Source organism: Petaurus breviceps, unplaced genomic scaffold (genome assembly GCF_028583685.1).
Source record: "Petaurus breviceps papuanus isolate PSGF00001 unplaced genomic scaffold, PetGlider_PUasm1.0 90617, whole genome shotgun sequence".
Classification (NCBI taxonomy): Eukaryota; Metazoa; Chordata; class Mammalia; order Diprotodontia; family Petauridae; genus Petaurus; species Petaurus breviceps.
The window spans coordinates 2,853,862-2,976,472 of record NW_027187287.1 but is presented as its reverse complement, the minus strand read 5'-3'; the positions used below and the strand labels follow the sequence as shown (position 1 = coordinate 2,976,472).

Sequence of the window (122,611 nt, the reverse complement as noted above, 5' to 3'; positions counted from 1 at the left end):
GGAGTATTTGACCTCTTGTAACCCACACCAGCAGGACCCAGGTCTCTTCCCCCTACATATCAAAGTAAGGTCTGCCTACTGGGAAGAGATAGCAGGCTTGGGTCAGGGAGGCCAGTTAGGCCATTTCCTGCCTGGTCAAAATGTCACCTCTGAGGGGACCAGGGCAGGACACCAATGGATTCTCCTTTCCTAATCCCCTGAGCTGGAGTCAGGGCTGGGAGGATGCCCTGGACAGATGGAGAGGGCAAGGGGCAGGAGGAAGGATAGAAGGTCTAAACCAATAACAAGTTGGACTAATTGATAAGAAGCTTATGGGCCCAACAGGCCAGGTGGGGTGAGATGACCCACTCCTGGCAGCAGTAGGAATCAGAGAAGCAAGTAATTTTATCCCGACATGAAAGGGAACAGATCTGGAAGGCTGGCTGAGGGAGGCATGGGCAGTGATCAGGTTACACTGTAAGTTTTCCACCAGAGCTAGACTGTAAGGCTAGGGGAGTGCATATCCAAGGAAAGGGGACCCCAGGAGAGGCTGAGGGAAGGGGCAAGGGACAAAAGGGCTGAAAGGGAGGGAGAAGGGGCAGAGCTGCTGGTGGCCAGGGATTCTTGGGGGTGGGACAGAGAAAAGGGCCATTGTCTTCTGCACTGAGTCCCCCTTCCTTTGTGGGGCTGACTGTTGGTTACTGATGGCTCTGGCCTCATTCAGATCTGGGAGAGCGCTGTAATCCTAGCTGTGGCTAATTAAACCAGGCAGCAGCTCCCAAGTGTGCACATCCTCCTCACTCCTCTCTCTCCCTCCCCTTCTCTGCTGGTCATGTAAGAGGTGACCTGGTAGTGCCTCAGAGGCAGGTGGAAGAGCTGGTGGCCTCGGGGACCCCTGACCCATGGGGTTCAATGAGGGGATCCCAGGTGATAGCTAAGGAATTGGCACCCAGGGCAGGTGGCCCCTGACCTGTGACAGCAGGGACACTAAGTTCCAACTAGCTAAGCAGAATTTGCTGGTGGACAGGAGAGTCTGGAGCAAAGTGAGCAAAGTGGGGACCCACACCAGGTGGGGCAGGATAAGCCATTGTTGCAAGGGGTCCCCTGGGGGCCCCAAAGATGCCAACCAATGGGATCCACCAGGTGCTGAAGATCCAATTTGGCCTGATCAATGAAGAGGACCGCTATCTGACAGCTGAAACCTTTGGCTTCAAGGTAAATGCCTCAGCCTCCAGCCTTAAGAGGAAGCAGATATGGGTCTTAGAGCAAGACGAAGGCAACAGCTCAGCTGTCTTCTTCAGAAGCCACCTAGGACGCTACCTGGAAGCTGATCAGGATGGGAAGGTGTCTTGTGAGGCAGAGAAGCCGGGTCGGGATGCCCGCTTCCTAATTGTCACCCACTCAGATGGACGCTGGGCCTTGCAGTCAGAACCCTATAGGCGATTTTTCGGAGGCTCAGAGGACCACCTCTCCTGCTTTTCACCAACGATCACACCTGCTGAGCTCTGGACCGTCCACCTCGCCATCCATCCCCAGGCCAATCTGTTGAGCATCAGCCGCCGGCGTTATGCCCACTTGTGCCCACAGGAGGATGAGATTGCAACTGACAGCAACATTCCTTGGGGCGTGGATGCCCTCATTACTCTTATCTTCCTGAACAAGCAATACTGTCTGAAGACCTGTGACAGTCGCTACCTGCGCAATGACGGTAAACTGGTATGGGAGCCAGAGCCTCGGGCTCGCTACACTCTGGAATTCAAAGCTGGCAAGTTGGCTTTCAAGGATTGTGATGGCAGATACCTGGCCCCCATGGGGCCCACTGGGACCCTCAAGGCTGGGCGCAGCTCCAAGCCAAGCAAGGATGAACTCTTCGACCTGGAGGAGAGCCACCCCCAAGTGGTGTTTATGGGCTCCAATGGGCGCTATGTTTCCATCCGACAAGGTAAACCTACTACTCCCTTTCCTCCCCTTCTTCCAGGCTCTCCTATGACCAGCAAGGCAGCTCTACTGTGTCCAGACCAGAACTAGGGAGGGGGCTACCCAAGCTGAAAACCACTCATCACTGCATTAACCTCTTTGAGGCAGGGAAAGATGCTGAAAAACTCCATAGACTTGGTGAAATCGAGAAGTTCAAGACCAGGGAAAGGAGCATGCAGAAGTCAAGGTTATTGAGTGCGTGGGACTTAGCACAGGCACAAAAAAGAGTTAGTTTCAGGAATTTCAGTGTGTTCAACAGCTATTTGTTAAACATTCATTCATGTGTGCTTATATACAACAAACATTCTTAAAGCATCTAATGATATATACACCTAACATTGTGCTACACACTAGGGATACAAATATTGAATTTGACATAGCCTTGGCCCTCAAAGAGTTTACCTTCAATGGCAAGCATGGGTAGAGAGAAGCAGGGTTAACTAGATGGCAAAATAATGGGGTCAAGGGAGGATCCAGATGAAGTGCTTTAGGGAAACCTCCATTTAGCTGGGTATCAGGGAAGACTTCAGGGAAGAGGAGAATCCTGAGCTTGATCTTTGAAGGAAGAGAGCCATGCTGAAATTCTGGCAGAGATAAAGAGGGAGTGAATTGCAGGTGTGGAGGGTTAGGGTAGCCTTATGTACATCCAATGTGCGAGGACCTGGGGCAGACATACCATCCTTCCTCTCCTAGAATCTATCGTCTAGTAAGCCTGGTAAACAGGTAACTATAGCACAAATGAAAGGGTGATAAGTAAGGGACAGGTCAAAACAGAACAATTTTAAGAGATTCAGAGAAAGACAGATAACTTGAGATAGAGAGATTAGGAAAGGATTCAAAGAAGCCTGACCTTAAAGGAAGGAAAGGTCTTCTATAGACCAAAGGATCTTATTAGAGGCCCATGAATCTGTGAACTTGGAGGGGATGGAAATTACATCCTGACTTTTACTAATCTTTGGTTTCCTTTTTGATCAGATTATTTTATTTTATGCATTTAAAAACATTATTCTGAGAAGGCTCCATAGATATAGAGCCAAATACCCTGCCAAAGGGGCCCATGACACAGAAATGGTTGGAAACCTCTGCTCTAGATAGATGGGGAAGAAGGGAAATTGGGGAGGGTGGCCATGCCAGGCATGGGTAATTGCACAAGCAAGTAAGTGTGAAGGTAGGAAAGGGAAGGATAAGGTCAAGGTACACCACTATTGTCTGTGCTTAATTAAGGCACATTGGAGATAGAACCATGGGAGTTGAGTTGCTTAAATGACCAGAAGGCCAGGATATTTGAAAGAGGAAAGGGCTAGGGGTGGAGAAGAAGACTGTGAGACAGTTCCTGAACTTTTGAGGGAGGGGACAGTAACCTGAAGGTCCGCAGATGACAGCAACAAGGATTTGGATAGGCTGGAGTGAAGTTTAAAGAAGAGGTTGTGGGTGGATGATAGAGCATGTCTCCCCTTCTCAGCTTCCTTTTATGTGTTGGCTTCTCTGATTAGACTGTAAGCTCCTTGAGGGGAGGGACTGTATTTCTTTTCTTATTTGTGTCCCCAGTGCTTAGCATAGTACCTGGCATATAGTAGATGCCTATAAATGTTTATTGAATAGAAGCAGAGGAAGAAAGTGGAAAGTACCAAAGGTCAATTCCTTCTGTGTCAGAGGGTATGAGAGAAGGAGCAGTGGCCTCAAAGGGACCAGCTGGCCTTGGAGGGAATGTCTGGAGGTGTATGAGAAAGCCAGGTTTCAGTGAGAATCAGAAAAATAAAAGGAATGTGAGAGGAAAAGATATAGGATGAAACAGAGCTTCCTTCCTTCCTCCCTTTCTCTTTTCTTCCTTTCCTTCTTTCTTCCTTTCCTGCTTCCTCTCTCTCTCTCTCTCTCTCTCTCTCTCTCTCTCTCTCTCTCTCTCTTTCTTTCCTTCCTTTCTTTTAAACAATAGAATGTTCCAAAGAGCCTAATAGAAAGGGGGAACAGAAGTAATAATCATGATTATAGCACTTATTAGCATTTATATAGCACTTTGAGTTCTGCAAAGAACAAACCCCTGTAAAGTAGGTGCTATGATCCCCATTTTACAGATGGCCAAACTGAATCTGAGAGAGTTTAAGTAACATACCCAGAGTCTGGTGAGGACTAGGACTGAGTAGTATAGGGAAGAGAATATAGAGAGAGGTAACAGGAAAAAAAGAGTTACTTTTTCTAAAAAAAGTTGTTTTTTTTATTTTTTTAAAGTATTTTCTGGGGGTAACTAGGTGGTGCAGTGAATAGAGCACCAGCCCTGGAGTCAGGAGGACCTGAGTTCAAATTTGACACTTGACACTTACTAGCTGTGTGACCTTGGGCAAGTCACTTAACCCCAATTTCCTTGCTTTCCTCCCTCAAAAAAAAAACATTAAAAAATATTTCTCTCCTGTTCACCTCCTCCTGTCCAAATTAAAAAGTGAAAAATTAAACTCTTGTAACAAATGTATATAGTCAAGCAAAACAAATTTCCTGCATTGTCCACACCTAAAATATGTCTCAGAGAAAGGAATGTCAAAGTTGGGGCAAAGGAAGGAGTGGGCTCTAAAGAAACAGTCCAACTAGGAGAGGAGTTATGGAGCGGGGGAGGATGGGAGAGGGGAGAAAGCAGTGTCTCCCTCCCTTATCCTTGGCTCTTTCAACCTCTCCAAGAGCATCCTTCCCTCCCTAGGGGTGGGGAATCTGTCAAGGCCACAGGTGGTCCTCTAGGTCCTCAAGTGCAACTCTTTGACTGGATCTAGGTATTCAAGTGCCGCCCTTTGACCCTGTATTTGAGCAGCCAGAGGGCAGGGCCTGGATTCCGTCAAAGGCCAGCCTCATCCTTAAACAAGCTCCTTTGGTGGTCTTAGTGAGGGAGGCAGAAAGAAGGACCTCCAACTTTCAGTTCTGAGGGAGGAGAGATGGAACCATTTACCTGAAGCTGAGGAGATGGTAGAGAAGAACCCTTCAATAGAGCTCCCCCAATCCCCCCATTATCTAGGTCCCATACAATTTTCCTAGACTCTCTTTGGTGCCCCCTAAACTGTAGAAAGAGAAAAATGGGTATGTTTTGTCCTCCAAAAATCTCTGGAGAAGAGGTTCTTAATTTTTTTGGTCGTTTCATGGATCTCAGCTTAAGAACCCCCATCTAAGGGGAGGGAAGAGGAGGAGGAGGAGGGGAGCCTATTCCAGGGAGCGCAGTAAGATGCCAAAGGCCCATGAAAAGCTGGATTTGGGGGGCGGCTAGGTGGCACAGTGTTCTATTGAGCACCGGCCCTGAAGTCAGGAGGATCTGAGTTCAAATGCAGCCTCAGATACTTAACACTTACTAGCCGTGTGACTTAGTCATTTAACCCCAATTGCCTTCCAAAAAGCAAAAAAAAAAAAAAGCTGGATTTGAAAGTTGTGATTCCTGGAAAATTTATGGAACTATCCTGAATTTTTTTTTTTTTGCCTTTTTGGAGGGCAATTGGGGGTTGAGTAACTTGCCCAAGGTTACATGGCTAGTTTTTGTGTGTGGGTATTAAGTGTCTGAGACTGGAACTGAACTCGGGTCCTCCTGACTCTGGGGCTGGCGCTTTACTCACTGTACCACCTAGCCACCCCAACTATCCTGATTTTCAATGTTGTCCTTTGCTCAAGGTCTCCCAGATGACAGAGGTGACCCTGGGCTCTTTACAGTGTTGCCAGGCTACCCCAAGGTGGGGCAGGGCCCACCAGAAGTTGCACAGGAATCACAGGGCCTTCTAGTTCATCTAGGCAGGACCCCTCATTTTTTTCAATTATTAAATATTCATTATTTTTTTCCTTCCCACACTACCCCCCACTGGAAAAGAAAAGAAAAACAAAAGCCTTGTAACAAGTATGCATTTTGGTGTTCAGTCATTTCAGTCATGTCTGGTTCTTCCTGACCCCATTCAAGGTTTCCTTGGCAAAGATACTGGAGTGGTTTGCCATTTCCTTTTCTAGCTCATTTTACAGATAAGGAAATTGAGGCAAACAGGATTACATGACTTACCCAAGGTCACCCAGCTAGTAATGTCAAACTTGAAGTCATGTCTTATTGAATCCAGGACAGGCACTCTATCCACTGTGCCACCTAACTGCCAATTCACAATAACCCTGTGAGATAGATACTCTTACTACCTTCATTTCATAGATGAGAAAACTGAAGTTATGAGAGGCTAAGTAACTTACCCAGGGTCACACAGCTAATAAGTGTCTGAGGCTGGATTTGAACTCAGATCTCGACTCCAGGCCCAACCCTGTATCCACTGTGCCACTAAGCCACCTGAAGTATAGAATCAAGCAAAATAAATTCCCATATTGGCCATCTCCAAAAATATATGACCCATTCTGTACCTTCAATTCATCACTTCCCTGTCAGATGGTGTGTAGTATGCTTCTTATCAGTCCTTGGGATGTTTGCATTGATCCTGTCTTTTAAAATTGTTGTTATAATTGTTCTAATTCAGTTATAAATCAGCTAATACAAGTCTTCCCAGGTTTTCTTAAAAGGGAAAGGAATTAACATTTATATGGCACCTACTATGTACCAGGAACTGTTTTAAGTGCATAAAAATATTATCTCATCTGATCCTCAAAACAGCCCCAGGAGATGGATGCTGTTACATATGAGGAAGAGAGTAGTCAAGTGACTTACCCAGGGTCACACAGTAACTGTCTGAGGTTGGATTTTAATTCTGTTCTTCCTGGTTCCAGGTCCATTGCTCTGTGCAGTATGGCACCCCCTAGCTGCCATACCTTTTATCATTGTTTATGGCATAACAGTACTGTTATACCCGTATACCATATTTGTTCAGGGAACCAGAATTTTTTCAGCCATTCCCAAATTGATGGGTAGGTAGCCCCTTGGTTTCCAGTTCTTTACCACGACAAAAGAGCTGCTTTATGTATTTTTGTACACAGGAGACCTTTTGCTTTTCTTCTTCTTCAGCAACTACATCATTTTACAGAAGAGGAAACTGGAACTAAGATAAGGGAAATATTATCATCTCTATTAAGTATCTGGCCCTGGGCTTGGTCCCTGAAAGGGTCCACTCTGCTTTTCCTATTAAACAGCCTTCCTTCCCTTGAAATTAGGAACCATTTCTAGAATCAAAGAATTTTCAAGCCAGAAGGCATGTGAGAAATCTGCTTCATCTCAGTACTTTGTACAAGGCAAGAGCTTAATTAAATGTTTGTCGAATGAATCAATAAATCAAATAAGCCCTCACTCAAATGATCTATCTCATAATGTACTTTGCAAAACTGAAATTGCTATATAAATGTCAACTGTGATGATGATGATGATGGTGATGATGATGATTACTAAGTAAGTGAATACAGGGGTCCAGAAACTTTTTTTTAAAAAATTTTGATGACTGTATTGGAATATAACTGGTTTCTTTAGAAATCTTATGTATTTTGTTTCATGCTTTTAAAATCTTTAATCTGAGAAGGGATCCATAGGCTTTACCAGATTAACAAAGGGGTCTGGCTAAGAAAAAAAAGTTAAGAAATCCCTAGAATAGAATAAATCTGTTCCTAAAGTCCAGTCGACCTCCTCTCTTATCCGCTTTCCATAAGGAAGGTCCACCTTCCTTCCTTGCTCATCAGTTGGCACCCCAACACCCTTAGGGAGACATGAGGGATGGTGACCACCTCCACCCCCACCCCAGAATCTGAGGCCGGGGGGTTGAGGTCGGGTGGACACTAGCATTCTGGGACACTAGCATACATGCATATGAGGACTGTACAGTCTATTCTTACAACTCCTCCCTCTTCCTAGTAACAGAGTCAGAGTCCCAGCCTTTGGCCCTGTGCCCAGGTTGAGCAGAGATGGGGAGTGAAGGACTGTAGGGATTTAAAAGACAAATTTGAAAGCTGTTCACTCTTTCTAGCCTCAGATACTCTGGTACTAGACTTGGAGGACCTAGGTTCAAATCCTGCCTCAGATACTTGCTAATTATATGATGCTTCATCCCTCTGGGCCTGAGTTTCCAATGACTTTCTTTTCAAGATCTCAATCTGTGCTCCTCTGACCCTATGACTGCCCAGCCCAGCCCAGCCCAGCCCAGCCCAGACCCAGGGTCCAGCACTTTGGGGAAAAGGAAGAGAAAGCTGGAAGAGGCAAAAGGGATTGGATTAGATGGAAGCCTAGGCATCAGCCAGTCAGCAAGCATTTATTAAGCACCTACTATGGGGGCGGCTGACTCTGGAGTCAGGAGGACCTGAGTCCAAATCTGACCTCAGGCACTTAACACTTACTAGCTGTGTGACCTTGGGCAAGTCACTTAACTCCAATTGCCCTGCCTTCCCCCCTCCAAAAAGACATCTTCCCCCAAAAGCCCACCTACTATGTGTCAGAATAGCCCATGCTCTCAAGGAGTTCTTAGTCTAATGGGCAAGACAACGTGAAAACAACTATGTATAAATAAGAGATGTTATTCAGTCATTTTTTGGTCATGTCCGACTCTTTCTGACCTCATTTGGTGGTTTTCTCAGCAGAGATGCTGGAGGGTTTTACCATTTCCTTCTCCAGCTCATTTTACAGATGAGGAAACTGAGGCAAAAGAAGGTCACAAAATGTTGAACACAACCAAACAACATAGATAGAATCCACTTCCCCAGTTGTTGGGATGATCAAATGAGAGAATAGTTAATGGTGAGATTCTTAGCACAGTGCCCAGCACATGGTAAGCGCTCTGTAACTGTTAGCTATCACTGTGGCCTGCCTCTAGGGGTAATGGGCTCTCCCTCTGTGGACCAAGGGCTGGGTGACCATTGCCAGGGGTCCCATTTCGTAGTACCGGCTGGACTTGGTGCCCTCGGCTGCCCCTCCCAGCTCTCAGATTCTGTGATTTGATACTGTTTTGGTCAGTCCTGGGTTGACTAGCCCTTTTGCATGATGATCAAACACATATCTATATATAGCACCTACTATGTGCCTGTCATGGTGCTTTCTAAATATTACATCCTTTGATCATCACAATAGCCCTAGGAAGTAGGTGCTATCATGACTTTCTTTTTATAGTTGAGGAAACTGAGAGTCTAAATGAGTGGCCTAGGATTTTAAATATCTGAGGCTGGATTTAACCTCAGATCTTCCTGAGTGCAAGCCTAGTACTCTATCCACTGATCACCAAGATTCTATTTTATATCGCCATTTTACAGATGAGGAAACTGAGGCAAACAGAGGTTAAGTGACTTGCCCAGGGTCACCCAGCTAGTAAGTGTCTGAGGCTGGATTTGAATTCAGATCTTCCTGACTCCAACCTCAGTGCTTTATCTATTAGGCCCCCACCTGTGGTTAGTGTAAATAAAGATGTAATTTTTTCCCCCATCAAAGTTCACAGACCTCACTGAAATCTATTCATGTGACACTTGGGAATTTGTGGACCCCAGGTCAAGCGCTTCTGCCTTAGATCCACCGGGCAGGTGGCCTCCCCAAGAACAGCCATTGAGCATAAATCTGGCCTGAGAGTCCTCCAGGGAAATGAGTGGAGCAACCTCTCTGTCAGAATAAGCAGCATTTGGAGGGCCACCTCTTCCTCTGTCCCTTCCCAAATGTATGAGCAAGCCCAACAGAAGCCAGGTAGCAGGTCTGGGCTCCAAGGTTCCTTGAAGGACTCACAATTCTCAGTCCTTCAACAGACCCGTGAGTTCATCAAAGTGGGCATTCCCCTCCCATGATACAGCTCATAACCCAGCCACACCTATCCACCGCAGGCTACTCGGGCCCATGCTCTCCCATAAACTGCCCACAGAGGGGTCATGGTTAATCTCATCTAACAACAAACAGCAACAACAGAGAGCACTGATGTATCATTTGAAGGGCTGCAGAATCCTTACAACAAAACTGGGAAGCAGGTGTTATTCTTACCCCCATTTTTACAGATGGTGGAGAGAAGTGATTTTCCTAGTTACACAGCTAGTGAGTGTCTGAGATGAGACACAGGTCTTCCTGACTATAGATCCTCCACGTTGCGTCATGGAGCTGCCTCTCAAGGATAGCAGAGGAGCACACAGATCCTCTGAGGGATATCCTTCATTCTCTGTTGCTTCCTCTGTGTATCGCTGGGTGAGTGGTGCCCAATCCCAGGGCACCCTGGGAGAGATCAAAACTATCCATAGGACTCCATTGATGATGATGATGATGATAGCAGGGAAGCTAGGTGGCACAGTGGATAGAGTCAGGAGGACTCAAATCTGGCCTCAGATACTAGCTGTGTGACCCTGGGCAAGTCACTTAACCCCGTTTGCCTCAGTTTCCTCATCTGTAAAAAGAGCTGGAGAAGAAAATGGCAAACCACTCCAGTCTCTTTGCCAAGAAAGCCCCAAAATGGGGTCACGGAGAATTGGGACACAAATGGAATGACTCGGCAACAACAAATAATAATAGCAGCTTCTGTTTCCATGTCATTTTACAGTTTATACAATTCTTTCCTCGACCATAACCCTGTGAGGTAAGTCACACAAAGAGGATTGTCCCCACCTTTCAGATGATGACATTGGGACACATTCTCACAGGCTGGCCAGACACTTGGGATGATGGAGCACCCAGTGTTCTTCTATGCCTCTCGCTGCCTGCTCTTCACTGGGGGAGAAGTGGGGCTGTGAGTCAGAGAAGGCTGCTTTGGTGGCAAAATCCTAATCCTGGGTAGTCCTTAAGGACAAGGCCTGCCTTCAAGGCCTCGTGACCTTTGGGTGCCTGTAAGTCCTAGGCTTGTAGTTACTTGCAGGACCAAGGGGATCTTTTTTTTTTCCTTTTTGGAGTGGGGAAGGCAGGGCACTTGGGGTTAAGTGACTTGCCCAAGGTCACATGGCTAGTTTTTGTGTTAAGTGTCTGAGGTCATATTTGAACTCAGTTCCTCCTGATTCCAGGGCTGGTGCTCTATTCACTGTGCCACCTAGCCACCCCCAGTGAGATCTTAAAGGAAGAGAACATGGCATTCTCTGCAGGAGGAGGGGTCATGGCCACTGGCATGGATCCCGCGCCTCCTCTTACCTTGTCTGATCACTCTCTGTGAGTGGAGAGGAGTTCCAGGGCTACCTCTGGGGAAAGCTGGGCACCAGAGGAACAGGCCCTAACCCTCCATCCACCCCCTGCAGTGCTACATCCTCCTTGGCACATGTGGGCTGGTATTTACTTTCAGCTGTCAAAGCTGCCTCCTCTTCATCACTCCCCCCCTCCCCTCCCCTCATGTGTGAGTTAGCCCCAACCACTGGGGTACCACGTGGGAGGCAGGTGGTACAAGGAGGCTCTGTGATCTGCCAAGGTTCTGAGTGCTGCAGGGTTGCCATGGTAACTGGGCCTGGTTTGGGGATGATGATGAGCTTGGGGTTTGGTTTACTCTGGGTTTGGGGGGAGGGAAAGAGGAACTAAGAGCATCTTGGTAGGGTAGGGGGCTCTAGCTGATTGCTTCCTTTTCCAGTTCTGCTTGGCCCCTTCCCTCAATTTTCCATGAATGCCCCTCACTTTGTTATGTCTCTAAGCCCCAATCATGGCCCTAGCTCAGTCCTCAGTCTGATCCCCTTCCTTTAGTGTGTCTTACTGGGGAGGTAGGGAGCCATTGTGCACAGAGGACTCAGGCATTGGTAACCACACTCTTTCCTAAATGGGGACAGGCCCCCCGGGGTGGCTTCAGTGGCCTAACAGGTCCTTGAGGCCTCTAGTTCTCCCCCACTGGGGCCTTGGAAAGGACAGAGCCCCCTGCTGTGCCTAACCCAAGCTGATTAAAGGGTGAGTTATAAATAGGGACGTCAACTCCATCTGATGGGCAGATGGAAACTACAGCAATCAGCTTAGCCTTCCAATTAGCAGTGATGATTTGGAGGATTTTTTGGGCAAACAGAAGGGGGTTGGCTGGACTATTTAGGGAGGAGAAATCAGGCACAGGGAGGGGACTAAGTCCATTTCCCCCCAAACTGGATTTGAATGGATATCCCTCCTTGCCTGATTTTGTCTTGCTTACTTGACTTGCTTACTTTGTGCCAGCTAGAGATCCCTGCAAGAAAAGGCTGGTAGCCCAGTGGGCAAGGGCAGAAGTGTCAAACAGGCACCCCAGCTTCATGCTGCCAGCAACATTCCCAAGTACTACTAACCAGATTGGGAAATATTTAACAAAATAAATGTTAAAAGGGCCAGCTATGTGCTGCATAGTAGATAGAGCTCTGGTCCTAGAGTCAGGAGGAACTGAGTTCAAATCCAGCTTCAGACACGTATTAGCTGTGTGACCTTGGGCAAGTCACTTAACCCCAATTGCCTCCAAAAGCAAACAAAAAGCAAAATAAATAAACAATATAATAGGACATAATGTTAATATGTCATTTTCTAAGTTAATACGATCTTTATGTCTGGTGTAATGACCCTATTTCTATTTGAGTATGACACCAAAGAGGCAGATAGGTGACTCAGTGGATAGAGTACTGGGTCTGGAGTCAGGAAGAACTGAGTTCAAATCCAAACTCAGACACTTACTAGCCATGTGGCCTTTGACAAGTCATTTAAAGTCATTTGTCTCAGTTTCCTCATCTATAAAATGAACTAGAAAGGAAAATGGCAAACCGCTGTAGTATCTTTGCCAAGAAAACTCCATGGACAGTATGGTCCATGGGGTCACAAAGAGTCCAGCACAACTGAATTGACTGCTATAAACAACAACGAATGATGCCACTAATTAAGGGGCGCTTGTGAGAGATTCTGTGATCTATCTTATTCCCTATTCTAGGGGCAAGATTTGATACCTCCCTTCGTCCATCTTTATTCCTCCCTTCAGGGGAGCTCTAGAACTTCTGAACTTTTCCTTCCCTTCTAACTCATTTCCTCTTTTCAGGGATCAACGTCTCAGCCAATCAGGATGAAGAGCTGGACCATGAGACATTCCAGATGCAAATTGACCGTGAGACCAAGAAGTGTATTTTCCATTCCAACACTGGGGATTACTGGACCCTGGTCACTCATGGGGGTATCCAGTCTATTGCCACACAAGTGTGAGCAGCCCTGACTACTCCTGGCTTTACCATCACCACCTCCATCACACTCACCCATTATCACCATACTGTTACTACTACCATCACACTCACTGTAAATATAAACATTATCACTGTCACCATTACCGCCTCCTCCCCATCACCATCAATCAATAAAGTCCCATCAAACACTACTTGCCAAGTACTGTGCAAGATGCTGGGGATACAAAGGTCAATATGAAACCTTTTTCTTTCCAAGATTACAGTGTATCAGGGAGATATGTATATATTTCCATGTGGATAGAGAAGTAGGTAGATAGACAAATGTATGTGTATGTGTATATATACATATATAGTGTGTAATGTATAATATATGTGTATGTATAGACAACATGTAGAAAATGGATATAAGGTAAAATTTTTTTTTTTTTTGGAGAGGAAGGCATTTGTAGCTGGAGGGATGTAGAAAATGAGGCTTGAGTTGAATCTTAAAAAGGTGAGGATCATTCCAGGTGTGAGGGACAAACTGGGCAGAAGTACATGGGTTGGAGATCTAAGGAACAGAAGTTTAATTGGACAATAGCGTGGGTGAAGGTGAGTCATGTGTAATAAGGCTAGAAGGTAAATTGGAGCTAGGTTGTGGAGGGCTTTAAATGTGTTTGATCCTAGATGTAATAAGAAGAAATGAGGGTTAATTGAGTAAAGAGGTGACACAGTCAGGCCTGCATTTTAGGAAAATCCATTAAATAGCCTGTGGAGGATAGATTGAAGAGACTTGTTGTCCAGGTGATAGATTATGAGATTCTGAAATAGGACGATACCAGTATTAGTGGAGAGAAAGGGACATATGGGAGAGATGCTGTGGAGGCAAAAAACACAATTTTGGTTAGACCTATGGAAGGAGGAGTCTAGAATGACACCCAGGTTATGAACTTGGATGGACTCAAAGAATGATGGTGCCCTCAACAGAAATAGGGAGGTGTAGGTTTGGGGCAGGGGGAAGATAATGAATTCTGTTTTGGTCATGTTGAGTTTGGGACACCTACAAGGCACTACAGTCTGAAATGTCCAATAAACAGTTGTGATGTAGGATGGGAGCTCAAAGAGAGAGACTAGGGCTGGAGAGATAGATAGGGGAATTGTCTGAATAAAGATGATAATTAAACTCATGGGAGGTGACTAGCCCATTCAATAAGAGAGTATAAAGAAAGAAGGGCCCAGAACAGAAGCTTGTGGTACAGCCACAGTTAAGGGAGGGATGAAATGGATAATGATCCAGCAAAGGAGATGAAGGAGGAGCAGTCAGATAGGCAGGAGGACCAGTAAAAGACGGCATCACAAAATACACAGAGAGGAAACTATCCTGGAAGACAAGGTGTTCAGCAGTGTCATCTGCTGCGGAGGGGTCAAGAAGGGGGAAAGAATGCAGGAAGGACCACCAGATTTGGCAATTAAGAGAGTCTGTAACTTTGGAGGAAGTTTCAATGTAGTGATGGGGTCAGAAACTGAGAGAAGCTGAGACAGCCTGAGGAAGGGAGGGAAGATTCACCCTATCACTGCCCTCACTGTCCCATCACCACCATCACTGCCATTGAAGAGGAGGGTCTAGCAATTATTTTTTTCAGAACTGGGAAGGTGTGGATGTTTTTGTGGTACCATCAGATTTGGCAAGTGACAAATTATTCATAACTTTAGAAAAAAGCAGTTTCAGGTGAGTGGTGAGGTCAGAAGCCAGACAAAAGTAAGAGAGGAGAGAGACAGAGAGAGGGGAGAGAGACAGAGACAGAGATGGAGAGAGACAGAGAGAGAGAGGAGAGAGAGAGGCAGAGAGAAAGAGAGACAGAGAGAGAGGAGAGACAGAGACAGAGAGAGAGACAGAGAGAGAGAGAGGAGAGAGACAGAGACAAAGACAGACAGAGAGAGGAGAGAGACAGAGACAGAGACAGAGAGGAGAGAAAGGAGAGAGAGAGACAGAGAGAGAGAGGAGAGACCTAGGATTATAGCTTGAGGAGGTGGTAGAGCCCATTGTGTATTTTCAGAATGAAGGAGATTTAGGTATATTTGGTGGCAGTAGGAAAGGGAGCTGTAGCTAGGGAGAGATGAAAGATTCTGGGGGAGCAGTGATAATTGGGAAGTGATTGCCTGGAGAAGCAGGAGAGGGTGAGAATCAGTTACATGATCACTCCAAAAAGGGCTAACTCAAGCAATTCCATCAGCAAGGTTTTAAATGTCTACTATGTGCCAAGTACTGTCCCAGGTGCTGAGGATACAAGTACAAAGAAGACAACAATCCCTACTCAAAATGAGTTTACATTCTAATGTAATGTAACAAGCATGTATAACAACATATAGGCGTATATGAATGTGTATGCCTATGTAATACAACACAAAGTGACTAAATGCAAATACATACACAGCAGTTAGATGCACAAGGTAGTTTGGGAAGAGGGGCACTACCAGGAGGATTAGGAAAGACTTGGTGCAAACAATGGTACTTCAGCCATGCCTTTTTTTTAAGTAATTGGGGTTAAGTGACTTGTCCAGGGTCACACGGCTAGTTAAGTGTCTGAGGCCTTCAAAGCCTTCAAAATCTTGCCTTGGTCTACCTTTTCAGTCCCATTGGACATTATTCCCCTACTGTACTCAGAGATCCAAAAAAATTGGTCTTCTCTTTATTCCTCACATTCAACAATCCGATTATCTCTGATCTCTGGGCCTCTGTACTGATTGTGTCTCAAGCCTAGTATGTTTTTCTTCCTCATCTCTACCTTACAGAGCCCCTTTCTTCCTTTAAGATGCAGCTAGGGAGCGCAGCGGATGGAGCACTGGTCCTGGAGTCTGGAGGACCTGAATTCAAATCTGGCCTCAACCACTTGACACTTACTAGCTGTGTGACCCTGGGCAAGTCACTTAACCCCAATTGCCTTGCCCCCCCCCCCCAAAAAAAAGCCAACAACAAAAACTAGACTGAGAAATTTATATTTTGTCCTAGAGGCAATAGGAAGTCCCTAGAGCTGTTTGAATAGGGAAGTGACATGGTCCAATCTACGCTTAAGGAAAATTAATTTAAATGCATAGAATGGAGTTGGATAGAGAGAGACTTGAGTCAGGGAGACCAGTTAGGAGGCTTTTGCAATAATCTAGGTAAGAGGAAATAAGGGCCTGAACTAAGCTGAGTGAGTGGAAAGAAGTGTTCAAGAAATGCTGTGAAGGTAGAAACTGCCTTGTAGAGAGGGGCCCAGTTTTGTCCTCCTCACCCCCACCATTTTCTTCACCATCATCTTCCTTGCTAACACTGCCAGCCCTATTATTATCACGACCTCTGTTATCACAGTCATCAAGATTATCTCCAAATGAACATCACCCTATCACTGCCATCATTGTCACCATCACTGCTATAGTCAATACCACGATTATATACCACCATCTTACTCTACACTACCATCTCGACTACAATTATCACCATCATTCCCACTAGCCTCACTCTCATCAACATTACTCTTATCATTGCCTTCAGCAATGGCATTCATGTGACCTAAATGACCACTTTTCCCTTTTCTTCTGAATCCTCTGCTAGATAGGCTCCACCCAGTGGTGAGTCAGTATTCTATGGCCCAAGGTATTACCTAGAAAGTGAGGTAGAAGGGAAAATGGTACCTCAATCTAGGGAAGAAATACAAACTCTGGGGAGCCAGTTAAAGGCAATTCCAAGGGGTAGGAGGAGCTTAGAGAAGGGTAGATGGCTGGGGTTGAGACAGGTGAGGGTAGACAGAGAGCCTTCTGCTCTACTTTCCCCTTGAGATAGGGTTGTTGAAACCAAAGGAAATAAGAAAAATGGGCTTGGTTCCAGAGTCCAGAGCTATGATCTGGGAGGAAGAATAGGGAAAGAGATCTGGGAGGGATAGCTCCATTCTCAAGGTTAGAGCAAAGGTTCTTAACCTGGGGTCTTTATCTATTTTGCTAACTATACTTCCACATGATTGCTTTCCTTTGTACCCCTATATATATTATTTTGTGAATTTTAAAATTATATTCTTTGATATCCATAGGCTTTGCCAGACTGTCAAAGGGAACCATGGCACAAAGTTAAGAACCCTTGATTTAGGGAGGCATCCCCCCATCTCCACCTGATATGGTGATTTTGATCCCCTGGGTTAGCCCTGGGTGGACCTGCTCTGATTTTCCTGGGATGAAGCCGACCTTCTGGGTGGCCCCAGTCAAAGCAGGACTAGGTGGGTGGTGGGGCAGGCAAACAGTTATCAGACCCCCTCTCCCCAATGACACCAATTATATCACTCTTTTCCCCCTCCCTAGTGCTGCCAAAACCATGTTTGAGATCGAGTGGCGAGGCCGACGAATAGCACTCAAGGCAAGCAATGGGCGCTACATCTGCACAAAGAAGAACGGGCATCTAGCAGCCATCAGTGACTTTATTGGTGAGTGCCTGCCAGGCCAGGAAGAGCCTGAAAGCAAGCAGATTTTAGAGTTCCTAGCAATGGCTAGTTCGAAGTTCAAGCAATGACAGATGATAGGGAAGAGGTTGGGCAAGAGAGAAGAACGTCTCTACCTATTAATCTAGAGGCAGCTAGGTAGTAGAGTGAATAGAGTGCCAGGCCTGAAGTTAGGAGTTCAAATCCAGCCTCAGACACTTACTAGCTATGTGATCCTGGGCAAGTCACTTAACCTCAATTTTCTTCAGTTTCTTCAACTGTAAATACAGAATAATAACAGCACTTACTTCCCAGGGTTGTTGTGAGTATCAAATCAGATAATCTTTGTAAAGGACTTAGTATAGTGCCTGGCACATAGTAGGCTTGTTCCTTTCCCCTTCCCTTCACTACTAACTTCCACCAAGGCACAAACCTCACCAAAGAGGGCTTACAGGGTGACCCCTCCCCAAAACACACAAGGACAGATGAGTGAAAAGGGTGGGTACAAGGTAAGGCATCCTCATCCCCATAGCAGTCCTTCTCTCCTTGGCCCAGGTGAGGATGAAGAATTTATCATCAAACTCATCAATCGGCCCATTTTGGTGTTAAGGGGCAACGATGGTTTTGTCTGCCACCATCGAAACTCCAATCTGCTTGACACAAATCGATCAGTCTATGATGTCTTCCACATCAGTTTCAGCGATGGAGCCTACCAGATTCGAGGTACAGCCTTGGGGTGGGGAGCAGGGGTAGGGATCAGAATGGGGACTGCGACCACTCAGGGGGTTTGGTGTTAGCTGGGAGTCTCCCTACCCCTCCAGTCCCAGCCCTGTCCCCCCCACCCCCATTCCCCATTCTAACCTGAGGGAGAAGGCTGAGAAGCAGTCTGAGGAATCTGCGCTTGTTTCTACTTTTGCTCTGGCATTCTTGGAGAATAACAATCATATTGCTGCTCTCTTCCCCCCAACCCCATGTGTTTTTCTTGTGTTGTATCAGTAGGAAAGGAATGGGAAACAGAGGGCATACCTGTTGGTCCTGTCACTGGCTGAACGAGCTATCTATAAGCATCTGGGCAGCCAAATAAGATGTGGCTAATTCAGAACCAGCTGAAGGAAAGCTTACCCAGCCAGCGACACTGATAGCAGGAAATAGGGAGTTAGCTTCCTTCTCATAACTATTTCAGGGATTTTTGTTGATGTAAAGTTACTGCCTCCACCCCTGATACAGATAGAGGTAGGGATAAAACCTAGGATGGGAAAAGGAGCTGGGGCTGAGACAGAAGAGGATAGAACCTAATCTCACTCATGGTGACCCAGCTATGAGTGATATATTTAGTCAGGGCCTGGTGGGAGGGGGGTGGCCCCCTCCTGCCACAGAAAGGAATCACACAACCTTTCTCCCCCACTCCCAAACCCTCCACCAATACTGCCCCCCCCCAAAAAAAAAAACTCCCACTACATTGAGCACTAGGGACAATGAAGAATGTGATGGGACTGAGAGGGGCAGTGGAGGACTGTGCAGCAGGAGTTCACAGGAAATCTCACCATCCTCAATGTCACCCTGCATGGACTTTAACCCCAGACAGCTCCAGTCCCATCCCAAGGGGTCAGCAGGGTTCAGAAGAAGGTACTTTGAAGGAGGAGGGAATGAGAAGAGTCCAATCTGACTCTTGGAAAGGAAAGGAAGGATAAAGTCTGGTGGGAAAGGGAGGAAATGGGCCAAAAGCAGGGGTAGGAACCCCTAGGATATGTCCCATCCTGACCCACTTGCCCCCCACTCCACCCTCAGGCAGAGGCGGTAAGTTCTGGTACATAGCCAGCAATGGCAATGTGTGCAGTGATGGCGAGAGGTCAGAAGATTTCTTCTTTGAGTTTCGGGAGCGGGGACGAGTGGCCATCAGAGGCAAAAACGGCAAATACCTAAGGGGAGCCTCATCAGGCATGTTGAAGGCTGATGGAGACTCGCTTGCTTGTGCCACCCTCTGGGAGTACTGACTCCTGTCTACTTGGATGAACCACCTCCAGAGCCTCTCAGGAAAGAAGCAGGAAGAGAGAAGAGGAATAGAAGCAGAAGCAGGAAAGGAGCCTGGGTGTCTCCCTGGGGGAAGGGGGGGGAGGGGAGAGTGGGGGGGATCCCATCCCTCCCTCTTCTGACTACAGCACACAATGCATGATCACAACTTCCCCCTTCCCCCATCTCCTACATAAAAATTCTGTCTGAGACTCAGTTTTCTCTGGTTTCTTGACTTTCAATGTCCACCTGCTCTATGTCTCACATCCCATTCCCTGAAAGGCAATAAGAGAGTCTTTCCAAAGCAAGCCAGACAAATTCTGGGAAGGCTGCTCTGGCCTTCCTGTGATGGCCGCCGTCACAATGTCCAGGGTTTCAGGTCATTACTTCTCCCTTCCTCTATTCCCAGGAAATATATACACAGCCAAGGTTTGCCCACAGATGGCTCTCCCATAGGAACAGGCCCCATTATCCTCTAAGAGTGATTCTACCCCACTTTCTGTGATGAGTCTGGAGAGCTCTGAGGGGCTATAGTCTCCCAGAATCCCCCTTGCTCATCCAGATGAACTCAGGATAAAGGACACAGCCTGAGAAGAGAATGAAATTAGAATCAGAAGAGAAGAGGGAGGAGAGTACAAGGAAAACCGAGCCTATTAGAACTCCTGGAATAGGAAAACGGACAATCCCTGATAGGAACAGAGCCTACAGAGAAGAGGGGCTTGACCAGAACCAGGACCAGGGGCAGGCAAGTTAGCTTTGTACATTCCATCGGCCCAAGTATCTCTCTGACCTGTCCAGTTTCCTTATTCCATCCCTTCCCCCTCCTCTCATGTCTCCCTTCTCTCCCTATCCTGCTCCTTCACCTGGCTGGAGCCCTCATTTCTCTGATGCCTACTTTGCTAAGAGACCCTGAGGCCTGGTCCCCTTGGACCCTTCCATCAACTTCAGAGGGCAGGAGAGGCCAAGACTTGTCTCCCCTCCCCCTTTCTAATGAGCTCCTAGTCTCTGGAATCTCAGGGAGGACAAAGAAAGCCTTGGCTCTTCTTTCCCTTGGGATTTTGTATGTCAGCTTCACATTGAGGTCTCCCCATTGTGATACCAGCTGGCACTAGTACTAATAACTACATTTCTAGAGTGTCTTAGGAAGAAGAATTTCCTCTATCAGACAGCAAACCCACTTCTGGCGTGGTTTCCCTGTTCTCTATCCGCTCCCTTAGACACACTTAGAGAATCCTGAATCCCTCGCACTTTACTGCGGATCACACAGGCTGCAGTATATCCAGGGACATCTCTCAAAGACTTGCCAGCTTTGACTGGCCTGAGGTGCCCACCCATGCATGCAAACACCGCCATGGGCACCAGTCACTAACTTCACAGTGTGTTGTGTACATCATTTATCTGATTCCAGCCCCTCATGAAACTAGAGGTCACCCAATCCAACCCCCTTGTTTTACAAGTGAGGCAACCAAGGCCCAGAGAAGTGATCTGACCAAGCTCATCACCATTATGGAAGTCAGTGTTTGGACCATTCCTCCAAACTGTGGCCAGGCCCTCCACAATGTAGCTTGAGGATAGCTCTTTACCCAGAAAGCACTTGGGAATATGTGTGGAATGGATGCAATGTGAGTATCTAGCAGGGTAATTTGCGTGGGGAGGCTAGGACAGCCTTGACTGTGTGTGGGTTGGGTGGGTAGGTTCTGTCTCTCCCAACTCCTCCCTTCACAGTCTGCTCAGAGTTCCAGTTTGCCTTCGCCTCTCTGATTATCTCCAGGGTAACCAGCTGTACAGTGATCCACAGAGATATGGGAGAGCCAGGAAGAGAGGAAAAGGCTGAGCTCAGAATTCCTTGGACAGGAATTTGGGGAAAATCCATCTTGAGTCACTCCTGAGCTCTGGAAGAGAGAGGGAGGGATGAAGAGCTAGTCAAACAGTCAACAAGCATTTATTAAGCACTTACTATATGCTAGACAATGGACCAAGCACTAAGGATGCAAAGAAAGAGAAGAAACAGGATCTCTGCTCACAAGGAGCTCACCTTCTAATGGGAGAGGCAATATGCGAACTACATATACACAGGAGACATAGTGTACAGATGGGAGGTAACCTCGAGGGGAGGGGCGACTAGGTGGTGCAGTAGATAATGAGCTCAAATTTAGACTCAAACACTTATAGCTGTATGACCCTGGGCAAGTCACTTAACCCTATTTGCCTCAGTTTCCTCATCTGTAAAATGAGCTGGAAAAGGACATGGCAAACCACTCCGGTATCTTTGCCAAGAAAACCCCCAAATGGGATCATGAAGAATCAGACAAGACTGAAAAATGACTAAACAAAAACAGTAAAATCTCAGGGGGAAGTACTAGGCGAGGAAGGGACTGGGAAAGACAGAAGGTGGGATCTGAGTTGACTCTTGAAGAATGTCAGGGAGGCTAGTCATGGGGGACAGCCAGTGAAAAGCGAGCTCAGGAGATACAAATCTGAGTTCAAGAAGACCAGTGTGGCTAGATAGTAGAAGAAATAGAAGGGTGTAAAATATGAAAAGACCAGAAAAGTAGGAAGCAGCCAAAGAACTCAATTGCCCTCCAAAAAGTAAAAAAAAAAAAAGAATAATTAGTTAATAATTAATAATAATTATCTTAGTGGCTATGTGACCCAGGGCCTGTCAGTTTAGCCTGGTAGTGCCCTAGGCAACTTCCTAAAAGTATACTCTGGAGAGAAGCCACAGGCCTGCATCTATAAGGGTAGTTCCTTAGCTGGAGTTCCCAGTGTTAATGAAGCCAACAGAGGACTAGTAATAATAATAAAACTGACCCATAGCATTTTAAAACTTACAAAGTACCTTACCAAACTCTCCACTGGATCTTCCCTCCCACCCTGAAAGGGAGGTACTATTATTATTCCTATTTTACCAGTGAGGAAATGGAGGCTCAGAAGACAAAGTAATTTGCCTCGTGTCACACCCTCAGTGCCTTGAGACCTAGGTCCAGGGACTTGAACCTAGATCTTCCCCAGACCCAGGCCAGGGCTTGACCAAGGCCATGACTCTTTGCCTCTCTGCTAGGTACTTCTAAGTGCTCTTAAACAAATCGACCTCTTTGGACCTATTTTTCCCATCTGTTGAAATAGAAGAGATGATGTCTAAGCTCTCTCCTTGTGCTAAATCTTATAGTTGCCTGGACTCTACATGCTTGGCCAGAGGAGGGTCTCTCATCACCACCACCACATGGTGGTTCAGGGAATGAAGGATTCAGTTGACTGGATTTTTTAGGTATTCTTGACTTGGAATTTACAAGGTCCATGAACAGATTTCAGAGTCCATGAACTTGTATAGGAAAAAAAAATCTTATTTTCACTAACTAAAATTTAATTTTAGTTTCACTGACTGAAATTTAGCATTTCCTTCTATTTTTGAAAAATATTATTCTGAGGAAGAGTTATTCTGAGGTAGGCATCCCCAGTCTGCCAGAAGGGTTCAAGGCACAAAGATTAAGAACTTCTGCCTTATAAATATATGAATGAATGAATTAACAAATAAAGCATTTATTTAATGTTTACTATGTGCAAAGCACTGTGCTAAATTTGGGAGACACAGACAGAAAAGACAATCCCTTTCCTCAAGGTACTCTCATTCTAATAGGGGAGATAACACCTTTGGAAGGTTTCTACCTCAGGCCAGATGGAAAAGTCCCATGATCCTTGGGGTACAGTGGCAAAACAGATGTTAATGCTTCTTCTTTAATGGCATTTCCACTGATAAAATCATATCCATTTCTGATGCTGAATTATTTGACAGTGCCAAGGAATTTGGTGGCCAGAACTTTCCTTTCTGAGTTTCAAGTAGCTGGGGCTGTTAGCACAGGAGAACAAGGCCAGAACACAGGAAGCTTCAGTCAGGGATCTAGCCAATTAAATTAAAAAATCATTTTAATAAATGTGTGCTCATTATGCCAGTTGGATTCTGGTGGTTTCTATCCTAGTCGCTACCTCAGTTTTACCACTTGTAAAATGGGGACCCTCAAATTTCATGCCAACATAGATTACCTGGGGCCTCCATCAAAAGGGAACAATGACCCCTAGTTTAAACTTCCCCATGGCCCATGTCCTGGGGCTAGACCCTAATCACTGAACTCTAGAATCCTCAGGTCTGCCTTCCCCCAAACTCAGCCTTTTGACATCTGTGGACTTTAATTGATGGTAAATTGAGCCCTTTTTCACCAGCAAACAATTTCTATTTGGAGGCAGCTAAGTGGTATAGTGGGCAAAGTGTTGGGCCTGGAATCAGGAAGACCTGAGTTCAAATCTGATCTCAGACTAGCTGTGTGACCCTGGGCAAGTCACTTAACCTCTGTTTGCCTTAATCCATTGGAGAAGGAAATGACAAACCATTCCAGTATCTTTGCCACAAACAAACACACATTCTGGATAACAAAGTGGTACAGCGGATAGAGCATTATACCCAAAGTCAGGAAGACCTGGTTTCAAATTCTGTTTCAGATACTTCCTAGCTATGTGATCCTGGGCAAATAATTTTCTTTTAAACTTATTATTTATTTTTTACATTAAAAAAAATTTTAGTTCCAAATTCTTCCCCCCAAGAAGGCAAGCAGTATATTAATTATACATGTGAAATCATGCAAAACATGTTTCCATATTAGCTAGTTAAATAATTTAACCTCTGTTTGCCTCAGTTTCCTCAACTGTAAAGTGGGATTAATAACAGTACCTACTTCAGAAATAAATCACTTGGCACAGTGCCTGGCACATAGTAAGTCCTATATAAATTCTTAGCCCCATCCCTCAATGTTTTGGCTTAAGGAACTAAGGACCCTTCCTTCTTCTCTTGAGTATGAGGGTGGGGAGAAGCTGCTGCAGGAGAGGAGCCATACACTGCACCCCACCTCATCCCCTCCTGCCCTTGTGACAATTTGAATGCTGATAAGGACTTCTCCCATAGCCACAGAAAAACAGAATATGAGAGATGGGGAGGACTTGAGTTCAAATCCAGCCTCAGACACTTAACAGGTACTAGATGTGTGACCTTGGGCAAGTCACTTAACCCCATTGCCCTGTCTTCCCCCTCCAAAAAACAAAACAAAATAACAACAACAAAAAGAATATCAGAGATGGAAGGGACATCTCATTTGGTCATTGAATCAATGAAGTTACTTGCCCAAGGTCGCCTGACCCCAGATGTCTCTGTCTCTCCCAGAGGTAAGAGGCGCCCATCTTACCACGTTGCCAAGTCTGAAATTAGGTCACTGCCCTAGGGCCACGTCCTCTCGAGAGCCAAAGGTTCCTCTCCAGGACCACCTCCGAGTCACCCAACAGGATGCAATTGCAAATCTATCGTCTATAGCAGTGACCCTCCAGTTCGGAGGGTTTTAGAGGAGGGCTGGAGAGAGGGGTCTCTCTTAGAAATTTCCCCCATCTGTGCAAGGAGGGAAACCGAGGCACAGAACTGAAGGGCATCCTTCCCTGCTACTGGACTCGGACGACGAGAAAAACCAAAGGGATCCCCTTGGACCTGCAGCTCAATGCCCTGGAAGCCCAGCAGGTGGAGTGAGGGGGAAAGCAAACCCGGTCCCGGGGCTCAGGTTCAGCTGCAGCCACGACTGCTAATGGTTTGAATGGGATTGATGCTGGAGATCCTTAGAACCAGCTCAGCCGTTTCCTGGACAGGAAGACACTGGGAGAAGGAATTTAAAAGGATCTCGCTGGGTTGTTGATGCCATGGGGTCCGGGAGCCTTATGTCATTAGAGTCGGGGTTGAGATGACGCCCCTCAGCCTCCCCTCCCACGATTCCAGAGAGGTTGGACAGAGGCGAGGCCCCCATGCTGAACACTAAAGGGGAGGGGAGGGAGTAGGTAGAAGGTAGTGTGGCGTGGGGAGGTATCTTACATCATCAGCCCACGAGGCCACCCTCTGTCTGAGGTGCGGGTGTGGCGGTTCTGCAAGGGTAGGGACTGGGTCATCGGGAACAGCATCCCAGGGATTCGGTTTGGGCGTGGAGGGGAATGGGGATGAGCCAGGGAGACATACTGCCATCTGCCCTGCCAAATCCAGCCTGAAGCAAACAGCTGCCTTGGCCTCAGCTCTCTGCACCCCAGGGGAGGACTTAACCCCAGCATCCTGGATGCAGCCTTATCGCCTCTCCCTGAGAAGATGCAATTTGAAAGAAATTAGGCTGTAACAAAGTGACAGAACGTAAGACAGGGCTGCCACTCACTCCCAGCAACCCTCATAATTATAATTTTGTAGGCTGGATTAAAGGAAAGGAAGACTCTCTCTCTCTCTCTCTCTCTCTCTCTCTCTCTCTCTCTCTCTCTCCTCCCTCAATTACATGTAAAAATAATTTTTAACATTCTTTTTTTTAACATTTTGAGTTCCTAATTCTCTCCCTTTCCACCCTCTTTGAGAAGGCAAGCAATTTGATATCACTTATACATGTGCAGTCATGTAAAACACATTTTCATATTAGCCATGTTGTAAAAGAAAACACAAATCCCCCTCCCCCTAAAAAAAAAACAAAGGTAAGAAAAATGTTTAAAAGTAGGCTTCTATCTAGGCACCTAGGTGGCACAGTGGCACTAGGTGTGTGACCCTGGGCAAGTCACTTAACAGTGTTTGCCTCAGTTTCTTCATCTGTAAAATGAGCTGGAGAAGGAAATGGCAAAATCACTTCAGTATCTTTGCCAAGAAAACCCCAAATGGGGTCACGAAGAGTCTGACACACATAGAAACAGTTTAACAACATGCTTCTATTTGTATTCAGACTCCATCCATCTTACTCCAAAGGTGGATAGCATTTTTCATCCTAAGCCCTTCAGAATTGTCTTGGATCATTGTATTGCTGAGAATAGCCAAATCATTCACAGTTGATCTTCACACAATATTGCTGTTACTGTGTACAATGTTCTCCTGATTTTGCTCACTTCACTTTGCATCAGTGCATGTAAGTCTTTTCAGGTTTTTCTGAAAGCATCCTGATCGTCATTTCTTATAGCACAATAGTATTCCATCATAATCATATGCCACAACTTCTTCAACCATTCCCCAGTTTCCAATTTTTTACCACCACAAAAAGAGCTGCTATAAATATTTTGGTACAAATAGGTTCTTTTCTTTTTTCTTTGATTTCTTTGGGATACAGACCTATTAGTGGCATTGCTGGGTCAAAGGGTAGGCACAGTTTTATAACTCTTCGGGCATAGTTCCAAATTGTCCTCTAGAATGTTTGGATCAGTTTACAACTGTACCAACAGTGCATTAGTATCCCAATTTTTCCACATGCCATCCCAACATTTATCATTTTCCTCTTCTGTCATGCTAGGTATCTGATAGGTATGAGATGGTAACTTGAAGTTGTTTTAATTTGCATTTCTCTAATCAATAGTGTAATAGTAATGGAATTTAAAGATCCCCCTGTATTGGCTTGGTTTTCAGGTTGAGTGTTGAAACCCAGAGCTTGTGAATCTCACTTGTGGAATGGACTTGTTGACATGAAAAGAGAGGGCTGAACTGGGAGGAGCTGGTGCCTTGGATTTAGAGAGAGGCCCAAAGAGAGAGAAGGCCTGAGAAGAGAGAGGCCAGAAGAAGTTTTGAGAGCAGCATTGTGGAGGCAGAGAGAGAGGATTGCTAAAGGCCAGTTGGAGCTTCCCAGGACTTTTGGGAGCTGCCAAGGACTGAGGAGACATGGCTGTGATGGCAGTATTTTGTCTGTCTGCTTTGGTGTTGTTTTGCTAGATTTGTCAGCTGGTGAAGGACAGTGCTGTTGTTGCAGAGGTTCTGGAACCTTGCTGTTGGTTCAGAAGCCCTGAAGGAGGATTTTCTTGTTGTATGTTTACAGAAATCCTGGAAGAGGGTCTTGCTGATATTTTCAGGGGTCCTAGGACTGTTCTGCAGGCAGAGAGTGAATTAATGAGGACACTGGCAATGTATATTGTGGCTTTGTTAAGCTTTGTCTCCCCAGGAACAGAGATTACTGAGAACTTGCCTCTGGTCAAGATGAAGAAAAGACCTCTCTTTGGGTATTAAATGCTGTGATGATATCTTAACCTTGCTGTAGCTCTGGGGTAGATGGCCTTTGTGCTCTCTACTGCCCCTTTTGAGAAGGTGCTTGGCATTAACTGATGATAATTGTAATTCAGTTGTGATCCTAGGGTGGGAAACTTGACTTTTTGTGCTCTGTGACTGACCAAATGAATATACTTTGTTTATGATTGGAATCTCCATTTAAGGAGAGAGACTTTGTGGTTGACTAAATGTACCGTCCAGGGGTGGAGTAGTTGGAAATTATTGAATTATACTTGGTGAATGCTGTATTTTGATTTTCTCTGTTCTGTGAATGTTTTGCCTTAATTTGTCACTGAATAAAATACAGAGTTACTATGCTGGTATTCTGAACCTTGGAAGTTGCCTTTGCTTGGCATTACAAATAGTGACTGAGAACATTTTTTCATGTGATTATAGATAGCTTTGATTTCTTCTGTAAACTTTCTTCATATCCTTTGACCATTTATTAATTGGGGAATGGTTCATAGTCTTATAAATTTGACTCATTTCTCTATATATTTGAGAAATTAAACATTTGCCAGAGAAATTTGTTGTAAATTTTTTTCCCAGTTTCTTGATTTCCTTCTAATCTTGGCAGCATTGGTTTTGTTTGTGCAAAAACTTTTTTAATGTAATTAAAATTATTGGGGTGGCTAGGTGGTACAGTGAATAGAGCACTGGCCCTGGAGTCAGAAGGACCTGAGTTCAAATCCAGCCTCAGACATTTGACACACTTACTAGCCGTGTGACTTTGGGTTAAGTCACCAATTACCCTCCAAAAAGAAAAAAAATTATCCATTTTACATCGTAGATAGCACATTACATCTATCTCTTATTTGCTCACAAATTCTTCCCTTATCCATATATCTGACAGGTAAAATTTTCTATGCTCCCCTAATTTTCTTTTTTTTTTTTTTAAAGCAATTGGGGTTAAGTAACTTGCTCAAGGTTACATGGCCAGTTATTATTTCTGAGTGTGGTGCTGAGTATCGGAGCCCGGATTTGATCCAGGTCATCCCAACACTGGAGCTGGTGCTCTTACTCGCTGAGCCACCTGGCCGCCACTCTCCCCTAATTTTCTTAAGATACCACCCTTTGGTTTCTCTTGCAATGGGATACAAAGGATTCGGCTGCTCTGGGATCTCCCCCTTTTGCCCTTTTTCCACTTCAGGTATCTTATCTCCTGAGAGAAACCCTCACTTAGATTTGGGGCTCCACTATAATGTAATATAATGTGCTATTGAGTGAGAAAGCCTTTTAGCATCTGTAGCTATTTCTGGAAATTCATAAGATCATAAATTTAGAGCTGGTAGGAACCTTAAGGTCCATTGAGTCCAACCCCTTCATTTTATAGATGAGGAAATTAAGGCATAGAGAGCCTTAGGTGGCTCAGATACTCCTTTAACCAAAGGTCCTCTTTGTGGCTTTATCTGCATTGTTTAAATACCCAGTCTCTAGGGATACAACAGACTATTCACTAATCCCACCCTCCCTTAGTAATAAGTACAGTAAATATTGTTACTTAAATATTCCAAAGGTCAAAAATTATATCACAGAAATTGGTCTGATTCATAAGGGAAATACTTTGGAAAAATAACTCCAAAAAAAAGTTGCAGATTTTTTATCTCTAGAGGATTCCCATGAAACCAGGGTATCCAAGAAGAAATCCAGGAATGGACATTCTCCACTGGGATGCAGCTAATACAAAAGGAATTAAAATAAATCTGGATGAGTCACCATAGAGTATGACATGTGTGAGAATGGGACCTCTCTCTACAACTCTTCTTTCTTCTCTCTATACTGTGTTGGATTCATCACCAAACTGGTACTCACAGTGGCAGATGGGGTGGACATATTGGTACAATTTGGTTTTAGGATTCTAGGGAGTAACCCTGTTTTGGAGAAGCTATACATCTACTACTAAGAACTGTAGCTCCTGAATGCCCACTAATATGCTTCCCATTTAAACAAATTAGCCAAGGTGACATCATTGAATCTTATTCATGAAACATTTACTAAACAAAATGCAAAAAGAAAATAATAACATAATACAATATAGTAGCAAATATAGGTTGCACTCTCCCACCAAGGCACAGTGTAGGTACACACAATGGAAAAACTAGCAGGGAAATAACATGAGTACAGAAACACATGTGTCCAGGGCAATTCACAACTCTGGACTGCAGGCCATGATAACCTTTTTCTCCTCAGAAAACAGTTTGCATCACAATTTGCCTTCTAGGTGGACTTTGCTGTTGTTCTATTCAAACCATTCCTCAATTAGATTCTTTAGGCAGTGTTACAAGTTTGGTGTTTTTTTTTTTTGATTGTTTTTAGCAAAGCCTATTAGGACTATTCAGATCTGTTGTCTTAGTTGGGCTCTTAGGGATTCACCTCCCCCACCCCACCAAGTCATAGGTGGTAGTAAAGGGTTTGTCAAACAAGTCTCTTCTTTCCCTAGCTAGCTCTGATAAACAGCAGAAGACACTTTTAATCAGTTCTCAGCAGCAAAACTTTTCCTCCAATCATCTCAGTTCCTAGCAACAGATTTCTGTCAGTCCAGGAGGGGGCAGGGGTGGGGTCCAGGTGGGGGAATGTAGTCTTTAGATTCTTCTTTCAGCAATCAGTTATTAGCCAGCCACTCTTCTGAGATCAACTGAATCCAGTTCCTTTCAAACAGCAAGGGCAAATCTCATTTCTGAACCTTCTATTCAGTTGAGCTGAGCTCTCTTTAAGCATCAGGGGGGCAGTCCCTGCTCTGATTTTTCTGTTTCTTGATTTCTCCATTGTTCAGGGTCTCCTTGTGCAAAGTGCTCTATCTTAGAGCAAGAAATCATAGTTCACTTTTCTGTAGATGCATATTCAACTGTCCCATATTCATCCCCAAATTCTAGCTATCAGGGTCTCCCAACTATCAAACTCAGAATCTTGATAATAGTCATGTGTAAATTAGCTGTTGGGGGAGAAGAGATTTTGGCTGGCTTTGATTTCAGAAAGCACATTTCTCTGAGGGCTCTCTTTTCTCAGACCTGTGTTCTTCCCAAGTACTTTTCTTTGAAGGGCTTCTTTCTCAGAGATTCTCTAGAACTGTCTTTATTTCTGCCCATTTCCACAAATAAAACTGTCCAAATCCAAAAGGTACATCATGCCCTCTCCCTCCATCCCTTACCCCAAATAGCATTGTGGTGCAGAGATCTCGGGCAGAACCCTGACTTTTTCCCAAGAGTGCAGCTAACCAAGCAGCGGTTTCTTCCACTGTCCCTTCAAGCTTCTCTAAGTGAATGTTACAGTGAGCCCTTTCCCCACACTCTTGTTTCAGGCCAGGGTTGACCAAGCTCATCTAGGTCTGTCTGGGCCAGCTGGGTGCCTCAGGTTTGGAATGGGAAAGAAATTAAATCCTTATAGTCTTCATTTCTAAGAGTCTAATAGCTAATAACAGTGGAAAGATATTCAGATCAAGAAAAGGATATTCAATAGAGACACATTGGTAAAATTTTCTGTTTGGTTATGCTGCTGCTATGTTGTCTGAAGACTTGAGGGAAGAATTCCAGCCCCTCCTAGCGCCCTGGCTGGTTTTATTGTTACTGTCATTGTTTACTCAGGTAATAAAGAACAGTAGATTCCCTGAATCAATTAAACCATAGGGACAGTTTCAATACCTTATAAGGAAAAGCTAACCAAACCTGCCTGGGTTAGGGCCTTAAGATATTTCCCCCATCAGAAAGAAAAGACACTTACTTTATCTGGGAAGCTCTTAAGTTGGATTATGGGATACCCTCCCCGGAGCAAGGAGTGATGGGTCTGGGTGGGTTTCCACGAGGTTGTAGAGTAATGCAAGAGCTCTGAGCTTGAAGGCAAGAGGGTCTGGGTTCCGATTCTGTCCCAGAAACTAGCTTTATGTCCCTAGGGAAGGCACAACATTTCTGAGTCTCAATTTCCCCATCTCTAAAATGGAGCATTGTGAACCTGCTTTGTTCTGTGCTAAGGTTTTGCAACAAGCCAGCATTCTCCCAGTGAATCCCAGAGGGTGCACAATATGGTGCATTAAGGTGCAGAAAGAAAATACTAGAACTTCTGTTTTTATACAATTTTCTCTAAGAGAAGAAAAAATAAGCTTTATTAATGTTTAATTTACAAATTTACAGTGGCATTGTCAGTCCAGATGTAAGATGCTCAAATGCCACATATGGTATTTAAGGTATCCTGTGGGAACTCTGCAATAGAGAGGTGTTGACAATGCTGCTTCCACTTTTGCTTTCTGCATATTATGACATATTGTAGTGTACAGATGCCCAGTTTAGTGAATTTACAGATTATATTATCTAGTTTTAAACTAACCCTCATAAAATGGACAAATGGCTTAAAAAGATTCCTTCTAGCTTCCCTAGATTCATTTCAGTCTTGGCTAACATCCCACCATCTGCAAGAAGCCTTTCCAGACCACCTTAATCTTAGTGCCTTCCTTCTGGGACTATTTCCAATTTATCTGGTATATATCTCACTTGTAGGGAAGCTAGGTGGCAATGTGGATAGAATATCAGGTCTGGAGTCAGGAAGACTCATCTTCCTGAGTTCAAATCTGGCCTCAGACACTTCCTAGCTGTGTGACCCTGGGCAAGTCACTTAACCCTGTTTGCCTCAGGTCGCTCATGTGGAAAATGAGCTGGAGAAGGAAATTAGATCACTCCAGTATCTTTGCAAAGAAAACCCCAAATGGGGCCATGAAGAGTTGGGCATAACTAAAAAATGACTGAAATCTTGTTTGTACATAGCTGTTTGAATGTTGTCTTGCCCATTAGACTGTGAACCCCTTGAGGACAAAGGCTGTTTTTTACTTCCTTTGAATCCCCAGCACTTAGCAAAATTCCCTGATACACAGTAAATGCTTATTGATTGATTGCTGCAAAGAAATAGATGACTAGAAATAATGCCAGTGTAGACAAATGAGAAAATGATAGGTCTAACTCTTCTACTAGTACAAGCTCTTTGTCAGCCACATTATAAAATAAAAACAATAATTTAATCAGGTCTGATTAGCTGACCTCCAAAAATTCAAAATTATCAAAAAGATTATTTGAAAATATGGGTTTATATCCACTATCATTAACAATAAGCTTTGCCATAAGGATGTATTTATTGTGCCTTGAGATATTAGCTAATGTACCATCATTTATTACACTGTTTAGAATGCAGAGTTGGGATCTGTGCCTGTGGAGGCAGTATGAAGTTGATCAGGTGCTGGCCCTGGAATCAGGAAGACCTGGGTTCAAATCTCATCTCAGATACTTGAGATCATTTTGGCAGCTTGAGTAGAGGATGAATTAGAGTGGGAAGAGACTTGAAGCAGGGAAATCTTTTAGAAATCTATTATGGGGCAGCTAGGTAGCACAGTGAATAGAGCAATGGCCCTGGAGTCAAGAGTACCTGAGTTCAAATTCAGCCTCAGACACTTACCACTTACTAGCCATGTGACCTTGGGCAAGTCACTTAACCCCAATTGCCCTGCCTTCCCCCCTCCAAAGAGAAAAAAACATATTACAATAGTCTAGGCAAGGGGTGATGAGGGCCTGTATAAGGTCTGTGGCAGTGTTTGTGGAAAGAAGGGGATAAATATGAAAAGATACTGTGAAAGTAGAAGTGATGAGATTTAACAATGCATTGGATATGTGGGATGATGTGAGCAGTGAGTTAAGAATGATGTCAAGGTTCTGAGCCTGGATTACTAGGAGAGTAGAGGTGCCTTGGATAGTAAAAGGGAAGCTTTGGGAAGGAGGACAGAAGTTCTCTTCTGGCAGATGCCTCTTGGACATCCAGTTCAAAATGCTTTAAAAGGTATTTGGTGATGGGGGGCTGGAGCTCAGGAGAGAGACTGTTGTTCCATCTGAGGTCAGATTTGAACTAGGGAAGAAAAGTCTTCCTGACTTCGAGCCTGGCACTTTATTCACTGTGCCGCTAGCTACCCAGGATAGCTATTCGTCATCAGCATAGAAATAATCACTGAGCCCAGGGGACATTATGAGATCACCAATTGAGACAGTAGAAAGAGAAGAGAACCCAAGACAGAGTCTTCGAGGTTCACATATGGTTAATGCGTATGATCTGTATAAAGACAAAGCAAAGGAAAAAAAGAAGGAAAAGTCAGACATGCCTGAGGAGAACCAGGGGGAAAGCACGTCATGAAAAGCTAGAGGGGAGAATATCCACAAGAGGGTGATTGAAAGTGTCAAAGGCTAGGGATGGCCAGGTGGCTCAGCGAGTAAGAGCGGCTCCAGTGTCAGGACGACCTGGAGATCGAATCCTGGGCTCAGACACTCAGCACCACACCCAGAAATAACTGGCCGTATAACCTTGAGCAAGTTACTTAACCCCGATTGCTTAAAAAAAAAAAGTGTCAAAGGCTGCAAAGAGGTGAAGGAGGAGGACTGAGAAAAGGCCATTAAATTTGACAACTCAGAGATCATTGGTAAGGAGGTCATTGGTTTGGAAAAAAAGTCTCCATAGAAATATGTCAAAAATTTAGAGTAGGACTTTTTGTGATAACAAAGAATTGGAGACAGAGGAGATGCCCATCAATTAAGGAATAGTTCAACAAATTGTGCTTTATGAATATTACAGCACTTTACTGTGCTATAAGAAATGACAAATGTCAAGAATATGATGAATACAGAGAATATGATGAATACATGGAAAGATCTTCATGAAATGATTCGGTTTAGTAAGGAGAGTCAAGAGAATAACATACATAATGATTACAACAATGTAAGTAGAAAGATCAACCACTAAAAAAGTCAGAAGTGAATATAGCAAAATTATAAAGATCAAGCATGGCTTGCAAGAAGAGACATGAGAAGACACTTGCACCCCAAGTCTTTGCAGAAAGGGGGGATCCACAGTGCTTTTTATGCATTGCATAATTGCATAATAAATTGTTCAGATTTTCAATATGTTTATCAGTCATGCTAATTTTCCCTCTTTTTTATCTTTAAAAATGAAATTTGTTAAATGGGCTGGATTTTTGAAAGAGGGAAGGGAGGGATTCTAGGAGAAATTTCAAGAGAAAGATTGAAAAAAAAGACATCAATAAAAACTTTTTTTTTAAGTGGTAACTTGATAACTTTGGAGAGAACAGTTTCATTTGAATGATTAGGTCACAAACCAGATTGCAGAGGGTTGAGAAGGAAGAGGAGAAAGAATGAAGGCACCTAGTGTAGACAGCTTGCTCAAGCAGGTACAATTATCTTTTCAGTTTTTATCAATACCAGCAGTAGTAGGGTTTGTTTATAACTATAGCATAATACATGTTCAAGTTTCCAGGAAACAAATTCATTATTTAAATATAGTAAGGGCAGCCTGTTTAATGTTTTGATAACATTCCAAACATTACCAGTTCTTATAAACTGCGGGGTTTCTCTATGGTCTTAAAGTGGCACTATATACAACAACTTTGTAATAAATTGCTTATAGAGGTACCATTTTCCAGTCTGGTGGGAACAGAGACACAGGAATCATCCAATCAATTAAAAAACATTTATTAAGTGCCTACTATGTGCTGAGAAAACAAAAAGAGACAAAAGACAGTCCCTGTCCTCAAGAAGCTTATGATCTAATGAAGGGGACAACATGCAAAAAATATATATATACAAAGCAAGCTACATGTGGTGGCAGCTAGGTGGCTCGGTGAATAGAGTGCCAGATGGGGAATCAAGAAGACCTGAGTTCAAATCTGGCCTCAGATGCTCACTAGCTGTGTGACCTTGGGCAAGTCACTTAACTCTCTTTGCCTCTGTTTCTTCATCTGTGAAAATGAGCTGGAGAAGGAAATGACAAACCATTCTAGTATTTTTTTATGAGAAAACCCCAAAAGGGGTCATGAAGATTTGGGCATGACTGAGAAAAGACTAAACAACAAAAGCTACATGCAGGATAAATTGTTTTTGTTGTTGCTGCTGTTGTTTGCTCTTCATTCTTGAAGAGGACCATGACATCAAGATGGTGATGCCATGGCTTGCAAGTGAATTGGGCTGGGCAAAGTCACCAGCCTCACTTTCTCCTCTGGAGCCATCTGCATCCAGATCAGGATGACTGGAGATGGCTCCCTGAAGGATAAACCAGAAACGGTAAAAAGAAGGAAAACTTTGGAATTAAGAAGGATTAGGGAAGGCTTCCTGTGGAAGGTGGGATTTTGGTTGGGACATAATGGAAGCCAAGGAGGTCAGAAGTCACAGTGGAGGGAGATCTTTCCAGGCATGGAAGACAGCCACAGAAAATACCCGGAACTGGGAGATGGGATGTCTTATTCACAGAACAGCCAGGAGGCCAGGTATGTAGGATGTAGATAAGATAATGTTCATATAAGTACATACATATATGTACACATACATATGCATACACATTTATTTATCAAACATGTGCAGCTTTTTGCCATAATTAATTCAAAGTTTTAAAGGCTAAGCCCAATTCTTTAATTACCATGTTCAGGGGACCTCAGAATGTCCATTCATTTCTAATGTCAATTTATCTGGAAGCTTAAAATTCATAAAGACGCTTCTACCTCCTGAGAGCTGTCTTTTATCTAATTCGTTCCCTATAAAGTCACATTTGTTCTACCAGCTGTTAGGGAGTCACTAGTTTGGGATCATGATTAGTGTGCCTGCTGCATATTTAATTGCATTTAAGTTTTTTTCTCTGCTTCTTAAGGCCTCTTGTACTATTTAGCAAAACCAAATTAACTCCTGACTTGCCAGGGTGTACACATTTTCAATCATTGGCCAGAGGGAGCACTATATCTCCCAAAGAAATGTTTAAGCAGTTATAGCACTCAGATCAAAGAGTTAAATCCCTTAATGTCAGATATGCATCATACTCTAGGTGTCATCCCCAAGTATTTACTGCACAGTTTTATAATACCTTCTAATACTGTAATACTTGTAACTCATGATGGCCTTCAGACAGGACTAATGACTATAAACTTGGACAATCTGCAATTTTACCACCAGCTCTAGTCAATCAGCAAGTACTGATTAAGCACTTACTATGTGCCAATCGGTGAGAATACCAAAAAGGGCAAACACACAGTTCTCTGACCTCAATCCGTTAATTAAATGGGGGAGCCAACATTCTACCAACCATGTACATTCAAGACATACACAGAGTATGGGGTAACTAGGTGGCGCAGTAAATAGAGTACTGGCCCTGAAGTCAGGAGGGCCTGAGTTTCAAATGTGGCCTCAGACACTTGACACACTTACTAGCTGTGTGACCTTGGGCAAGTCACTTAACCCCAATTGCCCTGCCCTCCCCCCTCAAAAAAAAAAGATATACACAGAGTAGAAGGAAGACAATCTCAGAAGGAACATTAGTAGTTAGAGAGGATCAGCAAAGGCTTCCTGTAGAAGGTGGGATTTGAGCTGAGTCTTGAAAGAAGCCAGAAGTAGTAGGTAGTGGTGAGGGAAAACATCGAACCCTCTCACTCCTCGGGCAATTCCAATAGTCTCTTAAGGAGCTGCTGAACCACAGGAGCCAATGACTCAGTGAACCTACAATAAAAGGCCCACCCATTTCTCTGCCGTTCTTTTCCTTTCCTTGGGTTAAGGGTGTACGGGCTGTTTTGAGTTGTTTTCCTAAGAGGTAAGTGAGGGAAGAGTTGACTGCCCCCCAGCAACCATCAGGCCTCCATGCAGCTAGGGGCGCATGTCCTGCTTAGACAAGCTTTCGCCTGATCTTCAGTTCTTTTGCCTTTCTCAGATTTGTTATTTTCTGATCTTATGTGAATGAGTGCCCTGAGATGGACGTGACCATGCTTGAGAAGTACTGTGAGTTCAAGGGGTCAGGGTCCCCTCAGACTGAAGCTGACTGGTGGTAAGGGAAGCTTCTGCATTGAGGAAGTCAGCCACTAACAAGAGGATTTGTCCAAGCCTAACCATTTTACTAGCAGAATTGTAAGAACAGTTCCCAGACAAGGTGAAGCGTAAAATTACCTAATAAGCAGTATTGAATATTGCTTTGTGTTCAGATGGGGTTTAAATATTAGCCTCCGTACAGATTTTAACTGTAGTTATAAGTTAAGTTAATGAATCTTCTTTTAAGTCTGTTTTCATTAATGTGTGCTTATGAGTGTTGTGTTTGGCATTCCTCTTGGATAGAGGATAAATTACTTGTATCTTTAGATTACTTTAATGCTTCCCATTGGTGGGACCCTAACCCAAGCCTGAAGCAAATTTTCTCTAGGAGGGTGGGGATGAGGGAGGATTTAATAAGTCAATTATTGTGAGAAATGTTAACCAATTGGGATAATATTCACAAAAAGGACTTAGTACAATGTCTGGCCCATAGAAGGTGCTATATAAATGTTTATTGCCTTCCCCCCACCTCTTCCCCTAATCCTTCTCATCAGAGGCAGGTTTTCCCAGAACTGAACTGGGGGGATGGAGTATCCCCAACTCCTGAGGTGACCCAGTAGTGGTTCTTCTGTTCTAGAAAGGTATAATTAGTGGGACACAGAGACTTAAGTCACGATTGGAATATTCTAGAAGCAAGTACTTCTAGTTTAGTAGTCATTTTCCATTTTCCCCTATAGTTTCTTCAGTTTAGCAAAATCTAGTCTACCCACAGGCCTTTGTAGTAATGTTCAGTTTTCTAGAAACACAACAAAATGTGACGGGTCTTGGATCCTGATGTCACATAGGTTATCAGGAGGATCAAATGATACATATCCTAATATGTATGATGTGTGTGCTGTGGCCTCTGCAATCCTGAGGGCTTTGTGGGGTTCTTTCTTTTCCAATGGCCTTGGTTCAAGTCTCCACTAACGTGTTCCCTCCGTCGTCAGGGGGACAGTGACTAGCACCTCAATTTCAATTAACTAATACCAATTGGCTTTTAAGAGGAGATATTTACTTCAAAGATACATCAAGAACAATCATATAAACATTCCCTTCCCCCAACTCCTTAGGATGCATACTCTCCCAAATACCACTTTACTCTCTGGCAGACAGAAAGCTCATAGGTTAGCTCAGTTCCAACATAGCACTGATCCTCTCAAGTTAATGTCCAGATGTGACATGATACTGGAGGAGATTTCATTTCAGCTTCCACTGGCCCGGGGTCCCAAAGATTATTCTGTCTGAGCACTGATGCCGCAGACCTCAGCTTGGACTCAGACTCCAGGGTTCCTGTGACTTGTTCTCCTAATTTTCCAAGATTCCCAAGATGAGAGACTCCACTCCCTTCATCAGACATCATGAATGAGTTACTGACATTTCCAACCTGCCTCCTTCCCAGCCCAAGAACATGAGTTGAAAAAGAGAAAAGAGTTGAAGTTGACAGGCCTGTTTGAATACCTCTGCAGGCAGTCAAAGAGGCTTCCCTTTCTCAGCCAAAAAACAGTTACGGAATGTCTACACACGCCCTTCAAGGTACTTCCCTTACACTGCATCATAATTCTCCCAGAAGAAATGTCCCTGGCATCCTCCACATGGAGGCTGCATCAGCCCGCCAAGCTGATGGGGTCTGCACATGCCAAAGCCCTATCATATATGTAAAGTACTCCGCAAACCATAAAGCTCCTTATAAATATGAGCAATTACTATCACTAAGGGATGGGGGTAGACTAGGCTGAGAGACAAGAACTGGGCAGGGAAATGAGCAAAAGCCTTCAGATGCCACCTAGACCATTCCCCTTCTCCAAAAAAGAAATCTCAACCACCTGGAGGCTGTCAGAGATGTATGTAGCCCAGTTGCCTCTCAAACGCAAGCTAAAATTGTAGAGGATGAAGGGATACAGAGGAAAGGAAGGGCGAAGAGAGCACACACAGGTCTATGAGGAGGAGAGCAGAGAGGACTGCAACAAGGACTGTAAGCGGACAGTAGAGGCCAAATATGGAATCAAGCCCAGTCTGAGCGAGGTATGCAATGGGAGTGGGGGAGGAGAGAGAGGGATTACCTTTGCCTTCCTGCCAGGTGGCTGACACTGTAAGGATGGAACTCCCCCTGCTGGCCACCTGGTTACGGCTGAGTCTCACATCAACTCCTCTCAAAGAACTCTTTATTCCAGGCTGTCCAAAGGTAGCTGGGTGATAGTAAGGAAGTGCCAACTCACAGCAAGGAGAGTGGGAGTGGGGGGTTGTAAAACAGGGACTAAGGGGAGCCAGCTGGAACCAGGGAAGACCAATTGTTAAATTTTCAATGTGAAATTTTCAACATTTGCACCTGGGAAATTGGCAAACATTACAAATCAGGACATGATTTATTGTACTGCTGATTGTCTAAACTTAAGAAAGGAATAAGTAGGGGTGGCTAGGTGGTGCAGTGAATACAGCCCTGGAGTCAGGACGATCTGAGTTCAAATCCGACCTCAGACACATAACACAAAAAACTAGCCATGTGACCTTGGGCAAGTCACTTAACCTCAACTGCCCCTTTACTAATTATAAGACACTGCACAAGGTACTAGAAAATATACAAAAATAAATAAGATCCTGTCCCTTTTGGAGAAGGTGCACACCCCAAGAGCCCTGGGAATAGCAGCACATACCTGCACACAGACACACAAATACACAGCCCATCCCAGCCTGGCCCCTTCATCCATTGTCCAGGGACATAATCCTTAGTCATATGACCTGGCAATTTTCTTTGCAGATATTATAGCTTCTGCCTCCTCAGTAACCACAGTTACTAAAGAACTGAAAAAGAAAGTTCTCACCACTGAAGTCCTTGTCATTGTTGAATTATTCAATATTAGAACCCAATAAGGATTTATCAGAAATGAATGGAAGATGCATTACCATCTGCTTTGTCATTGCAATCTAATTATCACAGGGCTTTCCCATTTGACTTTTAGCAGAAATCTCCTCTATATGTGCTTTTCTATTATTATCCCCAGTTCTTGACACATGTTAAATACTTTAGTAATAAATGTTTTTTTCACTTATTCTAAAGTTTTCAAAGTGCTTCACAGATACTGATCCATTTGAGTCTCACAACCCTCAGAAGTCTGAAGCCATTGAATAGCTTGCTCAAGGTCACACAGCTAATAAATATCAGGGTCAGGATTTGAACCCAGGCCTTATTGACCCCTCAAATCTAGTACTATCTGCATTGTGCCCACTGACTCTAGATAGAGCCTGGGGCCCACTGGAGCTGAGTAAGTGACAATCCCATGCATTCCACATGGTGGCAGTGCTTGGGCCAGGCAGGCTGCCCTGTGTGGAAGGTGACCTTGGTAGAAGAAGATGGCCATGGTAACAGGAGAGCTGGGGAAGGGAGTGGTGAGCAGCAGCAGCTGGCACTCCAGGGATTCTAGGAATACCCCATCCCCCACCCCCACAGCAATACTTAGAACATTGGCTGTCCCCAGCTTTCATTCTGCATTCTAGCTTAAGAAAAACATGCCTCTAACCCTAGATAAAACTGCCTGTAAATACCACAAGAAACACGAAATGCGCTGGGAGAGCAGAGGAGTGTGAGAGCACTTCTGGACAGTAAAACTAAATCGCATTTTCACAAAGGAGGTGACCTCTGAGGTGAGTCTAAAGGAGGTAGGGTAGCATCTTGTCAGGAGGAAGAGGTGGAAGACATTCTAGGTGGAGGGAACTGCACGAACAAAGACAAGGAACTGGGGGATCAAAGGAGACAGTCCCAGGAATGAAGAGTTGTCCAGTTTGGCTGGAATGCAGGGCATTTTAAATTAAAAAGTATGGGACAAACAGAACTTTGCCCGAGGACACTGACATGGAAAGAGACAGGACTTTGCCCCGTCTCACCTGAGGTCCCCCAACACCCTATGTGCTTGGGGCCTATTGCTATGAAGCATCTCTCCTGAAATGCATTCCTTTGCAGTCCCCACAGGGAAAAGGGCCTGACCACTCCCAAGGCAGTACACAAACTGAAATCAGTGTGCAATACTCCACAACTGTTTTTTCTGATGTTTAGCAGCAATATTGTCAGAGACAACTGAAAAGATGGGCTGGAGCCAAATACTAAAAGGGCATGGAATGCCAAGAGGAATTGGTGGAGTCAAAAGTGCATCTTCAGGAGCAAGGCCTGCTGACCAGATGAATGTAAGTATCAAAAAGGATTATAGTAAATGATATAAGTTCATGTTTCTATAATAGTAGCTAGGGGGCCCAGTGGTGGCCCTTGAGTGCTGGGCTTGAAGTCAGGAAAACCAGAGTTCAAATTCAGCTTTGGACACTAACTGTGTGACCTGGGCAAGTCACTTAACCTGTTTGCCTCAGTTTCCTCAACTGTAAAATGGGGATAATAATAGAATCTGTCTCAAAGGGTTTTGTGACTATCAAATGAGATACTTGTAAATCCCTTAGCACAGTGCCTGGCACACAACTGATATGAAAATGCTTACTCCCTTCCCTATAATTTTTTTGAGGGGGTGGGAGAAGAAAGGCTGCTGCGGGGAATCAGGGAAAGTCATGTCGGCAGCTCTTGGTACTAGCCTTAAAGGAAAGCAGGGATTCTAAAAGGTTAAGATATGGAAGGGATTCCAGGCATGGTGGACAGTGAGTACAAAGGCACAGAGATGAGACACGAAGAGTTGTGTATGAGGGAGAGAGGCCAGTTTGACTGGACCAATATATGGGAAGGGAAGCAAGGTATAATAAGGCTGAAAAAGTATGATGAGGCCAGGTTGTGAAGGGCTTAAGTGCCAAATGCAGGACTTTATGTGATCCTAGAGGTAATAGGAAGCCACTGGAATTTCCTGAGTGGAGAATTGACCTGGCTTGATTTGTGCTTTGAAAAATCACTTATGCAATTATATGGAGGACAAATTAGAGAAGGGAGAGACCTGAGGTGAGGAGACATTTACAGTAGGTCAGGTGAGAAGTGATGAGGACCTGAATTAGAGTGGGGACTCTATGGAGTCTCAATGGAGGGATCTCATGGAAACCTGCCAAGACTGGGTAGCTGAGTGGATTTATGGGGTGGGTGCTAGTGAGGAGCTGAGGATGACGTCTATGTTCTAAACTGATAGTGATGCCTTCAAGACAAAGAGCGGTCTGGGAGACAATTAGATTGTAGGAGAAAGATAATGAAAGATAATATTGTCTACATGTAGAATTGGAAATACCAGCTTGAAATGTCCAATAAGTAATTTGTGATGTAGGACTGGTGTACAGGAAAAAGAAAAATGAGTGTTGTTTATGTAGACTGAAGAATAATCTGCATAGAGATGATCATTGCCAGTCAATAAAGTTTAAATGCTTACCATAGGCCAGGCATTGTGCTAAGCCCTGAAAATACAAAGGATAGTCCCTGCCTTCAAGGAGCTCACAGTCTAATGGAGTGAGGTAACATGTAAAAAGTTGAAAAATTGGGGGTCATGGTATCCAGCCTGGGGGCATGCTGAAGATCTGTAGTCAGGTAGGTGATGAATGAGGTGTCTTCATTGGACCCCTTCCTTACATGGAGTATCTGGCAGAAGCTCTGATATTCCGTTTCCAATTTATAGGGAGGGAGGTCAGAGATCCCAGGACTAGGTGCTTCTGAGGAGAAGCGAGTTTTCAGAGAACCCATGGAAACTGAAGAGATCACCGAGAGTGTAGAAGGAAAAGAGGGCCTGGGACAGAATCTTTTGATATATCCAGTTAAGGATGAGCCAGTAAAGGGGACAGACAGAACAGTCAGATGGATAGGAAGTGAACCACGAGAGAGCAGAAAACCTAGAGGCTTCGGAGGATGAGGGGGCAATTTCTCTAAGCTATGCGGCCATTAGGAGACACTGCATCATCAATGAGAAGACTCAGAGAAATGACACACCCAGCAGATGCCCCACCCAGGGAAAGTATATCATCTCCTACAGGATCTGAAACAAGATTTGCAACGGCCACATGTGTTTTTCTATTAGTCTGTACTCTATGTTTGCCTACTCATCTCATGTCACTGAAGTAGCTATTAGGAAAGCTTGCCCCAGTTTTGTTACTATTGTTCCTTAAGATATGACCTCAGTAAATGACTATTTTGATCTAATTGTGTCTATTGGTTAGCTGTTAAGAAATAAGTGCACGGGTGAGGCTCTAAGCTATAGTTTGGATTTTTAAATATTTTTTCTTTGGAGGGGGAAGGTAGGGCAATTGGGGTTAAGTGACTTGCCCAAGGTCACATGGCTAGTTTTTTGTGTTAAGAGTCTAAGGCCAGATTTGAATTCAGGTCCTCCTGACTCCAGGGCCAGTCCCAATTCACTGCGACACCTAGCTGTCCCTCTGAGCTATAGTTTGGACCTACAAAGTGGTTTCAACATGTTTTCAACATGTAATACACAGCCCACCTTCCAACCTAACAAGATTGTTGGGAGGAATACATTTTGCATAGTTTAAGGTTTAACACCCTAAAGTCATAAGATCATATCTTTACGACAGAAAGGAACCTCAGAAGTTGTCTAGTCAGAACCCCTCAACTTAGAGATGAGGAAAATGAGTCCCAGAGAGGTTGTCTTGCTCAAAGTTGGACAGATAGCATCAGGGCTAGATATAAAACCCAGATTCCTCGACTTCAAATCTAGTACATTTTCACTGTACTAAACATAATGCCTAATATAGATAGAAACCTATACATAATAAGTTATAGGCAGAACACTCCTACCCCCAAATTAGCTGTACAAAATTATCCCAAACATTTTTAATGGCAAAAGCACTGGAAACAAACTATCCGTTGACTGGGGAATAGTTGAACAAGCTAGGATATATTAATATAATGAAATCAGGTGCCAAAAGGAATGACAAATAGGAATAACATAAGAAATATGAGGTGCATCAGTTTGACTTAGTCAATGTGGGAGTCAGGAAGACTTGGGTTCATATCCTTCCTCTGAATTACCACCTATATGACCACAGACATGTCACAACTCAGTGTCCCCAAGAAACTCTAAAACTGTCAGTTCTACTACTTATGTAACCCTGGCAAGTCAAATGAGCCCTCTGAATTTTTTTCTCTTCTGCAAAATGTTCTAATGAGTTTATGATCCTAAATTGCTAATGACTTGATCTGCAGCTGTGAAAGGAATTACTATACTAGAAGGTCCCCACAGGTCTGGATAAAAAAAAAAAATAGAAACGAGAAGACACACAAAATTATAGCAGAGTGAAGAAAGCAGAAACAAACCAAAAAACCAATCTAGATAGCCTGGTTCTGTAAATAAAGACAATATCCTAGTGGAAGACATGGAAACAAATAGAACACTTTTGTTATTATCCTTCCATTTACAATCCCTTGGGGATATTGTCGGTTTCTTTTGCTCATGTGCATTTTTGAGTATTTGTATTTGTCCATGAAAGTTAAAAGAAGATATTATGGGTTTTTCTTTCGGTGCGGAAGGAAAGCAGGGATATCTGTGGGACAACTAAAAAGCCTGTTGCCAGGATCAAACAGCTATCTACACAAAGGGATCATTCAGCCTAGATCTTTCTGCCCCTCAGAGGCCAACAAAACTCCATTGGGTCAGCTTTGGTGAGAGAGAGCACATGTGCTCCAGTGGCACTGGAGCTCAGGCATCATCAATCCCTTAATGACACTCCTTGCAGACACTTTGTATTTCTGCATTCTTCCAAAGCACTGGGCTCCAAAGTGGGCTCTATGGCATAACTTCAAAGCGTGTGTGATAATTAGAATGTGGGTAGAAGAGCATAAGCTAGCCCTGCCAGTGATAGACAACCATGGGCCAATCTCTACACCACCCTCTTTACTCATTATCACTCAATACTTCCCTCCTCCACCAGACCCCCTCCCCCCCATTACTGGTTCCCTCTGGCATTGGCCCTTCAGGCACTTATAACCAGAGTCTCAGGTATCCATGGTAGCCGTAAAGGCAAAGCTCCCCACTTCCCATTCCCGGACGACCTTGCCGCTTTCATTACTTGAGGGCTGCAGTCACAGCTGCTGGGCTCTGCATTCAAAAGCAGGCACCCTCTTCCCCAACCCTTCCATTTTCAGTGGGACAATGAGCTATGCAGAAGAGGCTGCATCACAAATCTCATATTATGTTGCCCCCACCCACCCCTCTTCTGAATCTCACTATTACTGAAGAGATCATTTTCTTTCCACTTCACTCTCCTACATAGCCCAACGACTGATGAAAAGTCATTTCCATCTCCATATTCCTCACGGTCCTCCCACTCCAGTTCAGGTCCTCATCATCTCACCTGGACTCTTACAAGTCTCCTAATCCATCTTCCTGCCTAGTTTTTTCCTTCTTTGTCTGCTCCACAGCTGTCAGTGGTTTTCCTAAAGCACAGGTTAGACTGTCACTTTTCTATTCAAATTCCAGTGGCTTCCTATTGACTCTAGGGTTAAATATTATTTCATCTGTATCTCATCCTTTTTAAATTTCTATTTTTTGTATAAGAATTATAACATACATAAGTATTAGTATGGTAGGATATGTATAAGAATAGGGCCTGGGCCTATGATTTCAGTGAATAAAGGGAGCTCCCAGGTAAGGAAACTCTACTAGTGCAGTTGAACCTTCTCTACAACTTGGGAATCTTGAGTTGCCTAGAGCACTGAGTTTAAGTGACTTGCAAAAAGTCACACAGCCAGCATATATCAGAAGCAGGACTTGAACTCGGGTTTCCCTGGCAGCCAGGAGCCAAGGGGATCCCAAATCATTCTTAACTTCATTTCCCTTTGGACAGAGATCCTGCTACAGCAGTTGGTCAACAGCTGGCAAGCAAGCCTCCAGCTCCAGCCCAGTAGGAAAATCAGGTTGTAGTGGGCTAGAATGCCTGTAAAGTTGGTAGACAGACTTTCTCTGCTCAGAGGGAGGCCACCTAGCTCCCATCTGTGCTCCTCTTCTCTGCTTTGGGGGAAAATAACTTCCTGCCCCAGTCATAGTGTGCAGCTCCATCTTGGGGAAGCCCCTCCCTCTTTTCAAACCAAGGATGTCTGCCAATTACCAGACTGGTTGGAGATCACCTTATGGACCTTGCTCTGGTTAGAATGTAGTATTTAGGATTATTCACACATCCTATTGTCGTCTGCCTCCTGCATAGTGTTGAGTATTTCATTAGCGGTGCAGTTTGCTGATGGGTGTAGCGTGATGTTCTCCCTGTCTATAAGGAAGTGTGTTGCTGCAGCTAACAAGGAGAGCAAAGCCCATTTGTAAGGACACAGAATATTTTACATACAGTAGGCACCAGCAAATTATATCTTAGGCAGCTCTGTGTAACTTGTCTCTCCTCAGGCTCTTGAGCTCCTGCCTGGCAGTTGGCTGAAATCCAATTAGGTTAGCCCTGCAGGGTGATTGAAAAGACCTAGAGACCTAGATTTGTCAGCTTTGGGATTCAAAACTGCCTGAATTGGCAAATGGAGACACATTATGAAGAGACCAAAGGCAGTGGGGTGAATAAGTCTGAGACAGATCTGACTGCAGTCCCCCAAATTCTTACCTTTTCAGATGCTAGATGCCCAAAGCCCCTAGAGGTTTTTTGGTCACCTGCCCCATTTAGGGGACCCATATCGCTTTGGGTTCTGGGTTCCTTCTGGAATTTTCCCCGGCTGTTACATACCCCTCTCTCTATAGCTGAGTTTCTTGACCTGGGGCCCATGAACTTGTTTTTTAAACTTTTTATAACCATATTTCAATGTGATCAATTTCCTTTAATCTTATGTATTTTATTTTGTGCATTTAAAAACATGATTCTGAGAAGGAATCCATAGGCTTCACAATCCTAACAGAGTTTATAACATAAAAAAGGTTAAGAACCTCTATTCTCTAGCAAATTTCTGATGCTGTCAAACAAGAGGGATTAAGTGTGTGGTCAGTTAGGAGACCTGAGTCAACATAGAGGAAGCCCTCAAGAAAAAGCCTGACCCAGATCTAGAGTGGAAATGGGTTGATTAAGAAAGTTCAAGGCCCTTATGGCCCCAAATTCTTGGAGGGTGGATAGAGCCCCTTCACGATTCAAATAAAAACTGCTCTAACAGCCAGTGCTGGCAGTTGAGACTGGCTACACGTGGTGAATATTCACAAATGGGGAGGGCTCTTTCTGTCTGTGGGAAATCCTGCTTTGCCAGCTTCAGTCTCCAAAGCAAACATGTGGATAAGGGAGTTATCAGAAGGCCCAGGCTATTCTGTAATTTCATCTGTGTCAGAATGACAACTTCAGTTGCTTTCCAGTTGGATCAGATCACTTCTTCCCCTTCCCCTGTAATTCTAAACCACTAAATAGATAATTGGGGACAGTGCGGCAATTTACTTGCAGACTCCCCCAAAACATTTTTGGGGCAGAGAAAGTTTTTGAAGGCAAGCCTGACCCAGGAAGCAGGTAAAAAGGAACATACCCCCCTCCCACCCCTTGTACAAACCAGTCAGGGTGAGACAAGAGTGGTACCAGATCCTTCTGATACAAGAGCACAGACTACCCTCCAATCTTTTCTGTTCCCTGCAATGCTGTCAGAGTTGTGGGGTGCAGGGAAGTATGTTACATTAACCTGCCTGGGCCCTAGGGACTGGACACTTACTTTGGGAGGCAAGTAGTTCAACACTAAGATTTATGGTTATGGGCATGAAATGCACAATACAATGAGAGTACTGGAGTGATTGCTTCCTCTGCCTAGATTTCATCCCTAAGTGCTAGAGGCCTTCCTAATGGCCCCTAGGGCCACTGAGAACAGAGCAAAGGGGCTCAATTATTCATGTAGAGTGGTAACTTTTCAGGCAGTCAGTACTTTAATTGTGAGGCACACAGAACTCAGGGGAAGCCTAAGAGAAAAGGAAGGAGGGTGCAAAGTAGAAATTCAGGCTGAACTGCCAAATACCAAATACTGGAGTGGGGGGTTGAAACAGGAGAAAGGGAAGGCAAGGAAGACCTGAAGAAACAATGGAAAAGAATCATTCTCATGACAGATCATGGGTTAACAGCCACAGCAATTTTCTTGTTACAGATGGCACTTTAAACAGGAAGGAAATGAATCCAACTGAAACCACCACTAGAGAGAAATGCAAAAAATTCAGGTAAGGTAAAACACTGTTTTTTTCTTTCTCCCATATCTCCCTTCTATTTTAAGTAATTAACTAAATAAAACCAAAAACATACCCCGGACTTGGGGCCCTGGAGGTGTGTAGGGCTAGGGAAAATAGCAGGCAGGTATCTCTGCCTGAGACTAACAGAAAAAAAGTACAGGGAAGGCAGGTAAGACTGACAGTCATTCATTTGACCAGAGCACTACCCCTAGAGAAACCCCAGAAAAATGACTCAATGTTAGAGAAATAAGTTTCTACATCACTAAATATGGAGTTGTTTAGTATTCTGGCCACTGTGATGGGGAACTATGAATGAACATGGGTTGAAATGACAGGTTCTTTCCACTGTGAAACACAAAGCCACTGCTGAGCTATGAACATCAGAAGTTAAACTAGCACTCACAGGCAACACACAAAATATACATCACCTATTCTCATCATGCCATGGGTGCAAGACTCAAAAACCATTCATGCATGGGGCAGTTATCCTAAGAATGACAGAAACACTCAGTGCTCTTCAGCCTCAATTACCCAAAGGGGAAGCAAATGGGCAGGGAATGGGAAGTGTGAGTGGGAATGGGGATGAGTTCTGCTCTAGGCAGGGTTAGATGTTCCTGTTTGGGAGAGGCTAGCTCATTCTCTGGTGCTGTATAATATCAAAAAAGTTAAAAACAGATCCACCCCTTGAAACTTTTCTCTGGCATGAAAGGGCCCTCATCAGGCTTAGATGTCCCCATCCTGGGGGGAGGGGCGCCCCCCGAGGGGTCAGAAGATTTCCACAGCCTCTATTACTGCAAACTGCTTGGCTTCTCAATGGAGACAGTATCTTCAATCCCATCCTTAGGGATCATATGGAAGATTTTCTAGCAGTCAAGAGGTGAAATGTCAGACCTGCTTAACAGAAAAACCTGTAAAAGGAAAGGAAAAAAAATTAAACACACATACACATGCTCCTATTGAAGCCTTCCTTCAATGTTTCCCTATACCATGGAATTGAGCCTAGGTTCCCAAGGTTAGGCTAGTAAGGGCTATTCCAGCAGAGTGCAATTTCAATAAAGTCCTACCAAGCTGAAAGGCTTTAAGTATAGCCCAGTAATGGACTGTCTGCCTGCTGATAGAGAACTGGCTCATTTAATTTGCAAAGGCTTATCACCAGAAGGCTGCCACCAGGAGGCATTTTTTTTTTTGGCAACATACTAAGGCATAGAGAAGTTGGGATTTAAGTCAATGGAAAGATGAAATTAAAGCTCATTCAAAGCCAATATTTAAATACACATATTCCCTAAAGTAAATCCCCCTTCCTCATGTGTGCACCCAAGTACACGTACACTCAAGTGTACATGCACTCACACATGCACATATACAACCATATATATGGGGAGATGTCATGAAGAAAATAGGATCTACTAGTTTTAAATAATCAGCTTTCCTAGTACATTCAAAATGATTCAATTTATACATTTCTTTTCAGGTATGCAATGTGGTACACAAACATCATGAGAGCAAGTTACATCTAAACTGTATATACTATTAGGCAGGAACCTGAACTACAGATACTTGTTTTCAATGGATTATACCTAAGGAAAATAAATATCCAAGATATATGGTACATACTGGAGTCAGATGCTGCCAAAGGAGAAAGTTTATCTTATAAAACTGTCAACATAATGCCAGTTCTTTTGCTTTTGGGAGGGGCAATTGGGGTTAAGTGACTTGCCCAAGATCACACAGCTAGTTTTTTGCATTTAAGTGCCTAAGGCCGGATTTGGCCGCCCCCATAATTCCAGTTCTTAAAGAATATAAAACAAATGGGGGCGGCTAGGTGGTGCAGTGAATAGAGCACCAGCCCTGGAGTCAGCAGGACTTGAGTTCAAATCCACACTTAACACACACACACACAAAAATAGCCATGTGAGCTTGAGCAAGTCACTTAATCGCAACTGCCCTACCTTCCCCCCTCCAAAAAGGAAAAAAATAAAGAATGTAAGACAAATGAAAATGACGAGCTGACTTCACGTTCCTAGAGGAACCCAGGATGGAGGCAAAGTTCTTTCCCATAAGAAAAGGGAAGCCTCTAGTGTAAGATGCCCTACCAGTGTCAGGGGTCACAGCAGTATGAGGCTTGGGTTGCGCAACTGCTTGTAGACTTGGAGGAGTTTCTCTGCAGCGGCACTGGCACTGGCATCATCTTCAACACACAGACGATCTCTTAGGGACTGCACTTCCTTGAGGAGTATCTACGTGGATAGTAAAGAAAGCAGGGTGGAAACACAATCAGGATAACAAGATCCGGCAGATTCTACATTAAGGGATCGAAGGGCTTGGAATATGATCTTCTGGAGGTCAAAGGAGCTGGGATTAAAACCAAGAATCACCTGCCCAGCAAAACTAAGTATAATGCTTCAGGGGAAAATATGGTCATTCAATGAAATAGAGGATTTTCAAGCATTCTTGATTAAAAACCTGAGCTGAACAGAAAATTTGACTTTCAAATACAAGAAGCAAGGGAAGCATAAGAAGATAAACAAGAAAAAGAAATCATAAGGAACTTATTAAAGTTGAACTATTTACATTCCTACATGGAAAAAAATAATTGTAACTCATGAGATTTTTCTCAGTATGAGGACAGATGAAGGGAATATATATGTATATATACATATATATGTATGTATAAAAGGGTGTATGTGTATATAAATACATATGTGAGTATGTGTATATGTATGTTCGTGTATACATAGACAGAGGGCACAGGATCAGTTGAACAGGAAGGGATGATATCTAAAAAATAAAATCAAGAGGTGAGAGAGGAATATAATGAGAGAAGGTGAAAGGGAGAGATAGAATAGGGTTAATTATCTCACATAAAAGAGGCAAGAGAAAACTGTTACAATGGAGGGGAAGAGCAGGAGGGTAAAAGGGAATGGGTCAACCTTACTCTCATTGAATTTGGCTTAAGGAGGGAATAACACACTTAATTGGGTATCTTACCCTACAGGAAAGTAGGGGGGAAGGAGATAAGAGGGGGGATGATAGAAGAGAGGCAGATTGGGGAAGAAGGTTATCACTAAGCAATCACTTTTTTTGAAAAGGGACAGGGTTAAAGCAGAAAATAGAACAAGTAGGGGGCGGGATAGGAGGGGAGGAAATATAGTTAGTCTTTCACAATATAACTACCATGGAAACATTTTGCATAACCACACATGTACAACCTGTATTGACAATTGCTTGTCTTCCCAGTGGGAGTGGGTGAGGAGGGAAGAAGGGAAAGAATCTGGAAATCAAAGTTTAAAAAAAAAATGTTTAAAAACAATTGTTTTTAACATGCAACTGGGAAATAAGATATACAGGCTCTGAGGTAAAGAAATCCATCTTGCCCTACTAGAAAGTTAGGGGGGGATGGGGAAGGGTATAAGAGAGCACAGATTGGGGGAAGGGGTATTCAGCAGGCTCCCTATTTTGGGGTGGGGGGGTAGGGGAAAGCTGAGGAGAAAATTTGTAACTCAAAATCTCGTGGAAATGAATGCTGAAAACTAAAAAATAAGTAAAAGATTAATTTTTTTTAAATTAAAAAAGAAATTTCAAAAAAAAGGAAAGAAAACAAGGGCAGGAAAGTAGAAAGAAATGCTAAGAAAATCACTGATCAACACAGAGACTAGTCACAATTCCAGAAGACTCATGATTTAATATGATGCTTACCTCCTGAGAGATGGCACATGCTTCAGGGGGAAGACTCAACATCTATTTTATGGGCAGGCTCAGTAAAAGAATGTTTTGCTTCATTCTGTATATTTGTTACAAGGGTTTTGCTTTTCCTTCTTTTAGAAACTCAAATGAGTTGACCTATGTAATCCTTTGCAAAAGCTTTGTAAACCTTAAAGCACTACATAAATCACTGAGGCATCTGGGGAGCACAGTGGATAAAGGGAAAAGCCTGGAATCAGAAACAGAACTCACTACTTGAATTCAAATCTAGTCTCAGATACTTACCAGCTGTGTAGCCCTGGGCAAATCACTTAAAATTCTCTAGGCCCAGTTTCCTCATCTGCAAAATGGGGATAATAATAACAGCTACCTATCTCCCAGGGTTATTGTGAAGACAAAATCAGGTATTTGTAAGCACTCTGCACACCTTAAAGTGCTATATGAATGCTAGCCATTATTTATTTTTCCAAAGGGAAGTGGGAAGGAGAGAAGGTGGATTTTTTTGTCAACTGAAAAAATTAAATTAAATTTTAAAAAGGAAGAGTAACTTGTACTGTGCTCAGTCAGTCAATAAGCATTTATTAAACATTTACTATGTGCCAGGCACTGTGCTAAGGGTTGGGTATATAAAAAAAGGTAAAAACACTGTTCCTTCCCTCAAGGGGTTCACATTCTAATAGGGGAGGCAACAACATATTTACAGAATATAATCTCAGAAGGAGAGGACTAGGGGGAGAGGGAGGCAGGCTAGGACTCCCTGCTGCACAAGGTGGAATTTGAGTGGAGTCTTGAAGGAAACCATGGAAGCCACGAAATGTGGAAGTGAAGAGGGAGAACATTCCAAGAATTCAGGAATTCAGTACAAAGGCTTGGATGAAGTCAGCAGATGGAGTGTTGTGTATGAGGAACAGCCAGTAAGCCAGTGTATCTGGATTGGAGAGTACATGAAGGAGAAAAAAGAGATTGGAAAGGTACATGAAGAAGAAAAAGAAGATTGGAAAGGTATGAAGGGGCAAGGTTCTGAAGGGTTTTAAGTATCTTTACATCTGATTCTGGAGGCAACAATAAACGATTAGAGCAGGGGGTGGGGAACCTGCGACCTTGAGGCCACATGGTCCCTACCTCTGCATTAGAGTTTATGGGGAGGATGGCATAAGGGAAGGGAAGCAGCAGCAATATGGTCAAACCAGTCCTACAGGAAAATCACTTTGACAGCTGAATAAGAGAGACAGAGTAGGGGAGAGACGTGAGGTAGGAAAACCAATGAGACTACAGTAATAGTTCAGATGAAAGGTGAGAAGGACCTCAGTGTGAGTGGAGAGAAGGGGCTATAGGTGACAAATGTTATGAAAGTAGAAATGATAAAATCTGACAGCAGACTGGATATGTGGGGTGAGTGCAGGTGAGAAGTTAAGGATGATTCTGTATTTGGGTGACTGAGAGGACTGTGGTGTCCTCACCATGAACAGGGTTGGGAAGTTAGGGAAGACGGACATGTTTGAGGGTAAAGGTAATGAGTTCTGTTTTGGGCATATGAACTTTATGAGGTAATTGTAATGATCAAGCTTGGCCCTAGGAAAGAATGAAAAAAATGCACTTTTCTCTCTTCCTTCCAGAGACTACCAGACTCTACTGGTTAGTTTTGCTGAAATGCATTTCTCCCCCTTTCTTCAATTCTTTATTATAAGGAACAGCTTCATTGAGGGGGTGGGGGAGAAAGGGGAGGAAGGGAGGGAGGAGGAAGGGAGAGAAAGAATATATTTGGAAACTGAAATGAAGGTGATGTAGAAACAAAAGATATCAATAATTTTTAAAGTAATGGTTGGTTTCTGAAAAGAAAGGGTGGCTGACTTTTGCAAATGCTACCATGGAGAGTTCTCTCATCTCAAATAAAGCAAGGGAATCAGAATACCTCCAATTTTATTAAAATCCTAAGAGTTGGAGCTACAAGATCACCAAGTCCCTTCAGGCCTTGCTTAAAGTCAGAGAGGTAAATAGATGGCTAAGCTGATATGTGAGCCCAAGTCATTTGATTCCCAAATCACTGCTCCCCACTACAACATGCTACTTACTTCTTTTGCTTGCCCTCTCCATGGCCACCCATCTCATTTTCAGAGAGCTCTAATGGGTAGGAAGTTTTTCCTTCAATCAAGCCTAAGTTAGCCCCTTGTGACTTCTACCCACAGCTTGTTCTGTCCACTCAGATTAAGGAGAACAAGTCTAATCCTTCCCTGTTCTGTGTGCCAGCTCTTATGTTAAGCTGAGTCTTCTTTTCTCCAGTGTAAACAATCCTAGTGTTTTCAACAAGTCTTCGTATAATGCCACCTCAAGGACCTTCACCAACCTGGTTACCCTCCTCTGAATGCTCTCCAGATTATCATAGAATCTTAGAGGTGGAAGGGATCAACCATCTAGTTCACCCCACACATAAACAGAACCCCGACTCTATCATTCCCGACAAGGAGTCATCCCACTTCTATTCAGAGACCTCTCACCTCCTGAGGCAGGCCATTGCACTTCAGGACAGCTTTAACAGTTAAGAAAATTTTTCCTATACTTTAAAAGACTTACATGAACTGATGCAAAGTGAAGTAAGCAGAACCAGAACACTATACACAGTAACAGCAATATCATACAACGATCAATTGTGAATGACTTAGCTATTCTCAGTAATACAATGATCCAAGACAATTTTGAAGAACTCATAATGAAAAATGCTATCCACCTCCAGAAAAAGAACCAATCAGAGACTGAATACAGATGGAAGCATACTTTTTAAAAACTATTTTTCTTGGAGTTGTTTTTCATCTGTTTTCTTTCATGTTATGAAAAATTATGGAAATATATTTTACATAACTGCACATGTTTAACCTATATAAAAATTGCCTGCCTTCTCAATGAAAGAGGAAGGGAGGAAGGGAAGAAGAGAATTTGGAACTCAATTTTTTTTCCCCCACTTAATATTTTATTTTTTCCAATTACATATACAGGTAGTTTTCACCATTCACTTTTATTATTATTATTTTGCTTTTTGGAGGGCAATTGGGGTTAAGTGATTTGCCCAAGGTCACATGGCTAATTTTTGTGTTAAGTGTCTGAGGTCAGGTTTGAACTCAGGTCCTCCTGACTCCAGGGCTGGTGCTCCATTCACTGCGCCACCTAGCCGCCCACAACATTCACTTTTATAAAATTTTGAGTTCTGAATTTTTTTCTCCTTTCCTCCTTCCCTCCTCCCCAAGACTGCAAGTAATCTGATATAGGTTGTACATGTACAATCATATTAAACATATTTCTGTATCAGTCATGTTGTGAAAGAAGAATCAGAACAAAGGGGGAAAACCATGAGAAAGAAAAACAAAAAACCGACAACAGTATGCTTCAACCTGCATTCAGACTCCATAGTTCTTTCTCTGGATGTGGATAGCACTTTCCATCACAAGTTTTTTGGAATTGCCTAAGGTCATTGTATTGCTCAGAAGTCTATCAAAGTTGATCATCGAATAATGTTGCTGTTACTGTGTACAATGTTCTCTTGGTTCTCACTTCACTCAGCATCGGTTTGCTTAAGTCTTTCTAAGTTTTTCTGAAATCCACCTGAAATATGAAATCCTTCCATTACATTAATATAACACCACCTATTCAGCCATTCCCCAACTGATGGGCATCCCCTCAATTTCCAATTCTTTGCCACCACAAAAAGAGCTGCTATAAATATTTTTGTACCTGTGGGTCCTTTTTCCTTCTTTTATGATCTTTTTGGGATACAGATCTAGTAGTGGTATCGCTGGATCAAAGGGTATGCACAATTTTATAGCCCTCTGGAAATAATGAAACTCAAAATTTTTAAAAGTGAATGTTATAAAATTTTACATGTAATTGGAAAAAATAAAATATTTTTAAAAGAAGGAAATTTCTTATTGACATCAAGTCTAAATGCCTCTTTGCAAATTCCATCCATTACTTGAAAACATCAATCTAGTCTCTCACATGCCCTACCACATGCCCTTCACTCCCTGAGTCTTGTCTTCTCCAGGCAAAATGGCCCTAGTTTTTTTAAATGATCCTCATATGACATGGACTCAAAGGGCTTCATCATCCTATCTGTCATCCTCCGGATAATCTCCAGCTTATCGATGTTCTCCAGTCTGAAGACAAAGCACAGTGAAACTACCACCTCCTCATTCATGTCTCTGAATTCAGCCCAAGATAGTATGTTTTTGGCTGCTAATCACACTGCTTACTCATCTCAATGTCATTTCTAAATGTGGTGCCTAGACATAAACACCACACTTCCCCTCTTCCCCTCTCTTACCTGAGAACCTTATTTCTTGCCATTCACTGAGATCTCCCTCTTCTTCTCTCCTCCTGATCTCACTCATCCAAAGGCCTTCTGTCACTATCTCCTGTCTCACATGAAGTGGCCCTTCTCCTTATTAAGAAAACCCCCCTTCACATGCACAAGTGACACTATTCTGTCTTGTCTTCTCCAGCAAATGGCCCTATCATCCCCATTCTCACTTATCTTTAAACTCTCCCTGTCTACTAGCTCCTTCTCTACTTCCTACAAATATGCCCATGTCTTCCCCATCCTCAAAAAAATCTTCCCTTGATGCATCCATCTCCACTTGCTATCTCTTTTCCTTTCCTGGCAAAAATCCTTGAAAAGATTCTTTATATGCAATGCCTCCGATTCCTTTCTTCTCCCCAGTGCTTTGCATAGTGCCTGGAATATAGTAGCCCCTTAAAAATATTTATTGACTAACCAGAGTATAGTGTAGCAGGACTATCACCTTCCTAGATATGGTCTATGAACTAAAACTTTAAATTTAATAGGAATAGTGGGCCAAACACAATTATATACGTGTAAAAAAAAACCCATATCCAATAGCAAGAAAGCTCTTTGCATGCTATAAAACACTTCGTATAAATACCAGGGTTTTGTTAGGAGTGATTAGAAGTCTGAAGGGCAGGAGCAGTATGGAAAGGCTTCATGGAAGAGATTAGCCTCAAGTACAGCCCAAAGAAGAAGAGGGAACACTGATTCCCTAAAGGAAAGTTCTGGGAACATAACATTCTCCCAATGTAACAAAGGCAGAAAAAATACACAGCAGAACAAAAGTTAGGTTCGTCTTTAAGGCCAAGAAGAACAAGCTTAATGGAAGAAGAGACAGAGCACAGAAGCAAAAATATCAGATAAGAGAAAGTCTGACACTACTACCCACTATCAGGAGGACAAGCACTTGTGAATTGTTTTCCAAATACTGGTGACATCTTTACACACTCACCTCATAGTTCTTGTTACCACTTGGAAAAAGGTTCGCTAGCGGTGAGGGTTGCAGTACATGGCCATGGAACAGTTTCTCAGTGAAACTAACTGTTGTCGACTAGAACTGAAATCCATGCTCACAGAACCTCACAGTTGACAGGGACCTCAAATGGGCCACCTAGTCCAACACATCCCTGAAGAAGAATCTCCCATACAATATGTTAGACAAATTGTCTTCCAGCCTTTGCCTGAAGATCTTCCAGAGGGAAGATACCCACTATCTCCCAAAGCAGCTTATTCCATTTTTGCATAACTAATTATTAGGAAGTTTCTTCTTGTATCAAATTTAAATTTGTCTTTCTGTAATTTCCACCCATTGCTCCTGGTTCTCTGTCCTTTTGGGCTAAGCAGAAAAAGTTGAAATTTCTCTTCCCTGTGAAAGTCCTTCAAATACCTAAACACAACTATCATCACCACCTTAAATCTTGTCTTACCCAGGATGCTCCTCCCAATTTGCTTTAAATGATCCTTATATAGCACGTTCTCAAGTCCCTCCATCAATATGGTTACTTCTTCTGGACATTTTCCAACTTATCAATGTGGTCCCTAGAACTATGGTAGTTCATCTGAATTTAGTTACTTAAACTGATCAAGGGCAACCAGGTAATTTCTTACTATGTCCCTAGTCATTATTGTATTTCTACTCAGTTTGTCAACTTCATTAATCATTTTCATTCTGAATATTCAATGATTATTCTCCTTGGTAGAGAAAACAGAAACAAAGTAAGGGTTAAATAGCTCTGACTTTTCTCCACTGTCCATCATTACCTCCCATTTATCCCAAGCAATGGTCTCATAGCTTCTTTGGTCTTTTTCCCCAATATAGTTTAAAAACACCTTTTTCAGTATCTTTAGCTTTCTTCACTATCCTTAGACCAATCTGAACTTTAGTACTCCTGACATTATAATTATAGGACCATGTCACTTTTTATATTCATCTTGTTACTTGTTCCGTTGATATCATGCCCATATACAACCAGTCAACCTACCCCTTCCAATTTTGTTCATGCCCCAAACTATTTAGAATAAATATTGGAATAATGGGTTCTACCTGGCTTGAAAGTTTGTGCCTAATTCACGTAGTTAGCAGACATCAACCAGAACTTAACTCCAGGAGCAGAGCAGCCTGCTCCACTGGAATAAGCACTAGCATTGAGTAGTTCTTGGAATAATGCTAGGACACATCTGTGGCACCATAAAGGGATAGCTACAAACCTTTCTTCCCTTCTAGTTATGTGTTTATATAATGATCATGTATGTAAGATTACCTGTTGGAATTACTGTTACAAGGCTAACTAAACAAAGAAATTTATTCAAGTGACATAGACGAGAATGTGACATAGGTCCCAAATTACCCCTTCACCCCAGACCAGTTAGAGCCTAGCACAAAAGCAGGTTTTCTCAAAGGGAGGACTCAAGCTTTCACTTACCTCATGATTGGCATGGATCTGACGAAGATACTGCACACGGAGATCAGGTGGGTTAGAGCCCTGAGCAGCCTGGTCCATGATCATTATCTACACAGGATAGAGCAAAGTAAAAGAGAAAAATAAAACACAAAAAGGATTAAAAAGTCAGTGAACAAGTTCCATTAACCCTTTCTAGGGTGGCCTGCAGAAACCTAGAGTTTTACTCCTTGTTTTCTAAAAGAACTGCTTGCTTAGGCATTATGACCATTTCCTTTCCTGTTCTGAGCTCATACTAGCCTCAGCCTGGTCCTCTGACAGTTAACAGCCATGTTTATTTCTCCATCACCTGTCCTGATACATACCTAAAATCCTTGGGGATGGTGTGTTTCTTCCTGGAGGGACCACAGATTCATTTACAGCATCTGTTTCCCAAACCCCTTTTTAGAATGAAGAAATGAACTCTGTTCAAACTTATCTCTTCACTGCTTCTCCCTAGATGTGAGCTTGACATTTTCCCTTTTATCTTCTGCAATCTTCTTTTAGATCTTCATCTTTACTGCCTCCCTCCCTACTTTTACACTCTATTAATTCCATTCTGTAATCTTCCCAGGCCTCTGTAGTGCCTGCTGTTTTATGTCTCTCTCAGGCCTCTCTCCTGCTCACTCTTCACTGCTTTTTCTTCTTTCCTGTTCATCCACATGAACTATTTTCTCTCCTCCTTGTGTGGTTAGGGCTCTTGCTGATGCCCTTACATAGAAACCTAGAGGGTGATGGTTATTGACTCTGAAACAAATTTCATTTTTGTCCTTTCTCATCCACTAATCTTCCCATGTCCCCCAAGAAATTTCAGTTCCACCTCTAGCTCATCTTCTCCATCCCTTCTTTTTATCTCCTATTCTCACCTTTGGGCCTAATTATAATTTTAGATGCTCTGACATTCCCCACATGAGCAACTCTAATCCCTTGGTCTTCAAAGTAAGGACACTGGTGAGACCTGCTCCTGCCTTCAGTCCCCTGAAGTTGCCTCATGCAGAGGCCTCCAATGAAGTGTCCCATTTATTCACTCCACTTAGTCTAGTTAATGGTCGCATTGTAAAAAACAAAAAAAAAACCCCAACACAAAAAAACCACTTCCTTCTTGCTTTTTGAAAGTCTTGCAAAAAAAAAAAACCTAACTGCTCACCTAACTATGATACGAGTCCAAAGACATCTAGGGAGACATCAGGACTTATCAGCTGGGACTACAGCTGGATGAGCAGAAGATGTATAAGGCACAGTTACCAAATCAATTTAGGCACTTCAAGAGCTGTCTTCCATTTCCCTATTCTTCATTTTCTATGTGTATAAGTGAATGTGCGTGTGTATGAGACACAAAGTGAGAGAGCAACAGAAAGGACGAAGAGACAGAAAGAGAATCACCTTCAAGCAAATCCATACACATTATGGCATTCAATTCAATTTCAACAAGCATGTATTAAGTGTTTACTAAGGGCAAAGCAGTATGTTAAGCCTTGGAATTAAAGATTTTTAAAATGTAAAAAATAACTATACAGCAAATTAGAATGTGCTAAGTGAATATAAGAGGTCAGAGATGCATGAGAGGATTGGGGAGGATAACTGATCTCTTCTCACCTCCACCAGATACCACCATCTACATAAAGTATCTCTTGATCCTCCCAAGTACTAGTGTTTTTCCACTGAAACTACCTTATATTTAACTGCTTGGTATTTGATTGTATTTAGTCAGCCAATCAGTAAATTAAGCCCCTCTTATGTGCCAGGCATTGTGTTAAGCACTAGGAATATAAAGAATGGCAAAAGATAGTCCCTGCCTTCAAGGAATCACAATCTAATGGGAGATACAACATGCAAAAGACTATGTCCAAGGAGAAATAAGAAATAATCAACAAAGGAAAGGCATTAACATTAAGGATAATCAGTAAAGGCTTCATGTAAAATATGGAATTTTAGTTAGGACTTGAAGGAAGACAGGGAAGCCAGGTGGTAGAAATGAGGAGGGAGAGAATTCCAGGCATGGAAGACAGCCTTGGAAAATACCCAGAATCAGGGGATGAAACATTTTGCCTAAGGAACATCCAGGAAGACAATGTCATTAGATCAGAATAGGTGGGAATATGGGTTGGGTATAAGAGACTAGAAAGGTTAGGGGGTGGAGGGAAGAAAGGGTTTTGAATGCCAAAGAGAGGCTTTTATATTTGATGCTGAAGGTGACAGTGAAATTTATTCTCTTTATATTTATTCCATACAAAAATACACACACACACGTTGTCTTCCATATTAGAATGTAAATTCTTTGTGAGTAGGGATTATTTCATTTTTGTGTTTGAATTCCCAGGGCTTAGCACAATGCTTGGCACATAATAAGTACTTAATAAATGCTTATTGATTGCTTGATTGATTTTTAGGTGGTAGTAGGGAAGGGGATCAGAAGAGGTGGCACGTGAGCTAGACCTTGAAGCAAGGGAAGAATGTCAACAGGCAGATGTGGCAGCAGGCTATTTCAGGCATAAGGTAACCACACAGGTCTGGAGAAGAGAAAGAGCTCAATAGTAGCCCTATTTTTCTCGAACAGAGCACATGAAAACAGGAGTGCAAAATAAAGCTATAATGGTAGGATGAAGCCAGACTGTGGAGAGCCCTGAATAACTTGAATGCCTTGAATGAATGAAAAAGCATTTACTAAGTATTAACTATATGCCAAATCCTGTGCTAAGCATTGAGAAAACAAAAACAAAGATGGTCCCTTACCTCGAGAAACTTACATTTTCACACAGCAGATAAGGACTTTGTATTTTATCCTATAGGTCAGTTGTCTCCAAAATGGGTTATGTGCTGCCCCACAAGGAGTATAAAAGATCCACTGGGGTGCAAGTACAGGAAGAAAATCTTAGAACTTCTTTTTATATTTGTTTTATGCAAAAATTAGAAAGAAATTAGGCTTCACTAATACTTAGTATGTAACTGAAGCTGCCGCCCTCACTTCTTGGTCCATATGTGAAATGTTGAAGTGTGAGATGGAACATGAGGTATCCTGAGAACTAGATGTTCCACATAGCATGGAGGGGCTGACAATGCCATTCTCACTCATTTGTTCGCTTTCAGCAAATTTCAAAGTATTACATTTTGTGTCATCCTTCTTAAGTGGATTTACAGATTACATTATCTAGTTTTAATTAAACCAACCCTCAAAATGGTCAAGTGATTTAAAAAGATTCCTGCAAAGAAACCAAGGATGGAGATAATAGTAATAATGCTGCACAACTGAACAAGAAAATGGCAATAATGATGCTTCTACCCTTCATACCCGTACTTCATTAGCTACATTATAGGCATAAATAGTGATGAACTAATTGGATCTGACATGAAGTGGGCCAAAAAAATCTGAAATTGTCAAGATTATCTGACATGGATTTTTATTCATCATGGTTAACAATGTACCCAGAGGGGAGCAGAGTCAAGATGGTGGAGTAGAAGCAGGACCTCCCCGCTGCTCTGGCTTCCACCTTCCCTAATCCATGTAAAAAGGGGACTCTAAACAAACTTTGGAGCTGCAGAACCCACAAAATGACACAGAGAAGCTAATCTCCCACTGAAGACAGCCCAGCAGGCCAGCAGGGAGCAGCCAGCCCAGCACTCTGGGAGCCAAGCCCAGCCCCACAGCGAGGCTTTAGCCCCAGGGCGTGCCTGACCAGCTGCTAGCCAGAGGGACTCCAGATCAGCAGCAGCTGTGGCTGTTTCCAGATTCATTAACACACAGATGCAAAACTTTGGGACCCAGTAAGTGGGAGCCCGTGGGAGCCGCCGGCACAGCCAGCCAGCTCCACGTGATGGCTTCAGCTCCTAGCCTGCAGAGTGTAGGGGGAACAAGCACCAGTCTGAGGGGTAATCGCTCTTGCTTTAACTTTCTTGGATCTGGATTGCAGTCTAGGGTGGAGGTCCTGGAGTCTATGTCCAGCTTGCCAGAGCATGTGGAGGCTTCAGAGAGGGCACCCATCTAATACCTTCGGCAAGTGAGAAAACCCCAGCGTTTGGGACGAAAACTCCCCTGTCTGGTGGCAGAGTCCTACTGTGGCAAAAAGCCCAGGGATCAAGTGACTGAGGGGCGACATGACCAGGCAAAGGAAACAAAGCAGACAGAAGATTCCAACATTAGACTCCTATTCTGGGAACAAAAAGGAGCAAAGCATGGAACAGGAGGAAGACAGTGAAGTCAGAACTCCTGCACCAAAATCTTCAAAGGAAAATACGAGCTGGTTACAGGCCATAGAGGACCTTAAGAAGCAGATAAGAGAAGTGGAAGAAAAATTGGGAAGAGAAATGAGAATAATGCAAGAAAATTATGAAATGAGAGTCAACAGCCTGACTGAGGAAAATAACACTTTAAAAAACAGACTGACTCAAATGGCAAAAGAGACTCAAAAAGGCAATGAAGAGAAGAATGCCTTAAAAAGCCGAATTTGCCAGTTGGAAAAAGAATCTCAAAAGCTCACTGAGGAGAATCATTGCTTAAGAATTAGACTGGAGTAAATGGAAGCTAATGACTTTATGAGAAATCAAGATGCTGTTAAACAGATCCAAACAAATGAAAGAATAGAAGGCAATGTGAAATATCTCATGGGAAAAACCACTGACCTGGAAAATAGATCCAGGAGAGATCATTTAAAAATTATTGGACTACCTGAAAGCCATGATCAAAGTAAGAACCTAGAAATCATCCTCCAGGAAGTTCTCAAAGAAAACTACCCTGATGTTTTAGAACCAGAGGGCAAAATAGAGGTTGAAAGAATCCACCGATCACCTCCTGAAAAAGATCCCCAAAAGAAAACTCCTAGGAATATTATAGCCAGGTTCTGGAATTCCCAGAGTAAGGAGAGAATATTATAAGCATCCAGGAAGAAACAATTTGAATACTGTGGAAACACAATCAGGATAACCCAGGATCTGGCAGCTTCTACACTGAGGGATCGAAGGGCTTGGAATATGATATTCCAGAGGTCAAAGGAGCTGGGATTAAAACCAAGAGTCACCTACCCAGCAAAACTGAGTATCATGTTTCAGGGGAATATATGGTCATTCAGTGGAATGGAGGACTTTCAAGCATTCTTGCTGAAAAAACCAGAGTTGAACAGAAAATTCGACATTCAGATACAAGAAGCAAGAGAAGCATAAGATGGTAAATGGGGAAAAGAAATCATAAGGAACTTATCAGAGTTGAACTATTAACATTACTACATGGAAAAACAATAATTGTAACTTATGAAACTTTTCTCAGTAGTTGAAGGGAATAGAAATATATATATATATGTCTTATATATGAGGGTATATGGGCATATGAATACATATGTGAATGTGTGAATACATAGATAGAGGGCACAGGACCAATTTAACAGGAAGGGATGATATTTAAAAGGTGAAATTAAGAAGTGAGAGAGGAATATAATGAGAGGAGATGGGGAGAGACAGAATGGGGTAAACTATCTCATACAGAAGAGTCAAGGGAAAATGGTTACAATGGAGGGGAAGAATAAGGCAAAAGGGAATGGGTCAATCTTATTCCCATTGAATTTGGCTTGGGGAGGGAATGAAATACACACTAAATAGGGTATCTCACCCTCCAGGAGAGTAGTGGGGTAGGGGATAAGAGGGGGGATGATGGAAGGGAGGGCAGGCTGGGGGAAGGGAATTTGGAAGCACCCACTTATGAAAAGGGACAGGATCAAAATAGAGAACAGAACAGGTGGGAGGTGGGATGGGAGGGAGGGAAATATAGTCAGTCTTTTACAATATATCTACTATGTTACTGTTTTGCATTAGCCACACATGTACATCCTATACTGAACTGCTTATCTTCCCAGTAAGGGTGGGTGACAAGGGAGGAAGGAAATGAACCTGGAATTCAAAGTTTTAAAATCAAATATTCAAATATATATATATATAATTATTAATGCTATTTTAGATGTAATTGGGAAATAAGATATACAGGTACTGGGGCATAGAGATCCACTAGAAAAGTCAAAAGGGGTATGGGAGAGAACAGATTGGAGGAGGGGATATCCTGTGGGACTGCTATTTTGGGGCAGTGGGTAGGGGAAAAATGGGGAGAAAACTTGTAACTCAAAATCTGGTGGAAATGAATGATGTAAATCAGAAGTTAATAAAGCATTTGGAAAAAAAATTTGAAAAAGGAAAAAAAAAACAATGTGCCTAGAAATATTAGCTGATAAAAACTATGAAGCCATTTTGATCAGCAAGGCATTTAAAAAAATAAGTTTTTGTGGCTGAAAACTATGTATGTCACCTATAAGAACTCTCATATTAAACAACTTGGAAAAAGAACTTTCTAACCTGTTTAAAAATCTTCCAAAGTATTTCAGTGGGTTTTGAACCCATTTGTTAAAAATGTAAAAAGGCAATACTTTCCAATTAGTTTACAAGAACAACTGAATGGCTGCAGGGAAGATGGGAATTTATTACCCAAGATATCAATAAAAATCCTTGCATAATTGATGAAGGTACTGAAAAATATGCATCATGATTTAGTAAGTACAGTCACTGATGCATTTTTTTCCATGAGAATCTACATGTCTTTGTGAGGTATCTTTGTCAGTTGTAACAGCCAGTAAGACTGAACATCAAGGGGTGGCCAGGGAGTAAGAGCACTGGCCCCAGTGTTGGGATGACCTGGGGATCGAATCTGGGCTCAGACACTTAGCACCCACTCAGAAACACCTGGCCGTGTAACCTTGAGGAAGTTACTTAACTCCAATTGCTTAGGGGTGGCCAGGTGGCTCAGCGAGTAAGAGCACCAGCCCCAGTGTCGGGATGACCTGGAGATCGAATCCAAATCTGGGCTCAGATACTTAGCACCACACCCAGAAATAACTGGCCATGTAACCTTGAGCAAGTTACTTAACCTCAATTGCTTTAAAAAAAAAAAAAAAGACTGAACATCAAAATACACTGAACTAAGAAGCAGTCCCTGGAATTGCTATATCACAAAGTGCTAAACGAAGATCTTTTTTTAAACGAAGCACATTAAATGACAGTGCTTGATGAAATAATAACTTTTTAGGGGCAAAAGTTTTGTATCTATAATAAAATTAAAATATTTGATCTTTTTGTCTATTTTTGCATATATTTTTCTTATTACATGTTGTAAATCATTCATATGCAAATATATATTGGAGGTATGTACTCAAAACCTTTTCACTGATGACACAGAATTCCTTTGGAAACCACCAATAACTGCCTCAGGGAAATTGCTTAAGTTTTTTGAGCATGGGAAGTGATCATTCCCATGCATTAAGAAGACTGTTTTGACAATCCCATGAACTATGGACTAGAGACAGGAGAAATTAGAGTCAAGGAGACCAACCTGAAAGTTAGAACAATAGTCCAAGTAAAAAGTTGTGATGGCTTGAGAACTATGCTGGTAGCAGTATGAGTGAAAGGGAAACAGATTGTGAGAGATGTTGCATAGGCAGAACTGACAGGATTTGGCAACTGACTAGATGTGAGGGATAAAGAGAAGGGAAGTCAAAGATAACTCTGAGGAATTGAACCCAAACTGATTCAACAGTAAATATGTTTCTTGAAATGACATGGCCAATATAGCTCCTCTTCTACCTTTGCTATCAGCAAAACACATTTCACATCCTAAACCATTTAAAATTAACCTTTTCCAGCCTATCTTAAGGGATAGTTTTATGTTTCATTCCTTTTCATGCAAAGAGCTCTAGGATGGAGCTGTGAGTAACTATCACTTTGTCTAATACTTCCCAGGTGGCTGGCCTCTGCTCCTTTCTCTTTCAGGCACCGTCATAGCCTGGTCAGTCATCCTTTGCTACATGAAGAAGTCTTGTTCTGTGACCCACAAGTATAGAATTATGGGCCCCACTTTTTAAGAACTTTTGAAATATGTCTCCAGTCAAGGGCCAAGGGCAGGAATTTCCTGAAACACTGAGCTATGTGAACACAGTGACACATTACAAATTACCTGAACTACCAAATTACATCATAGGCAGTCCCTGTACACATCCCTGAACCCTGACTCAAGCCATATTGTGACTTGTTCCTGATCTTACACTCTACTGATTTTTCACTTTCCCAGACTGTTTAAATATGCTCAACAGATCCCAAATGAATCTTCAAAAATATTTCTACAGTGAGGCAGTTTTCTAATGTAATGAAAAAAACCCCCACCAGATTTAGATTCTACTATTTATTAGATGTATAACCTTAGGCAAGTCATTTCCCATCTCTGGACCTCAGTTTCCTCATCTGTAAAATGAAAAGTTGACTCTATAATTTTTAAGGTCTAACAATGCATGTAAAGTACTCTGTAAACCTTAGGGCAATATATAACTGTAGACATTATTATTATTATTTCTTTTTTCTAATCTTTTTCAATGAAGTTGAGATAGAAAGAGTCCAAAGACAAGTCACTATCCTATTATTCTTTTATACTGAAACTTCTACAGACTTATGTAGGGGATAAGATAATTGCCCTTTTAGTTTAAAAAGAGTTCTATGATATAAGCTCATCCTCTGTAGGTTCACTGAAAACATTTCTGATAGCAGTAGCAGAGAGGACAACAGGTCCTGTCCTGTTGACATCCTGATCAAGCATAATTTTTATCTATGCTACATCTCAAAGTTTTGAAAATTTTGTTTCACATAGTCTGGAAATATGTTTTTGGTATAGTGATATCTATTAAGAATGTTCTTCAGGTTTTACAGATCAATGTGATGTTCAAGCTATTGTGGGTAGTAGTTCAGGCTGTCATTAATGATCTGGTTTCAGTATAGCTTATTAGCTACTTTCTCTTGTATAGTTGGAGGTCTGTACTCGTAGCATGGGAATTTATCATTTGTCAGTTCATTAAAGATAGCAAGCTTCTGATGATAATTCTAGCTACTTGGTCATGTCTTTCTAGGTAGATTCCACAAAATGAAGGCATTGTTTTAATATATTTTTTCCCTCTAACCTCCCACATTCTACTTTGAAACCACGCCCCCCCATACAGAAAACCCTTGTAACAAATATGCATACTCAAGCAAAACAAATTCTCATAACGACTATGTCCAGAGTCCATTCTGCAACCTACCTCCGTCACTTCCCAGTCAGGTAGAATGCTTTATCATTAGTTTTAGATATCGTTTTTCCTAGATAGAGTCTGTGTTAGAGTCTGTATTAAGTGTAGATTTTCAATTAACTGAGTGTCATCAATTTTCCCTCTTCAGATTTTAGTAGCCTCTCAATTTCATCTCTTATTTTATCTAATGCAGACTTAATGATGAAGCTATTTTTTTTTTGCCTTTTTTTTTTTTGGAGGGCAACTGGGGTTAAGTGCCCAAGGTCACATGGCTAGTTTTTGTGTTAAGTGTTTCAGGCTGGATTGAACTCAGGTCCTCCTGACTCCAGGGCCAGTGCTCTATTCACTGAGCCACCTAGCCGCCCCGATGAAGCTATTTTTTTATGATTACCTTTGCACTGGTAAAAATGTTTGTTTGGGGACAAGTAGCTGAAGGTATCATTGAAAAGAAGCAGGATAAAACTCTTGCCTATAACTGTTGAGATCTGTCTCCAATTTTGTTATTCTATGAATACTGGTGCATAATAAAAGTATTCATGCTTTCAGAATCAATACCAGTTGCATCAAAGGATTTCCGACAGTTAGATGCTGGTATTTCTGATTTGTTCTGATGTTATTTTGCTATATTGTGACATCAGAACATGAAGGAATACAAATGCTTCTGCTGCCTTTCACACCAAAAAGGATCATCGTGATGAATTTTGGGTAGTGCTGGCCGGGCAACCCAATACCTATTTCTTAGATTCATTGGAGTAGTTTTATTACACTGGTCAGGGAGCTAATCCAATCAATAGTATATACCAGGCCCTAAATGGACAGAATTTCAGGGTTCTTGTCTACCCTCACAGCTAGTGTAACAGTCTCAAGACACCCTGAGTAAATCACCCTGGCTGGCATTGTTTTACATTGCTGGTAGTACCCTCTCCCCCATCCATGCTGTGGACAATGGGGCTACAATTTGAGAGGGTAAGGCCCTAGGAGATTAAATGACTTGCCAAAGGTCACAAAGGTAGTTGTGTCAGAAGCAGGATTTGAATCTAGGTCATCTGACTCCAGGGTCAATGTTCTTTCTCTTATATCATACTGGCACCATGTTATTATTTTCATTATTATTCTTACTCTAATATGTATGATCCGAAAAGATTTTGGAACTGGTTAAGTTGAGGAAGATTTCTATAAACCAAAGAAGGGTCAAAAAGTATTAGGAATTCTAATACCTACTTCAGTCTCTGCATATTAGAGAATCACCAAGCAATTTTAACTTAAAAATATACAAACCTGGGTTTCTCCTTCCTGTTCTACTAAAACCAATTTTCTGGGTCAGTTACCCTAATGCACCCAATGGCATATTATATACTAAAGATGAGGTGCATGTTTGGAGTGGGAGCTGGTGGGGCTAGGATGGGGAAGTAGCAAAAAATATGGGAACTTAAACTCTATGGTAGGTGGGCTAAAGAAACTTCTTGCATATTTAGTATGATTAATACACTTAATGCTTTTATCTGAAAGCCATAAGGAATGTAGACACTATTCCCAACACCCATATGACCCTACAGAGGTAGCTCAAGGACAAATACCAGAAAAGAATGGCATCTGAAAGGAAAGAGGCCCAGCTGCTTGCTGTGAGAGATGGCTGTTTCCATGGTAAACAAGAGCACACAATACCAGAATCCTTTTGGCTTCAGAGAAACTTAGCACTGTTTCAGATGCATTTAGAAGCAGAATAGACAAGACTGAGATAGATTTTCCTGCAACATCCTGGCATGGTAACTGTAGCTCATGCCTCAAGCAACTAAACTGAACACACAGAGACCCCATAAAGCTATTTAAAACCACTCCTGCTCCTTTCTGTTTGGGGCTATGCTGGTGGGGCTCTCAGCAGAATGCCTCATAGATTAATGGGTCTCACTGCCTCACTGATGAGTTTTTAAATACCTGGATGCGTCTGATCACTGCATGATGCACCCTGCACATGTTAGCCAGAGAGGGGCTCTCCATCTGGATTTCCACAGCCTGGATGGGCCCTGCAGGGCACAGCTCAGTTACAGCCACCTGCAACAAAGAAGAGATCCTTACTGCAAACTTTGCATATCACTGAATTTCATTAAAGGGGATGAGGGGACTCTACTCAGTCCTTTTCTAAAATCACTGATGTTGTGACTCCCTCTCTCACTGAGGTTATCTCTACTGAAATCTTTTGGCATGAGCCAAAAGTCATGTACATGGCAGGGGTTCCCACATCACCTAGCTTAACATCACCATGCTATTTATTTGCTAGAAGCTAGCAGTACTTGAACAAACAGGATAATCATTGTGGCATAGGCTACTGTTCTACCAACATGAGTTCCAAGCCTAATAGAGCAGTTACCTGTCAGAAATCAGTGCTAGTTATTTTCTAAACAGATGTTTCCAGTGGGGCCCAACAATATTGAATGAGTCTGATAACATGGGATACTTGTCCCCTTAAAATCAAGACCTGCTGACCTCACTCCAGGGCATCAAGCCAGATTTATCTCTAACAAAGGAATCTGGGGTGACTAGTTTAATCATGCTTCCATGGAAACCATAAGTCTCCAACCTTGTCAGTGCACTGCCACCAAAAGCATGTTAATGAGACAGACCTGTGTCCCAACACTCAACAACAGGCGCATAGCTGCACCAATGGATTTAATCCAGAAAGTTAAGTACAGGACTGTACTAATGCTGTCAGTAATCACATTGTTGGTATTATGTTTTCAGGCATGAAAGGGTGAAGGCAAGTTGTATCTTCTGATTGGCCAGTCATCTCTCCAGGAAGTTTTATCCAACCTTGACAAGGATGCTGTAGAAGTAGCCATGACTATCCTTTTGTATTTTGAAGAAGGGGAAACAATTCAGTAAATCTGAGGAAAAACAGAAAGCCAGGGAAGGCTAGCTTGGCCTTTGTAATTAGCACACAGAACAAGCCACCCTCTAGGACAGGGATTTTAATTAGGATTTTGTTTCTTCTGAAGCCATTAGCTCCTTCTACTGGATCCTGGGGTAAATGCAAGATGCCAGACATCAAAGTGACTACTGGTCCTGACTGGATTATTATCACTAGTTGTTTCTGTAAGTTCCCAATACCACAGCAGCACCTAGAAGCTGCTTTTGGCCCAGTCTCAAGAGTTTACTTTGGTCTGAAACCATCTGGGTATTCCAGAAGATCTCCAAGAGACAATCAGTTGAGACTGGCCTCTGAGGTCTCCTTCATGAGAGGTAAATCCTAGATAAACATTTCAAAACCACTATAGTCTCCTAGAAGTCTTCTATACCTAAGTTCAGGCCAGAGAGCCTGAGCTCATATAATTTGCCTTTGTCTAGAAGAAAGGCAAAAGGGGTAGGGAAAAAACACAAATACCTTTTGCTCTTTTGTCTTGCTGTATACAGAACTGTGAGTTGAGAAGCAAGACTGGTTGTACAAAAGCACTGTCAGCCTTTTATTTCTGCAAGGACATGTGATAGATGTTCCCAAAAGAAAGCTGTTGGATTTGACATCACACGTTAACTTTGGTAATCAGGCTGACATTAGAAAGGGAGTGAAAAAAACAAAAGATTCTCAAAGGACAGTCTATAAGACCCCCTTAGGAGGTCCAAGGGTTTTGCCTTTTCTAATAAAAAAGGGGTCTACATTTTTTTCTCACATTTAGAATCAACTTGTAATTAATAAAACCAGATATTATATCACTGGTTTCTCATGAAAAGCACTGCTATTCTGCCAGTGAAGGCTTTTCCATGTTGGCAAGTAGAAGCAGGTGAGGTAGAGAACTAATATCAGAGTGGTTCATGCAAAAATATTATGTGATTGTGGTTCTCACACTATCTTTGCAACCACAAGGCTTAATACTATGCCTCATACACAAGTCAAGACATGAGTTGCTGACCCTCTGCCCTACATGTGTTAAGAGCTTCTCCAAGCTATTCCACGACCTGAGAGACTGTGAAGAGAAGTTAGGGTGGAACAGTGTAAGGGTGAGGGCTGGTAAAGTTTTCCCTGCAGAAACAGGTGAGCTAACCCATTCCTTGCCTCTCGGACGAGGAGGTGGATGTCGTTTCCATCTGGGGCCACCCCCTGGACTTCTGTCAGCACCTGTGTCTTCACTATGTCCACTATGGAATTCTCAGCCAATAGCCACTGGAGAGTAGCACAACACAGGGGGACTTCTGGAAAGGCAGAAAAAAGAATACCTATCACTTTAGGGAAGGCCACACTCCCCATTGTTTTAATGGCCAATATCTACCAAGGATATTCAATTCAAATCCTCCCTTCCTTTTGCTACTGTCCTATTTTCAGGCCAAGAGAGTCCATTTGGAAAATTTTTAAAAGTTTGAAAAGCTCAGCTCCTTTAAAAGGGAAGACAGAGTACTTAAACAGCCTAATATTCTTCTGGAAAGAGTTTTAAGATTGGGTTGTCCAGGATGGGGAAGAGAAGGGATAAAGTTCTATCTATAAGACATAAATCCAAAGGAGAAAGGAGATTAGCTATAACAATCCAATCTGCAACACCCCAAACCTTAACCACACCAGAGGAGGAAGTAGCAATTGCTGCAATAAGGAATGATGGGATAGGAAGGAAAGATGACAGACTGAATGGATCTAATCTTCTTAGGTTCTGAAGTCCTTTCAGGGTCAGGTAGAGAGCTACCAGTCATTATTACCCACCTGAGCAATATTTCTTCAGGGCATTTTTGAGCAATTCAGATGACACCTTGACTGAGGCCACTGATGGTGGAAGGTACTTGGCTCTAAGGAAGTCTGGTCCCATTGGCTCAATGTTTTTCATATGTTCAGGCTCTACTTGCCCCCTGGAGGCTTCTAAAAAGGTTTTCACAGGGTCACTGGTAGGGCTGGGAAGGCCTGGAACTTGCACTTCAGCCACTGCAAGGTTAGGAAAACGAAGGCACTGCAGCATATCCACAGTGTATTCACCCAGAGGCAGGAAGATACCATCCCGGTCAGGGAGGATGTCAGGGGGGCAGTCATCAAAAAAAGGGGCATCCAGAGAATCTGAAGAGGTTAAAGCATTGCCTAGAATCTCTTTGAGGCTGTAAAATAGTGCACAGGATATGGTCACAGGTAGGTCTAATTTGCCATTTTCATTGGAGCCAAGTGGTAATGTCACTTCTCTTTTACTGCCAGGAGTGAGCTGATCAACTGGAATGGTGTAAGTGATGGCAGAGCCAACAGAGTCCACTTCTAAGGCACAGGAACTAGTAAAAACCTGAATGCAAAAGGTCCACCCCTGGTCTAAACTGTAGTCACTACTATTCTCAAGCAAACAAGTGGCTGTCAGCACATCCCGGAGTTGAAATCGGCTCCAGGCAGTGGTGGTGGTACACTTAATGGGCTTTGGTCCATCCCGATTAGACAGAAGGGCACAGCTCACATTCATGGCTTCATTGAGGCACGTCAGGGCACGGTTCCGCTGATCAACTGCCTTCTTCAGGAAAGACACTCTGGAGAAAGAATACTTAGCATGTTATACAAAGTCTTTCTAATCAATTTACCAAAAAAAGCTCTAAACTCCCACACAAGATGTCCCATCTCCTAAGCCAGGGATAGTGCAAGTCCCCATACAAAACATAATTGAAAACAACCACCAGAGAACCTGGTGTTTTTACTCTGACTATTCAGTACCAGATCTGCTGAGTTCAAATTTTACACACACCCCCACCAACACCCCCATATATGGCCAGTTAACTAGCAACTCTGATGTTAATTAACACCTTCAATAGTACTGAAATTATGCTTCATATTCCACCCTGATGTTCACCAAAATGTTCCCAATTGGCCCATTTTACTTTTTGAAGCTGTACAAGTAGCAACACTGAAAGTAGTGGGAAGGAAGTTCAGAAACAGACCTAGACAAGCAGGGCAGTATTGGAACTACTATGTTAAATATGAATTATACAGAAAAAAAAACCACCAGCAAGATGTATATAGTAAGAGAAAAAAATAAACTGTACGTAACAGAAGTTCAGTTTCATATACAGTACAAATCCCTGTTTTCTTTTTTTATAGACAAGAGATAGTCATATTTGTTGATGTTTAAGTTTATAATTACAATTTTTTTTAAAAGAAAGCAGTGGGAAGCTACAGAAATAATTCAAAACAATTGTGTCAGTGATTCAGATAGTCTTTATAATATCCTGATAAAATCAGAAAGAGATATGCAAACAGAGATAAAGGAATTCATTTAAAGTACATATATATTCCTTGAACATGTCACCTCTAAGCAGGATGACAGAATTGATAGGAAGGACTAGCTGGGCTTAAGGGTATCCTCTTCTCTCCTTCATCTCCTACTAGGGGACCAAGGTATGGCTGTTATCTATGAAGGAGAGAAGGATTCTTTTGTTTTCCTGAGATACTCTTCCTGCTCAAACTACAAATTTATGCAGCATTTTGTCCAGCCAATGGCAATGCTCAGTATTCTAAGTACTAAGCTGGAGGCAAAAACCAATATGCATTAAAACAGACCTAAATGACGAATATGAGTGATAGAATACATTTTAATAGACTAACATTCGTATCTGCACCAATAGCTAAAGAGACATGTTTACCTCTCAGAGACATTGCCAATTCCAGAGAGTAATTCCTTAATTTTTTGACCAACTTTTCCTGTGGTCATCCTCACTGGCCGAGAATCCTCAGATCCCAGATCCAGACTGCAGGTCATTAGTCGGCCCTTGGCAGACAGGGCCAACAGCTCTGCTTCACCTGACATATGACATGCACATGGTTAGGACCTGATAAGCAGACAGGAGGCAACATCGCAGACACCCAACATCCTCTCTTGACCACCAGGATACATGCCAGCAAAAGACCAATAAGCTATTGATGAAGGAAAGCCATTCTTCTGGGACAGACAAGGGTACCTTGCCCAGAGACCAGGAAGAAAAATTTCCCACCCCCAGGCAGAATACTAGGTATATATTTTTGTTAAACAGACATTCTTTGCTGAAATGAATGAAATTTCTGGAGATCCCAAATACACTCACCCAAGAAAAGTAAGGTCACTGGCAGAGAAATGGCAATAAGGATGTTAATCTGACTACAATGAACATAAAAAACAGGTAAGAAAAGACACAAGGAAAACAATAAACACATATAACACAACATAGTGACAGTGCTATGCAATGTAAGACTGGGTATAAAGAAAAATGTTGCAGCATTTCCAAAGAGAAACAGAGAAGACACAGCAGGAAGTACTGCTGAGAGCCTTTCATCAGCCCTTGTAGTCAGGGGCAGGTGACTTTCTGAAAGCTGCTCTGTCTCTTTACCATAGTTCTGTTTCCTTTCCAATCTCCTTTACTGTCTGTCAGGGATGCTTTGGAGCAAACAAGATCTTGTTCCTTTTGAAGAAATTGCTGGTTCCCCAGCCCTCATTCCACTTCAAGCCCTAAATCTCATTTGATGGTTGGGGTATAGACACAGGAAGGCCAAGGAAGATAGCCAACAAAGGTCAAAGGGAACAGGAAACTTTTGACAGAGACTTCCTCAAGAAGTCAACAGGAAGACAATTTCAAATAGATGATTTTTTCTGAGTTTTCCAAAGAGCATCCCTCTGAATACTGAAGCTTTCAGTTCATAAATAACATTTTGCACATTTCCTCAAGCAAATTGTATATTATAGTGAGATGGTTTTGCTGACATCTTAAGTAGCCTTATTTTTCATTGTTAAAAAGGTATGCTAACAGGTTACAAATATATATGTCTTCACTAGTTTGGTATTCTCTTCTCTGGCCATTCATTTTCCTCTTCCTGTAGTAGAAAGACAATTTCGGCTTTTACCTCTAAAGGAGTATTCTTCATATAATTGCTTTCCAGGGTGGAATTTATTAGTACATTCACAAGGTACCTTAATGAAAAATGTGGCAATGGAAATGATCACTCCATTCCTTTCCCCCTTCATATCAGGAAACCACAGTTCAAACCTTCTCTGGCTTTTTCTAGTGGAAAACACTAGACAACACGAAAGTGGAACCTCTCATTTCCACACGTCTCTACTTCAGAGTGGTTTACTGACAGGTCATTTGATGACTAGACCAGTTTCAACCTTCAAAAGAAAACTAAAAGTCTCAGTTAGGTCAATCTGAATTCTAAACTATTTGTTGCAAATGACCTGGCCCTAACAGGCTCTAAATGAGTAATATATCAAACAGCCACAAGTTAAAACCAAGAAAGGATAAGCCCCTTCTCCCAAAAGTAATGATGAGAATTAAAACACAAAGGAAGGAATTTTGCAAGGGGTAGTTAACACTATTCAAATTCCACACTTAATACAACCAACCTTTTCTTTAGTATTAAGTCAGCACTGGCTAAGGTAAGACAAGTGATTTAACCCGGGTGTGAAAGATGGTGGTAAAATTGAAGCTACAGGAAGGGATGGAATAGAATAAGCAAGTGAAAGATGGATCTACCAACAACTTTACTGAGACAGTAAAATTGTGGGTTAGGTCCGAAGATCTTTGGTTTATCTTTAAATAGTTGCCAGTACCTTTAGGTGCCCTAGAAGACACAGAAAGGGTCACAACGCTACAGATACTTAAACTGGCTGGAGACAGAACTGAAGGTAGGACCCCCTGGGTATTATCTATCTTCTCAGAGTCTGAGGGATTGCTGTTACAAGCCAGGTCAACCACAGAAAGATCAGAATGGGTGCTGTAATACATGCGACTTCCCACACCACAGGCAGCACAGAGTATAGGTCCCCTAATATAGTATTCTCTGAGTTCTGGCACCAAGTTTCCCCCTTCTTCCCGACCAGACTTAATGGCCATCATTTTGCCATAGTGACCAACAGCTACCATACAGTCACAGCTTGTGTCTTCATTTAGTGGTTTCTCATCCATGTCTTCTAGGATCCTTGGGTCTGTTCTTAGAGCTCCAATGAAGACCACAGGCTCTTCTAAGTGGTGAAGTATCTTGACAGGGGTTTCTGGGCCACCAAGAGCCACCTCAGGAGATAACAGGGCCTTCAAAGGCACACAGCACAGCTGACCATCTGGAAAACCACAAAGAATCATAGGAGATTCCAGAAGGGCAGCATCTGCTCCAAACAGCAAACCAAAAAGGGTCTCTTCCAGCACAAAACCTCCTGAACTACACCAAGGTGTGTGAGGAAAACTGGTGCCTGGAGGGGATGCACAGCACAGGACTGGGAGGAAGCGAGAGGCAAGAGGTTTCCCATTGCTCCCTGATGGCAAAATGCAGGTAGAGAACTCCACCTCACTGAATTGGCTCCCTGGCCTGAGGTCCTCATCTGAACCTTGGGGCTGCTCAAACAATCTCATCCTCCATTTGGATGGGCCCTGAGCCAGGGTGATGATGATGTCATTCAGCACCGTGAAAGCACACAGAGTAGCATCAGGAAAGACACAGGAGTCTGAGTCCACAGGAAACACACTTGAAGGGAAATCACCTTCTTTGTCCTCTCCATCAGTCTGGTTCACCAACCTTCAAGTAAACAGGGAAAAGCTTTCAGTCAAGATAAAGGCCCAGAACTTGCAGCCTGCACACCCTCTTAACAAGCTAAAGAGGAAAAGATGGTGCTTAGAAGTGTCTTATCAATCACATGTCTAAATATGGGACTCTTTATATAGTCAACCCTCCTGAATGTGTCTTTCAGATGAAATAGTGGCAACTCTTTTTGGAAGCACAACAATGAAGCAGCCCCTTGGGCAGTTCTCAGACTATCTTCCCACTTCTTGAAATGAAACTATGGGTTCATGAGTGGACACATTACATGTGTGGGTGGGCAAATGTGCCAGAAACTGAATCCACAGCTAAACTTTGATGTCAATGACAGTTTACCTATTTATTCAAAAGAAATAGGTTCCTTTTACATTTTCTCCTTTGATAATCAACAACACAAAACATGTATCAACAAAGAAAATGTTGAGCCAAATTAGCTGTAAAAAATCCTAGGTATATTGATTACCTATGGCAATAATAAAGTATCTCCATTCTCCCACATTGTTTCCATATAGAATATGTTATCCCATAACTGGCAGATTGATTATTGCACCTGTCTTCTTCTCAAACAACAATTCAGGTATTAAAGAGTCAATGAAAAAAAAGTGAATGGTTTGTGCCTTGCCATGTCAGGTCCTCAGTTCTCACAGATAGGACTTACCTGAATACAAAAGTTGCAAGGAGTTATGAGTAACTATTTTTGGATCAACTATTCCCTTTTGCTTGAGACACATCTCAACATCATCAAACTAATATCAGAGAAGTAAAGGAACCATCAAGGCCAAAGATAGAGAAGTCTGATGCCAGTCATTAAGTTGTTTGCCTTCTCCAGACTCTACTGACCTGAATGACAGGTCGTCTTAAATAGCCTTATTTTAGTCCTAAATAGTAGCCTTATATTTAGTCCTAAACTTCTAGAGCAAAAGTGTCTTGCAAAATTAAAAGGTCCAGAAGGTGGGAGTGGGAAAAGTTCTACAAAAATAGGTACAGATAGATGAACAGAGGCTGAAAACACTTTAGATTTGGACTGGTGTCCAAGAGTAAAGCATAAATTTTCCAGATTGACCACTGTAGTTCTTATTCTAAGGCATAGCCTAAGGGGAGGCAGAATATTTGCAAAAGGACAGAGTTAAGGAAGTCAGAGTAGAGAGGATCTAGTACGGAGTCCATTGGTGGTCTGCTACCTTTAAACATGTTCCTTTGAGTTAGAAAGTGCAAATCAAACAGCATCTCAGTTGGGTGAGTGATGTCAGGCATCATTTCAAACACGTTAAAAGATATGTACCAGAAAGGCAGTTGCTAGTAAATTCTCTGGCCAAACCAGAGACCATTACAACTCCTGGAATACACCTGTACCTCACCTGCTTTGAGGGTCCAGTGACAAACAGTAAATGCCATTTCGAGCACACAGGACATAGAGCTCCCTACGTAAGGTGAGGAGCTCCAGATGCCAGACTTGATCAGGAAACCTATATACAGCCTAGATATGAAGAGAACGAGCCCATTAGATAAATGTACAGCACAAATAACCTGACTTAAAACTCTAGAATGGTCTTTTTATTCCAATCCCATAGGAAATCTACCTTATTAGCCCTCACGTTCAATATAACTCCCTCCTGTTTTCCTCTCTAGGGCAAGAGATTAGGGTTAAGTCATTCTTCTAACATGCTGTTTGACACAAAACAAAAATTCCCTCCTCCACGAAACACACAACTTACTTTGAATTGTTTCTGAAAGAGTTAAGAGCAACAATGTTTAAGGTTAAACATGCCACATATGCTTGAGCCAAAACAAAGAACATGCATTCAATGCATGGCTGGAAGTCATGTGTATAAAGTCAGGGTGGTGCAGCTGGTCACCAGGGACAGAAGGAGAGAGAGCTTTGTGACTCACTAGGAGAAGGATATGAATCCAGCAATTACCAGGAGAGACATATTCATCTTTATGCTATTTATAAATATGGAAACTTTACCCATATTTTTCAAGGCCACTGAAAGGCAGCATGATACCATGGAAAAGAACACTAGATTTGAGTAAGAAGACTTGGGTTCAAATCCTGCTTCAGACACTGACTAGCTATATGACCCTGGGCAAGTCTTAGTTTCCTCATCTGTAAGAATGAGTGGATTAGATTCCATGACCTCTAAAGACCCCTCCAGCTCTAAATCTAAGCATCTATGAAGAGCATATAATCAGCCCTAGAGGTTCATCAAAGCATCTGGGATACTTACATTTAGCAGCTTTCCCTCTTGGTCGTAGATGTAGACGAATTCACTCCCATTGGAGAGGTAGATTTCTGACTCATGGCACAGCACCCGAGGTTTGCCTGCAGCCAGACCCCCAACTGGGCAGCAAAACCCAGCCAGATAATCCACCCTTTGGTTGTCCTCTGCCATCCTCCTGCCATACAGCTGCCTGATGCTAACCTAGGGAAGGGAGGGAAAGCATAAGCATGGGACACGAGGCGGCAGCATCTGCTGTCTCCTATCTCTGCTGTGGCTGCTGGTGCAAATGCTCTGGGGTTGGGCTTTGTTCAGGCATTGCCTGGCACAGAAAGCTAGCTTTTCCTATCCAGGCAGAAGCTGAGACTGGGGGGATTGAGGGGTAAAGTGGGGGGGGAGTAAAAGGATGGGAGGAGAGGGAAAAGGATAAGGGAGATGAATAAAGGGAGAGAGATAAGGAGATGGAAGTATGAGAGGGAATGAAGGGAAAGGGAATAAAAGAATGAGGGGAGAGGGATGAGGTAATGACTGGGGGGAATGGCAAATGGGTAGGGATGAGTATGGGGGTTAAGGAGAAAAGGGATAAAGGAATGAGGGGAGAGGGATGGGGAAGATGAGGAAGGGGAATTAGAGAATAAGGGGATAAGAAGTGAGGATTAGGGAATGAAGGGAGAAAGGGATGAAAAGGGGGATAGGAGGAAGGGGTATAAAACAATGAGGGGAGAGGGATGGGGAAGGGGGAAAAGGATTAGGGGATCATGAGAGAGGGATGGGTCTGGGAAGATAATGATGGGGGATTAGATGAGAGAAAGAGAAATGGGGGTGAGGAAGGGAATAAAGGAAGAGGCACAGAATGGGGGATAGGGGAAGGGGAATGAAAGGGGCATTAAAGGAGGGAAGAATGGAGAATGAGGAGAATAAGGAAATGAGGAGAGAAGGATGGGGTGGAAGGATTAGGGGAGAGGTTTAGGGAATGTGAGGGGGAATAAGGGAGATAGAAATAGGAGGATGAAGAGAGGAACAGGGATAGGGATGAGAATGGAGCATTAGAGAATGAGGGGAGTGGGATGAGGGGAAAGGGATGAAGGGAGGAGAGGAGGGATGAGGGATGAAGATGGAGGAATTAGGGAATGAATGCAGGATAGGAATGGGGGAAAAGAGATAGGGGGCAAAGAGGGAGTTTTAGGGGCTGAAGGGGTTGAGGGGAGAAGAATGGAAATAGGGGATGGGAGAAAAGCAGATGGGGACAAAGAGGGAGATTTAGGGGGTGAGAGGGGCAAGGGGGCTGCGACAGGAACGGAGGATGAGAGGAAAGGGAATGGGTATGAAGAGGAAGGTTCAGGGGCCGAGGGGGTGCGGGATGGGAATGAGGGAAAGGTTATAGAGATGAAGAGAGAAGTTTAGGGGCTGAGGAATGGGAATGGGGGGGCCAAAGGAAAGGGGATGGGGATGAAGAGGTCTAGGTGATGAAGGGAAAGGGAGAAAGAAGGGGTTCAGGGGCTGATCGGGGCGAGGGACGGGAATGGGGCGATGAGGAAACAGAAGAGGGGAGAGGGAGGACGAAGCCGGGCTTCGGGGGCGGAGGAAAGCCGCGGGCGCGGCCCGGGAACAAGCTTTGCGCTCCGGGCGCCACACACCCCTCAGCCCCCCCCCGCCCCCCCCCCCCCGCCCCCCGGGGGGGGGCCCCCGCCGCGCCTCCCCCCTCCCGCCTCGAACTCCCCCCGCCCCCCGGCCTCGCGCTCCCCCGCACCCCCCCCCTATCCCGCCCAAGCCGGCCACGCTCGAGGATGCAGCTGGGGCCATTACCTGAGGAGGAGAAGGAGGGGGGAGGAGGAGGGAGGAGGAGCTGGCGGGCCGCGCAGGCGGAGCGGGGCGGCTGAGAGGAGGGAGGGGGAAGAGGGGGAGAGGGAGGGAGGGAGGGAGGGAGGATCGAGGAGAGGAGGAGAGGGAAAGGAGGGAGGCGCTTCTTTACGACAAGAATCTTTTTCGCGGGAGTTAGAGCGGGCCGTAAAGCGCTGGGGGTTGGGCAGGGACGGTGCCACGACCAGAGCAGGTGGGAGGAGCAGGCCCCGCCCCCTTCCTGGAGTCCCTCATTGGCCTCTTCAAACCGCCCTTACGCTGGCCCAGCTGGGACAGTCCGAGGTCGTGGAGTGTGACTTTACAGATGATAAAGTGAAGCCCAGAGAAAAGAAGTGACTTACCTGAAGGTCACACAGCTGGGTTGGGGCAGTATGAACTTAGCTCAGAGTTGAAAACCCATCACTTCAGAGTCAGAGGACCTGGGTTCAAATTCTGCTATTTGTATGAACCTTCAAAAAGTCTCTTGGCTTCCCTCGGCCTCAGTTTCCTCATTTGCAAAATGAGGGAATTGGTATAGAGGGCTCCAGAGAACCTTTCCAACTCTAGATGTTTCAACTATATTAATTGTTTATTTAGTTTACAGAGTTATCTGAGGAGATAAAAAAAAAAAATTAGGAAATATTCTGTCCTGGTGTGATGGTTATGTAGTCATAGGACTGGGTTTTGAATTCTAAACCTGCCACTTCCCTTAGACAAAGCACTAAACCTAGGCCTTGGTTTCTCTGGGCCTTGGTTTCCTTATCTGTAAATTGAAGAAGTTTGGAACCGATGGCCCTAAAATTCTCTTTCATTGTTGAATCTATGATCCCACCAAAATTATAGTCCAGTAAAGGATAAAATACAAGTTCAAGTAACCACAATACAAGGCCTGGTGATGTGATTGCTGCCTACGGGTCAGCCAAGCTAAATTCTAAGAAGCTTATCACTGTAGGTCAAAGGATATGAATAAACAGAAGTAACTGTAAAGTATTCACAACCATATGAAACTATACTTTAAATCACTAATAATAAGAGAAATTTGAATCAAAACAACCCTGCAAATTGGAAAAATGACAAGAAATGGCAATAATATTAAAAGGGTTGTCAAATGATAAGCACACTAGTACATAGTTGGAGCTGTGAAATAACCATTTTGGAAAGCAATTTGGAATTACACAATAATTAAATTAATTAAAATGTAGCTTTTGAACCTGAGATTCCATTAATGAGTTCATATCCCAAGGAAGCTATAAAATAGAAGAAAGTTCTTATATACTCCAAAATATATTAGCACTTTTTGTGATAGTTAAGAATTGGAAACAAAGTAGAATGGCTAAACATTGTGGTACATGAGTTATATTACTATAAGAAATGATTTTTGTGATGAATACAGAGAAACATGGAAACATCTATATGAACTGATGCAGAAAGAAGTAAGCAGAGCCAATAATATATGCAGTAACTACAACAATGTAAATGGAAAGAACTACACATCAAAAAATCCAAAGTAAATATAATAAAATTATAAAGACCAAACAGAACTCAAATGATATGAAAGGACACCCCCAACCTCCTTTGTGGGGATGAGAGGTCCATAGGTATTATACTCTGCAAATGTTTTTATACTTTTTCTTATCTTAAGCTAGTGTCCTGGTATTTTTTTTTCTTCTGTAAAAAATACTATTTGTTATATGCTCTCTGGGAGAAGTAAGGGAAGGGATACTTGGGATAACTCTGATTATAAGAAAAATATCAATAAAAACTTGTTAAAAAAAAAAAAAGCTTACCACTAGTATGTTGGCCACCAGGTCATGGGTTTGGGGGTTATTTGATTTTTTTCCAGCAACAGTAACTCACAAAACTGTCTTCTGAGGCATGGAGGGTTAAAACTAGCCATCTCTATACTAAGCTGTCTTGTCTACCTCTTCCCAAACATTGTTCTGCCTCTAGAGCACCAAGTTTTGATCTATCTTGCCCAGAACCAAACTTCCACATCACTTTTCAGTTACTCCACATCATTCCATCTTGCATGCAAGTCATCTTTGAAGGGAGAAAGAGCTTACCTTTCTCATCACCACCAACCACTGCTGACCAACTATCACCAACAGACAAGCACAGGAACCCTGGGAGTGTGCGCCCTCTTCCCCAGACCACCTATCATGCTTCCCTTACAGCCATTACTCTGAAAAATAATGATGGAGAAGGAGTCAGCCATCCCCAACTACCAACTATCAACCAACTGCTGGAGTATCAAGGAACCCTGGGGAAGAGCACAGTGCTTTACATATATTAAGTATTTAATAAGTGCTTCATTCATTCATTCATTCATGTACCCCACACCCCTGCCTAGTTCCCAGTTTATCTATTGTCTTCCCCCACTACAATAAGCTCGATGAGTGCATAGACCATATTGCTTGTTTATATTCTAATCCCTAGTAATTAGCACACTAACTAGAACATAGGGAATGCTTAATAAGTTATCTATCTGTCTATATTAATGGAGGGAGTGCCCATTCCAGCAAACAAAAGGTCCTTGAGAGATTGAAGTCTAAGGATTGAGACTATGGATTTATTATCCCAACTCACACACAACATTAGCAAGGTGGGTCTGTAGAAAAAGATGGCTACATCTACCCCTTCAGAGTTCCAGGACTGCCCCTGAAGGGCAGTGGAACTCTCCTAATGTTATTAGCTCAAGCCCCCATTCTGGTGAATTCTCCCTAATATAATTTTGCTCTGTATCATCTAACCAGAGATGGATACCTCACTAACAATTTAACCAGTTGCTTTCTCCTCAGTATTAACATCACTTAGCTTTTACAAAGGGGCATTTACTAAGAAGATACAGCAAGACTAGAAGTACAATACGTCCATCCCCAGGGGCAGACTCTTCCCTCACCATCTTAGTCCCTGGAAGAGTCGGCTCAAATTTAAAGTGGTCACCACCGGTACTTCCACTATCCAGCTCAATTCTAAGTGCTGCAAAGTCAATGGATAAATCACTCCCTTGCTTACAAGGTAAAAAGATGTCTTGGCAGCCAGGTAGATTCACTGCTGGACTGGGTCAGGTCAATCACTCCTCGGAGCTGTTTTTTTTTTCCCCAGGTCCAGTCAATGGTGGACCTTCTGACCTTTCAAGTTCTCACAAGGCTCTGTACCAAAGGAAAGAAGACACAAAGAGGGGGTGGCTCCATTCCAGACAAAGGCTTACTTAGGCAGTCATGTACTCATGGGCTGGCCTACTGGGGGGAAGTGTACAGTGCCCAGTGCCCTGCAGAGGTCAGAGAATTTACCTTATACCTCTTGGCAGACAGGAAGATTGAGTTTTCTGTTGTGGTCCTTTGTATATACACTTAATTCTAGCTCTGTAACCAATTAAAAGTGAAGGAACAGGAAACAGTCACAGCAGACCTGTGTATGCTCTGAATTGGGAACAGGGACCCTCCTCCACTGCATATCATCATGTACTTCCAGAAGGAAGCTTACCGCATAATTAGTTGGAAGCCTGTAGAGCCTTCTCTGAGAATTGTATTCTCGTTGATCTGTCTCTCATCACATTTAGGACAGTATGTATTAAGTATCCAAAGAGAGTCACAAACAAGGTACAGTATGGGGTTGGGGTGAGCTGGACTTGTGGAAAGATGGGGATAGGAATAGGAATACCCCCCAAACCTCACAGGTTGTCAATCACCAGGCCTTGGTAATGTGGGTGCCAAGAGGAAGGCTTAAAACTTAGCTAGGGAGTTGTGGAGAAGGTGAACTATAAGAACATTCAAAGGCTTACCCAGGGTCAGTCAGGGAAAAGTGATCTTGATATGCAATATTTATTGAGTCAGGAGTCAAGGATAATAAGCAGAGCTTCAGGTAATGAAGGGGAGAGAGTGATAAGAGGAAGGGGGTCAGGGACCAGTGAAATAGGGAGAGCTCAGGGGTTGGGACAGGCAAGAGTGTCCACACTCCAGGGAAGAAGGGCTGAGCTCTGAGCATGCTAAGTACTTAATAAACGTTTATTGATGTTTAAAAAAATCCTTGCACTAGAAATGACAGGACAAAAATAACCAACAGGGAGTTGATACTCAGGGTAAAGAGATAGTAAGAGAGTGACTGGTTGCCCTTGATGAATTCAGGTCACCTGGTCCAGAGGAACTATATCCCTGGGTAATGAGAGAACTAGCAGATGTGACTGCTGAGCCCCTGTCAGTGATATCTGAAAGATCATGGACAATGGGAAAGGTATCATGAGAAAGAAAAATGGCAAATGAATCCTCAAAAAAAATAAAAACCAGAAGAGAACAGATTCCACAGAACTATAGACCAGTGAGCTTGACTTTGATTCCTGGAAAAATTTTAGGACAGATCATTAAAAAGATGGTTTGCAAACATCTTGAAAGTGAAGAGATGATTACAAAAAGCCAGCCTGATTCATGAATAAGTCATGAATTTCAAGAATAAACCATGCCAGACTTACTTGATTTCCTTGTTTAATACAGTTTCTAAACCAGTAGATGAGTGGAATGCAGTGGTTTGCCTAGATGTAGCAAAACTCGTGATAACGTATATCACACTATTCTTGTGGTGAAATTAGAGATGTGGACTAGATAATAATGCCATTAGATAAAGAAGTGACTAAAAAATATAGGTGTTATTTATTGGCTCAATATCAATGTAGTAGGAGGTCTCCAGTGAAGAAATACAGAGGTTTGTGTTTGGCTCAGTATCATTTAATATTTTTATCAGTAACATGGATATAGGCATAAGTGGCATGCTCATTAAATTTGCAGATGACACCAAGCTGGGAGGCATAGCTAACAATGGATGACAGAGGGTCTTGACAGATTCTGGAGCACTGGGCTGAATCTAGTAAGATAAAACTCAAGTTGGGATAAATGTGAAATCTTATACTTGGGTTCAAAAATAAATTTCACATAGGTACCCCATTCTCCCTGCCCACATTTTTTAGTTCTGGAGCCATAATCAAATCAATGTTGTCATTATTTTTAGGAAAGTTTTGCCAATTTAACTCCCTTATCCCCATGGTTCCACTTACCATTCCTCTCTAAACCAAAATATTCTCACCATCTTCATATGCCTTCACCTATTAAAATGTAAGCTCCTTGAAGGCAGGGACTTTCTTCACTTTTGTATTTGTACCTCCAGCACTTATCACAGTGCTTGTTTGGCACACAGTCAGTGCTAAATAAGAATTTTTTTTGTTCATTCATTAACATGCTGTAGAATGTCCAGAGGAGGGCAACTGGGATGGCAAAGGACAGACAGAGAGATAGGCAAATAGAGCTCTCTGCCTTCAAAAAGCTTATACTTTAGTAAGGGAAGATGGCTATATAGGAAACCTAGAAGAGGGAAAGGAGAAGTCTAGCATGCTGTAGAGATGACTTGGTTGCAAAGAGATCTGGCTCCAGTCAAGATAAGTGAAAGCTCACCTATCAGAGCCAGTGACCTAGAAGAAGAGGTCAAAGTTTTGGTTGGGGGAAGAGGAAGATGATGGATAAAGTATAGGTAGCACTTGAGATGGTGGAGAAGTGTCATGGAAGCCTAGTTTCAGTCAAGATAAGATGAAAGTTTATCTGTCAGAGCTTGGAGACCCAGCTGCTTCAAATGATTCCAACATGGGATCCCCCATCTCATGACATGGATTCAAGGTCCTTTGCCATCCTGGTTGCCTTCCTCTGGACATTCTACGGCATGTTAAGCAGAGGGAGAGAACAAGAAAACGTGAGGGGAAAGAGGTGACCAGGGTTTCTTCTGATACATACCAGAAGGATCACTACATTTATATTAGGCTATGGGCCTCATTGTATTTCTCTGGGCAGAATCAGGACTGGGACAGATAACAGGCAGTTATGAAGAGTGTAACCTATAATTAATATTACTTTTCATAGATGCACATATTTTTAATTCCACAGAATTCTGCTCTACATGGTAGAATGGTTTTATTTATTCTTTGTCATGTCAAGTTGCATGGGGAGCAGTGAAGACTCAAAGCTTCTTATGGTTATTCACACAAAGGAGGCAAAGTTTTCAAGATTTACCTAGTCCTGGCAGTGTTTCCAGTCCAACATTGTTGATGTCCCCATTGAGATGTTACTGTCTTTACAGGTAAGGATGCTTAAGCCCAGAAAGAGATGTTTGGCCTATACCTCAGGAGGCATCCAGATCCCTAGACTTCTTTCAATTCTTTCATATAGTTTACATCTTTCATACCAATTTCTGTGGTGGCTAAGTAGACATAAGATCTTTTGGGAGCTCCAAAGGTTTGATGGTGGTTTGTCCACAGGGCTAATCTCAGGCTCAGACACCAAGTGGTGATCAACATTTGCAACAGGAAGTCCAGGGGAATGACCAGACAAGACTGAAATTGACCAGCTAGAAAAGGGTTAGCCCTTGAGAATAATAGAAAATTACTCTTTCCTTCATTTTTGTGGTTCCATTTTCAAGAGAATCATGAGTTGGGAAACTTGAATGGGGCTACAATCCAGCTGCCCACCAAACAGTCCTATGTCAGCTCCAATGGATTTTAATACCATCCATGCTGATGATTTTTAAATCTACCTATCCTGATCTCTTTACTGACCTCTTATCTCACATTTCCAAATGCCTTTCAGACATCTTAAACTGGATGTCCAGTAGACATATTAAACTCAATATGTCCAAAACTGAACTCATATTTCCTCCTAAACTCCCCCTTTACCCCGCAACTTCTCTATTACTCTCCTGGGCAACACCATCCTCCCAGTCCCTCATACTGAGTCTGAGGCAAACTAGAATATAATAGGCATTTAAATGCCTATTGTTTGGTTGGATTAAAAATTTGTGGGTAGTATGGTGTGGCTCATTGTAGCGCCAGTGCAATATTTATAGCATCCACGATCATGATAAAGACCGTGACTACAAGTATCACATGATGTTTGGTCGCAAAATATACCAAACTCTTCAGATAGAGAATAGAACTGAAGTATTTATTCAGACACCAGAAAACCAAATCCCAAAACCAGTAAATCGATTCCATCATAGTACCAAAGATATTCAGAAGCCATAATAATGCTGAGAGCCACAACATCCTTCAGCCTTCCCACAAACCAATACAAGATCAATATCTACTCACAAACCTCTCTATCTCCTTGCCTGAGCGCCTCTCTTCCCCACCATCTGGCTAACTCTGACCACCAGCTTCCTGTGGGCTCTTCGTCTCTTCAGCAAACTCCCCCCACCACAGGCTCCATGTAACTACATCCAGCCTATTAGGAGGCAGAGTTTACTTTCAAAGCAGGGGAGGTCTTCAAACTCCCCCCTAGGTCTATTAAGGGGCAGGGAAGACCTGCAAATTCCCATTCTCATTACACCCATGGGGTAGGGACTGGTGTTGCCTTTAGAGGAAAAGTTGAGATGAAATTTTTAGAAAGATACGTAGTTGTCTTGGGAAGAGTACCCATAGTTGAGATGGGTGACATTTTGAAAAAATTAATAAACTAATATTTAAGGCTCTCCACAATCTGGTTTCAAACTACCTTTCCAGTTCTTTCACATTATTTCCCCTCATGCGTTCTCCATTCCAACAAAGTGGAACTACAAACCTTTCCCCTTTCTCATCCTTCCTTTTCCTGCACCTATGAATTTGTATAGTCTAGTCTTTCATGTCTCTGCCTATTAAAATTCTCTCTTCCATCAAGTCATAATTCTGGAGCTCCATGAAACCTTCCCTGCCTGACCTTTCCTACATAAAAGTAACCTCTGTCTCCTCACATTTTCCAGCAAAGCATTAACTCAGGAGTTTTAAATCTTTTTTAGGTCATGGACCCCTTCTGCAATTGAAGTCTACGAACTACTTCTCAGAATGTTTTTAATGCATAAAATAAAATACCCAGAACTACAAAGGAAACAGACTAAATTAAAATATAGTTATCAAGTTGTTTTAAAAAGTAACTTCCCAGATGCCAAGTTAAGAAGGCTGAAAATCACTCATACACGCCTCTCTTTTTTTGTTCCTATCAAATATTACCTTGTACTGTACTTATTTGTGTGATTTGGTTGTACCCAGAATTTTGAGTTTAGTATAGTGTTTAAAGGAACTACTTAAAGGAGATTTTGCGTCTTGGATTTAGTCATATTCTCCAAAAAATATTTTGTTCTGTTAAAGAAACTCCTTTAATTTATAGCCAGCTTAAAAATACACATAGTATTACATTCTAACTGGTATACTATAAACTTGTTGAGGGCAAGAATCATCCTTACTGAAAACCAAAAATGGTTTCAGAATCTCTTCTACAGCATGCCATAGGTACCCTGAGGTATGATAAAAAAAAAATCACTCATCCTAACCCAGTTGGGTGTGAAGGTAGGGAACCTTAAGTTTAGGGAGGAAAGGAGGAGCCACCCCCTATACTGCCTGAATAACCCTTTTTGATGCTGCCTTAGGAATACAAAAGGAGAGATCTAACAAGCATCCCATAGCCCACAGAAACTGATTTTTAATTAACTAAAAGATAGCATAACTGAAACAGAAGCAGCACATAGCAAAGGGCAAGGGGAAGGGTAAAGTGAGGCAGAATTTTTTTCATAAATTTTTTTTTCAAACTAAGATCTGTTTCCTCTCCTTCCCAACAACCTACCCTTGTTTAGAAAGCAAGAAAAATAAAATCTGGGGCAGAACTTTGACTGGCAGTAGAGGAGAAGCCTGAGGCATTATTAGTGGCAGAGACTTCTTTGGGATGGTGATGCAGAAATTGCTCCTATAATAGATAGCTGGGGGGGGGGGGGGGTAGGGAAGGATAAAGTGAAACATCTGACTCCTAATCTAGTAGAACTTCTGAGATTAACAACAGTGGAGGCAGAGCTGCCAGACCAGGCGGGTCCCACACCTTAGTAGCAGTTTGGGTACTTAGAAGTGAGTTTTACCAAAGAACGGGCAGACCCAGAATGCCTAAAGCAGCAGGCTATTCATTGCTGGGCTCATTTTTTTTTTTTTGAAGCAATTGGGGTTAAGTAACTTGCTCAAGGTTACAAGGCCAGTTATTTCTGGGTGTGGTGCTAAGTATCAGAGCCGGGATTCAATCCGAGGTTATCCCGACTCTGGGGCCAGTGTACTTAATCACTGTGCCACCTGGCCACCCTGCTTTTTTTGTTTGTTTGTTTTTTGAGGAGGGAAAGCTGGGCAATTGGGGTTAGGTGACTTGCCTAAGGTCACTCGGCTAGTAAATGCTAAGTGTCTGAGACAGGATTTGAACTCAGGTCCTCCTGACTCCAGGCCCGGTACTCTATTCACTGCACCACCTAGCCGCCCCTGGGCTCACTTTAATACACACAAGGAATAAGCTTAGGAACTAAAAGAACTATCTAGAGGCGAAGCAGGGTGAGGGCAGAGAGGTTATAACCAGGGCAGTCTGCTGACCGTCAGTGGGCTGATCTTTGTGCCAGAGGAAGAAAGGGGTCAGCAATGGCCCCTCGGAGAGGTCGCTCTTCAGACTGGGCACAGCCAACTCAGCCAAGCTCGCTGGTCATTCCCCTTGGATAGTGAGTGGGGTGGGGGGAGAAGGGGGAAAGCTTCATAATCCCTTTCACACTACGGCAGAGCATCAAAGCAGCAGAAGAGAGGTGGCGCCGAATTTGATAGGGACTAGGTAGAACCTGGACCAAGCAAATCCACTTGGTCTCCTAGCTCTGATATCAAAAACTATATGCAAAAAAATGCTCCAAATCATTAATAGTTATAGGAGGTGGAGGGGGCAGGAAGATGCTGGATATTGACTGAGCCTTGGCTCAAATGAGGCATGGAGCTTGAATTATGGAAATTTACAGAGGACAGAATTTACAGAAAAAGGGCATGTGCCAGTGCCCTGAGCAGAACAAACCAATGAGTCTTTGGAGAAACAATATAATACAGCAGAAAGAAGGAGGTGGGGTTCAAATCCTGTATCTAATGTTCACTACCTGTGGAAGCTTGGGCAAATCACAGAACCTTCCTAGGATTCAGTTTCCTCCTTTGTATAATGACGACTAGATGGCCTCTGAGGTCCCTTCTAACTCTAAAGTCAAGATCCTGTGACTCTCAGAGAGCTGCAAGGTTTTTTGACTGGTAATGTGGGGTTTCTATAATTAATAGTTGAAGAAGTAGAGAAGAGGTAGAATTGGAACTTTGAAGGGACAGCTAAAAAGGGCAAGGAACCATTTAGAGAATTGTTCCACTAGCTCCAGTGTCCTAGAAGTATGACTTGTCTTCTCCCTCGGGCATAAATTTGGGCCTTTCCTCTGCCGACACAGGAAATAATGAAAAAAATCGTTTTCCATTTGTTTATGAGAGGTTAAGAACAATTTTTATGACAGGTTTTCCTGTTAGTTATGTTTTTTGTTGTTCAGTCATTTTCAGTCATGCTCAACTTTTCGTGAACCCTTTTGGGGTTTTCTTGGCAAAGTTACTGTAATGATTTGCCATTTACTTCTCCAGCTCATTTGATAGATGAGGAAACTGAGGCAAACAGGTTTAAGTGACCTGCCCAGCAGCTTCACACAGCTAGTGAGTATCTGAATCTGGATTTGAACTTAGGTCTTCCTGACTCCTGGCTTGGTATTCTATCCACTGTGACATCTAACTGCCTGTTAGTTATGTTTGACTATCTTCAATTAAATGTTTCCATTTTAGCCCTTTGCTGATTTGCCTAGGCTATGAATAGAATCTCCGCTGGACTGGAGCTTGTACCCTTTATTTCCCTCTCATATTAAACCTGAGTATTTTAGGGATCCCAATGTGGAGAGAGACCCTCATTACATTTTAGGGAACTCATATACTATAATGTATTTGGGCCAAAAGAAAGCTGTCTGTATTCATATTCTTTTAAAGTGAAGTTTTATTGACTTCTTTTGTTTTTATATCACCTACATTTCTCAATGAATGCCCAGGGGTGTGCTGGAGCCAGCTCTTGCTCTATAAATATTTCTTGAGCTCAGCCCAAGTGCAGTAGAAGGCTCAGGGAATAAAGTCATCAGTACCCTGAAGGCCTCAATGGAGGCTAATTAATGATAAAGATAATGATAGTAACAAAATGGAGTGGGGTCTCACATGTGTTGAGAAAGGCCTGTCCTTGTGCAGCTTGAAGGCAGGCAGAACAGACATCTCTAACCTCTTCTCCAAGGGAGACTTTCATTCCTGCCAAGAGAGGAAGCAGGAGCTTGGGACTAGAGGTCACCATTTTGTTGTCTTCAATAAGAGGGGGTACTGGGTACTATTATTGTTGTTGGGTCATTCAGTTGTGTCCAACTCTTCATAAGCCCATGGTCTTTGCCCCATGCGGTTTTCTTGGAAAAGATACTGGAATGGTTTGCCATTTCCTTCAGATGAAGAACCAAGGCAAATAGGAGTTGAATGACCTGCCCAGGATCACACAGCTAGTAAATGTCTGAGGCTGGATTTGAACTCAGGTCTTTTTGACTCCTGACGCTGAATCACCCTGAATCCACTGAACCCACTAGCTGCCCGCAAGTATATCTATCTGCTCCCTTAAAGACTGTTTGTCTAAAGGATATGATTGGATTCCATTTAAGTTTTGATCACTTCATCATTTTTGGAGGGAAAAGAGACACCAACCTCTATATCCAAAACTTGACCCCTTCCCCAGCTAATACTAGTTCCACAATGAACACATATAAAGAATTGCAAAGACACCCATTTATCCATTAATGGAAAAACAGAAATCAGAAGAGGTGTACAGGGGCAGCCAGGTGGCGCAGTGAGTAAGAGCACCGGCCCCAGAGTCGGGAGACCTGGGATAGAATCCAGGCTCAGATACTTAGCACCACACCCAGAAATAACTGGCCATGTAACCTTGAGCAAGTTACTTAACCCCAATTGCTTTAAAAAAAAAAAAAAAGAAAAGGTACCCTAAAATTTGACTAAATTTGACCCTAATTGACTAAACAACCTATGTAGCACTTTAAGGTTTGCAAAGAAATTTATACCCACTATCTCATTTAAGCCTTACTATCCCTGAACATACATACCCCCTTTTCCTTTCCCTCTTCTCCTTCCCCACAGCCATTCCTTATAACAAAGAAGGGAGGAAAACCCACCTCTTCATCAACAAACATAAGGAAAAAGTCTGACATCATATGCAGTGTTCTAAACCCCATAATACCCCCGCCAAAAAAAAAAAAGTGGGAGGATAGCTGGAGTCAGAAAGATCTGAGTTCAAATCTAACTCCAGACACTTCCCACCTGTGACCCTGGGAAAGTCAGTTAACCTCTGTTTGCCTCAGCTTCCTCATTTGTAATATGGGGATAAAAAAGTACCTGCATCCCCGAGTTGTTGTGAGGACCAAAAGAGATAATAATTGTAAGGTGCTTAGCACAGTGCCTGGCATCTAGTAGGCATTATATAAATGTTAACTATTCTACTCTGATCTGGGCAGCTAGGTATAACAGGGGATAGAATGACCAACGTGGAGTCAGGAAGATGAGTCTTCCTGAGTGCAAATCTGGTCTCAGACACTTACTAGCTGTGTGACCCTGGGTAAGTCACTTAACAGTTTACCTCAGTTTCCTCATCTATAAAATGAGCTGGAGAAGGAAATGGTAAACAACTCCAGTATCTTTGCCAAGAAAATCCCAAATGGGGTCACAAAGAGTGGGACATGACTAAAACAACTGAATGAACATTCTACTCTGATCAGTGCAAATAATCCACAACAATTCCAAAGGACTATTCCACTCCAAAGAGAGAACTGAACTCTGAGTGCAGAGTGAAGTATTAAGTTTCATTTTATTTTTCTTACTTTTTGTTTTGTTTTGCAGTGTGGTTAATATAGAAGTATGTTTTGCATGACTTCACATGTATAATAGGTATCATATTGTTTGCCTTCTTAGTTAGTGGGGAAAGGTAGTTATTTTTCCTTGGAGCTGCCACTTTTGTTGAATGTGAATACTTAGCTTAGAGAGAATAAGTCTATGATCAGTCCAGCACTTTGCGCCACATATTGCCTTCATCACTCTCATGTTCTGTCTGTCTCTTCTTATAATGATATAGTCTATTAACTGCCAATGTTTGCTATGAGGGTGCATCCACAAAATTTTGTTGTATTTAGCTAAACAGAAGACAGTATCGGTGATAAGAAGGTCATGAGATGCACAAGTCTTCAGTTGTGAAGCAATATAATTATATTAAATCAATTATATCAAATAAGCAATCATTGCTGTTGCTGTTTCCAACTCCATTCCTCCCAAGGACTCCCTACCATGTCTGGTAGTCTAAGCCTGCTCTAGCATTAAAGTTACCCAGAATTATAAACTTGTCCTTATTTGGCCCATTAATGATAAGCATCTTTAGGTCTTTATAAAATTTTTCTTTGATCTCATCAGGGTTTGTTGTGGTGGGAGCATAGACACTGATGATGGCATTTTCCTCCTAGAGACAATCATATTGCCATAAACCTGTCATTCACTACTTTTAGTAGCCATACAAACTTGTTGACTAGATTAGTTTTGACTGCAAAACCTACAGTAGTTTCATGGTGCTCCCCTTCACTGCAGCCACTCCAGAAACACAACTATCCAGTTCCAGCTTCAGTAAGTTGGCCTTCATTTGCCAGCCTTGTTTCTTTCAGGGCTGCTATTTGGATGTGATCTGCTGAGTTCTCTTGCAATGAGAGTCGTTTCATAGCTACTGGATTTTTGTGTTGTCTGTAAGTGTGTGAACATTCCATGTACCACTGGTGAGTGGAATCATCTTTGCAGAAGTTTTTGGTGTTGTTTGTTTGTTTTGCATTTTGATTGCAGGATGGGATCCCTGCCTGCTGCAGTAAACAGACAAGGGTTGGGTAAGAAGACAAATTTTAGGGTACCTTTTCTTTTTTTTTTTAAAGCAATTGGGGTTAAGTAACTTGCTCAAGGTTACACGGCCAGTTATTTCTGGGTGTGGTGCTAAGTATCTGAGCCTGGATTCGATCCCAGGTCATCCCGACTCTGGGGCCGGTGCTCTTACTCATTGCGCTACCTGGCTGCCCCTAGGGTACCTTTTCTAGCCCCTTCCTCATGTCGTGACAGCATGCTTGCCTGGGTTCTGGATAATGGATGATGCTCTCACATTTTCTCAGTTACCAATAGAGTGAAGCAAAGCTATGTACTTGCTACCATACTTTTTAGTCTAACATTTTCAGCCATGTTATCAAACATCTTCAATGAAGACCAACAGGACATCCAGATCAGCTACCACACTGATGGTAAATTATTCAACTTGTAAAGGTTACAAGTAAGACTAAAGTGAAGGGAGTGTTGATGCATGATTTTTTGTTTGTAGTTGATTGTGCATTCAGTGCAATCTCAGAAGTTAAGACACAACTATGTATGGATTGAATCTCCACTGCTTGTGCTAATTTTGGTCTAACAATTAACACCAAGAAAACACAGGTGCTCCACCAGCTAGCACCACACCATCTATATACATGGAACCATCAGTTACAGCAAGTGGAGAAATTTTGAATAATTTGGATAAGTTCGCTTACCTTTGCAGTATACTTTTCAGGGATGTACATACTCATAGTGAAGTTGACACATGCATTGCCAGAGCTAGTTTAATGGAGACTCTAAAGGAAAGTGTGAAAGAGAAGTTGTATTAAACTGACTATCAAACTGAAGGTCTACAGAGCCGTTGTGCTGATGTCATTGCTGTATGCCTGCAAACCCTGAACAGTCTACCAGAGCCATGCCAGGAAATTGAATCACTTCCATTTGAATTGTCTTAGGAAGATTCTGAAGTCCACCTGACAGGATAAGGTACCCAACACCGAGGTCCTTTCTCAAACTAAACTGCCACACATTCAAACTCTACTGCAGAGAGCTCAGCTCTGATGATCTGGTCACATTGTTTGACTGTCAAACATACACTTGCCTAAAAGACTATTTTACAGAGCAATCACATATGGCAAGTGCTCACATGGCAAGCAAAAAGAAAATGACAAAAAAAAAGCAATACAAGGTCACTCTTGACCTTGTCTCTTAAGAACTTTGGAATTGATGGTGTGACATGGAAGACATAGATACAGGACCACCCACCATGGCATGCTCTCATCAGAGAAGGTGCTGTGCTCTATGAGCAAAGTAGAATTGAAGTAGCTCAAAAGAAACAGATATGCATATTTAGAGAACCCACCCCAAATGTTCACATGGACTATTTGTACCTGACCTATGGTGGAGCATTCTGAGCTCATATTGGTCTGATCAGACACACTATAGCTTGACTCTAACAGAATGACGTCATTTTTGGTCTTCGAGAATGAAGGCCAACAATCACAACAAACCAGTGAGGAAAGGGCTGAGGTGGAGGAGGGAGAGAATTTAGAACTCAAATTTTTACAAATAAAAAAAATTTAGTAAATGTTAAAAAATTCACAAACTAAAGAAAATGGAATAAAAAAAATAAATGTTAGCTATTATCTATTTTTCTCTGATCTCTTCTTTGGAACAAGCCTGGTCATTATAATTTTACAGCATTTAGTTTTGATTGCTTTGTTGTTCTTACCATTTACATTGTAGTAGTCTTTGTGTATATTGTCTTGCTGATTTTATTTACTCTGCTTTGCATCTGTTCCTATGTCTTTCTTTTTTTTTTCCTTATATATATATATGATTTTATTTCATTGAATGAACAAAAGCCTAAAGGAAATCTTCGCATCCTTTCTTCTATCGTCAAATGCCCAAATTTACAGCCAGCCTGATGTTTCACATTATGCATAATCCTGAAGTAAATCCTGTTAATGATGTCCATGAGCAGGAGCAGCTGAACCTGAACTTTTTAAAGCTTTGCTTTTCTTATCAGCACTTCTGATTTTGTAAACAATGTACCCCATCACACCCATTCCTACCCAGATCTCCTGGTAAACCTGGGTATAGTAGGGCTTCAGTGGTGTCCAAACATTTTTCATTAAGTACTGTAACATCGTGGCTGGCTTCTGCAAGAATAGCCGCGCAGGGGCCTGGGCCGGCAGCAGGGAACAGCAGAAGGCCAAAGGCTCGGAAAGGTGACCCCAAAAACTCCTATGTCTTTCTGAGCTTCTCTGTAGTCATCATAGTCATCATGTATCTTTTAATTTTTTTCATTTTTTGTTATTCTGAACTTGACAAATACCAATAGCTAGCTTTTTTTATTTGTAAAAATTTGAGTTCAAAACAAATTCATACAAAGAAGAGAAAAAGAGGATTATATACGAAACACAAATTTTCATTAGAAACAGCTTGTTCATTTTTTACATATATAATAAATTCGATATGATAGTTTTATAGCTGATCCAATTGCCTAGTTTCCTTCTGAATCTCCTTCTGTTCTCTTCCATGCATTTTAAAAAATCCTTCACTGATGCTTCTATTAATTTTTTTGCATTACTATCACTACTCTCCTTCTGTCCTCATATTCTCTCCCCCCGACCAAATTTAAAAAAAAAAATGTTCCTTGTAATCAATATATGTAGTCAAGCAAAACAAATTCATACATTGTGAATGGTCATATTTGAAAATGAATGTCCCACTGTGTACCTTAGGAGTCTGTCACCTTTCTGTCAAGAGATTCATAGTATACTTCATCATTGGTCTTCTGGTATTGTCACTAGTCATTACACTGATCCTTAAGTCTTTATGACTGTCTTTACAATGTTGTAGTCATTGAATAAATTATTCTTCTAATTCTTCTCACTTCACTCTGAATCAGTTTATACAAATATACAAATCCAGGTTTCTCTGAGTCCATCCCTTTTATCAACATTGTATCACATACAATCATAATTGTATTATAATAAATACATCATAATTTGTTTTAGCCATTTTCTCAATGGATAAGCACCACCTTGGTTTTATATGAACAGGAAATATAGGATTCTTCTGTTCAATTATGGTCCTTTCCTTGCTTTTGCTTTTTTTTTTTTTTGGAGGGAGCAAGGCAAGGCAATTGGGGCTAAGTGACTTGCCCAAGGTCACATGGCTAGTAAATGTTAAGTGTCTGAAGCCAGGTGATCTATACACTGCGCCACCTAGCCACCCCAGTTATGTTTCTTTAACAGAGGAAAAAGAAAATAATGGTTAAAAAAAAAAAGAGGTAAAAGAAAATAATGAGGCTTTGGAGAAAACATGACTTTTGAAGTTTTCTCTAGCTTCTATTTCATTTTCCTAAAAATGAAAGACATGGAGAGAGGCACATGAATAGAGGGGTAAAATAAAAATAATATGTTCCATGTCAACTTTAAAACTCACAAGAGTGTGTTCAATCAAAAAGTTAATATTTTTCCCAGAAAAAAAGAAAGAGGAATCCTAGGTAACTTTAGAGAGAGCAGTTTTAGTTAAGTGTTGTGGTTGGAAGCCAGATTGCAGAGGGGTGAAAAGTGACTGAGAGGACATAGAGGCAACCTATATAGGCAGTTTTTTCTTCTAGGGTTTGGCAGCGAAAGAGACTAATAGCTATAAAGACTTGAGTTAGAGCAAATACAATAGGTCTAGCATCAAAATGAAGCAGGGAGAGAAGTAAGGAAGAAAGATTCTTTAGGAGGCTATTGTAAAAATACAGACAGAAATAGAAAAAAAAATGTCATTCTTAGCCTGGACTTACTTTGACTTTATTTGGAAGCATGATACATTCCGGTGCATGGAGAGAGAAAAAGATCTATGTCACAGCAGCTATCTCCTGGGGAGTAAGGCAGCTAGTCGCTAAGCAACTTGGGGGTAAAAGAGTTCCTTTCTTCTCTGTGAAAAGGTCTCACCCATTGGACTGAAAGGTATTATGGCTGTCTCTGGCTCTGTCCCTTGGACAGATTTGGAAGGGACTTTGGCAGGCATCTAATCTAGCCCATACATGAAAGGAATCTTCATTATAACTTACAGAACAAATGGTCATCCAGCCTCTCTGCTTGAAGACCAAAGAGGGGAACACTCATCCTCTATAAGTGGCCTATTCCACTTCTGGACGGTTCAAACAATTAGGAAGCTTTTCTTGACATCAAGCCCAAAGTTGCCTCTTCGTCACTTTCCACCTATTATTCCTAGAATGGAATAATAGAAATGGAATGTCTTAGTCCCATAATGAGTCAGCCCTTGTAATACTTGAAAACAATCTTGTTCACCCAAGTCATATATTCTCTGGACTAAACATACCCAATTCCTTAAAATGATCCTCATATGACATGGACCAATCCTCATACAGTCATGCAGGCATGAGCCAGGCTGTGTAAATATGTGCCTGTGTGGCTTCACACCCCAATGTGTGTGTGTGTGTAGGGGTATATGTGACAGGAGAAGGGGTAACAGAAGGGAATATAGAATACTGGGCCTACCCCATCACACCCAAATCTCCTCCTTTGTGGTGCCCATTGCCCCTCCCTCAGGTGCCCAGTTGTTGGGGTGCTGTTTGATCCCTGGATCTTTTATCTGCCCTTTCCCCCTGGCCCTGGATGGGGAGGAGGATCAAGATGGACAGGGCAATGAAAAAACTTTTAATGATCCTTGAGGAACAAATTATGGAGAGGTAGAGGTGTTTTTTTTTTTCTTTTAAAAAGATAGGAAGGGGCGGCTAGGTGGCAAGTGAATAGAGAACCGACCCTGGAGTCAAGAGAACCTGAGTTCAAATCCGGTCTCAGACACTTAACACTTACTAGCCATGTGACCTTGGGCAAGTCACTTAACCCCAATTGCCCTGCCTTCCCCCTCCAAAAAGCAAAATAAATAAATAAAAAGATAGTAGACAATTTCCCACAGAAACTGGTGTGGAGAGGAAGGTTACTGAAAGGGAGTGATGAAAGAAGTACAAGACTCCATAGTTAACCACACTAGTCAGATTTGGTAGCCCCCAAATTTTGTGGCAATGGAAATAAATTTCAATCCTACTGTATAGGAAGAATAGGCTTCTCTCCACTTTACTCTTCCCCTTTCCTGGAAGGAGGAGAAGCAAGAAGTGAATGAAATATTCATCAGATGACCACTCACTCCCCAAGGATGGAAGAGGGGAAATGAAGGTGTAGGGTACCTCATGTGGGAGACTAACCAGCTAACTCCATGATCTGCCTTGGGTTGGTGTGATTTATGCCAATCACAGTACCCACTCACTGTGCACTGGGTTATATGACCTCTCTTTGGTTCTGCCATTGAGGCCTTTGCTATAGCCCTTCCTTCTGCTCCTACCTTAAACAGTCAAGAATGTGGCACCAGTTCAAGCTTCTCTGGCGTGACTTGAACACTCTTACTTCTCCTTCCCAACCCCCTTACTCAGGCCTCTCTCTTTTGCAGAAGTCCTCAAGTTCATCATCAGAAGCATTGAGAACTCTGGGTAAAAAATGTCTGCTTGGCTGCCAGTCACTTTTGCATCCTAAGTTTCCATGGTAACACCACCAGAATGTGAAGTGAGGATTGCAGAGGATATGGAATATATCACACACTTATTGTGGTGCTAAGCGAATCTCGAATTCACAAGGGGAAAGGAATAGCAATTTCTTTGTTGTTTGGTTTTCTGGGCACTTGCTGTATACCCTGTATATTCTGGGACACATAGTTTTGAGACTCCAGTTGTTTTTTTTTCTAACTCTGCTTTTGAGACAGTTTGCCAGAAAATAAGGTACTTTCTGTTAAAACTGTAGAGTCCAGCAGAGGCAACAATATTATCCCTGACAGGAGTGAGAGGAGAGAGCAATGGAAAAGAGGCCATGATTAGGAGATAGGGAAACAGCAAAGACAATTCTCCTTTTTTTAATCTTTGGAATAAAGGGAGGGAAGGGGAAATACTTAAGCTAAAAGGGACATCAGTCTTTTTTATTTTTTATTTTTTTGGTCTTTATTAATTTATTTGTTTACTTTTAGTTTACAGGATTCAATTCCACAATTCCTTGAGTTCCAAATTTTCTCCCCCTCTCACCCCTTTCCCCCCCTCCCACGGTGGCATACATATAGGATCTGCAAATAGTTTCACATTAGACATTAGTCAGGTTATAAAGAAGGATTGTATAGGATGGAGTGAACAATGGGAAAGAGGAAACAAAACCAAACAAGAAAAAGACAGAGAGCAGGTAATTTGCTTCAATCTGCATTTAAACTCTGTTCTTTCTAGTTCTTTCTCTGAAGGTAGACATCTCTTTCCATCATGAGTCTTCTGGAGTTGATTTATAACCCTGCATTGCTGGGAAGAGTCCAGTCTATCAAAGTTGGTCGTCACACATACATTGTGTCTGTAATTGTGTACAAATTTCTCCTGGTTCTGCTCTTCTCACTCAGCATCAGTTTGTATAAGCCTCTCCAGGTAATATGAAGTCCATCTGCTCCTCATTTCTTTTAGCACAATAGTATTCCATTACATTCATATACCACAATTGTTTAGCCATTCCCCAATTGATGGGCATCCCCTTAATATCCAATTCTTTGACACCCGGTCTTTTTTTTTTTTTAACAATTAATCAAAACAAATTTCCACAATGGCCATGTCCAAAAACATATTTATCTCATTCTGCATTCTGAGTTCTTCACACTTTTATAAGAAGGTAGGTAGCACGTTTGATCATTAGTCCTCTGGAATCCTGGTTGGTCATCCCAATGGTAAAAGTTAAGCATAATAGTATTCCATTATATTTAGATACCAAAACTGATTCATCCATTCCACAATTTATGAGCACCCCATCAGATTCCCATTCTTTTCCATCTAGAAAAAGTATCATAAATATTTTTGTATATCCTTAGAGTTTGTTTTGCTTACAGTTAATCCCTTCTTTCATATCCTCTCTTTCTAATTCCCCTTTCCCCCTTCTCCACTTTCTTTTCCATTTTCCTATTGAGTGAAATATATTTCTGTACCTGACTCTATGTGTGTGTATGTGTGTATTTTTCCTTCTTTTGACCAGTGCATATGAGAGTGAGGTTTGTGTTAGGATACTCCTCCAAGGCCCTCCCCAGTGTCTATAGATATCTACTTGTGCACCCGGATTATGAGATAATTTTCTGTAATCTTCTTTTTCCTTCCCTCCACCCAAGTATGTTCCTTTTCTCCTCTCTTTGCATTCTTAAGATTATCAAAACATAACAGGACAACTCCCAAGCTTTGTCTATTTAGACTCCCTTTATGAATCCTGATGATGATAGGGTTCAGAGGGGACACATGTATCATCTCCCCATATTAGAATGTAAGCAGTTTATCCTTGTTTAGCCCTTTATCATTGCTAATTCGTGTTTACCCTTTTATGCTTCTCTTTGCACCTGTGTTTGAACTTAAAAGTTTCTCCACAGGTCTTTTCATCAGGAATACTTGGAAGTCCTCTATTTCATTAAAGATCCATTTTTTTTCTTGTAGCATTATACTTAGTTTTTCTGGGTAAGTTATTCTTGACTGTAAGCCCATACTTTATTGCCTTCTGGAATATCATATTATACATTCTCTGCTTCTTTGTTGTGATAGCTGCTGTATTGTGTGTGATCCTGACTATGTATCCTGGATATTTGAATTATTTATTTCTGGTGGCTTGCAGTATTTTTCTTTGAGCTGGAAATTTTGGATTTTGGCTATATACCAAAGGGTTTTTATTTTAAGGTTTCTTTCAGGAGGTCACCAGTGAATTCTATTTCTACTTTGTCCTCTGATTCTAAGAGATCTGGGAAGTTTTCCTGAAGATTTCTTGAAATGTGATGTCTAGGCTCTTTTCTTTTGATTAAGGCATTCAGGTAGTCCAATAATTCTTGAATTTATTGTCCTTGATCTGTTTGCCAGGTAAATTGTTTTTACTATGAGATACTTTCCATTTTCTTTTTTTTCCAGCCTTTTAACTTTGTTTTAATATTTCTTGCTGTCTCATGGAATCATTGGTTTCTATTTGGTCCATCCAATTTTCAAGGCATTTGTTGCTCAGGTAAGGTTTTGTACCTCTTATGCCAAGCTATTAATTCCTTTTCCAATTCTTTCTTCCATAGCTCTCATTTCTTTTCTTCTCTTTTTTTGCACTAATATGGTGACTTTACTGATGGTAAACAACATAAGTCTCTATACTTTCTGCCCCACCCCACAGGGGTGCCTTGGGGTATGAATAGGGCATGAAATCCCCAGCATAGGAAGCTAAAGAGCTGGGCTCCCCAGTGGTGGAACTCTTCTCTTGACTGAACTTGAAGATGCATGGCTTTCTACTTTATTCCTTGGAGGTCATGTAGATTGTAAGATCTATTACACAGTTGCTATAACCATATTCATTGTCATACCAGGAAATCAGCTTGACAAAATCATCATTGAAGGCAATACCAGCAACAGCATCAAAGATAGAAGAGTAGGTATCACAGTTAAAGTCACAGGATACTACTTGGTCTGTTGTGTAGCCCAACATGCCTTTCAAGGTTCCCTTTGATACTTTGCTTCACCATTTTTTGATATTATCATATTTGGCAGGTTTCTTCAGGTGGCAGGTCAGATCCACAACAGATATATTGGGAGTAGGAACACAGAAGAACATGCTTGAGAGCTTCTCATATATTTCATGGATGATGACTTTGCCTATAGTTTTAGTAGCAGCAGTGCCACACCCACCATGCCACAGCTTGCCAGAGGAACAACCTATAGACTTATGGGTAGTAGTAATGGACTGGACTGTGGTCTTGAATCTTTCCCCAATGCCAAAGGTGTCATGAATGATTTTGGTCAGGGAGACAGAAGCAGTTGGTGATGCAGGAGGTATTACTGACAATCTTTTTTTTTTTTTTGCTTTTTTGGAGGGGAGAAGGCAGGGAAATTGGCGTTAAGTAACTTTCCCAAGGTCACATGGCTAGTAAGTATTAAGTGTCAGAAGTCAGATTTGAACTCAGGTCCTCCTGACTCCAGGGCTCTATTTACTGAGCCACTTAGCCACCCCCAATATTACTGACAATCTTAAGGGAATTATATTTCTCATGATTCTCTCTCATCACAAACATAGGGGAGTCTACAGAAGGGGCAGAGATACTGACCCACTTTGCTCCATCCATTAATGTGAGCACCAGCCTTTTTCATGGTGGTAAAGCCAACATACTTGGCTCCAGTATCTTCTCATTTAATACTGCTAGGATCAGTCTCCTGGAAGATGGTAGTGGCTTTTCCATTGATTACCAGCTTTCCATTCTCAGGTTTTCTTGACAGTGCCCTTGAATTTGCCATAGGTGAAATCATATTAGAACAGACGAACCACGTAGCTGAAGTCAGTGAAGGGGTCATTGATAGCCACAATGTCCACCAGGTGCCATATCCATTGACTCCAACCATTATTATCTTGTTTCAGGGATACAACTACAGCAGCAGCATCAGATCCTGGCACCTAGCTTGGGAGAAGATCTGAGTGTCTACCATTTCCTTTCTAATTTTTTTCCTCAAACTCTTTCCTTCCATTTATGGAAACATTTTTTATCTTTTTTTTTTTTTTAAAATAAATCATGCTTCATTTCTTCCAGGAATTCTAGTTGACTTTGTGCCCAAGCTATATTTTTCTCCAAAGCATTACTTGTAGATATTTTGGAGGCAGTCAGTCCCTTCTTCTGTGTTTATGTCTTGAGCATTCCTACCTCATAATAGCTCGTTAATGGTGGAGAGAACCACAACATTTTTTTTTGTTTGCCCATTCTTCCAATCTACTTTCCAACTTTGGACTTGATGTTAGGGCTGGGCTCTGTCAAACTTCTGGAGGGAAAATCTGTACTGGTCCTGTGCTACTTTCTTGGTATTAAGCCTTGTTCCCAGGGACAGGCTGGGGACCTGCAAGCTTTCAGTACTTCCAAAAGTGGTCTGATCCAGGGCAAAGTCTGATTGTTGACCTCTGGTCTGAGCTCTTCAAGATCCTAATCTGGGTAGCTGGTGGACTTCATCCCTATCAGTTAGCTGGGAAGATTTGTTGGTTCTGAGTGGCAGAATTGTAGGCTCTTTGGTCTGGGATTCCTGCCTTAGTTATTCCTCTGTAGGTTGGGCTAGATATTAGGAGATGCCAGACACAAAACCTGAGGTCTGAGTCACTCTGTTGCTGTTACTTCTGTACTTTCTTCTTTCTCCACACACACCGTCCAGGGACTCTATGCCCAAGAACACTTACTCAGCTAAGCAGGTCTTCTTCTCAGTCTTTTCTGGATCAGTGATCCAGTGTCAGGGAGGGGGTGACAAAGCTGCCAGTTCTCACCTGGTCCCCATCACAGTGACTTGGTATGGGTCTGGGACCTCCTCTTGCCCTGGTATACAATTCCCTCAATGTCCACAGACCTCCTTTTCTCCTCATGCTGAACTGGGTTAAACAAATAATTTTTTTACAAATTTCCCCAGAAGGATTCAGTCTGGTGCATTTTCTAGATCTATTTGGAAAAATTTGTAGAGGGGAGTTCACTACATTACTTCCTACTACTCTACCATTTTGGTTCCACTGAGCATTAGTCTGTAACACTGGCTACCCTGATCCCTGCTGCCTGAAGGGTTGGGTAGGTTAGATTTACCATTTTGCTTCTCACCCAAGGTTCTCCTGTAACCTTAAGGGAACTGAGGAGTGTCTCATCATGTCACTTTTGCTCTTACAATCACATGCTGCTGAATGAGGGTGGAGAAAATCACACAACCTGTTCTAATTGGTCCACTACAAATTTATGTTATATAACCTCAACTGGGCCCTCACTGCTGCAACGTAATTCTACTACCTCCCTTATCGACTCATTACTCTTCATAGGGAGATTTTACTTTATTTTCATAACACTACACTACATTCATTTAACTTGATTGCAGATGAAGAAAATAATTGTGGACTTCCAAATCTTTTCATTCCTCCTTATATCTCTCATGGCTCCTTTTCCCTTACCTTCTCAGTTGAGAATCTTGCCTCATATTTTACAGAAAACAAAATTGAGGCCATTCACCCTAAACTCCCCCTTCTCTCTTCTTCCCTCTTCCTCATCGCCTATACCTCAAATGCTTCCTACTATTGCAGCATCCTTCACCCCTGTCTCATATGATAATGTGGCCTTATTCCTTCCCAAGGCTAACCCCTCTACTCGTTCAAGTGACCCTATTCCATCCTGTCTCCTCCAACAGAATGATATTCACTCTATTACTTATTTTCACTTTCTCCCTTTCTACTGGCTCATTCTATACTGCCTACAAATATGTCTACGTCTCTGCCATCCACAAAAACAAACAAACAAAACCCTCACTTGATCTTTCCATCCCTGATAACTATGGAATCTTCTTTCCTTTGTGTTTCCCACTGCATCCTGGGCCATCTCCAGTTGTCCTGATCAATAACTGGCCACTGGACCCAGATGGCTCTGGAGGAAAAAGTGAGGCTGGTGACCTTGCACAGCCCTCCCTCACTTAAATCAGAGTCAATTGCAAGTTATGTCATCACCTCCCTGATGTCACGGTCCTCTTCAAGAATGAAGGATACACAACCACAGCCCTTTGTGTCTAAACCCCCTGAAAGGATCATCTGTTATAAGTCTACTTTCTCTCTTCTTGAGTTCTTCTTAAGCCCTTACAATCTGGCCTCTGATTTCATTACTCCACTGAAACTGTTCTCCCTGAAGTTACTAATGATCTCTTCATTGCCAAATTCAATGGCCTTTTCTCAATCTTCATTCTCCTTTGTCTCTCTGCAAACTTTGATACTGTTGATCACACTCTCCTCCTGAATACTTCTCTTCTCTCTGGATACCACACTGTCCAGGCTCCCCTCTTGCCTAGCTGACTGCTCCTTCCCTTTTACTGGATCCAAATCCAGATCATGCCCTCTAACCAAAGGGCCCCACAGGGTTCTTTCTGTCCTGGGCCCTCCCTCTTCACTTCTCCCTCTATACTTCACTTGGTGATCTCATCAACTCCTGTGGATTTAATTATCATCTCTATGCAGATGATTCTCATATTTATCTATCCTGCCCTAACCTCTCTGCCAATCACCAATCTCTCATTTTCAACTGCTTTTCAGATATCTTGAATTGGATGTCTAATAGTCATCTTAAACTTAACATATCCAACATGGAATTCATTATCTTTTCCTTTAAACCCATCCCCCCTTCCTAACTTCTCTATGACTGTCAAGACACAGAAGTTCCCAAAGTAGATGATACTGCCCCTGGGGTGGGTGGGGGGCATGGGGAGCTAGAATGATAGCAGAGGGGGAGGTGTGATAGTAGCCTCAGGTACAAGTGGGGGGCATTGAATAATAATAAAGGGATAGTAGAAGCATAAAGAAAGAAGATAAAATTTTGAAAAAAATGTTCCTACATGTTGCATCTTTTGTGTAATAAAGTCACAGTGATTACATTATTTTCCAAATAAACACACAAAATGAAAGTTATAACTGACCAGTAGTCAATTCTGTTGACAGATCTTAATAAGCAAGTGTTGGAAGGAAGTATGTCTCACATTATCAGGGAAGTCCAGCATGCATTGGCAGGAATATGTACATGTAATGGCTTATTTATACTATAGGGTTACATGATGTAATATTGCAACATCAAAATTTCAATGCAGGTAAAACCCAACAAATTTACAATAAATTACCAAATTTAATTTGCATCATTAAAAAATTATATTTTATATTTTTCTGAAATGATGCAATTAAAAAAAACTGTTAAAGGGTTAAAGAAAGTAGATTTCCAGGGAGGTGCTGAGTAATTTTTTTTTTAAGGGGGCAGTAGGCCAAATAAGCTTGGGAACCTCTAGTCAAGAGTAACACCATCCTCCCAGTTCCTCAAGCTCACAACCTAGGAATCATTCTACATTTCTCATCATCTCTTGCCCCCATATCCAATCTGTTGCCAAGGTCAATCTATTTCACCTTTGCAACGTCTCTCCAATGTGCTTCTTTCTCTCTTCTGACACTGCCACTACTCTGGTGTAGGTCCTCACACTTGGTGACTTGCAAGAGCTGCTAGTGGGTCCATTCCAATCCATCCTCCATTCACGCACCATAATGATTTTCCTAAAGGACAGATCAGACCATGTCACCCCTCACTCAATAAACTCCAGTGACTCCTTATCATCTCCAGGATCAAATACAAAACCTTCTGTTTGGCATTCAAAGCCCTCTGTAGTCTAGCCCTCTCCTACTTTTCCATTCTTCTTCTACCTTACTCTCTGAGGGCTACTCCTTGATCTAGTAACACTGTCCTCCTGACTGTTCCACAAACAAGAGACTCCATCTTGGCTCTGGGCATTTTCCCTGGCTGTCCCTCATGCTTGGAATATTCTCCCTCCTCATCTCTGCCTATTGGTTTTCTGGATTGCTTTAAGTTGCAGCTAATATCCCATCTTCTAGAGGCAGTCTTTCCCAACCCCTCATAATTTTGGTGACTTTCTTATTTATCCTGTATATGGCTTGTTTGTACCTGTGTTTGCTTCTTGCCTCCCCCATTAGATTCTGGGCAGAAATAATTTTTTGCCTCTTTTGTATCCCCAGCATTTAACACAGTGCCTGGAACATAGTTGGTTCTTATTAAATGCTTGTCAACTATCAGAGTGGCATTGGGCTCCTCAGTAACATAAAGTAGCTGAACTAGCTGACCCCTAATGTACTTTCGAAATCCTATTATCTCATGATCCTGTAAATGTTGCAAAGAATATCTTTCACTGATGATTGGAGGAAGACAATTCCGACTTCCTAATCTTCCCTTATGTTAAAAAACAAAAAACACTCCCCTATGTTAATATGCAGTCCTTCTTTGTCCCCCTCAAATGCAGAGAGGAAATGACTAAGTGGTTGATCAGGAAATGGATTGTAGAGGAGCCAGAGTGAGTTTAAGCTGGTATCTTTGCCTACCCTACTTTCTTATCAGTAATCTTTTATCAGAGAACCCTATGATCTGTTTCATCTCTGCTAGGCAGCTAGGTGGCACAGGGCCTTCAGTGAGGGGGACCTGAGTTTAGATCTGGCCTCAGACACTCACACCACTTCTCTGCCTTAGTTTCCTCAAATGTAAAATGTGGATTTAATATCACTTCATAAGGTAATTGTAATGATCAAACAAATTGATATTTGTGTATCACTGAGTATTCTGCCTTATAGTAATTGCTTAATAAATTTGTTTTCTCTTCTTTCCCTCTTCTAATAATCTTATGTTTTCCATTTCTCTCCACACAAGATTACAAAGCCAAGTCACATAGCTTCCTGACACAAGGGCTTATGATTATAAATAGACTCTCTCTCCTTGGTAAGGAACCTGAGCTAGGATTATTCTAGAGAAAGGGGCAATTGGAAATGTCTGAAGAGCAGTCCTCAAATTGCTTGTAGAATCTTGTCCCAACTCAGATTGGTAATTGGCTAATGAGTAGAAGAGCAAAGGGCATAGGAACGCCTACACTAGGGAACAGGTGTACCACAAGACCTTGCTAATCAATCAATCAACAAACATTGTATTAAATGCCTATGTTCCAGGCAGTGTACTACATGCCAGGGATGCAAAGAAAGAAACACTTTCTACTCTCAGGAGGGAGTAGTAAAGACAGTAGAATATATAACAGAAATGCAGAGCTTAACTGTGCTATATCTGGAGGTGGTGCAATTTCCCTAAGGACAGATAATTTACATGATGGAATTTGGCAATTATATGAGGAGATGAGAAAGCCACTGAAGGGAACATGGGAAAGATGCATGCTGAGGCAGCAAATGACATCATCGAATAGCTGATATTTTCTTCTGCCAGGTGAGCAGAGAGGGCCAAGTTTAGACCTGGAATTCTTAAGTTTTACTTGTAATTGTTAACACACCTATGGAAATGCTTCCCTTCTCCGTCACAAGAAGGGGTCCCAAGTCACAAGAACTTTTGTGTTAAACATTTTTTTATGTGGGGAACCTGTCCTATATCTGATCTAGAGTGCACATTGAGTGCTTTTCTACTCCCGTCTTCTGGGGAGATCTTATACATGAACCTGAACCAAAGATTTAAGGAAAGTTTCCATCCCACCAGCACTCAGCACAGTACGGTAGATAGGCTTTTAATGTTTATTGATCAACTGAGTACAATTTTCACTATCTGTGTACATGACAGGCTTCATCTCTTCTGAGCTCCATGTCCTGTACCTCCACAGCTGCCAGCTGTCCTATGAGCATCTCAAACTTAACATTTCCAAAACAATTTTACCCCCCCCCCCAACTTTCCAATTTCTGAATAAATGTTGATTCATTATTCTTCCATTCACCCAGGTTTAAAACCTCAGTCATACTCCAGGGTCACTTACCTTCCCCACCAACCATCTAATCAGTTTGCCAGTTCTATTGATTACACCTCCATATCTTTTACATGTATCTCCTTTGTTCCATTCACACATTACCCAGGTTCAAATCCTCATCTTTGCACACCTGAATTGTTGCAATAGCTTCCTGACCAGTCCCCCTCCCTGAAGATCCAACCTCTCTCCAATCCATCCTCCACACAGCTGCAGTCATGTTACTTCCCTGCTCAAGAAGCTTCAGTAGCTCCCTATTACATGTAGGATTTAAACTACCCTGTTTGGCAAAGTCCTTCAGAACCCAGTTCATCTAATGTTTCACAATGTACATTACTGCTCCTCACATATCTAAGGTCCAGCCAAACTGGCCTCTTTGCTCTTCTTCTGTCTGTTATGGTCTCTCTTCACTTCTACCTCTTAGAATCTCCCTTCAAGGCTGTTTAAATGCTACCTTCTAAAGGAGCCCTTGCTCAATTTCTCCAGTCCTTCCCCACACCCCCAACACCACTTCCTATTTACATGTTTAAGTTGAATAGACCATATAAGCTCTTGGTGGGCAAGGACTGCTTTTCAGTTTTGTATCCAAGTGCCTTACATGTAGTAAGGAGTCAATGTTTGAATTTTAGAATTTACTTTCTGATACATAAATAGGAAAACAAAGACCTTATGGGGGTGTACAATAAAAGCCTTGGGGTATGCTGAAAGAGGTTTTAGGCACTTGAAATCGCTTTGTACCTTCTTCCCTGAAAGTCCCCTTAGGATCAGGAAGTGGAGTGTGGAGACAGTGTGGAGAGAGATGCAACAAATCTGCTGCTTAACTATAGTTAATTCACAGAAGTCAGCCTGGGAAGGCTACAAAATGGCAGTTAAGCCCAAAGTCTTTTACTAATTAAGTGACAACGGGCTTAATGGCAGAGTGCCACATGGGTAAAGCAGGGGTTGCAAATAGTACATAAATATAGCTTTGGATATTTTAACAACCTTCCATCGACCTTCCCAAAAATTAAACCAGTAATCAAAAACACCAGTTCTTCCCTCTGATCACTGCTCAACATCATGTGCAAAAAAAGTTTTGTAGGCATTTTCAACTAATTCTCCAACCAAGGATAGTGAAAAAGAAATGCTGATATACAGTTAGGAGAATTAAAGGGACAAGACGAAGAAAGCTCAATGGTGATTCCTCTAATAAAAAGTTACAAAACTAATATATAGCAACAAGTGGATCACAAATGCATCACTGAAATATCAGGAAATAAACGATAGATTAACACTGGGAAGCAAAGACCACAACTGTATGGTGAATTTTTTAATGCCAGGGAAGATAATTTGGGCAGGTAAGAACCTGACTTCCACTGTTCAACAGCAAATGAAAGTAGATTCCCCAAATGATCAATGGTCAAAAGGTATGAAAAATCAGCTTTCTAATAAAGAAATCCAAGTTATCAACGATTTGAAAAAAATTAATGCTCCAAATCACTATCAGAAAAATGCAAAACAAAGCAACACTGAGGTTCTACCTCACACCCATCAGATTAGCAAAGGTGACAAAAGAGGAAAATAACATGAAGGTTTTACAGGCTAACAGATACATAAATGAATTGCTGGTAGAATATATATTCGTCCAGCCATTCTAGAAAGCAATTTGAACTACTCCCCCAAATTGCTAACTTGCACACACTCTGGCCCCTGCTAGGCCTATACCCTGAAAAGACTGAAAAGGAAAAGGACAAATATGGATAAAATTATTTATAGCAAGTTGGGTTTTTTTTTAGAAGTGGTAAAAAAACTGGAAACTAAAGGGGCACCTGTCAACTGGGGACCAGTTTAATTCCATGTAATGCAATTATACCACAGAGATGGACAAAAGGGCAGTTTTGGAAAAAACCTGAGTATGAAATGATGCAGTGAGGTGGGCAGAGCCAAAAGAACAATTTCTACAATAATAGCCTTGTAAAGACAAATTCTGAAAGACTCAAGAATCCTTAGCAAAATGAGCGACTAATAATTCCAGAGAACCACCAATAAAGCATCATGATGAGGTGGATAAACTCAAGATGCAGAGTGAGATGTACACTTTTAGATATAGCCAACAAGGGAATTTGTTTTCCTAGACTACAGTAATTTGTTATGAGGGTTTTGTTTTTCTTTTAGTGAGGCTGGTGAATGCACAGCCCTCCTTCCCTCAAATCAAAGTCAATTGCAAGTCATGTCATCAACTCCCTGATGTCACTGTCCTCTTTGAGAACAACGGGCTTGCTTGTACACGCGAGCGCGCGCGCACACACACACACACACACACACACCAGTGTGGGAGGTGGGGAATGTGGTAGGAAAGAAAATACTGGTTTGTTGAAAAAAAGAAAAACACTAAATGGAGGGCAACAAAATGGGGGATCCAGTAGGTCATTTCAGGTACTTTTATTAGGTTTCACTTACAGGGCTGCAATTAAGATAACTCCAATCCAAATCCAACAAATGCACATCTGCAAACAGGCAAAGCTGGAGCACCAACACCCCCAGAGAGCTTGTTTTTTAGGTATGCAAATGGTGAGGGGAGAAGTGGGCTGAGAAAAAACCAACATCTTTCTTGTCAAAGGGGGCTCCTGGGATGGCCCGCATGAGCCCTTCCATCCTGAGCCCCTTGGAGTCACTACTTTCCTGGCTTGTGGACCATTACTCTTTCTGCTGTACAAGTTACAGTGGGCTACATCATGGGAGATGTGCCTCTGGCTTGGGACGACAAAAGAAAAACAGCCTCTGCTAAATGACAGGACAGACAAGCGCAGTTTAGGTTTTCTGCATTTAGGAAGGCCAGAAAGCCAAATCATGCCTTTGGACTCCTTGGTGGGGCTCTGGAGGAAGCAGCCAGGGGTTTGGTCAGGGGCCAGACCCTCCTCCCAACACCACTGACATATTTATAGCTTCATCCAGCCCTCAATAGCTTTCTTTGGATAATGACACAAAGTCCATTACTGAACCAAGGTAATTAAACCAAAAGAAAAATAAAATCAAAGGACAAAAAGTTGTATAAATGCCAGAATTTCTCAAAGGGGAAAAAAAAGGTTGGTTGAAAGTAAAGTGAAACAAATGCAGCAAATAAAGGAGACTAGAGGAAGCAGAGGAGGAGCCTGGTTCTGTCTTTCCTGTGGTCTGATCCCACTTTTGTGACATGAAGTCTCAGTAGGAAGGCTAAATTTCCACTTGCTTGAAAATGAATAAAGAGAATGATTTCAGTGTGTGCACATAGGGAAGATCGCTAACTAGATGCATTAAACTTCCAGAATGATCTTAAGGATTAGGTCTGAACTGAAAAGGATAGTCAACATTCTAAAAGAAAATCCTATCCCCAATACCATTTTCAACAGCTCTATATTACCTGGAGAGGTGCTTCCCTCTGCGGGATTTCATGCTTCACTCTGCATCCTCGATTGCAACAGTGCCACACACCCCCATAGGAGTTACAGCCCAGGCAAAGCATCAATATCCACACCAAACCCTTAGCCAGGACAGCAGCTAATGCCACTAGTCAATTCTGCCCAAAGACATCAGCCAAAGCTTATACTGAGCTTTCTGATGACACATCAGAAGTCAACATGCAAACTAGCAGATGCAAACATTCTCTGTAGAACCCAAGAGAAAAAGAGGGTTCAGCATATGCAAGAAATATCATGATGTGCAGAAGTGGTAGAAGCATCCTGTAGCTGTGCCCATTTTCCAATATGCTAAAAGGCTGAGAATAGTTTGCAGCTGGCATGAAGACAGAGTAGTAACAAGGTGCCCATGCCATGCCAACTGGCTCAACATGGGGGAAGATTGTAAAGAACTTCCCTGGAGGTGCTGGGCCATAATGAACCCACCCACGTGCAAGCAGAGATGTGGCCAGTAAAAATAAATAGATGCCATCAATCCCATTAGGACCTCTGTTCTTCCCCCCATAGCTGTCATTATTCACTTCCTCAGTTGCCTTTTCAGGGGGCCTTGCACAGACCTTACACTTAGCAGAACCCTAAATTCCCTCCTAGGATTGTTACAGTTGATATGCCAGTGACTCAGAAGGCCAAGGACTCAGGAAGCAGGAAGAGGAGAGAATGGTAGTGGGTAGGAACACAATACTAAACATTGTGAGTGAGCTGAGCTCACCTCTGGTAGATCCAGGGGACTATGGGCACTAATTAAAAATTTAAAAAGCAAAACAAAAAACAAAACAACCCCAACTCCAGTGCTCAGCTTCAGTGCTCCACTTGCCTAGGTGCAGCTCTCTCTTTCGTTCTCCTGATCTAGACTTTGTTTTTAAAACTGTCCTTACTGTGTAGCTTGGTGGAAAGACTCAGGCACTGAGGTTTACTTCAAAGGAAAACTAACTGTGGATCCACACACCTACACACACCCCTACTCGCCCATCCACAAACACACACCCCAAAAGGGATTTATTAAGGTGAAAGCTTGAGAAGGGAGGGGAAAGGGAAATGGAAAGTAGCCTCTCACACTTCCCTTTTGTGCAGTATTTTTCTCTTTAAATATAAAAACAAATAAACCAAAAGGGCCTGTAGGCAGGAATTACAAATTGCTGTCCTTATAACCAATTCAGACCTTTAAATCTCACCTCCTAGTTGGTGAGAGAAAGAGGTGAAAAGGCAAAAAAAAAAAAATCATGCAAATCAACAAGGGAAGAAACCTCCTGCCCCAAGACACAGTTCATCTGACTGTGTGTTAGTTCTCATTCTCACCAGGTGACTGGCCAAGCTGAGGGGGTAGAAGCATCCACCACTGTCAGCAGGCATCCAATACCTGGTGATGAAGTAGAGGACAGGGCAGAGGTCCAACAAGGTTTAAAAAAACGGATTGGGGTAAAGGAGTGGAAGGGGGTTAGGGAGGTAAGAGAATAAAAAAGGGAGAAAATTGCAAAAGGAAAGAGGAAGGCTGCAGGAAAAGCAAATTCCAGGTGACACAGAAAGGCGCAGTTCTTATCAAATACAAATTTCAAAACTGTAAACTGAGGTTAAATGTCTGACTTTCTTGCATTGGGGATACAGTTTTGAGATTTCCAGTTTTGAAATTAAATTCAGCCTGGAAGAAAACCCAGCTTGGATCCCTCTATCTAGTGGGTACCCTCTGGAAAGAACAGTGCCAAGATACTTCTGTGGGTCACAGAGACCCAAGGGTAGCCTTTTCCCCTCCTTCAGGTCTGCCCACCACTGGGGCATCATTACAGGGGAAGAATCATGAGAAAAGATCCTGGCTTCTAGGAGGGCTGTGAGTCTGGTCCCCAGGTTTGCCCAGGAGGATGGTGGGGAGTGTTAGGTCCTGGGGAGGCTACACATCTCGCAGTGGTCCGTGCCTGGCTGGTTCATGAAGGTGCAGTGTTGACAAGCCCACATTGCAGAGGAGGTGGCATGTGTTGAACCTCCGATGGCACCATACTCGTGCATTCCTGGAAGCTGGACACCAACTGTACCTATGCAGAGAGAAGTAAAACCAGAGAAGTCATATCACTTGTGGGCAAAGAAGAAAACAAGGAGGGCGTGCTAGCCCATATGAATTCTTACCATTATCCACAATAATACTGATGTTTCTGATGGTATTTGCTACCAACATGTGAGATAAGGTATGGTCAAACTATGCACATGTGAAGACCATTCCTACAGTCAAAGTAATGTTTTGACTATCAGATAAAGCTTCCCATCCCTGTATTAGCCAGACAGTTGTCTTGAGCCATCATCACTAGCAAGCATCCCTCAGGATTCTCACCTGGGAGAGGAACACAAAATGTAGCTGAAATTACCTCAGTGTCAAAAACTGTTTTGCTGATAAGAGTATATATCTCTTCTCTTATTCACTTACTTCTAAAGGATTTTTTGGCTGCTATTTGTGAACCATCTGACCATTCACTTTGCTCTGTCCTACTGCTGAAAGATCTCCAAGTTGCTACTTCTAAGGACTTTAGACACACCAAACTAGTGCAGATCTCTGGCATCTATGTACCATTTGATTTCTACTGATTTATTTGGCATTAGCCTCATCCAATGCCCCAACTGTTATGCTTTATGGGCTTCCCCAGTGGTGTCCTCAGACCACTTCCACCCTTAATTGATGAATGGGAAGCGCTATACACCACAAGGCCTTTTTTTTTCTTTTTAGAGGGGGAAGGCAGGACAGTTTGGGTTAAGTGACTTGCCCAAGGTCACACAGCTAGTAAGTGTTAAGTGTCTGAGGCTGAATTTGAACTCAGATCCTACTGACTCCAGGGCTGGTGCTCTATTCACTAGCTACCCCCCCCCCCTCCACAAGCCTTCTAAACCAAGTTTAAGTCAAGTTTACTTTCCAGCAGACAGCAATGAGTCAGATAAAGCAAAAAGAAATCAAAGAATATGTAAATACTGATGGTCTGTGATGGCTGCAACAGTAAAGTTCTATCAAGAATTGTGGAAGCAGAGCAAGGTATACAGTCAAATCATCAAATAGCAGCCAGGAGATCTGCAGAAGTGAGGGAGTATTGGTGGAGCAGCCAGAATAGACACAGCATCTGCAGCAAAACAATGATTGACACAGCGGTAACCTACTGGCACAACTTCAGTGACCTTTCTTCTCTTCACATACTGGTGACAACCAATTGTGAGGGAGCCTGGCCTAGAGGCTTGTTGGTGATGACAGTTAACAGCTGGCTTGGAGAGCAGGCATTACCTTGACAAATGCAAGGGCACATTTTGATCCTAAACCTTCACTCAGAAATTATCTCAAATCATGATTACTTCCTGTAAGAAAGATCTGTCTGGTACTATTATTTCCCAGCCATGCATAATATAATATTGTTATAACCTGACATGGATCCAGTGCTTTTTAATAAAAAATATTAAGGACCTGAAAGAGGTTCAGGAATTTTTGTTCTTTTGCTTTTTTTTTTGAGGGCAACTTAAAGTTAAATGACTTGCCCAAGGTCACACAGCTAGTTTTTGTGTTAAGTGTCTGAGGCCAGATTTGAGGGAATTTTTGTTCTTATAAAACTAGTAAAACATTACCTTTCCCCTCCTTCATTCAAGAAACCTCAGGGAAATTTCTCAAGCATATTAGTGTCACAAATATGAAGTTAGCCCAGAAGCCAGGGCACTGGAAGTGATCCTTGCTTGGTTCTGCACCAAGACCTCCAAGGACAATGTAATGAGAATGAGAATTTGAAGATCTTCCCTGTCCCTTAATAGACCTAGGAGGAGTTTGAAGGCCTCCCCTGCTTTGAAAGTAAACTCTGAAGGGCGGCCAGGTGGCTCAGCGAGTAAGAGCACCGGCTCCAGTGTTGGGATGACTTGGAGATCAAATCCTGGGCTCAGACACTCAGCACCACACCCACAAATAACTGGCTGTGTAACCTTGAGCAAGTTACTTAATGATTGCTTAAAAAAAAAAAAGTAAACTCTGCCCCCTAATAGGCTGAATGTAGTCACATGGAGCCTGTGGTGGGAGGGGTTTGCTGAAGGGAAGCAGAGCTCACAGGAAGCTGGTCAGAGCTGGTCAGAGCTAGCCAGACCATGGGGGAAGAGGATGCACATTAAGGAGATAGAGAGGTTTGTGAGTAAATGTTGATCTTGTATTGGTTTGTGGGAAGGCTGAAGGATGCTGTGCCCCTCGGCATTATTATGACTTCTAAATATCTTTGGTACTATGATGGAATCAGCTTACTGGTTTTGAGATTCAGTTTTCTGGTGTTAAATAAATGCTTCAGTTCTGTCCTCTACCTGGAGAATCTGGTATATTTTGCAATTGAACGTCATGCGATATTTATAGTCACAGTCTTTATTGTGGATGCTGTAAATATTGCATTGGTGCTACAGGTAACCAGGCACAAAATATTCTTATCATTCTGGTTTCACAGAAATGGAAATAAGAATTTCTGACAAATCCTTTTGCTAGTCTGTTTGGAAGAATGGTGATAGCTAACATTTCCATAGCACCTAAGAAGTAAGTGCAGTTTTCATCCCCATTTTATAGGAAACTTACACAGCAATCATTTTAAGTTATTTGCCCATGGTTCTGTAGTTGGTACCCAAGGCAGCATTCAAATGAGGTCTTCCTGACAAGACCAGCACTCTCTCCACTTTAATGCCAGAGAATATTTTGAGCTTCCCAGAGTAAGAGATAAGGTCATTCCAAGGAGGGGACTGGATTTATGTTTGAAATTCTGGTTTCCTAAAGGTTTCTAATTAATTAACATAGAAATATGAGAGATAGAAGAGCGATACTTTATGCCTGTGAATGATATGGATGGGTGCTGTATAAAGCGATATGTTCCTGAGGTTCCTGAAATCCACCTGCCTTCGCTCCTGCCTCTACTATACTATAAACCTTCTTGAAGATAGGGACTGTACTTAACTTACTTCTGTGTTTCCACATGGTGATTAGCACATAGAAGTAGCTAATACTCCATCACTGAATAACTGCTAATCCTAGATGTGAAGAGGAGGTAAGTATGATGCCAACTGGGTGCTGGAACAACTGGGTTCTAGTCTTAGTTCTATTACTATCTATAAGCTTAGGCACTCAGCCTCTTTGAACCAGTTTCCTCAGCTGTTAAAAAAATGGGGAAGATGACAGCTGTCCTGCCTATCTTTATGGGAATGTAATGAGAATGCAAATGAAATAATATATGTGAAGATGTTCTTCTAACATGCACATATGTACATACATACATATATGTAAAGATTGACCCAACTATTGGGCAATCTAATCCCTTAGATGAAACATTAGAATCCCTATGCAATATCACCCCTCTATTCCTTTCACAATTCTGGGTGTTGAATATACCTATAAGGATGGCACCTCCTAAACAAAACTGGGGACTGGTATTTGGATTTCAAAAGAACAGCCTGAAATCACTTCTTAACAAAGGGGATATAAGACCATAATAAGGAAAATGGAAAGAACAAAGCCAAAATTAAACTTGAATAGCTGTGTAATTATATAATGGCCAAGTTTGGCCCTAAAGAAATAAGAAAATACATGTCCCTTCTTTCTATTCAAGGGGGCAAGAGGGAGAACAGAAAAGAACAGGGCTATAGGTTTGGGGCACTGCATATACTGTCAGCCTCAATTAATATCACTTAATGCTTTTTTCCCCCTCTTTCTTTTCCATCTTTTATTACGAGATGGTTTTCTGGGTGGCAGAGGAGAGAGGGCTATATTTGGAAAGGAAAGTTATGTAAACACAAAATATATTAATAAATTTTTTAAAATAGCCAGCCACACTTCAAACAAACTAAAAAAGAGGTTATGTTAAAGAATATGAAAATTTTAAAATACAGCTGTCCAATGGAATCAGAAACACCCAGTCAGTTGGGAAGGGAAAACAGATCAAGCTGCAATGTAAAATCACATCAGACTTAGGTTTTCCTTTCCTTTGGTAGAGAGTCCCACATCTATATAGAGTGAGGAGGTAGGGATAAGTAAGGACTTTTAAGTAATCAGATATTGCTCAGACTGACACACTTTCATATCTGTTTTTCCTTCTTGATATCTGTCTGAACTTCTAGTAAGCAGAGAACTTACTGTATTTTCTCATTCTTCTTGTTCTCTTTTAAATATGACTAAAATTTTCTGCACACAAATCAACTTTTCCTGACCTTCTAAATCTTTCTGTTCACACTTTCCCCAGGGTCAAAGGGTATTGCAATGGGCTCTGATGAATGCCAATTCACAGAAATCACTGAACCTTAGAGACATCCAATCCAAACCAAACCTGGACCCCCTACAAAACACCTGACAAGTGGTTAACTAGCCTTTTTTGCTTGAAATTTTCAATGGACAGAAAACTTACATGAGGTAGCCCACTCTGTATTGGTAGATCTAATTGTTGAGAAGTTTTTCTTTATATCAAGCCAACTCTGTCTCTTCAGAATCACTACTCACTGCTTCTAATCCTGTCATCTGAGGCCAAACAGAACAGAGCAGAACTTCCTTTGCCAGCTTTCCTGGCCTTCCCTTCGTTTTCTCTTCTCATCCCTACATTCCTCTGACTGACTTTCATGTGGCAAGAGCTTGGATTCCTGCACTGGAGTATATCTGGAATCTGAGGACTAGGATTCAAATCCCACTTCTGACACTTTCTCTGTTTGACCATGGATAGTTTACTTAAGCTCCCTGGGCCCATTTTCTCTTCTGTAAAATGAGGGGGTTGGATTAGATGGCCTCTTAGGTTAGTCCCTTTCAGCTTTAGACCTGTGATCCTATAAATCCTCCTCTGGACATTTAGGAGCTTATGAATGCTCTACTTAAACTGTAGCATTCAGAACTTAACACCAGCCTCCACATGGGGTCCAACAAGGGTGGAAAGCACTAAGACCTCCACCTTCCCCGTCTGAATACTGGATGCACAGTTTGCATCTTTTGTTACAACCCAAGATGGCTTTATTGCACTGCTAACTCATACAAACCCACACTCCCCTAAGGTCTAAAGATCTTTTTAAGTGAGCTACTAGACCCTCTTTATCTCAAACTTGAGGGAGATCCACTAGAGACTTCCCTCTTGAAACTGACATCAAATCATTAATGACTACTGTTTAAGTCCAGCCAGCTGAGTATATACCTAATTGCACTGCTGCTTAGGACTTTCTCAAGTATTTTGCTAAAATCTAAGTAATCATTACAATCAGCCTGGTACAACCTGTTTTTGATAAACCTATGTGGGTTCTCTGTGATCACTATTTTCTTTTCTAGACATTCACTAATTTTTACTTTAATAATAAATTCTAGAATTTTTCTGACTTCTGATTGATATTTCCATGCTGCATGTGCAAAGGACAAAAAACTAATACTGTGGGAAAAGTAAGCTGGTGGTACAGTATTAGCACTAAGTGATAAAGTCAGGGCCGGTGGGACTGTCTTTATCCAGCACATGCTGGAGCACCTGTACTTAAAAGCTCGTATCACCTGCTCAGTTTGGTATAATGCATGAAGCTGCCAAGGTATTTTGCTCTGAGTACCTGAGGGACTCATTTTCTGTCAGTTTCCAGAATAACTCAACATAAAGTATAATTTGGAAAAATGGGGTTTTAGTCAGCTATTTTACTGGTTTTATAATCAAGAGCTTTATTATGCAAACAGAAAGTCTCTCCCTACCTCCCCTAATCACCACATACCTTCTCTCACTGCATCCTCACATTTAATAAGAGTTCTTTGGCTATTAAGCTTCTAGCTATTTTAATACAGTAGGTTAATACATCTCTTTCCAATGGATCCCCTCACTTTCTGGTGAATAGTCCATGTACCTAACTGGCTTGAAGATAAAGCCTAAATTTTTAAAAAATCAACCACAACAGTGACATTTTCAAGTTTCTTTGTATAGGACACTCAGGTATTTCTCAAAGCTTCAGGGAAAAAGCCTACAGTTACAGAGGGCCCAGGGAACCGAAGTTGTTTTAAGTTTTCAAATTGGGATGGAACTGTGGTTTCAAATTGGGATGGTTTTTGTAGCCAATGTAAACTGACATAAAGTGCTTGTGTGTTGTGGTGGTGGTGGTGGTAAAGAACATTTATTAGGCATTAAAGATGTCACAATATTTCCAAGACCTAATTTAGACTTTGGACTGTGATATATTCTATCATCAGTCAAGGACACTTTCAAGAGGGGTATGTATGGAGAAAGGTCTGTCTATGAGGCATTCTCCTCTGCCAGAAATGGCCAAATGTGGCTTCTAGCCAAGATAGTGCTTATCAAAATACCAAGTTTCTGTTTGGTAAGCTGTTTCCAAAAAGTTTAAAAATATGTCATGGCAGACATTTTTAGTTTGGAACTGCTCTATCACAAATTACCTTAAACTCCACCAAGGTTTGAGTCCTAGGGGGAAGAAATAAACTCTGCCTTTATAAAACACCAAGTCCTAGTGTTTAAAGATTGCAAGGCTCTGTTTCTCTTCTTAAGTGGGGAACACAATGACTCCCAGCATTGGGGGGGGGGGGGGGGG

At 42.3% G+C, this 122,611-nt stretch overlaps 4 protein-coding genes and 1 long non-coding RNA gene across 9 annotated transcripts in view; 2 read left to right on the top strand and 3 right to left on the bottom strand.

The window, feature by feature from the left end:
* Nucleotides 1–1,098: 1,098 nt before the first annotated feature.
* Nucleotides 1,099–19,561, top strand: FSCN2 (fascin actin-bundling protein 2, retinal). Of its 2 annotated transcripts, none has more exons than XM_069063939.1 (5): nt 1,099–1,921; nt 12,789–12,945; nt 17,239–17,360; nt 17,910–18,077; nt 19,143–19,561. In XM_069063939.1, exons 1-5 carry the CDS (start codon nt 1,099–1,101, stop codon nt 19,346–19,348), a joined length of 1,476 nt encoding a protein of 491 aa, XP_068920040.1. In that variant the 3' UTR covers nt 19,349–19,561. The 2 variants fall into 2 exon arrangements, with proteins under 2 accessions (XP_068920040.1, XP_068920039.1); XM_069063938.1 differs by having other exon boundaries at nt 17,239–17,364; nt 17,869–18,077.
* A 21,171-nt stretch (nt 19,562–40,732) lies between these two features.
* Nucleotides 40,733–51,087, top strand: LOC138142946 (uncharacterized). Its single transcript, XR_011163566.1, has 4 exons — nt 40,733–40,937; nt 41,347–41,474; nt 48,310–48,379; nt 49,860–51,087. It is a non-coding gene; the product is annotated as an uncharacterized lncRNA (long non-coding RNA).
* Nucleotides 47,017–81,553, bottom strand: FAAP100 (FA core complex associated protein 100). 4 transcript variants are annotated; one of them, XM_069064079.1, is made up of 10 exons: nt 79,669–81,285; nt 78,799–78,917; nt 76,461–77,419; nt 74,524–74,680; nt 72,623–73,416; nt 71,987–72,123; nt 69,877–69,993; nt 58,847–58,933; nt 50,482–50,625; nt 47,017–49,296 (listed from the first exon to the last, which is right to left on the bottom strand). In XM_069064079.1, the coding sequence occupies exons 1-9, from the start codon at nt 79,831–79,833 to the stop codon at nt 50,494–50,496; spliced, it is 2,667 nt and encodes an 888-aa protein (XP_068920180.1). In that variant the 5' UTR covers nt 79,834–81,285; the 3' UTR covers nt 47,017–49,296; nt 50,482–50,493. The 4 variants fall into 4 exon arrangements, 2 of the variants coding, with proteins under 2 accessions (XP_068920180.1, XP_068920179.1); XM_069064078.1 differs by lacking the exon at nt 47,017–49,296 and adding an exon at nt 81,466–81,553 and having other exon boundaries at nt 50,485–50,625; nt 79,669–79,863; XR_011163564.1 differs by lacking the exons at nt 47,017–49,296; nt 50,482–50,625 and having other exon boundaries at nt 58,904–58,933; nt 71,976–72,123; nt 79,669–81,286.
* Nucleotides 81,554–97,095: 15,542 nt separating this feature from the next.
* On the bottom strand, nt 97,096–97,534 carry LOC138142871 (ATP synthase subunit ATP5MJ, mitochondrial-like). The gene has a single exon (XM_069063937.1). The coding sequence runs from the start codon at nt 97,435–97,437 to the stop codon at nt 97,252–97,254; it is 186 nt and encodes a 61-aa protein (XP_068920038.1). The 5' UTR covers nt 97,438–97,534; the 3' UTR covers nt 97,096–97,251.
* Nucleotides 97,535–113,065: 15,531 nt separating this feature from the next.
* Nucleotides 113,066–122,611, bottom strand: part of NPLOC4 (NPL4 homolog, ubiquitin recognition factor) — a 59,629-nt gene continuing 50,083 nt past the window's right edge. Inside the window, exon 17 of the mRNA XM_069064077.1 lies at nt 113,066–116,118. Coding sequence (XP_068920178.1) covers nt 115,961–116,118 — 158 coding nt within the window. The 3' untranslated portion in view covers nt 113,066–115,960. The remainder of the gene's footprint in view (nt 116,119–122,611) is intronic.

Bases quoted from the DNA above. Each gene is read 5' to 3' on its own strand.
- LOC138142871 (XM_069063937.1), bottom strand. From the start codon at position 97,437: ATGTTACAGTACTTAATGAAAAATGTTTGGACACCACTGAAGCCCTAC.
- FSCN2 (XM_069063938.1), top strand. From the start codon at position 1,099: ATGCCAACCAATGGGATCCACCAGGTGCTGAAGATCCAATTTGGCCTG. The intron at 17,365-17,868 runs GTGCCTGCCAGG...GTACAAGGTAAG, and splicing joins ATCAGTGACTTTATTGGTGA to GCATCCTCATCCCCATAGCA. The intron at 18,078-19,142 runs GTACAGCCTTGG...CTCCACCCTCAG, and splicing joins TGGAGCCTACCAGATTCGAG to GCAGAGGCGGTAAGTTCTGG.
- FAAP100 (XM_069064078.1), bottom strand. From the start codon at position 79,833: ATGGCAGAGGACAACCAAAGGGTGGATTATCTGGCTGGGTTTTGCTGC. The intron at 69,994-71,986 runs GCAAGGAATGGG...TCTTTGTTGCAG, and splicing joins TCCACCTCCTCGTCCGAGAG to GTGGCTGTAACTGAGCTGTG. The intron at 58,934-69,876 runs GTATTTAAAAAC...TATCCTGTGTAG, and splicing joins CAGTGATCAGACGCATCCAG to ATAATGATCATGGACCAGGC.